The sequence below is a fragment of the Oncorhynchus keta genome, chromosome 34 (genome assembly GCF_023373465.1).
Source record: "Oncorhynchus keta strain PuntledgeMale-10-30-2019 chromosome 34, Oket_V2, whole genome shotgun sequence".
NCBI lineage: Eukaryota > Metazoa > Chordata > Actinopteri > Salmoniformes > Salmonidae > Oncorhynchus > Oncorhynchus keta.
The window spans coordinates 24,737,150-24,852,354 of NC_068454.1; the positions used below are offsets into that span (position 1 = coordinate 24,737,150).

The window sequence follows — 115,205 nt, forward strand, 5'->3', positions numbered from 1 at the left end:
TCAATTCCACTGCTGATAGCTGATCTCCCAGGACTGTATACTGTGATGTATTTAGGACTAATCACACTTATTAGGGCGGCAGGTAGCCTAGTGGTTAAGAGCATTGGGCCAGAAAGCGAAAGGTTGCTTGTTTAAATCCTGACCTGACTAGGTGAAAAGTCTGATGTGTCTGACTCTTGATTCACTAAAACTACATTCTAAATAAGCAGTAGTCTGAAGCTGAAAAATAAATGAAATTTCATGCACAGCAATGAATACCATCGTTTTCCAACACACAGCTTTGACCTACTACAGGACCTATTTTGGTCTATTGTACTTCAAACAATGTGTATGCAGTATGCGTAGGATTCAAACCTTCTCAGACATCCTAATTCATAATCTTAAATAATGGTGCCGGAGGAGATAGCTGCCGTTTTAAGAATCCGACGGCGAGTGGGTAACCCGCCTCTACCATCAGTCCTATTAGCCAACGTGAAATCATTGGATAATAAACTGGATGAGCTCCGACTATCCTATCAACGGAACATTAAAAACTGTAATATCTTATGTTTCACCGAGTCGTGGCTGAACAACAACAAGGATAACATACAGTTTCTGTGCATCAGCAAGATAGAACAGCTGTTTCTGGTAAGACAAGGAGTGGCGGTCTGTGTCTCTTTGTCAATAACAGCTGGTGCACGAAATCTAATATTAATGAAGTACATACATAGAACTCTATAGAGCCTGTCTCCATTCCTGATTTCTGTCATTGTTAGCTTACCTGTGTAATATTGGCATCTCAGAAACACTTGTTTTGCAAAAATGGTCCTGTTTTATAAATTGCTGTGCTGATCAATGGGCAGTTCATTACCTCTGTCAAATGAGTATGTAGCTTAAAGCTGTGTTTATTTGTATTTATTCCTGCAATAAAGATGGTGACGCTACAATAATACACATTTACAATAGGTCTATATCTAAAAATACATGCAGCCTAATGATGTATACAGTATATACATGATTTTAATAGCAGGACAATGTAAAGTCCATTACTCCTCTGAAAAGTATGAGTTTGAAGTACAATAGACAGGAAGGTAATTTTCTGTTAAGGGTGCATCATCCAACATTTCCACATGCAAAGACAGATTTTTTTGCAACCCAGTCTGCCATTCGCAGTGCTATTGCAACCTTTAATTTGGCTTCTCCCAAAAGGTCTGGTCCTTAATGGCACAAGTGATGTGCTTGCATAACTGCAAGGGTTGTTGCTTTAAACTCTGATCTGCTGGCTGTTGCCCTCCTAATAGCACAAATAATTTTTTTAACTAACTATTAAAGTAAGAATTAACCATGGATAGTCGACCTCATTGTCTGCAGTTTTAAGAAGGTGAATAGCTCAATTGATTGTGAGAGTCTTACATTGTAAAATATGACTCAATTCCTATTGAAAGGAAAGAAAATCTGTTTTAAGTCATTGACCTTTCACAGTATAACTCAGCCATAGAGAATAAACAAAGATATCCCCATGTACACTACAGCCGTGTCTTTCTTGTGCCTTTTAACTCTTTGTTCTAGCCTAAAACATTGCAGAGTTATGCATCCTATATAATTCATTAAAAATCCTACAATGTGATTTTCTGGATTTTTTTTCTCATTTTGTCTGTCATGGTAGAAGTGTACCTATGATGAAAATTACAGGCCTCTCTCATATTTTTAAGTGGGAGAACTTGCACAATTGGTGGCTGACTAAATACTTTTTTTGTCCCACTGTATGTACAATATAAGCCAGACAACACAGTTTTTAAATGTAAGCCTCTAAAATTGTTAGATCAATATCACAGGAGGTTAATTGGGGAGGATGGGCTCGTGGTATTGGCTGGAGTGGAATGAGTGAAATGGTATCAAATGCATCACACATGATTTCCATGTGTTTAACGCCATTTCCATTTGCTCAGTTCCAGCCATTATAATGAGCCGTTCTCCCCTCAACAGCCTCCACTGATCAATATATCCACAAGCAACCGGGTGAGAGTGAGTGGTCAATTATCTACAACATTGAACCAATCTGTGTTTAAAGAGACACTGTGACTTGAACCCAACAAGCCATGGCTTCCCTTCGAGGAAAAGACAAAGAAAAACTTATAGATGCAAATGAGAGCAACGAACAGCTAAAGGATATCCAGGGAAACATAGCTAAAATGCTCTCCATGCTCCCCAAAACAAAGTCTTTCGTGTCTGATATGCATATACAGGGTGGGCGCATGGACGAACAGGACAGCAAAATTGGCAAAGGTGCAAACTTTAGAAGATGAACTGGACCAGCAAGAAAACAGAATGAGACAAAAAAACATGAGAATATTGTCCCTACTGGAAGATGATGAAGAAGGAGACCTTTCTAGCTATGTGATCAAGCTTAGTTGTGCTTGGGGCCTCCACTCATTCCATGTCAGTCTCTTGGAGGATCCACTCTCCCCAAGTAGACCCCCACCAGCAACTATACTTTAATTACATTTATAAGGTAATACAAACTGACCACAGTACTTAAGTGGCAGTCTCTATATATTTAAAATGACATAATCCACATTTTTTTTGGAGCTTAAAAGGGGTGCACAAAGGAGAGTTTATTTTGTTATTTTTTTATTTAAATGTCTGTTCAGCCCAATGCCCTAAAATGTGTATATAATAACTATGCATAGCGCCTCAAGTACAAAGATGTTAGCAGCCTTTTGCCTTATGTTTATTTTGTTACGTTGTTTTTTTTATTTAAATGTCTGTTCAGCCTATTGCGGACAGTCTGACATTGATGGATGCCAGGTAGCTGTTGTTATCCTGTACCTGTCCAACAGGTGTGATGTTATAATACACGTGTATATAATAACTATGTACTGTATTTATTAGGGATGCACCGATATGACCTTTTAGGCCGACACCGATATCCAATATTCTCCTTGCTAAAAATCTGGTACCGATATAAAACACTTTAGCAGCCTTTTAAGCATTCTAGTACAGTTAAATTGTTAAAACACACACACACACACACACACACACACACACACACACACACACACACACACACACACACACACACACACACACACACACAAACACTGACTAAAAAGTTATTTTGTTGCCATTTACGTATGTCCAGATTACCAGTAAAACATAATCAAAATTTATTTCTTTCACTTACTTGCTGTGCTGTTTGTTGTTCATTTGTTTGTCGTTTCATTCTCAACCAGGATTTCATCATACATGTCAAGCAGTGAAGTTTCAGCTTTGTCTGTCCGTGGCCTCTTTTCCTCGGTGGGCACTGTCATTGTGTCCACTTCCATCTTGTCCAGCTGTGTCTGTAACATTTCACGTAAACCCTGTTTCTTGTCTGCATCGAAGTAGTGGTCCTTGTACCTATCATCGAGCATGGTGACGACACAGTAAAGAGGCTCAGAGAGAATGCCACCGAAGTGCTTGTTCACAGCCTTTAGTACAGTACTTTTCTAAGTTAACCCCACGGTCTGTGTCAGCAGATTGGTTGAGCAGGCATTTCAGTACCATGACAGTGGGTATCACGTCTGCTGCAGATGCAGTTGATGAGCTTATTTCTCGAGTCAGTTGTTCATGTTTCCATGTTTCAAACATGTTCTCAAATGCCATTGAAATGGCAGCAGTGGAATGAGAACCAGTACTTTCTTGAGCATGCAATACGGCTTTCCTCAGTACAAAATCCTCAACCCACTGTGCTGTCAGATTCAGCATTGTCATGGGGCTGCAATCACTTGTCCAATGTCAGTTGTGAAGCTAATAGCAGTGACGCCCATAGCAAGTAGCTCATGGATGTGAGTTTCAACAATACTGTGTAACTCCGGGAAGGTCAACATCTGAAAAACATTTCCTAGTTTCCTGAATTTCCGCCTGACTGACGTGCCCAAGGTAAACTGCCTGTTACTGAGACCCAGAAGTCGGGATATGCATTTAATTCATAGCATTGGATAGAAAACACTTTGAAGTTTCTAAAACTGTTCAAATAATGTCTGAGACTATAACAGAATTGATATGGCAGGTGAAAATCTGAAGAAAAACCAACCGGGAAATAATAAAAAGAAATTGAGGTACCAGGCTCTTATAATGGAAACTTATTATTCCTATGTAATTCCGGCTCCCAGATTGCAATTCCTATGGCTTACACCAGATGTCAACAGTCTTTATTCAAGGTTTCAGGCTTGTTTCTTGAAATACTAGGAAGAATTTGGAGTTTTCGGCGTGCGGTGAAGAGGGCTTACTTCGCTCACGTACTAATTTTACTTTCCTATTGAACATACTACTTTCCGTATGAAATATTATAGTGTATTTACAGTTGTTTGACTTGTTTGGACGAAGTTTAGCGGTAGCTGTTTTGGACTCCTTTGTCTGCATGTTGAACGTGTGTATTACTGAAATCGATGGTGCCAACTAAATAAGTTTTTTTGGATATAAAGAAAGATTTTATCTAAAAAAAACAACCATTCATGTTATAGCTTATAGCCCTTGGGATTGCAAACAGTGGAAGATCTTCAAAAGTAAGTGATTTATTTAATCGCCATTTGTGATTTTATGAAGCCTGTGGTGGTTGAAAAATATGTTGATGTGGGGCGCTGTCCTCAGACAATCGCATGGTATGCTTTCGCTGTAAAGCCTATTGTAAATCGGACAACACAGCTGGATTAACAAGAATTTAAGCTTTGAAATGATACAAGACACTTGCATGTTCATGAATTTTTAATATTATGATTATTTATTTGAATTGTGCACCCTCCAATTTCACCGGATGTTGTTGGCTGGTGTCCCGCTAGCGGGACGCCTATCCCTGAGAAGCTCTTAGGAATGCTGTGTTGCACGTGTAGCACTATATTTTCCGTGCCATCATTACGTAATCTAAAATCAAATCAAATCAATTGTTATTAGTCACATGCGCCGAATACAACAGGTTACAGTGAAATGCTTACTTATGAGCCCCTAACCAACAGTGCAGTTTCAAAAAAATACAGATAAGAGTAAGAGATAAAAGTAACAAGTAATTTTTTAAAAAGCAATATATACAGGGGGGTACTGGTACAGAGTCAATGTGCGGTGGCACCAGTTAGTTGTATGTATGTACATGTAGGTAGAGTTATTAAAGTGACTATGTGCAGAGGGGGGAGCAATGCAAATAGTCTGGGTAGCCATTTGAGTAGATGTTCAGGAGTCTTATGGCTTGGAAGTAGGAGCTGTTTAGAAGCCTCTTGGACCTAGACGTGGTGCTCCGGTACCGCTTGCAATGCGGTAGCAGAGAGAACAGTCCATGACTAGGGTGGCTGGAGTCGTTGACCATTTTTAGGGCCTTCCTCTGACACCGCCTGGTATAGAGGTCCTGGATGGCAGGAAGCTTGGCCCCTGTGATGTACTGGCCCGTACGCACTACAGAGGGTAGTGCCTTAAGGTCGGAGGCCGAGCAGTTGCCATACCAGGCAGTGATGCAACCAGTCAGGATGCTCTCGATGGTGCAGCTGTAGAGCCTTTTGAGGATCAGAGGACCCATCCCAAATATTTTCAGTCTCCTGAGGGGGAATAGGTTTTGTTGTGCCTGCTTCATGACTGTCTTGGTGTGCTTGGACCATGTAAGATTGTTGGTGATGTGGACAGCAGTTTGTGCTAGGAGAGCAGTCCTGTAGCTTAGCATCTGCTTCATCTGACCACTTTTTTTTGATCGAGTCAAAAGCAGGTGCTTCCTGCTTTAATTTTTTCTTGTAAGCAGGGATCAGGAGGATGGAATAATGGTTGGATTTGCCAAATGGAGGGTGAGGGAGTGGTTTGTATGCATCTCTGTGTGTGGAGTATAGGTGGTCCAGAGTTATTTTCCCTCTGGTTGCACGTTTAAGATGTTGATAGAAATGTAGTAAAATGGATTTAAGTTTCCCTGCATTAAAGTTCCCGGGTACCAGGAGCACCACCTCTGGGTGAGCGTTAACTTGTTTGCTTATGGCGGAATATAGCTCATTCAATGCTATCCTAGTGCCAACCTCTGACTGACGTGGTATGTAAACAGCTACAAAGAAAACAGATGAGAACTCTCTTGGTAGGTCTGCAGCTTATCATGATATAGTCTACCTCAGGCGAGCAATAGCTCAAGACTTCCTTAGATATCATGCACCAGCTGTTATTTACAAAAATACATAGTCCGCCGCCCCTTGTCTTACCAGACCCCGCTATTCTTTTTTTCAATGTATTTTTAATTTTACCCTGTTTTCTCCCCAATTTTGTGGTATTCAATTGTTTAGTAGCTACTATCTTGTCTCATCGCTACAACTCCCGTACGGGCTCGGGAGAGACGAAGGTTGAAAGTCATGCGTCCTCCGATACACAACCCAACCAAGCCGCACTGCTTCTTAACACAGCGCTCATCCAACCCGGAAGCCAGCCGCACCAATGTGTTGGAGGGAACACCGTGCACCTGGCAACCATGGTTAGCGCACACTGTGCCCGGCCCGCCACAGGAGTCGCTGGTGCGCGATGAGACAAGGATATCCCTACTGGCCAACCCTAGGCCAATTGTGCGTCGCCCCACGGACCTCCCGGTCGTGGCAGGTTACGACAGAGCCTGGTCCCGAACCCTGGGTACAGCACCCTTAACCACTGCGCCACCCGGGAGGCCCCCAGACCCCGCTATTCTATCCTGCTAGTACATCGTATAACCAGCCAGCTGTAGGTTGATATTGTCGTTGTTTAGCCACAACTCCATGAAGCATAAGATGTTACAGTTTTTAATGTCCCGTTGGTAGTTTAATCTTCCCCGTAACGTGTCGATTGTATTGTCCAAAGATTGCATGTTTGGTAGCAGAATTGTGGGAAGTGGGGGTTTATTCGTTCGCCTCCGAATTCTCAAAAGGCAGCCCAGCTCTCCGGCTTCTCTTTCTCATCCTCCTCTTCACGTCTGTTCCAAGGAAGCCGTATATCCTCCGCCTCAGGCTCATCAGAGTCGTGAAAGAAAAAAAGTATTCAGCTAGTCCGTGGTTAGAAATCGCAGTCCTGATGTCTAGAAGTTATTTCCGGTCATAAGAGATGGTAGCGGCAACATTATAAACAAAATTTGTAAAAAAAAAATAAGTTACAAACAAATCGGTTGGGGGCACGTAAAACGTCTGCCTTCTGTTCCGGCACCATCTGTTGAAAAACATATTTCCAAAAATGCACTAGACAATTTAGTCAAAAATGCGTCATTTAATGATATCGGATCATGTCATGTTTGCATGTCAGCACCAACAATTTTAGGATGAAACAGTCAGAGGTCACCAACCGCAACATAGCTTCAGAGTGTAAATCAGGTAGAAAGTTGTGTCAGCATCGAGTAATTGTCTCTGGCCCCCTCCCAGTTATGGGGAGTGATGAGCTCTACAGCAGAGTTTCACAACTCAATCGCTGGTTGGAAACTGTTGAAAATTGTTTTCTGCCCCTCCCAAAACATATAATTTCTAGATAATTGGCCCACTTTCTGGGACTCACCTACAAACAGGACCAAGTCTGGCCTGCTGAGGAGTGACAGACTCCATCTTATCTATGAACAGGTCTCTAACTCCTCTAGCTCCACAATGAGATTGTTGGCCAGCCAGCCTGCCAGCTTAGTGGAGTCTGCCACTAGCACAGTCAGTGTAGTCAGCTCAGCTATCCCCATTGAGACCGTGTCTGTGCCTCGATCTAGGTTGGGCAAAATTAAACATGGCAGTGTTCACCTTAGCAATCTCACTGGAATAAAGACCTCCTCCATTCCTGTCATTATTGAAAGAGATTGTGATATCTCACATCTCAAAATAGGGCCACTTAATGTTAGATCCCTCACTTCCAAGGCAGTTTTCGTCAATTAACTAATTACTTACCATAATCTTGATGTGATTGGCCTGACTGAAACATGGCTTAAGCCTGCTGAATTTACTGTGTTAAATGTGGCCTGTCCTCTTGGTTACACTTGTGACCATATCCCCCACGCGGAGGTGTTGCTAACATTTACTATAGCAAATTTCAATACATTTTTTTAAAGTCATGAAATCTATGCAGCCTACTCAATCACTTTTTATAGCTACAGTTTACAGGCCTCCTGGGCCGTATACAGAGTTCCTCACTAGTTCCCTGAATTCCTATCGGACCTTGAAGTCATGGCAGATAAACATTTTAGTGACTTTAATATTCACATGGAAAAGTCCAAAGATCCACTCCAAAAGGCTTTCGGAGCCATCATCGACTCAGTGGGTTTTGTTCAACGTCTCCAGACCTACTCACTGTCAAAGTCCTACTCTGGACCTAGTTTTGTCCCGTGGAATAAATATTGTGGATCTTAATGTTTTTCCTCATAATCCTAGACTATCGGACCACCAATTTATTACATTTGCAATCGCAACAAATAATCTGCTTAGACACCAACCAAGGATCATCAAAAGCTGTGCTATAAATTCTCAGCCCAACCAAAAGATTCCTAGTTGCCCTTCCAGACTACCTCCACCTACCCAAGTACATCAGAGTACAAAAATCAGTTAACCACCTAACTGAGGAACTCAATTTAACCTTGCGCAATACCCTAGATGTAGTCACACCACTAAAAACAAAACATTTATCATAAGAAACTAGATCCCTGGTATACAGAAAATACCCGAGCTCTGAAGCAAGCTTCCAGAAAATTGGAGCGGAAATGGAGCTCCACCAAACTGGAAGTCTTCCAACTAGCTTGGAAAGATAGTACCGCGCAATATCAAAGAGCCCTCACTTGTCATGGTTTTCTTTCTCCTCTTCCTCTAAAGAGGAGGTGTAGCAGGGATCGGACAAAAATGCAGCGTGGTTATTTTTGTACATCTTTAATGAAGATGATAAATGAACAATATACAAAACAAGAAATGCGCAAAACCAAAAACAGCCCTATTTTTATAAAAATAATTTATTATCTTTAATACCATTCATTCTTTACAACTCATAATTTACATACATACTCAAATACTGGTATTTTAATTAAACTAATTAAACTAAGCATAAACCCCAAACAAAACCTCAGGGGAGCATCTTCCCTCCCCGTCACCCTACAAAATACCTTTCCCTATCTCCCCGTCCCTAATCTATCCTCTTACAAATCTAAATGACACCCAGCCCTAAACCCCCCTTCCACCTCTCCCGAGCAGCATGCTGCCCCCACTTCCTCTCCACCCTCTTCATCCTCCCCCTCAAATCTCCTTCCACCCTCCTCACTATCCCTTCCACCTCCCAATCTCTCCCTGTCTTCACCATGTTCTGCCTTGATTCCCACAGCCCCCGTTTAAAGAGACTCATGAGAAGCCAGAGCAGAAACCTGTCCCTATCCGTCCCTCTCGCTCTCCCTACACCCCTCTCTAACCTGGCCCACGTCAATACAAAATCCCCCTTTACCAAACCTAACAACACCCGTGCCCTAGCCCATACTACTCCGGCAAAAGGCACAGTCCCAAAAGACATGGCGCACAGTCTCCTCCCTGCCACAAGAGGATCTTGGACAGGTGGGGGATTGCACCAAACTATACCGGTACAAGATGGAACGTACCGGCAAACACTTATGAAGGCTCAACCAATTCAGGTCCTTGAGCCTGTTGTCCAGACTCCGCGCCTGCACTCCCTCCCAGACCACTTCCGAGATGCCCACTACAGGCGCCGGACTCCCTGCCTTTCTGACCTCCTCGTACAGGTGCCTATGATCTAAACCTACTCGGGCAACTTCAACCTCAGGGTGCGCAAGCAGCCACTTGGCAGCATGACCAAAGTGCCACGGCAGCTGTTCCGCCCGAGGACCCGTGTTAGACCACACCATTATGCTTCTCGCCTGATACGAGAAAAACACCCGCAGGAGGTAACCGGACGGGTGTATCACTGGCTGAGCAAGCTCCGTTAACAAGAAAGAAACAAAAATTGTGTCCAGCTTGAGGGGGAAATGTGGTACCCCCTACCTCCCCTCCCCGATACAGATCCCCCTGGCGACCCACTCGCACCTGAACTGAAACACAAGCCTCACTAGAGGCCTTCTCAGACAAGCCGGCAATGGTAGATGTATGCCAAATACAAAAGAGACGGCAACACATCCACCTTTAGGACCAGGACTTTGCCCATAAAAGACAAATACCTAGCTTTCCACATTGCTAGCTTCCTCTGTACCACTGCGATACGCATGTTCCAGTTTAGCGCCGCTGAGCCGGAGGTCTCAAAATGGACCCCGAGAATCCTCAGGGCCCCCTCACAGAGAGATAACCCCCCAGGCACATCCGTTCTACCGCGCCATCTTCCGAAAAACTTGACGGAAGACTTTGCATGGTTCAGAACTGCTCCCGACGCTCGGGTGAAATCCCCAAAGATGGCAAGGGACCTTGTCAGGCACGAGTCCTTGCACAACAGCAAGGAAGTGTCGTCGGCGTACTGCGTCATCTTAACACGCAGCCCACCACTTCCAGGGATCAGCAAACCTTCCACCCCTGTGTCTGCCCTAATGGCAGCCCCCAGAGGCTCCATGTACAGAACGAAGAGGAGAGCCGAGAGTGGGCACCCCTGCCTGACCCGAGACGAGAGGTCAAAAACGTCACCCAAGTGACTATTTACACTAACTCGGCACCCCGCTCCGACATATAATGTACGAATCCATCCTATAAACTTCTCCCCAAATCCTAATCAACCTAACACTCTGAATAAAAAGGATCTATTCACGCGATCGAAGGCTTTCACCTGATCTAGCGCTGCTACCATTAAAGGCAGTCCTCTATCTTCAACCCAAGCGATGGAGTCCCTGATTAACTGTAGGTTCCATCTAATAGAGCGGCCCTCTACCCCGCACGTCTGATCCTCATGAACGACGTAGGGAAGGGCTGTGCGCAACCGGTCTGCTAAAACCTTTGCAAGTAGCTTGTAATCTACACACAGCATGGTCAACAGCCGCCAGTTGCCAAGGTCTGTTACTTCCCCCTTCTTATATAAAAGTGACAGCACACCAACAGCCATTGATCCCCCCCGGGACCCCCGTCTCAAGGATGGCCTTCAAGACTTAGAGGACCACTGGTCCAAGTATACCCCAAAACTTGAGATAAAACTCAGCCGGCAGCCCATCCATCCCAGGCACCTTCCCTTTTCCCATCCTGCTAAGAGCGCTCTCAACCTCTTCTAGTGAGATCTGGGCCTCCATCACTTCTCTAATGTCCTCCAGCAACCGTCTGGACACATTTCCCTGCTCTACATCTATTTCCCTTTCCTTAAATAAACCTTGGAAATGATCAGTTGTCACCCTGACCATATCCTCTGGTTCTCTAACTATACTACAATTTTCTTCCCTAACACCATGCATTACCTTCCTACTCTGTCTTGCCCTAACCAACTTAAAGAACATAGCAGAACAAGTCTCATTATGTTCTAGAAAGCCACTATGCACACGCTCCAGGAAAGCTCGAGCCTTCCGCTCCTGCAACTCCCTAAGCTGCGCCTTTAGGGTTGCGGATCTCTCCCAGTCAAACGACCCGCCGAGGTTGCCTGCCTCGTATTCGAGTTCAATTAACCTTTGGATACGATCCACCTCCCTCCTCTCCTCCCTTTTTTTCCTCTTGCAACACCCTATTATAAAAGCCCTAATCCTCACCTTAACTAATTCCCACCACTCTAACACCCCCTCGCACATGGACCGGAGGCCCTCAAGCCTCCAAAAGAAACCATAAAACCCGTCAACAAAAGCCTGCTCCTCCAGCACATCCCGATCTAGCTTCCAGTACCCCCTACCAATGAGGCAGACTGGCGACCCCACCTGCAGGAGCACCCCGTCGTGATCCGAAAAGAAAACAGGCAACAGCCGCCCAGACAACTTACCCAAAGACCTGGGTACAAAAATATAGTCGAGCCTCCGCTCAACCCCCCTGGAGTTGCGCCATGTAGGACCGTCCATTTTCGGAGTAGTGTGCAGACCACCATCTACCAGACCATGGCAAGCCATTAGCCTGGCAATGGCGCCCGCACTGCTATCCCCCCCTCTTCCTAAATCTGTATTAAAATCCCCCCCGATCACTAATTTCCTATTTGTGACACACAGGGGCGTCAGACAGTCCACCATCTCCCTCCTGTCTGCCACCACCTGTGGCCCATACACCACCACTAATCTAAATTTGCAATCCCTTATCATGACATCCACCCCTATAACCCTCCCCTGCATTACCACAAAAGAATCCTCCACTTTTACCTCCCTGTGCCCACACAAAATCCCTACCCCCGATGAGTGCACCCCCCCAACACCCCAAACTGACTCCCCCTTGTCCCACTCCCTCTTAAACCTACTAACATCCCCTCCATCCCTCAGGTGAACCTCCTGTAAAAAACAAAAATCAAACCCCACACCCTCCAAATAACTAAAAACCGCCGTCCTCTTAACAAAATCCCTTAAACCCCTTACATTTAAACTAACAAAAGTAAAATTAGACTCCATGAAAAAATAAAAACATGTAATACACTCAAATTCTAAACCCAGACAGAAAAAAAAAACAGGAGACTCACCCGATGCTCCCCTGCTCCATATCTACCGGTGAGAACACCATCCGTAATCCCGACATCCCCCCCTCTTCCTCCATCACACCATCTCAGGATGCAGGAATAGTGTTTGGCTCCGGGGTGCCCTGCACCCTGGGTCTACTCCCACAATCCTCCCCCTCCCCAGTGTTGCAGCTGGTTTGGAAAAAAATTGTCCCCAAACAAAAAACTCCCCACCTCCTCCTGTACCCAGTCCTGAGTCTTGTTAGGTGTGTCCCCACCCAACAGAAGTTGAGGGCCTGGGGAAACCAGCAGCAACCCAGAGGTTTCTCCCACCCCCATCACTCTCTTGGCCATCCCCTCCCCCTCACTGTCGGCCAATCGCACCCTCCTCTTCATTCTCTTCTTTGGTGATGGTGGCAGTGGAGAGATACCACCCCCCCCGCCAGCTCCTCCACCATACCCCTCATCTCTTCCACCAGGGCACTTTCCCCCCAGTCCACTTGCTCTTCCACCGTCTCCTTCTCCACCACTCCTCCCTCACTTTCTTCTCTCTCATGCTCCTCCACTCGGTTGCCTTCTTCCGCCGCTTTTCCTGGTTCTCCTACTCCCGTGCCTTCCGTTTCCTTCTCTCTTCCATCCGCCGCTTCTTGCTCCTCCTCCTTCCTTGTGGCCTTCCCCTCTGGACCTGTACTCTGGTCATGAGGCGTGCTTCCTTCCCCTCCTCTTCTTCCCCCATCCCCCGCTCCTGCTCCCCCCCAGCCGCAGACGCATATGACCTCTGACGGGCCGGGCACCTCCGCCACAAGTGTGCTGACGAGCCACACCCATGGCACGTCTTAGGCTTGTCACAATCCCTCGCCTCGTGATCCTCAGATGCGCAAAATCTGCATTTTCTTGTACTGCACGAGGCGAATATGTGACCGTAGGCCATACAGCGCCTGCAAAATTGGGGCTGACGTACATAAAACAACGTCCCCCTGTCAGCCCCTAGGGAGAACATAGCAGGAGGATGGAGGTAGCCACCATGTCCCTTTGGGTCCTCTCTGAGGAGGGCCTGGAAGCCTCTCCTCCCATTCCAAAACTCAGTCTTTGAGGTGCCTTGCTGAGGAGACGTTATCCATGTATCTCCCCAGGAAAGCCCTCACCTCTTTGTCCTTAACGTAAAGGTTGTAAATGTTGACAGTTACAACCCTAAAGTTATTCTTCGCCAGGCTTGTTATTTCGTAGTGGCACATCGGCCTCTCACCTCCCACTGCTCTTGCCCTTCTCAGGATATCATCGTGTTTTTCCTCTGTATATAGTGCCACGTCGTATGCTCCCTCCAACGAGTTGCCTTGGAAACAAAACACGTCCTTCACCGTCAGCTTTAGAATCCCCATCAATATTATCCTTCCAAAAGATTCCCGTCCTAAAGGCTCCAACTCCTTTTCCTTCCAAGCAAACCGAATCGTGTTGGCCAGACCAATCCCAGGGACCGACCGTGTTGATGTATTTAGCACCATCTCCGCAAGGAGAATGGCGCTCGTTCTCTTCTTCCAAAACAAGTAAAAAAGAAAAAACAAAGTGACCGAGCCTATCTGGTGAAACTACACAGAGACAGGAACAATCACCCACAAAACCCAACACAAAACAGGCTACCTAAATATGGCTCCCAATCAGAGACAATGACTGACACCTGCCTCTGATTGAGAACCACATCAGGCCCAAACACAGAAACAGACAAACAAGAAATCCAACATAGAATGCCCACTCAGATCACACCCTGACCAAACAAAACATAGAACATACAAAGCAAACTATGGTCAGGGTGTGACATCACTGCAGCTCGATCATCCTATCTTTTCAACTTAATCAAGGAGAATAAGAACAATCCTAAATCTATTTTTGATACTGTCGCAAAGCTAACTAAAAAGCATTCCCCAAGGTAGGATGGCTTTCACTTCAGCAGTGATAAATTCATAAACTTCTTTGACAAAAATTACGGACTCCTCTTTAAATCTGTGTATTTCTCCTAAACTCAGTTGTCCTGAGTCTGCACAACACTGCCAGGAACTAGAATCAAGGGAGACACTCAAGTTTTTTAATCCTATATCTCATGACACATTCATGAAAATAGTTATGGCCTCCAAACCTTCCAGCTGCATACTGGACCCTATTCCAACTAAACTACTGAAAGAGCTGCTTCCTGTGCTTGGCCCTCCTACGCTGAACATAATAAACGGCTCCCTATCCACTGGATGTGTACCAAACTCACTAAAAGTGGCAGTAATAAAGCCACTCTTGAAAAAGCCAAACATTGACTCAGAAAATATTAAAAACTGTTGGCCTATATCGAATCTCCCATTCCTCAGCGGCGTCTGGTAAGACAAGGTTGCGGTCTATGTATTTTTGTAAATAACAGCTGGTGCACAATATCTAAGGACGTCTCGAGCTATTTCTCGCTTGAGGTAGAGTATTTCATGATAAGCTGTAGACCACACTACCTACCAAGAGAGTTTTCATCTGTATTCTTCATAGCTGTTTACATACCACCACAGTCAGAGGCTGACACTAAGACAGCATTAAATGAGCTGTATTCCGCCATAAGCAAACAAGATAATGCTCACCCAGAGGCGGCACTCCTAGTAGCCGGGGACATTAATGCAGGGAAACTTAAATCCGTTTTACAAAATTTCTATCAGCATGTTAAATGTGCAACCAGAGGGAAAAGAACTCTGGACCACCTATACTCCACACACAGAGATGCATACATAGTCCTCACCCTCGCCCTCATTTGGAAAATCCGACCATAATTCTATCCTCCTGATTCCTGCTTACATGCAAAAATTAAAGCAGGAAGCACCAGTGACTAGATTAATAAAAAAGTGGTCAGATGAAGCAGCTACAGGATTGTTTTGCTAGCACAGACTGGAATATGATCTGGGATTCCTCCGATGGCATTGAAGAGTACACCACATCAGTCATTGGCTTCATCAATAACTGCATCGATGATGTCGTCACCACAGTGACCGTACCCCAACCAGAAGCTATGGATTACAGGCAGCATCCACACTGAGCTAAAGGCTAGAGCTGCCACTTAAAAGGGGAAGGACTCTAACCTGGAAACTTCTAAGAAATCCCACTATGCCCTCATATGAACCATCAAACAGGCAAATCGTTAATACAGGACTAAGAAAGAAATCGTACTACACCGGCTCTGACTCTCGTCGGATGTGGCAGGGCTTGCGAACCATTACAGACTACAAAGGAAAGCACAGCCGAGAGCTGCCCAGTGACAAGAGTCTACCAGACAAGCTACACTACTTCTATGCTCGCTTCGAGGCAAATAACACTGAAACATGCATGAGAGCACCAGCTGTTCCGGAAGACTGTGTGATAACACGCTCCGCAGCCAATGTGAGTCAGACCTTTAAACAGGTCAACATTCACAAGGCCACAGGGCCAGACGAGGACGTGTACTGTGACCATGTGCTGACCAACTGGCAATTGTCTTCACTGACATTTTCAACCTCTCCATGTCCGAGTATGTAATACCAACATGTTTTAAGCAGACCCCCATAGTTCCTGTGCCCAAGAACACTAAGGCAACCTGCCTAAATGACTACCGACCCGTAGCACTCATGTCTGTAGCCATGAAGTGCTTTGAAAACGTGGTCATGGCTCACATTAACACATCATCCCAGAAACACTAGACCCACTCCAATTTGCATACCGCCACAACAGATCCACAGATGATGCAATCTCTATTGCTCTCCACACTTCCCTTTCCCACCTGGACAAAAGGAACACCTATGTGAGAATGCTATTCATTTACTACAGCTCAGCGTTCAACACCATAGTGCCCTCAAAGCTCCTCACTAAGCTAAGGACCCTGGGACTAAACACCTCCCTTTGCAACTGGATCCTGGACTTCCTGACAGGCCGCCCCCAGGTGGTAAGGGTAGGTAACAACACATCCGCCACGCTGATCCTCAACACAGGGGCCCCTCAGGGGTGTGTTCCCCTCCTGTACTCCCTGTTCACTCATGACTACATGGCCAAGTATGACTCCAACACCATCATTAATTTTGCAGATGACACAACCGACAATGACGAGACAGCCTATAGGGAGGAGGTCAGAGACCTGGCCGTGTGGTGCCAGGACAACAGCCTCTCCCTCAACGTCATCAAGACAAAGGAGATGATTGTGGACTGCAGGAAAAAGAGGAACGAGCATGCCCCCATTCTCATCAACGGGGCTGCAGTGGAGCAGCTTGAGAGCTTCAAGTTCCTTGGTGTCCACATCACCAACAAACTAAGATCCTCAGATCCTCAAAAGGTTCTACTGCTGCACCATCGAGAGCATCCTGACTGATTGCATCACTGCCTGGTATGGCAAATGCCTGACCTCTGACCACAAGACACTACAGAGGGTAGTGCGTATGGCCCACTTCATCACTGGGTCCAAGCTTCCAGGACCTCTATACCAGGCGGTGTCAGAGGAAGGGCCTAAAAATTGTCGAAGACTCCAGCCACTCTAGTCATAGATTGTTCTCTCTGCTACCGCACGGCAAGTGAAACCAGAGTGCCAAGACTAGGTCTCAGAGGCTTCTAAACAGCTTCTACCCCCAAGCCATAAGACTCCTGAACATCTAGTCAAATGGCTACCCAGACTATTTGCATTGACCCCCTCCCCTCTTTACACCACTGCTACTCTCAGTTGTCATCTATGTATAGTCACTTTAATAACTCTATCTACATGTACATACTACATCAACTAACCGGTGACCCCGCACATTGACTCTGTATCGGTACCCCCCTGTATATAGTCTCGCTATTGTTATTTTACTGCTGCTCTTTAATTACTTGTTACTTTTATCTCTTATTCTTATCCATATTTTTTAAATCTGCGTTGTTGGTTATGGGCTTGTAAGTAAGCATTTCACTCTAAGGTCTACTCTACACCTGTTGTATTTGGTGCATGTGACTAATCAAATTTGATTTAATTTGATTCCCCCCAACATTTACCTGTTGTGCAGTATCTCACTGCCTTCCTGAAGACAAACAATGTATACAAAACGCTTCAGTCTGGTTTTAAACCCCATCATAGCACTGAGACTGCACTCGGGAAGGTGGTAAATTACCTTTTAACGGCGTCAGACCAAGGCTCTGCATCTGTCCTTGTGCTCCTAGACCTTAATGCTGCTTCTGACACCATCGATCACCACATTCTTTTGGAGAAATTGGAAACCCAAATTGGTCTACATGGACAAGTTCTAGCCTGGTTTAGATCTTATCTGTTGGAAATATATCAGTTTGTCTCTGTGGATGTTTTGTCCTCTGACAAATTAACTGTACGTTTTGGTGTTCCTCAAGGTTCCGTTTTAGGACCACTATTGTTTTCACTATATATTTTACCCCTTGGTGATGTCATTGGGAATCATAATGTTAACTTTCACTACTATGCGGACGATACACAGCTGTACATTTTGATGAAACATGGTGAAGCCCCGAAATTGCCCTCCCTGGAAGCCTGTATTTCAGACATAATGAAGTGGATGGTGGCAATTATTGTTACTTTTAAACTCGGACAAAACAGAGATGATAGTTCTAGGTCCCAAGAAAAAAAGAGATCTTCTGTTGGATCTGACAATTCATTTTGATGGTTGTACAGTCGTCTCAAATTAAACTGTGGAGGACCTCGGTGTTACTCTGGACCCTAATCTCTCAGAGGGTAATGACAGAGGGTAATGTACATTAGGTCTGATGAGGGAATGTGAACCAGGTGTGTGGGAAAACAAGACAACAACAAATGAAAAATGAAAGGTGGAGCGGCGATGGCTAGAATCAAATCAAATCAAATGTATTTTCATATAGCCCTTCGTACATCAGCTGATATCTCAAAGTGCCAGAAACCCAGCCTAAAACCCCAAACAGCAAACAATGCAGGTGTAAAAGCACGGTGGCTAGGAAAAACTCCCTAGAAAGGCCAAAACCTAGGAAGAAACCTAGAGAGGAACCGGGCTATGTGGGGTGGCCAGTCCTCTTCTGGCTGTGCCGGGTAGAGATTATAACAGAACATGACCAAGATGTTCAAATGTTCATAAATGACCAGCATGGTCGAATAATAATAAGGCAGAACAGTTGAAACTGGAGCAGCAGCACAGTCAGGTGGACTGGGGACAGCAAGGAGCCATCATGTCAGGTAGTCCTGGGGCACGGTCCTAGGGCTCAGGTCCTCCGAGAGAGAGAAAGAAAGAGAGAATTAGAGAGAGCATATGTGGGGTGACCAGTCCTCTTCTGGCTGTGCCGGGTGGAGATTATAACAGAACGTGGCCAAGATGTTCAAATGTTCATAAATGACCAGCATGGTTGAATAATAGTAAGGCAGAACAGTTGAAACTGGAGCAGCAGCATGGCCAGGTGGACTGGGGACAGCAAGGAGTCATCATGTCAGGTAGTCCTGGGACATGGTCCTAGGGCCCAGGCCAGTTGAAACTGGAGCAGCAGCATGGCCAGGTGGACTGGGGACAGCAAGGAGTCATCATGTCAGGTAGTCCTGGGGCATGGTCCTAGGGCTCAGGTCCTCCGAGAGAGAGAAAGAAAGAGAGAAAGAGAGAATTAGAGAACGCACACTTAGATTCACACAGGACACAGAATAGGACAGGAGAAGTTCTCCAGATATAACAAACTGAAGACAGGTGATGTCGACCGCCGAACACCGCCCGAACAAGGAGAGGGACCGACTTTGGCGGAAGTCGTGACAGTAGATCCTATGATTGAGTGTAGTCTGTCCCAGGGGTGTGAAGGTGAATGGAAAGGTACTGGAACAACGAACTGCCATTGCAGTCTCTGCCTGGCCGGTTCCCCTCTCCCCACCAAGATTCTCTGCCTCTAACCCTATTATGGGGGGCTGAGTCACTGGCATACTGGTGCTCTTCCATCCCGTCCTTAGGAGGTGTGTGTCACTTCAGTGGGTTGAATCACTGACGTGATCTTCCTGTACGGGTTTCGTCAGTGTTTCGTCAGTGTCGTGTCTGTGACTATCATTAAATGTGAAGTCTGTTAATTTATAAATCAATTCACTATGTGTAGTTATTATTACCTGATTAAACTTATCATGTAAACTTTAATTAATGGGAAAATGTTTATACAGTATATATTTCCCGAATCGACTCTTCAGATATTTTCATACCTTATCAAAACAGTCGCTTATTAATGAATTATTATTACCTCATCAGTTCTCATTACTGAACGTCGCAAACCTTTTGATATCTGCACAAACTCTAGCCTAAGTGATGAATCAGCAATCTACAAATTGGCTTATTTATTTACTAACTAACTAAATAATCACAGAAATTCATAACTATCAAGGCACAAGGCAAGACCCAGATGCAGACACAGGAGGCAGATGGATGGAGTCTTACAATGTTTAATAATCCAAAGGGGTAGGCAAGAGAATGGTCATGGACAGGTAAAAAGGTCAAAACCAGATCAGGGTCCAGGAGGTACAGATTGGCAGACAGCCTCGTGGTCAAGGCAGGCAGAATGATCAGGCAGGCGAGTACAGAGTCCAGAAACAGGCAAGAGTCAAAAACGGGAGGACTAGAAAAAGATGATCAAAAGGAGTACGGGAACTAAACATACTTGACTAAACATACAAGACACACAGAGAGACAGGAAGCACCGGGATAAATACACTAGGAAAAATAAGCGACACCTGGAGGGGGTGGAGACAATCACAGTAACAGGTGAAACAGATCAGGGCGTGACAATAACAAACAAACAGTAGATATTTGGTTTCCTACATGATACAAAGAAAAAGTCCCTAGCCGACAAAGCCGATATGACGGCTTGGTAGACAAAGGAAAGCTGTGGAGACTGAGAAAGAGTAGGAAAGACAAAATAGATTCACACAAACAGTTGATAATTATATTAATTGAAATGCTAATCCTTTGCACATGAACGGCCGCTCATTTGAGAATAATTGCATATATTGTACATATTTACGCCCATATGTCATTGTTGTCTTCTCTGTTGGAATCGCTCCATATTTTATGGTCTAATGTAAATTTCATCAGGAGTGGGTTTTAAACACTTCTGAGAAAAGGGTGGTCCATGAATCAGACGTGTAATGTCTATATTCACGTGGGCATGGCCATTGATTTGGTTAACTTTATATGAAAACCCATATTTTCTCATTTGGAAGGTTAACCTCACATTACATCTTTTCACAAATAGTTTCATGTTTAATCACATATGTTTCACAATATGTAGATGTACACCTGCCAGCTGGGAAATGCACTTTAAGAGATACAGTTATGAGTGTTTCCTGTCCTTTATGAGATCACCAAGAGGAATACCTATGTGAGAATGCTGTTCATCGACTACAGCTCGGCATTTAACACCATAGTACCCTCCAAGCTTGTCATCAAGCTCGAGACCCTGGGTCTCGACCCCGCCCTGTGCAACTGGGTACTGGACTTCATGACGGGCCGCCCCCAGGTGGTGAGGGTAGGCAACAACATCTCCACCCCGCTGATCCTCAACACTGGGGCCCCACAAGGGTGCGTTCTGAGCCCTCTCCTGTACTCCCTGTTCACCCACGACTGCGTGGCCACGCACGTCTCCAACTCAATCATCAAGTTTGCGGACGACACAACAGTGGTAGGCTTGATTACCAACAACGACGAGACGGCCTACAGGGAGGAGGTGAGGGCCCTCGGAGTGTGGTGTCAGGAAAATAACCTCACACTCAACGTCAACAAAACTAAGGAGATGATTGTGGATTTCAGGAAACAGCAGAGGGAACACCCCCCTATCCACATCGATGGAACAGTAGTGGAGAGGGTAGTAAGTTTTAAGTTCCTCGGCGTACACATCACAGACAAACTGAATTGGTCCACCCACACAGACAGCATCGTGAAGAAGGCGCAGCAGCGCCTCTTCAACCTCAGGAGGCTGAAGAAATTCGGCTTATCACCAAAAGCACTCACAAACTTCTACAGATGCACAATCGAGAGCATCCTGTCGGGCTGTATCACCGCCTGGTACGGCAACTGCTCCGCCCACAACCGTAAGGCTCTCCAGAGGGTAGTGAGGTCTGCACAACGCATCACCGGGGGCAAACTACCTGCCCTCCAGGACACCTACACCACCCGATGTCACAGGAAGGCCATAAAGATCATCAAGGACAGCAACCACCCGAGCCACTGCCTGTTCACCCCGCTATCATCCAGAAGGCGAGGTCAGTAGAGGTGCATCAAAGCTGGGAACGAGAGACTGAAAAACAGCTTCTATCTCAAGGCCATCAGACTGTTAAACAGCCACCACTAACATTGAGTGGCTGCTGCCAACACACTGACACTGACACTGACTCAACTCCAGCCACTTTAATAATGGGAATTGATGGGAAATTATGTAAAATATATCACAAGCCACTTTAAACAATGCTACCTAATATAATGTTCCCTACATTATTCATCTCATATCTCATATGTATACGTATATACTGTACTCTATATCATCTACTGCATCCTTATGTAATACATGTATCACTAGCCACTTTAACTATGCCACTTTGTTTACATACTCATCTCATATGTACATACTGTACTCAATACCATCTCCTGTATCTTGCCTATGGCGCTCTGTACCATCACTCATTCATATATCTTTATGTACATATTCTTTATCCCCTTACACGTGTGTCTATAAGGTAGTAGTTTTGGAATTGTTAGCTAGATTACTTGTTGGTTATTACTGCATTGTCTGAACTAGAAGCACAAGCATTTCGCTACACTCGCACTAACATCTGCTAACCATGTGTATGTGACAAATAAAATTTGATTTGATTTGATTTGAAATGAAGCACACTCGTCATGACTGTCCCTTAAGTGTCCACGGACCACTCCCACATTCTCAAAAATATACATTTTGTTTAATTATTCAAACTTTTGATGACCAAGTGCCTCTCTGTGTTCCACAGTTTACGTTCCAATCTTGAACACTACAGAGCATAGGGGCAGAGTATTTTATGACCGACCATAAAACAGCCGACTTCCAGCTCTCCCCCTCTACGAGAGAGAGCATGCTGTAGAGCGGACCCACTGATCATCACAGAAGAGTTATGGCAGTCCCCCTCTGGTGGATTCAACTCAGAACGATTCTGCAAGTTGCAAACCAACATAAAAATAACTACCCTGTGATGTCCTGGTTGTGGATCATCATTGCAGTCCCCATCTGGTGGTTGACCTTGGTAGGTTCTCTGAAAGCAGAGCAGTCCACCACAAGGATGGGTAGTGGATGTCCGGTTGGTGATCGCCGTTGCGGTCCCCCTCTGGTGGTTTACCTTAGTAGGCTCTCTGAAAGGGGAGCAGTCCAACAAAAGGAAGGGCAATGGATGTCCGGTTGGTGATCGCCATTTGCAGTCACCCTCTGGTGGTCGATTCTGGTAGGATTTCTGCAAATGGAGCAGGCCACCACTAGGATGGGCACAGGATGTCCGGATTGGGATCGTTGTTGCGGATCCGTCGTATTGGTCATCCAGACTAGAAGATCTGGGCAGTAACTTAGGGAGATGTTAACAATGCACACACACTCACAAAATATATAATTACATTTCTTCCCAAATGAGTGGCGTTGTGGCACTAAGTGATGGTTGTATGGGAACTTTGTTTATGACTATATCACTTCCCAAGTGTCAAAGGAACTGAAACGAAAAGGAATGAAAGCATAAACAAAAGATATACAAAGAATTGCTATCACACCAAAAGCATCTAATTGGACTGTATTCTATATACGTCCAAGGTTCTGGCAAAATGACCCTATCATTGCATTGTCTAATGTCATCTCTAGGGTGTTCCTCATTTGCGGTGTGTTGCTTAAGGCACTATCCTAAGTTGATAACTACATGATTAGTCTACAGCTATAAGGCACCAGCTTCGGGCACTCTACAGGGAGGACCAATGGACCTACGTGGAGAAACTGGTGTGTACTGTAGCCACAAAGGCCTCAGAGTAAATTTTAAACTTTACTAAGGCTGGTATTTAGTTCGGACCCTTAAGTAATCCGAGCATAAATCCTCATTAGATGTTCTGTTGTACTGTGCGTTTATGCATACATAGGCATAGGCGTACATTCTGGAGATTCCCTTACACGTGTTGCAATCTGAGTGACTACTAACTCCTCTTACTGATTGTTGCTGGACTAATGTGCTGGCATTGGTACTGGTACTCAAGGGTACCAGTTATCCTACCGATTCATTCTGAAATATTATCCTAGAGCATTTTACTAGTTGTGTTGTAGTTGAACCTACACATGGCAAGGCATGACTATTTTTGCCATTTGTTTTGGAGGTGGAAGTCCACTGGACTTCTTCTACGACCAGTGTGGTGGTTACGACCAGTGTGGTGGTTACGACCAGTGTGGTACACCTCAGTAATCTCTTAGATGTGTTCTAAGATTATCTCCGTCTAGGGGCCTGTCTGCTCCTCACTGTTCTCATATGGGATTTGTTTTCTGCTCTGGCGTACAGTGCTGCACATAGTCTCGACCCCCCCCCATTCTCGGGACCCCCCCACCGTTGGGTGGTGTTGATATCCGAGGTACAAAAGAAAAGGTCAGACCCTATGTACGAGTTGTCAGCGGTTATGAGAATGGCTGTAACCTTTCAACCAAATCTCCTGGTGTTTGTGCTTCAACACACTCAGTGGCTGTCAAGGCTTGTCAGTCATCACAGCTTCCGCGTGTGGCAACCTCTTCAGTACCTGCGAACTGAGGCGAGGATATCTGTCTGTGATATCACAATGTCTTTCACCAGTGGGAGTCATTGGGTCAGTTGCGGGACTAATGCCGGTAGTGTCATTGTAAGGGGTGACAGTCCACCACAAAGCAGAAGATGTATCATCAGAAACAGAGTACACTCTGCGCATCAATGTTTAACCTGCTAAGACGGCCGCAGTGCTTGCGAAAGTGTCTGAAGGGCAAGAGAAGTTCATCTCAACTACAGTATTGCACAACTTCAAGGAGGAGGGGGGTTGCTTATTCACAGAGACTGCTGGCTCGAAAACATGAAAATAATTGTCATTCAGGTTTGATGATGGAATGTGATGAGATATCTTAATATCGCCTTGGATCAAATTCAGCACAAAGAGGTTTTGAAACGTCTTTTTCCCAAGGGATGCATTCGACAGATACCCCTCGTGGATGACTGCGTTGCAGCTAGCGTTAGGGGTGGACAGTGTGGTTAGTGGAGAAGACCATACATGGTTGGTTCTCCAATCCATTAGTGGCAGTAACCGATCCATCAAGTCTACTCCAAGTAGCAGAGGTTCAGATTCGAGGCTGGTAACATACACAGGCTGAACGAGGCTGGTAACATACACAGGCTGAACGAGGCTGGTAACATACACAGGCTGAACGAGGCTGGTAACATACACAGGCTGAACGAGGCTGGTAACATACACAGGCTGAACGAGGCTGGTAACATACACAGGCTGAACGAGGCTGGTAACATACACAGGGTGAACGAGGCTGGTAACATACACAGGCTGAACGAGGCTGGTAACATACACAGGGTGAACGAGGCTGGTAACATACACAGGGTGAACAGGCTGGTAACATACACAGGGTGAACGAGGCTGGTAACATACACAGGGTGAACAGGCTGGTAACATACACAGGGTGAACGAGGCTGGTAACATACACAGGGTGAACGAGGCTGGTAACATACACAGGGTGAACGAGGCTGGTAACATACACAGGCTGAACGAGGCTGGTAACATACACACGAGGCTGGTAACATACACAGGCTGAACGAGGCTGGTAACATACACAGGGTGAACGAGGCTGGTAACATACACAGGCAGAGGCTGGTAACATACACAGGCTGAACGAGGCTGGTAACATACACAGGCTGAATGAGGCTGGTAACATACACAGGCTGAATGAGGCTGGTAACATACACAGGCTGAACGAGGCTGGTAACATACACAGGCTGAACGAGGCTGGTAACATACACAGGCTGAACGAGGCTGGTAACATACACAGGGTGAACGAGGCTGGTAACATACACAGGCTGAACAGTAACATACACAGGGTGAACGAGGCTGGTAACATACACAGGCTGAACGAGGCTGGTAACATACACAGGGTGAACGAGGCTGGTAACATACACAGGGTGAACGAGGCTGGTAACATACACAGGGTGAACGAGGCTGGTAACATACACAGGGTGAACGAGGCTGGTAACATACACAGGCTGAACGAGGCTGGTAACATACACAGGGTGAACGAGGCTGGTAACATACACAGGGTGAACGAGGCTGGTAACATACACAGGGTGAACGAGGCTGGTAACATACACAGGGTGAACGAGGCTGGTAACATACACAGGGTGAACGAGGCTGGTAACATACACAGGGTGAACGAGGCTGGTAACATACACAGGCTGAACGAGGCTGGTAACATACACAGGGTGAACGAGGCTGGTAACATACACAGGGTGAACGAGGCTGGTAACATACACAGGCTGAACGAGGCTGGTAACATACACAGGGTGAACGAGGCTGGTAACATACACAGGGTGAACGAGGCTGGTAACATACACAGGCTGAACGAGGCTGGTAACATACACAGGGTGAACGAGCGATACGTCCTGGAAGTGTAGTTTCAACATGATTCTCAGTTTGTGAGAGGCGAGGTAGTCTGAGTGAAACCTCGAAGTGTAGTTTCTTTAGTTGTGGTTTCTTTACAAAAATTTGACCATGATTCACGCAGTGTGCTCTGAACAGTTGATGTTGAGATGTGTCTGTTACTTGAACTCTGTGAAGCAATTATTTGGGCTGCAATCTGAGGTGCAGTTAATTGCCGATTTCAAAGGCTGGTAACTCTAATGAGCTTATCCTTTGCAGCAGAGGTATCCTTTTGCAACAGCATTTGAAGAAACGTTCAAAGTTCTTGACATTTTCTGAATCGACTGACCTACATGTCTTAAAGTAATGATGGACTGTCAATTCTCTTTGCTATTTGCTATTTGCTATTTGCTATTTTACCAAATAGTGCTATCTTCTGTATATCAGCCCTACCTTGTCACAACACAACTGATTGGCTAAAATGCATTAAGAAGGAAAGAAATTCCACAAATTATCTTTAACAAGGCACACCTGTTAATTGAAATGCATTCCAGGTGACTACCTCATGAAGCTGGTTGAGAGAATGCCAAGAGTGTGTCAAGCTGTCATTAAGGCAAAGAGTGGCTACTTTGAAGAATCTCAAATATAAAATATATTTTCATTTGTTTAACACTTTTTGGGCTACTACGTGATTCCATATGTGTTATTTCATAGTTCTGATGTCTTCACGATTATTCTACAATGTAGAAAATACTAAAATAAAGAAAAACCCTGGAATGAGTAGGTGTGTTCAAACTTTTGACTGGTACTGTATGTTCAATACATATAATAGGCTGAGTGCATAATGTGGCTCATTACACTAATATTTGTGTAAACTCTACACAGTTGTGTTCTGTGAGTGTCACTGAGTAGGCCGATACTCCATTACATGGGTGCACCATCCATTGTTAGGCTGTATGGTGTATATACAGTGGGGCAAAAACATATTTAGTCAACCACCAATTGTGCAAGTTCTCCCACTTAAAAAGATGAGAGAGGCCTGTAATTTGCATCATAGGTACACTTTAACTATGACAGACAAAATGAAAGAGAAAAAAATCAGGAAAATCACATTGTAGGATTTTTAATGAATTTATTTGCAAGTTATGGTGGAAAATAAGTATTTGGTCACCTACAAACAAGCAAGATGTCTGGCTCTCACAGACCTGTAACTTCTTCTTTAAGAGGCTCCTCTGTCCTCCACTCGTTACCTGTATTAATGGCACCTGTTTGAACTTGTTATCAGTATAAAAGACACCTGTCCACAACCTCAAACAGTCACACTCCAAACTCCACTATGGTCAAGACCAAAGAGCTGTCAAAGGACATCAGAAACAAAATTCTAGGCCTGCACCAGGCTGGGAAGACTGAATCTGCAATAGGTAAGCAGCTTGGTTTGAAGAAATCAACTGTGGGAGCAATTATTAGGAAATTGAAGATATACAAGACCACTGATAATCTCCCTCGATCTGGGGCTCCACGCAAGATCTCACCCCGTGGGGTCAAAATGATCACAAGAACGGTGAGCAAAAATCCCAGAACCACACGGGGGGACCTAGTGAATGACCTGCAGAGAGCTGGGACCAAAGTAACAAAGCCTACAATCAGTAACACACTACGCCGCCAGGGATTCAAAATCTGCAGTGCCAGACGTGTCCCCCTGCTTAAGCCAGTACATGTCCAGGCCCGTCTGAAGTTTGCTAGAGAGCATTTGGATGATCCAGAAGAAGATTGGGAGAATGTCATATGGTCAGATGAAACCAAAGTAGAACTTTTTGGTAAAAACTCAACTCGTCGTGTTTGGAGGACAAAGAATGCTGAGTTGCATCCAAAGAACACCATACCTACTGTGATGCATGGGGGTGGAAACATCATCCTTTGGGGCTGTTTTTCTGCAAAGGGACCAGGACGACTGATCCGTGTAAAGGAAAGAATGAATCGTGAGATTTTGAGTGAAAACCTCCTTCCATCAGCAAGGGCATTGAAGATGAAACGTGGCTGGGTCTTTCAGCATGACAATGATCCCAAACACACCGCCCGGGCAACGAAGGAGTGGCTTCGTAAGAAGCATTTCAAGGTCCTGGAGTGGCCAAGCCAGTCACCAGATCTCATCGGCATAGAAAATCTTTGGAGGGAGTTGAAAGTCCGTGTTGCCCGGCAACAGCCCCAAAACATCACTGCTCTAGAGGAGATCTGCATGGAGGAATGCGCCAAAATACCAGCAACAGTGTGTGAAAACCTTGTGAAGACTTACAGAAAACGTTTGACCTCTGTTTGCCCTCTGTCATTGCCAACAAAGGGTATTGAGATAAACTTTTGTTATTGACCAAATAGTTATTTTCCACCATAATTTGCAAATAAATTCATTAACAATCCTACAATGTGATTTTCTGGATTTTTTTCTTCTCATTTTGTCTGTCATAGTTGAAGTGTACCTATGATGAAAATTACAGGCCTCTCTCATCTTTTTAAGTGGGAGAACTTGCACAATTGGTGGCTGACTAAATACTTTTTTGCCCCACTGTAAGTATTCCCCCAATGCAATTCCAGTCTTATACATCCACAGTGCGTTTTCAACTTATATTTACTTTTTTGCCTGTCATATTAACTAATTATCTTCTTTTGTTGATTTTTTTTATTTTGAAGATGAACCGCAAATTCCATTATTGTGTCTAATCCTTATTGTTGCTATCTTCACACAGGTAGAAATATCCAACACATGGTCTCCAGATTGTGGCTGTAAATACAATCAAGACAGTCAAATGGCAGCGTTGTTAGTTTGGCACTGTTGATCAGCACAGATTTGTATTAAAATGTCAAGAAGACAGAGGATGGAGCTTAATGGAATATTTTCTGGATGTTCAAAACAGTTTTTCTGATGCTAGCAAGCATGCATTTCCACGCTGGTGTGCACAACCACTATGTTTACTTGAGCATTTGTTTCCTCAGCTCCAGTTTGAGTTGTGTTTTGTCTTGACAGTGAAATATAGCTCTTACCGTAGCTTGGGATATGGAGTAGCTAGCTAGTGTTGCTAAAGCCCATTGGCTGCATTGTAAGGGAGCAATGTGACAATTTATTTCAAATCAAAAATGAAATCAAGGGCCTCCCAGGTGGCGCAGTGGTCTAAGGCACTGCATCGCAGTGCTAGCTGTGCCACCAGAGACTCTGGGTTAGAGCCCAGGCTCTGTCGCAGCTGGCCGCGACCGGGAGGCCCATGGGGCGACGCACGGTTGGCCTTGCGTCGTCCGGGTTAGGGAGGGTTTGGCCGGCAGGGATATCCTTGTCTCATCGCGCACTAGTGACTCCTGTGGCGGGCTGGGCGCAGTGCACGCTGACCAGGTCGCCAGGTGTACGGTGTTTCCTCCAACACATTGGTGCGGCTGGCTTCCGGGTTGGATGCGCGCTGTGTTAAGAAGCAGTGTGGCTTGGTCTTGGCCTTTGGAGGACGCTAGCTAGCTAATGACTAATGTGTAAGCACCTTCCATAAACAAAGATAGCTAACTACTGGCGCTAGCTAGCTACAGAGGCTAGCTGCTGGACTGGGGACAAGCAAGCTAATGTTAGCTAGCTACCTTGCTAATCAAAATATCTGTCTGCATTTACTGATTAACCTCATATAGCTAGCTATCTACAGTAGCCTAGGTTTGTTCTCGGTCACTTCTTATGACTGACAGCTGTGTTGTTGCCGAGAGTTGCTCAACCCGCTTAGATAGAACTCTGAGATTCAGCTGAAAAGATGTTAGCATTGTCAGAAATTCAAAAAAAATTGATGGAAAATGTGCACATGAGAGCGATAAATTATAAACGTAATACAACTGTTGCACCTACAAACGTATTCAGTTCAGTTTGTATCCAAGTATAATTGTCACTTTATGGAGGCTGTAGCCTCGTTTTAATCTGACGTCTAGAATTTGAGCTAGGTTTGGGCAAAAAATTGTCTAACGACCCTGTCAAAACTCTGACATAGTGGTTCTCGGTAACGGCTGGACGGATAATGACGAGAGGCGGGGAGTGTGTTGTGTACTTTCAATCAAGTTAATTTGCAACATTTGTGTCATATTGGCTGAGATATGATGGTAGGTAGATTTGAATTTAACATTGAGCTTCAATCAATCCCTACTATTGACTATAATACCGTATCATTCTCAGGCCTCTATCTGACTCTATTGAACCATGGTTTTCTTGTTAACAAGGATTGTCCCTTGTCTGCCATTAAGGTTGATGGACCAACAGGCTGTTACATTACAAAGCCATAACCTTAGTTTATAACTCTGGGATTCTCCAACCAATCAAGTATTTTAGATTCAGTCCAGGTGCCCAGAGACCAAATCAGCACAAGTTAATTAATTAAACGATGAACTAATAAAGCTTGGGATTAATGGGCCCAGATGGTACCTCAGGTTGAAAGAGAATATCAGATGAAAATACCCTGAGAGTTTGAGAGGAGGTGAAACTGCCAATTCCCATGAAGGCTATATGAAGTCTGTGCATCCTGGATTTGAGCGAAGCGACTCTACTTTGCAACAATTCTTCACTGCGTTATATTTGCCGCTTTTCTAAAGTTCAACCCAAGCCACAATATTATCCAGGCTGTATCACATTCAGACGTGATTGGGAGTCCCAAAGTGCGGGCAACAATTGGCCCAGCGTCGTCCGGGTTTGGCCTGGTTAGGCCGTCATTGTAAATAAGAATTTGTTCTGACTTGCCTAGTTCAATAAAGGTTAAAAAAAAATGTAAAAAAATTATATTATTCTGCTGCCTTACCATCATTACCTGCTAAAAAACCCAGCAGTGCGTTTGTGAGTTCATGTTGTTTAAACAATATCACACAGTTGTTTACAAAAAATGTGGGTCTGTTGAATTCATGTCTGTCATGATCATTTTAAGGTGGTTATTTTAATAAATCATGCATTTGATGGAAGTAAAACCAACCGTGTATGGCTGTGGCACCAGTTGCCTCTGTAACTCCCCTGTGTCTCTCGGTGCTTCTGACACGTTTCAACACTCCCTCTGGAGTCTTTCAAAATAAGCCCATTAATTTCCCCCTCTCACTTGTTTCGTCTCAGAACTACTATTTCACTTTGATGATTCGAGGAGGGAGCGTGGAGAGCCTGAAGCCTTCAGCTTCCAAACGCTGGCGGCTCATTGATTTCCTCCCTCTCTCTCCAGCTATAAAGGAGTCTTTCCCTGTCTGCTGCTTCTCAGGGAGCCCGCCTGCTGCTTCTACGGTGAAGTGCTTTCCCCAAACAAAAAGCCAGTCAGACTGGTACAGAACCACTGCCAGAAGAACCTCGCTGGTTTATGAAATAGTCATCTCAAACTTCTTTGTCTCGCTGGTTACAGTATCAACCTGTTACATATTATCAACATATTTTCTTCCTGACATGGGATTTGGTCTGAAAATGACTTCAGATCAGATCAGAGGTTTTTTCTCATATCCTCTAGGAACTGCAGCTTGAGTTTGTCCCCTGGTTGTTTTTAGAGCACTAAGACCTCTTTCTGGCTGTAATAAATGCTTTGCTAACATTTTAATAAATAATAAACATTTATAGAATAACATCAATTACGGTTGAATACAGTTGCAGCTTAAACACTTTTGATCTGTTCTTTGTTTATTAAGAGTATATTCTTTTATCTTTAAAAAAATAAGTTTTTTATATTTTTTATTTCATCTTTATTTAACTAAGCAAGTCAGTTTAAAACAAATTCCTATTTACAATGATGGCCTACACCGGCCAAACCCAGACCGCCCTATGGGACTCCCAATCACAGCCGGATGTATTTGTATTTATAATGGATCCCCATTAGCTGCTGCCAAAGCAGTAGTCACTCTTTCTGGGGTCCAGCAAAATTAAGGCAGTATGTGATACAGCCTGGATTCGAACCAGGGACTGTAGTGATGCCTCTTGAGATGCAGTGCCTTAGACCACTGCGCCACTCGGGAGCCCACATTCACACTCCAATCACCATTGTCAGATGTTTTTATATCATTATCCACAGGGGAATACATATTTTGTTAGGATAGTTACATCTGATAATGTTGAATGAAATTACAATTATTTGGATTTGTTTAGCCATGACATTGAATAGCTTGTTATATAACATGTTCTCTTTACAAGAGAACGCAATGTGTGTCATGACAAGATAGACCATGTTACACAAGGCTATAGTTCTGTTTCTCTCTGTATCTCCTGGTGTCCTTAGCCTCAATGTCCCCTTACCTGTATCCTACACTAGTCCTTGGTTAGCATGATCTTGTGTAACCTATGGGTGGAATGCAGTAGGTATGCGGTGCACGATTCACATCATCACCCAAAGAGATTCATGGTTCACCCAATTAGCCAAAAATCAACATCTCACAGCATCCTGTGAACTGAAAAAACCCTCATTCATCTTTCAGTATCATTAATCATTCAGTTGTTTTCACTTTTAGAGTGACGCTATTTATCATTGAAATGTTCCACTATCGTCCTAGAAATTTGCAATACCAGAGAAAAAAATGTAGCCCCCCCCCCCTCTCCAATGAGATTGAACAGTGTGAGTGCAAGCAAACAGGTCCTGAGGCCATTTTACCTGCAACTCCCTGGGCGGTAAACCCATCAAACACATCAAAACTTTAGTCATCACGTCAGACAGAGCCAGCTTTAGTCTGGACAGAACATAACACATCTGTACTATCTATTTGCACATATATCTTTGCTTTCACAGTCAGTACCCAAACACACACCACAAGCACAACAGACATAACAGGCTGGGGGCAGCACAGGGTCAGCACAGTGGTCATAAAACTAGAGAGAAATATTTTATTGAGACTGATGTATATGTAAATATGCTGTACTTGTGTGGGAAATATATTATTCTATTTTGTCAGCCCGTCAGCATGACCAATGTGGTACTGTAGTGTTTGAGTCACCAAGTGCTGCTATAAATACATTTTATGCACACCTCCAGAGAATCTTTCCAGAACGTCTCAGTTTTTCTGGGAAATAGTGCACGGTATCTTCAAAATGTGTGTTTAATAATGTTACATACTCCTCGTTAAGACGGTGGGGTTGGTTGACTCACTGGTTCGTGACCCTGGCTATGTAAATTAAGCCCAATTGCCTTGATCAGAGGGTCACTGATAATTAACCCGGTGATAGCAGCAACACACATGCTCTTCTGCTATAATGAGATTTTCACAACAAACTTGAAAGCAGCAGGCGCAGTGAATTCTGGTCAGCCTGATAATGTTAGGATGTGGTGGCTATTAAAATGTTCATGAATTATTCATATTGGCTGTGATAAACAGGCTATATCAAAATGTTGCTAATTTATTTTCAAAATGGTTGCCCTAGTTTTCCTACACAGAACAGTCTTAATCAATGATGGTCATGCACTGATGATCTGGTGTGCTGTTGTGTTGAAGGGAAAACTGTAGGTTAGTGAGAAACAACAACTTACTGTATAGGTCCACAACCGAAAGGCCCTCCAGCGGGTGGTACATCACTGGGGCCGTGTTCCCACCCATCCAGGACATCTACTTGAAACGGTGCCTGAGGAAGTACCGCAGCCACGAGCTGTTCACTCCCTTGCCGTCTGGCTGACGGTATCGGAGCATGACGTCTGATACCAACGGGCTCAGAGACAGTTTATGTCTACAAGGCATAAGAATGCTGAACACTTGAACTGGACTGACCCCCTGCACTGACTATCCTCACCTTAGCACACACACACACACATACACACACATACAGATCACAATTGCTGCTACCAGACTCATTTACTATAGCTAATTCTGCACAATTTAAACACTTGCCCCCCCCCAATCCCCCCTTTCCCTGATCAATATGTAAATATTGGACTATAAATTGTGCCTTCCTGTATTATACTTATGCTAAAATGTTTATTCTATTCTACTAAGCCATTTACTTTGTTCGTATTCTTATCTTTTATTATTTATTATTGTTGCATTATCGAAAAAGTAAGCATTTAAGCTGCAAGTAAGCATTTCATTGGACTTAGTGTATCCTGTACATATGACTAATAAAACTTGACACTTGAAACTAGGTGTGAAAACAATAGTAATAAGATGAAACCTCTTTTATAGAGACATATTTAGATTACAAGCAAGTGTCCCGTTCCGGTGATGCACGCACATGGGGCGGCAGGTAGCAAGGCAGTTAACCCACTGTTCCTAAGCAGTCACTGAAAATAAGAATTTGTTCTTAACTGACTTGCCTAGTAAAATAAATGGGAAAAAATAAATCCTGCACCAAAAATCTCTGTAGCAGGATGGCTAATGGTAAAGTCAGGACCTTGACAAACTTAACAGTGAGAGATGACCATGAAAGCATGCAAAACTGATGGCTATAGCTATGTTCAACAAGTATATTATTCTTCTGGCTTTATCTAGCCCTATTTGGGATATTTTACCTTGCCTCACTGGCTTGCCAGGTAATCAACCCTCAGATGACATCAAATCAAACAACATTTTATTGATCACATACATGTGTTTAGCAGATGTTATTGCGGGTGTAGCGAAATGCTTGTGTAATCTGCAATGTTATAGACGATACGCATCTGATAATGTGTTAACTTGCATGAGCTGCATTTGAAATTGCATGTGATCATATCCACGGTAAACAAAGACTTTTCTGATTCCGAACTGGGCGTGCAACTTTTCATGACGCTGCCAAGAAATGGGTCTATATGTAGTGGTAAAACATTTGGTGGGTAAACTCTGATCCCCAGTCTTGGGTAAAGAAGTAATGTTTCCTATTCTTTCAATGCATTTTTACGCACAAGGTGGGTAAGCTATTAGGCAAAATATAGCTGTATTTACCCTTCACAACACCACTGATCTATTCAATGGAGAGTTTCTGTGCAGGTCAAATCTCAATGACACTTGACTCCACGTGAGAGACAGTTTTTGCAAGAACTAGAAATATATATAGACTATTTAGTGCATGTGGAAACTGACAATCATGATGGTTTCATCTGAAATACACTACCAGTCAAATGTTTTATAACACCTACTCATTCCAGGGTTTTTCTTTATTTGACTATTTTCTACATTGTAGAATAATAGTAAAGACATCAAAACTATGAAATGACTCATATGGAATCATGTAGTAACCAAGAAAGTGCTAAACAAATTCAAATGTATTTTATATTTGAGATTCTACAAATAGCCACCCTTTGCCTTGATGACAGCTTTGCACACTCTTGGCATTCTCTTAACCAGCTTCACCTGGAATGCTTTTTCAACGGTCTTGAGGAGTTTGCACATGCTGAGCAATTGTTGGCTGCTTTTCCTTCACTCTGCGGTCCAACTCATCCGAAACCATCTCAATTGGGTTGAGGTCGGGTGATTGTGGTTGCCACTCTTAGCCTTGATGACAGCTTTGCACACTCTTGGCATTCTCTCATCCAGTTTCATGAGGTAGTCACCTGGAATGCATTTCAATTAACAGGTGTGCCTTGTCCAAGTCCATATTATGGCAAGAACAGCTCAAATAAGCGGCGGATTTAGGTATAGGCAACAAGGGCAGCCGCCCAGGGCGGCATCTTGACGGGTGGCGGCACTGGGCGCCCACACAATTTTGGGGGGAATGGTGACATTAAACCAATAGGTTTTCTATCGCTCTTTGCACGTCACGTTAATGATATCATGTCAACGTGTGGGACTGTGGGTCAATTAACCTAGTTGGAGTGGGAACCCTAATTGTAGTTTGTGAGCTAGGCAGGCTACTGCCTGGGAAGGTCTCCCACTCAGAAGTACGAGATGGGGAGGGGGGCGAGGATAGGTTGACCTCAGGTCTCCCCACTAGAAGCACGGTGTAGGGGGAGCGAGGGAATCTATCAAATAGCGCACCTCTAACTTCGTACAGTCCTAATGCAATTAGTAAAATCATTCACACTACGAAATGCTACCAAATAAACCACAATTCATGCATAATACTGTGAATATATAGTTTCACAGTATTATTTGTCTTTGTTACTTCTTTTTGATATTTTTGTAAAAATGTTTATATGTATATAGTTTTAAAAGTTATTATTATTTATTTGTTATTATTTATTTGTTCCAATTGTCTGACTAAAAACTACAGTGTAGAATTGTGTTTTTTTTAGTTGGTGCGCTGAAGGGGGGTTCGCCCAGTTAGTGCAGAATGGTGTTTTTTTAGTTGGTGCGCTGAAGGGGGTTCGGGGGTTCGCCCAGGGGGGTTCGCCCAGTTAGTGCAGAATGGTGTTTTTTTAGTTGGTGCGCTGAAGGGGGGGTTCGCCCAGGGGGGTTCGCCCAGTTAGTGCAGAATGGTGTTTTTTTAGTTGGTGCGCTGAAGGGGGGGTTCGCCCAGGGGGTTCGCCCAGTTAGTGCAGAATGGTGTTTTTTTAGTCGGTGCGCTGAAGGGGGGGTTCGCCCAGGGGGGTTCGCCCAGTTAGTGCAGAATGGTGTGTTTTTTTTAGTTGGTGCGCTGAAGGGGGGTTCGCCCAGTTAGTGCAGAATGGTGTTTTTTTAGTTGGTGCGCTGAAGGGGGGGTTCGCCCAGGGGGGTTCGCCCAGTTAGTGCAGAATGTTGTTTTTTTAGTTGGTGCGCTGAAGGGGGTTCCGCCCAGTTAGTGCAGAATGGTGTTTTTTAAGTTGGTGCGCTGAAGGGGGGGGGTTCGCCCAGGGGGGTTCGCCCAGTTAGTGCAGAATGGTGTTTTTTTAGTTGGTGTGCTGAAGGGGGGGTTCGCCCAGGGGGGTTCGCCCAGTTAGTGCAGAATGGTGTTTTTTTAGTTGGTGCGCTGAAGGGGTTCGCCCAGTTAGTGCAGAATGGTGTTTTTTTAGTTGGTGCGCTGAAGGGGGGGTTCGCCCAGGGAGCCATACAAGCTAGTACCGCCACTGACTTTAAAGCATGAAGGTTATCCGATACGGATAAGATTTCAAGGACTTTGAAAGTTTCTTTAAGTGCAATCCCTGTAAGGATTTCTTTCCTAATAATAATAATGAAAATTAACAAATTTACAGAAAGACCTGTGTGAAGGCCAACTTACAGAAGAGGAACATTTTGAGGCAACTAAATATTTTCAGTCTGGAAAAACACCAGGGTAGAGGTATATCAGACCTTTTTTGATGTATTCAAATATCCATTATTAACATGTTTTAATTACTGTTATACAAATGATAGACTTTCATGTACTCAACAAGAAGGTCTGATTTCATTACTACTAAAACAGGACCCAGGTAGTAAGTATAAAGATTCAGTCCATTTAAAAAACTGGAGGCCTCAAACACTTCAATGTTGTGATGCGAAAATGCTGGTGAAATGCATAGAATATAGAATAAAAAAGGTTTTATGAGATATTGTTCATCCTGATCAGACAGGTTTTTTACATGAACGATATATTTGAGATAATATACGACAATTACTTGAAACAAGTGAACATTATGAAACATTGAAGATACCAGGCCTGATCTTCATAGCAGACTTTGAAAAGGCGTTTGATAAAGTACGACTAGAATTTATATATAAATGCCTAGATTACTTTAATTTTGGTGACTCTCTTATACAATGGGTTAAGGTTATGTACAGCAACCCCAGATGTAAAATAGTAAATAATGGATACTTATGACTCTAGGTTTTTCTTAAGTCCGCAATCTGGATCCCTGCATAGTCTCATTGAAGATCTTGATCACTTTTCTAGCCTCTCAGGAGGCTATTAAAACCTCATTAAAAATAGTGTTTACACTACCTTATTATTGATTGAATGACTCACTTAAAATTTAGCAAAATGCTGGCCATCTTTCTGAAGGTTAGATACTTTCAATTCAGCAGCTCTGTAATGGTGTATTTTAAAGGTGTTGACAAGCACTTGATAGATGCTGGAGGAATGGCATGTCCTTTACTGAATGAAGAGAGACACACTCAATAATAATTTAATTTCATACTTATTTCATTGTCACATTTATGAGTTTTAACAATGGGTGGATTGATGCTCCTTCACAACAATGTAATTAGGCTACACATTTACACTGGGGTGAAACTTTCACTGGGGAAGGAACATTCTGAAATTACATTTTTGTCCGCCATGTTTTATCATTGGAATGTGATACAAAACAAGGCAACGGTGTGCTTTAGGACCATGCGGACGCCTCCGAGCGTCGGGTAGGCCGTTTGGAGTGTTTATCCGACTGGATAAAAAAATATATATATATAATATTAATATTATGCCCCCCCCCCCCACTTGTAAAACCATGTACACATGTATTATTGCACAGTTACCACACCTTGTGACAACCTCCTGCTCTTCTCAGTTCAAAAGGTACATGAATTATAAACTGATTGCACGGTAATTACCAGAAAAAAACTAGGCTACTTTGTTCCTCCTTCATAAAAAAGCAGCCGGGAGCTAATCACAAAAGGCCAGGGTGACCTCACACCTTGTTCCTGGAGGAGGTGGGGCAGTGACAGGTCCTGGGGATGTTGGCACATGGGCCTGTAGGCTGATGGAGGAGACATTTAGTGGGACATATTGCTTCCAGGGGGAGCTGGGGTCCAGCATCTCCCCATAGACCCAGACAGAAGGGCTCAGAGAGACTGAGAAAGAGGAAGAGAGAGTCCTGCTCATCATGAGTCACAGCTGGTGCTGCATGCTGCATGTTACATGGTGCTGGGTCCCCCATCTGGCTCAACGCTGTCCTCTGGAATGGTTACACAAGCACAGTGGCAGATGGAAAGTGGAAACACTCAGTGTGCTGCCTCCTTCATCTGACTGGAGCTTGAGATAGGATAGAGAGATGGACAGAAACATTTTATCTATAAAATAGATCAATTACGGGCCACTGTTGAATTTTTCTGTACATATACAGAATATCAGACACACATGGCTGTGAGGACTTGTGGTGTGGCTATCTAGGGGTGTGTGTGGTGCATGATGTTCTCTCTAGTCCACAGACTCACCTTCTGTCTTTGAGAAGATGAATATGGTAAAATATTGATAAGTCAAGTGTTCTGAAAAAACCTACACTCGATCCCTCCGATGTCAACAACTACAGACCAGTATCCCTTCTTTCTTTTCTCTCCAAAACTCTTGAACGTGCCGTCCTTGGCCAGCTCTCCCGCTACCTCTCTCAGAATGACCTTCTTGATCCAAATCAGTCAGGTTTCAAGACTAGTCATTCAACTGAGACTGCTCTTCTCTGTATCACGGAGGCGCTCCGCACTGCTAAAGCTAACTCTCTCTCCTCTGCTCTCATCCTTCTAGACCTATCGGCTGCCTTCGATACTGTGAACCATCAGATCCTCCTCTCCACCCTCTCCGAGTTGGGCATCTCCGGCGCGGCCCACGCTTGGATTGCGTCCTACCTGACAGGTCGCTCCTACCAGGTGGCGTGGCGAGAATCTGTCTCCTCACCACGCGCTCTCACCACTGGTGTCCACCAGGGCTCTGTTCTAGGCCCTCTCCTATTCTCGCTATACACCAAGTCACTTGGCTCTGTCATAACCTCACATGGTCTCTCCTATCATTGCTATGCAGATGACACACAATTAATCTTCTCCTTTCCCCCTTCTGATGACCAGGTGGCGAATCGCATCTCTGCATGTCTGGCAGACATATCAGTGTGGATGACGGATCACCACCTCAAGCTGAACCTCGGCAAGACGGAGCTGCTTTTCCTCCCGGGAAGGACTGCCCGTTCCATGATCTCGCCATCACGGTTGACAACTCCATTGTGTCCTCCTCCCAAAGCGCTAAGAACCTTGGCGTGATCCTGGACAACACCCTGTCGTTCTCAACTAACATCAAGGCGGTGGCCCGTTCCTGTAGGTTCATGCTCTACAACATCCGCAGAGTACGACCCTGCCTCACACAGGAAGCGGCGCAGGTCCTAATCCAGGCACTTGTCATCTCCCGTCTGGATTACTGCAACTCGCTGTTGGCTGGGCTCCCTGCCTGTGCCATTAAACCCTCACAACTCATCCAGAACGCCGCAGCCCGTCTGGTGTTCAACCTTCCCAAGTTCTCTCACGTCACCCCGCTCCTCCGCTCTCTCCACTGGCTTCCAGTTGAAGCTCGCATCCGCTACAAGACCATGGTGCTTGCCTACGGAGCTGTGAGGGGAACGGCACCTCAGTACCTCCAGGCTCTGATCAGGCCCTACACCCAAACAAGGGTACTGTGTTCATCCACCTCTGGCCTGCTCGCCTCCCTACCACTGAGGAAGTACAGTTCCCGCTCAGCCCAGTCAAAACTGTTCGCTGCTCTGGCCCCCCAAGGGTGGAACAAACTCCCTCACGACGCCAGGACAGCGGAGTCAATCACCACCTTCCGGAGACACCTGAAACCCCACCTCTTTAAGGAATACCTAGGATAGGATAAAGTAATCCTTCTCACCCCCCTTAAAAGATTTAGATGCACTATTGTAAAGTGGCTGTTCCACTGGATGTCATAAGGTGAATGCACCAATTTGTAAGTCGCTCTGGATAAGAGCGTCTGCTAAATGACTTAAATGTAAATGTAAATGTAATGAAGGGAATTGTTTGAAAGTAAAGTGTTGGATATGCTATTTTGGGACATACAGGCCTATGTAATGTTGTGTCCTGCTGTGTAACCTATTAAACGATGGTATACTGGTCAAAGACAATACACTGTACTAAGGTTTATATTATATTGTGCTGCCAAAAATCTAGTGTAGTGGAGAGCTGCTATCTCTCCCTTTTGATTGACTTAACTGTTTAATAGATAACATTTATTGGCCTGAGAGCTAACAATTGCATTCACTCTCACCTGCGCTTCCCATCAATAGTTGTTTTATAAGGCAAGGGTGGAAACCTGCAGGCCCTTAACCACTGGCCTTAAATACTCCTGTAACTCTGTGTATTATTTAGGATTTCATTTCACTGGTATAGGGCATAGCCGCCTTAACGTATGTTGAGCTGAGGTGGAGTGGACATGAATGTATTCGTATGGTAAAGAGACATTTACTCACTGTGTTGTGTGTCCTATTCAAACTGCAAACTTCATTAGTCCTCCTTTACATCATCTGGTGCTTTCATTCATTATTCATACAGCTACAGATAAAAATATATATAATATTCATATAAACAGCCTTCCAAGATAGAGACAGATAAGATCATGAAGAATTGACTTGTCCAAAAATTACACTTATTTTTTATTGAATTTAACTATCTTATTAAAACATTAACCCTCGTGAATAACAACAAGAATAACATTTTTCTGAGTCATTATAATAAGATTTTTTTCAGTGTGACTACAATTGCACTCGAATTGTTTATTTAATTATTATTTAATTTATATTTTTTGCATGTTTTAGTATTTCCTTGTTAATACTTGTGTTCTGTTTTGTATGACGTAACAACGTAAATTGTTGATCTGTATTATGAAAGAAGAAAAAAATAATTGTGTGCAAAGCTATCAAAGGGTGGCTATTTTGAAGAATCTCAAATATAAAATATATTTTCATTTTTACTACGAGTCCATGTGGTATTTCATAGTTTTGATGTCTTCACTACTATGCTACAATGTAGAAAATAGTTTAAAAAATAAGGAAAAACCCTTGAATGAGTAGGTGTGTTCAAACTTTTGACTGGTTTGTTGTTTGTTTAACCTTTATTTAACTAGGCAAATCAGTTAAGAACAAATTCTTATTTACAATGACAGCCTACACCGGCCAAACCCGGACGACACTGGGCCAATTGTGTGCCGCCCTATGAGACTCCCAATCACGGCCAGTTGTGATACAGCCTGGTACTGTATATTAATCCATAAATCTAACCTATAATTAGTCAGGCTTTTATTTTATTTTTTGAAACATTGAACAATCCGCACACATTAATATAGGCTTCCAAATGTTTTTATTGTTAAAGTTGCACTATGCAGAAAACTGCTTGCTAAAACTCTAATAGTTTGCCTAATTTCAGTTTATGTGACAAAATAAGACAGTACAATGATTCGCTACACTATACTATCTAAATCGCTGTGAAATATATTTTCCATAACCAAAAATATTTGTATTTCAGCAGTTATAAACTGGTGTACAAAACCAAAAGTAAAAGATACAACAACAAAACTTAAGAACATGAAGCATAGAAATAGCGCACATCAAACAGATATACTGCATCTTAGACTTGTTTTAAAGTAGATTGGTAGGTCTATAACTCACAGTTCTATGTGAATTTGGTCAAGTCTCCCAAAACGTTTTTTACCCTTATTTATTTACTACAAAAATGCTAATAACTGACACACAATCCAATGAAGGTATCTATAGAAAACCTACTCAAATCCTCTTCAGTTAATTAATTTAAAGGAAGAGCTGCCCAAATCCTCTTAACCAGGACCAAGGGAAACTATTGTGTTTGCCCTTGGAAGAAGACTGAGGAAAGGTGGCTACTGTGGATATGTAGGAGAATTCATCAAAGTGAAAAGACATAAAGGCCCATCAAAGTAACAATTTGCACAGTAGCCAGATTAGGCTATAGCTCTGTGACAATGTCAATGATATATGAGTCCTCTATAACTCTACTGAGAGAAAATGGCTGCTGTTTAAATAGGGATGGCCTTCTCTAGGCCAAATAATCTCATTTAACAAAATCTCTGGAGGTTTCAAGGAGCGTGGATGGGTTGAGGCTGAGGAGCTCCCTAATTCAACTGAACTGAGAGAATTGGGCATTTGAGAATATGTGGAGAATGTGTGGCATTTCGATTTCCTATTAATCCCTGCAAAGGGAACTGAATATGAAAATTATACTTTCTTATTGACTTTAAATTGAGCTGTAAAGACTTTTCCCCTAATGGTATGAAATATGTAGAAAGTGAAGAATCTTAAGGTTAAAAAACCTGTGTTCTCTAAGTTTACTGTGCTTTTCAGATATACAGTGCCTTGCGAAAGTATTCGGCCCCCTTGAACTTTGCGACCTTTTGCCACATTTCAGGCTTCAAACATAAAGATATAAAACTGTATTTCTTTGTGAATCAACAAGAAGTGGGACACAATCATGAAGTGGAACGACATTTATTGGATATTTAAAACTTTTTTAACAAATCAAAAACTGAAAAATTGTCCGTGCAAAATTATTCAGCCCCCTTAAGTTAATACTTTGTAGCGCCACCTTTTGCTGCGATTACAGCTGTAAGTCGCTTGGGGTATGTCTCTATCAGTTTTGCACATCGAGAGACTGACATTTTTTCCCATTCCTCCTTGCAAAACAGCTCGAGCTCAGTGAGGTTGGATGGAGAGCATTTGTGAACAGCAGTTTTCAGTTCTTTCCACAGATTCTCGATTGGATTCAGGTCTGGACTTTGACTTGGCCATTCTAACACCTGGATATGTTTATTTTTGAACCATTCCATTGTAGATTTTGCTTTATGTTTTGGATCATTGTCTTGTTGAAAGACAAATCTCCGTCCCAGTCTCAGGTCTTTTGCAGACTCCATCAGGTTTTCTTCCAGAATGGTCCTGTATTTGGCTCCATCCATCTTCCCATCAATTTTAACCATCTTCCCTGTCCCTGCTGAAGAAAAGCAGGCCCAAACCATGATGCTGCCACCACCATGTTTGACAGTGTGGATGGTGTGTTCAGGGTGATGAGCTGTGTTGCTTTTACGCCAAACATAACGTTTTGCATTGTTGCCAAAAGTTCCATTTTGGTTTCATCTGACCAGAGCACCTTCTTCCACATGTTTGGTGTGTCTCCCAGGTGGCTTGTGGCAAACTTTAAACAACACTTTTTATGGATATCTTTAAGAAATGGCTTTCTTCTTGCCACTCTTCCATAAAGGCCAGATTTGTGCAATATACGACTGATTGTTGTCCTATGGACAGAGTCTCCCACCTCAGCTGTAGATCTCTGCAGTTCATCCAGAGTGATCATGGGCCTCTTGGCTGCATCTCTGATCAGTCTTCTCCTTGTATGAGCTGAAAGTTTAGAGGGACGGCCAGGTCTTGGTAGATTTGCAGTGGTCTGATACTCCTTCCATTTCAATATTATCGCTTGCACAGTGCTCCTTGGGATGTTTAAAGCTTGGGAAATCTTTTTGTATCCAAATCCGGCTTTAAACTTCTTCACAACAGTATCTCGGACCTGCCTGGTGTGTTCCTTGTTCTTCATGATGCTCTCTGCGCTTTTAACGGACCTCTGAGACTATCACAGTGCAGGTGCATTTATACGGAGACTTGATTACACACAGGTGGATTGTATTTATCATCATTAGTCATATATTTAGGTCAACATTGGATCATTCAGAGATCCTCACTGAACTTCTGGAGAGAGTTTGCTGCACTGAAAGTAAAGGGGCTGAATAATTTTGCACGGCCAATTTTTCAGTTTTTGATTTGTTAAAAAACTTTGAAATATCAAATAAATGTCGTTCCACTTCATGATTGTGTCCCACCTGTTGTTGATTCTTCACAAAAAAATACAGTTTTATATCTTTATGTTTGAAGCCTGAAATGTGGCAAAAGGTCGCAAAGTTCAAGGGGGCCGAATACTTTCGCAAGGCACTGTAGATGCAGCCAAGGATGCAATGTAACCTACCCTAAAACTCATTCAGGTGAAACTTAACCTTGGGAACTTTAGCACATTATCACATTCAGCAGAAAGAGACAACCTACCACTCCCTGACCCTGTGCTTGGTCATATTGGACTGAAGTTTTCTGAAGATCAACATTTAATGGATAGATGTACGTAACTGTGAATGGAATCTGAGTCCTGTGTGCATGTTGTTACCATCGGGATCATTGAACCTTCAGAAACCTTTTGGCGAGCAAAGAAATAAACACAGACAAACAAACGAAGAAGAAAGAATACTGCAGCACCTGGGATTATTTCCCAATATCTCATGTAAAAGAGGAGGGCATTAGAAGTAAATGTGCTGCCATTACGGGGTGATCTTTGTTTCATTCAATGAAGATAATGAAGCAGCGGAAAATCATAAATACAGCAATGATACCGCAATGTAAAGATACGTGTAGGGCCTTGTCAATGCACCCGTTTTCATCCCTCACCAAGCAAGGCTACGGTAATGAAATTGCATTCAGGAAAAATGAATAGATGAGGATGTACAGAAATATAATTCATGAGCATTAAACCTGGGATACAGGAAATCACATCACAAAGACACTGAGACACATAACAATAATGTGTTTTGATATCTAATCATAACCTTCCACATCACCCACCTTTACATAAGCAAGACCATTACAAACAATATTTTCTTAATCCTTGTGGTATCTATATATACACTGATACATTCCATTTATTACAATAGCTATTTATCCCACTTTCTAAACCTCACTCTGTACTGTTAATCCTCTGAGCAGTAATCTGTGGTCTAAAATAAGAAGCCAGGCTTGATCCATGAGGTAATCAATTCAGACAGAGGGCTGCAGGACACAAGCTATATTTAGACTTCCTAAAATGGAGGAATTTTAAATAAAAAGGACCCCTGCTTACCTGGTGCAGAGATGGCCGGAGACAAGGCAGGAACAATAGTGATTCTGTTAATGAGACAAAAAAAAGACAAAAACATTTATTATGACACTTGTAATCATATGCGAACCACAAGAAAAAACAACAGACCTTACTATACACAACCTATGTTTTCTGTTTGTTCTTTCAAGTTTTTTCTCGCTTGATAGTGACATTCTAGCGCTGAGTGAAGTAAAGCAATGAAATGCAAGAGAAATGCAAGAGAAAGACCATATTGTATTATTCCAGCCCAGGCACAATTTCGTTTTCGGCCACTAGATGGCAGCAGAGTATGTGCAACGTTTTAGACTGATCCAATTAACCATTGCAAATCTGTTCAAAGTGTTGTATTAAGACTGCCCAAACGTGCCCAATTGGTGTATTAATACATTTTCAAGTTCATAATTGTGTGTGTGTGTGTGCACTCCAAAATGATGTCTCTCAGGTTCATAAAAAGTATTTAGTCAGCCACCAATTGTCATTGCAAATTTTCCCACTTAAAAATATGAGAGAGGCACTTCAACTATGACAGACAAAATGAGATGCCCTTGCTGATGGAAGGAGGTTTTCACTCAAAATCTCACTGATACATGGCCCCATTCATTCATTTCCTTTCACACGGATCAGTCAAGTTCCTAATATTTGCAGAAAAACAGCCCCAAAGCATGATGTTTCCACCCCCATGATTCACAGTAGGTATGGTGTTCTTTTGATGCAACTCAGCATTCTTTGTCCTCCAAACACGACAAGTTGAGTTTTTACCAAAAAGTTATATTTTGGTTTCATCTGACCATATGACATTCTCCCAATCTTCACTTTCTGGCACTGCAGGATTTGAGTCCCTGGTGGCGTAGTGTGTTACTGATGGTAGGCTTTGTTACTTTGGTCCCAGCTCTCTGCAGGTCATCCACTAGGTCCCACCGTGTGGTTCTGGGATTTTTGCTCACCGTTCTTGTGATCATTTTGACCCCAGGGTTGAGATCTTACAGCGGGAGCCCCAGATCGAGGGAGATTATCAGTGGTCTTGTATGTCTTCCATTTCCTAATAATTGCTCCCACAGTTGATTTCTTCAAACCAAGGTGCTGCTTACCTATTGCAGATTCAGTCTTCCCAGCCTGGTGCAGGTCTACAATTTTGTTTCTGGTGTCCTTTGACAGCTCTTTGGTCTTGGCCATAGTGGAGTTTGGAGTGTGACTGTTTGAGGTTGTGGACAGGTGTCTTTTATACTGATAACAAGTTCAAACAGGTGCCATTAATACAGGTAACGAGTGGAGGACAGAGGAGCCTCTTAAAGAAGAAGTTACAGGTCTGTGAGAGCCAGACATCTTTCTTGTTTGTAGGTGACCAAATACTTATTTTCCACCATAATTTGCAAATAAATTAATTAAAAATCCTACAATGTGATTTTCTGGATTTTATTTTCTCATTTTGTTTGTCATAGTTGAAGTGTACATATGATAAAAATTACAGGCCTCTCTCATCTTTTTAAGTGGGAGAACTTGCACAATTGGTGGCTGACTAAATACTTTTTTGGCCCACTGTATGTGCAAACCATTTTTGACGGTAAGGTTTAGGGATCTATTCAATCTGTAAAGCTGAAGTGTTACAGATTCCGCAATATAAGTTTAAAGGTACTTTCCAATTGAGCAGACAAATGCAGCGTTTATCATGAATGCAGTCTCCCTTAAAGCGGGGAGATTGCCTTTAAATTTCAATCACTCTGTAAAGAGGAACTTCCGCGATGCGGATTGAAAAGAGCCCTTAACATGAAGAACGGAAGTAGAATTCGAGAAAAGGCGAGAAATCTGTCTACATATCAACACAGCCAAAACCCACCTGTGAACAAAAACACCTTCATAGAGAGATCCTGCTGTGATGTGATTCAGTTAGAAGTGATCCTCTACCCAGGAGCACCAGGGTAACAGGATGCCTCAGACATATTACAGCAGGGAGAAAAACAAAGGCATCATAAAGGAAGAGCCTCGCCAGACCTCATGAATTGGTGTGTGTGTGTGCACTCCAAAATGATGTCTCTCAGGTTCTTAAAAATGCTGCTGTTGTGGCGTAGATCCAAGGACTCAAGGGGAGAGGTGACCTGCTAGTTCCTATTAACATTTTCTCTTTATGTTAATTTAAAGCCGGAACTATGGGTGGGTCATCACTGGTGGAGTGTGTGTGTGTACGTGTGTGTGTTCATCCATGCGTGTGTGCGTGCGTGCGCGGGTTAGAGTGTGACGGCTCTATCTACTGGCAATTTCACATATTTCTATTTATAAACTCCGTTCAGAGAGCAAGAAGCCCCATTTCCTGCTGTTTCATTGTGGAGGAGAGAATAATGACTCTCCAGAGTGTCATCATCTCATAGACTTTCTCCAGAGAATTGCTCTCTTCCTCCTGTTTGAAGAAAAGGAGATAGAGAGAAAGAAAATCAACAGTCCTTTTCACAAGAGTAGAATTGTTTATAGAGTGCACATATATCAACGAGCAGAATAAAGCCTCTTGATGTAGGGCTCCATAGCTAAAGCGGGCATTGGACATTGGCTGCACGGAGTCGCATTAAGAGAAATCCCATGCAACCTTGTTTAAAAAAACACTGGAATCTGATATCTAATCTACACCTCAATTAGGCTGATAGAAATCCTCATTTCATTTAATTATTTAAAATATGAGAATCATTATTTTTATTTCTACACTTTCTTGCTCTGAACTTCCAACATGAGTGGGATGGGTGTGGCTGCGTGACAATGAACAAGAACAGCTGCTCACTAATTTCACAGCTCCAACGCAGTTACACCTCTGACACCGCCAAAACATCAGCTATGCTGGTGTCGGCTATCCCCTGTTAACGCAGGATCTGATTGAATCTAGGCCTTTATTTTACTAGCCGTCACTCACCAGAGATGGAAAAAGTACCCAAATTTCATACTTGAGTAAAAGTAAAGAACTTAATAGAAAATGACTCAAGTAAAAGTGAAAGTCACCCAGTAAAACACTACTTGAGTAAAAGTCTGAAAGTATTTGGTTTTAAATATCCGTAAATATCAAAAGTAAATGTAATTGATCAAATATACTAAAGTATCAAAAGTAAAAGTATACACTACCGGTCCAAAATTTAGGGTCACTTAGAAATGTCCTTGTTTTTGAAAGAAAAGCTATTTTTCTGTCCATTAAAATAACATTAAAATTATCATAAATACAGTGTAGACATTGTTATTGTTGTAAATGACTATTGTAGCTGGACATTTTTTATTGAATATCTACATAGGCGTACAGAGGCCCATTATCAGCAACCATCACTCCTGTGTTCCAATGGAAAGTTGTGTTAGCTAATCCAAGTTTATAATTTTAAAAAGCTAATTGATCATTAGAAAACCCTTTTGCAATTATGTTAGCACAACTGAAAACTGTTGCCCTGATTAAAGAAGCAATAAAACGGGCCTTCTTTAGACTAGTTGAGTATCTGAAGCATATGTGGGTTCAATTACTGGCTCAAAATGGCCAGAAACGAATAACTTTCTTCTGAAACTTGTCAGTCTATTCTTGTTCTGAGAAATTAAGGCTATTCCATGTGAGAAATTTCCAAGAAACTGAAGATCTTGTACAACACTGTGTACTACTCTCTTCACAAAACAGTGCAAACTGGCCCTAACCAGAATAGAAAGAGGAGTGGGAGGCCCCGGTGCACAACTGAGCAAAAGGACAAGTACATTAGAGTGTCTAGTTTGAGAAACAGACGCCTCACAAGTCCTCAACTGGCAGCTTCATTAAATAGTACCCGCAAAACACCAGTCTCAACATCAACAGTGAAGAGGCAACTTCAGGATTTTTATTTTACCTTTATTTAACTAGGCAAGTCAGTTAAGAACAAATTCTTATTTTCAATGACGGCCTAGGAACAGTGGGTTAACTGCCTGTTCAGGGGCCGAACGACAGATTTGTACCTTGTCAGCTCGGGGATTTGAACTTGCAACCTTTCGGTTACTAGTCCAACACTCTACCCACTAGGCTACCCTTTCACCCCAGGATGCCGGTACATTTTGGTTCCTCTGTCTGTGTTCTTTTGCCCATCTTAATCTTTTCTTTTTATTGGCCAGTCTGAGATATGGCTTTTTCTTTGCAACTCTGCACTCACTCTGTCATGTGTGCATGAGTGTAAGAGAGCAAGAACACACCTCAAAGCAGAATAGCCAACACATAGAGACACTAGCCAGGGGGGAGAGAGCTAACGAAGGACGCCGATTCAATGTCATGCAAATGTATTGAGGGGGAACTCCTGTGGCTGACAGGACAGAAAAGGTCAGAGAACTAAACGTTGGGAGGCGGACAGGTCCAGTCAGGTCCGATGACCTTGATCCACATCCAACTGAGAGATGGTCAACCTAATGAGGTTGGTGGAGTGACTGATTTGGAGGAGGAGGCAGTTGCCCCTTACACACTGACTGATATGAGGTCAGATTTGCGTTTCTGTGTAGGATGAAGTTGCACACGATCAATGCCTTCATTACCACTGATTAATGAAATGACTGGATAGGTTGACACACCATGTTGCTTTCACCTATCATGTTTATCTATATCTGTGAGTGTGGAGGAAAGGACACAACAAAAGGAAAAAAGTTACAACTCTTTAGACAGAGCTTTTACTTTAAAGAGAGGAGAGGAAGACGCTGCATGTTTAAAAATAGGCTCTTAACTTAATCTCCCTGTAACTGTTTGAAATAACTGTGCCCAAACAACAGATGAATGTGGATGATTCTTTTCTTTACATTACCTGCCTAGAAAATAATACAAGGCTGAAAGCTCCTAGTCTGGACTCTCCAGACAGTAGCTAATATGTGATATTGAGTGTAGCTACTGCATGTGGCTGTGAGATTAAAGATCCTGAACTGTGAATTGGCTTGGTCAGCATCTGCGGCCAATAGAAAACAATAAAAACAACACATCATAGACCATCTCTTGGGACAAAATAATCAGCAGCTTGGCTACCATTCTGTTGGTTTTTCAGAGCTCTAGGTCCTACTGTATTCAATCAAAAGCTGTCACTGGGTTTATAAGGTAAGACTAAAACTTATTTTTCATTCACTAAGACTGTTACGTTAGAACACACCTTATCTCCTTACTCCCATCCATCCGCCCACCCACCCACCCATCTCCCCACCCACCCACCAATCTCCCCACCCACACAATCATTCCTGACAGACAGGGTCAGATTGATGCCCTTTATCACACACAAATAAGAGAAGAGAAGGAAACACTATGCTGCTGCTCCCACTGGACACCATCACTCATCCCCAGCAGAGATTTATACACTCTTGTCATGTAGCATTGGAGAGGGGAGACATATACACAGAGGGACAGAGAATGGAGTGAGAGATTGAAATGGAAAGGGAGTGATTGTGTATATGGGGTGGGGGTGAAAAACATGTGTGAGAGATGAAGAGGATGAGAAAAAAAGAACTAGAACATCCTCTCTCCCTCCCAGCCACTAAGCTGCACAGTTAGTACACCATGTACGTACAGTGAATGAGGTTGACTGACGGGTATGAGTAGCCCACATGAAGGCTTCTCTGGGAATCCTGGCATACCCAGGCCCTCTGGGAAACCAAATGCCATCCCTCATGGAGCTTAGTCTGCTGACTAGGGCACAACTCCATGATCCTCACAGAGCGCAGTGTGCCAAGGAACAGAACACAAGGCTGGTGACCATGCATGATTAGGATTACCCATGACAACAGGAGACAAGGAAATATTGTAGCCCCTAATGATCCTAATGGGAGATATCACTTCAAAAGACAGATGTGACATTGCTTCTCCACACCCTCAGATTAGGACAAGACAAAGTTCCAAGGTGTCTGAGTTTATTTAGTTTAGTTGAATGCACCGGTAGACCAGCAGGGATAATGCACTCCACTGTCTACTTAATGGTGCTGTTCTTTGCTGAGTTGTTGGTTCAGACAGTTGAATAGAAGTGTCTGGGAGATATTTGTCTGCATGAAATGTGTTCACAGTCTGGAGTTGGGCCTGTTCCTTGTCAGCCTGCTACCAACTGATAAGCGTCAGTCTGGTAAGCTTTTTAGGCGTGACGAATAAGTCAATACATTGCATTTAATGTGAAAAGATATGCGTCACGGTATAGCTAGAGCATATAGCTAGGATTAGGGTTGATCCAAGATGTGGAGATGAATCAAGGGTTAGGGTTGAGCTGGGAGCATGAAGCTACGGTTAGGGTCGAGGCTTAGGGGATGAGCCAGGATGTTTGCATGAAGCTAGAGTTAGGGCCTTAACACTAGACGAAGCCTAACCCAAATTACTTAATGTGCCCCTCTCCCCACTACATGGCAGAAAGGCAGGCCTCAGTAGAAGCCTGACCTAGAGTTAATTTTCTTTTGAGTGACATTGGCTGAATTTTGTGCTGGCTTTGGACGTGGGAACCATTTTTCTGTCATTCGGGTCAATATCCCTGCGTCATCTAATTTTGATTGGACTGTGGCATCCAAACACAGTACCAGCAGGCATTTGGTTTTTAATGAAGACAGTGATCTTAAGTCTGGAGTTATCGTTGTCCATAATTACTACCTTAACTGGCCGGTGTGACTTATTTTTGGGGAGGTTGGCCAAATTTGTATGACTTCATTGTCATGATGATTTTACACTTCAAGGCTATATCCATATCAGATGCGTCTTCTAGTACCTCCGGGGGTGGTCAGGAAAATCTAACCACAATCTGTTCACAATGTGTCTTTTGATTGTCTACACCTGTCGACAAATGGGCACAATCAGAATGTGGACAAGATCAGGACAACAGCCGCATGTTAGAACCATGTATAAACGGGCTAGACGGAAGGAGGGCGGGAGAAGGACAATTAGAGGAGAGAGACATGTCTCTGTCGGAGGTCTTTCACCAATTTATCCAGTGCAACTTTTATTTTTATTTACTGCAAAGGCTTCAAAGCACTTCCTTCGATGAGGGGTGTTAGTGATTGTGTGTGTGCGTGCCGGCATCATTCTTTACAGGTATACAGTCAATGCGTCTGCTAGGGGTCTTTGTATGATTAGTCAGCTTTGATATTTTTAACACTGACAAGCCAACCTATGATCAAGGCTAGAGGGGAACACTGCTAACTGAACCAAGGCAGTATGTAAAATAGGTAATTCAATGTTCAAACATGCAACTTTCCCTGAACAGAAAACACATGAGAATCATAAGGTATGCTATAGGTATTTTACATGATACCAAAAGCATTTGTTCACCTTCATGTTGGTTGTGTTCAATCACTTTCACATATAAATAAGACATCTCATGCATTTCACATCAATAGCTTTTTATGCTGGCAGCCACTGTCGCATGTATGAAGCCATGAGACACACCCCTACCTTTAAAATATGGGAACATCTCCATAATTCCTGTGTTGTTCTTGCCTTCAGGCTACCCATATTCTTATCCCGAGCATGAACAGGTTTATGAAGGACAAATATAGAGTATATTTATATCAGGGACCGGCAGTCCAGTCTTCAACTGCTAGCACTGGAAAAATATCATGGTGTGTGTGTGTGTTGAAGCAGTAAGTGAACAATAACAGACTCTACATCGTTTTCCTCTTCCTTCTCAACATTTAAAGAAACGTCCAGCAACATTGGCTGCGAATCCGACTTTTCTGGGCCCATCTTCCTGACAGCTAAAGGTCCCGAAGCTTCTGCGCTCTAATCCTAGAAAACAGGCTACTCTGGCAAATGGTGCTTGTTGAATAAAGTTGCATCAAAGCTGAATAACAGAACCAAATACAATAGCATAGTATAATGATACTGCAAGACAAAAAAAAAACTCAGGAGATTTTAGGATGATTGTGCGAATGATTGCATTTCTCTCGTGGCCAAAACTCAGAGAATAACACTCAGCCAAGTATGTGCTTTGATAGAAACAAAGCAGAAGGTATGCTACCGTTTTAACACCATCTGCTCTAAAAATGTATTTACTGAACATCGTTCAGAAAACTGTGGACTGCTTCTAAACAACACTGTACAACTCGAGATCTAAATGCATAACTCCATGAAACTGAGCTCAAATGGTTGGCGTTCAGATGCTGAATGGGCGTTTCACTGGTAAAACAAATAATTATCATTCACGATCGACAGGGAGAAATGTGAAGGGAGGGTCACCACAAAAATGTGTGAGTAAAGTAGAGGTAAAGAAACACTTGCGCAGAATGTGATTCAAATCTTCAGCTCTGGGGAAAGGGATCCAACGGGGCGGTTCCGTACTTAAAGCAATGCAAAATATCGTCTCCAGCAATCAAACTCCCATCACCTTGCGACCACAAGACCTTATTACAGTACAGTGTATACCAACTCAGTCCACCCACACAGCGATAACCCACTGGGTCACAGCCTTTAGCTCCTGATATGCTGTGGGCCCTGGCTTCAAGGATGCTCAAGGCGAATGTATCCTTGAAGCGTGTCAAAACCAATGCCACAGTCCACATGTGCCATACAGAGACAGACGGTGCTGGCAACAGGAGGTAACCCTGCTCTGACACAATCCTGTTTTTAGACTTTTAACATAGTACGTATCCACAGTGGATTAGGAGATGGAATAGAATACAACTTTATCGTCCATTGGTTAGAACATAAATGAGAATAGAAGCCAAAATTACTTATTATTATGTAACTGAAATACATGTACTGTCTGGCATGTAGAAAATGTAAGAATCTAACACTTATGCGAATGTCTCACAGTATAGAACCTAATTTGGCATCACATGAGCCTGGTCTATATTTATTTGTGCTTTAGGAATTCCTCTGTTGCTTTTGTTGTCATTTGTTGCCAAACAGCCTATACGAGATGCAGACAACTTTCACACTGTAAGTACCGTACAAGTGCAACAAAACTAAAACAAACATTTCTTTTTTCTTTTTTCTTTTTTTTACTCCCCAAGAGAAGCATAAATATTTTACAGAAGATAACGGCGGTCTCGTTATTTACAAGATATAATAAATGTCTTGACAACTCACAATAACTGTTTCTGTGTTCTGAGGGCTAGGGAGTAACAGAGATAGAAATGGAGAGAAAGAGATATGGAGAGGACTTAATTACAATCTTTTAACAGTTTAGTTGAGAGGACACTGCACACACCCATTTGTGTTGTCATATGAAGTGAAAAAGGTTTTCCCCATGACATAGTGGCAGACTACACACACTGTAGCAGGCTCTTATAGGGGAGAGTAAGGGGAAGGAAGAGACAAATACAAACATGCTGACAACCAGATAGGCAGTAGTTTTGATAACACACACAAAGAATTGAACTCTTACTAGTTCAAAACGAGAGTACTAGAAAGCTTTTATCCAACTATGCATTCAAAATTGCATGGAAATTAAATGAGTGACATAAAGAGGTCCTGCTAACAGCAATGTATAAGCTCAAGTGTTATCCCCTAGCTTCTGATGAGCTACATTCTGCATAGTGGCCAACTTCCCCATCTCATCTCCCATTCTCAGAAGCACTCAGTAAAAGCCTCTCCTGTAGGGGCAGATGGAAGAGATTTAAAGGGGAGAGGACTATGACTGACAGCGACATAACTCTCTCTAGCCAAGTGATCCAGGAGAATGGAGCCTAAGGGGAATTAGCTGTACCTTTACAGACAGCAGATATTCTCCCAAAATGTACCGGTAAATAGATAGGTCTATCACCCTCTCAAAGAAACGAGCAAGGTTGGGGGGGTTGTGCATTATGACTAGAGCTAGGCATTCTGGGAGCTGAAGGAGAGAGGTGAGGGAAGAGGAAGTAACTAGGAATCATTGTGAAAACAGAGCGAGTAATAATGGAATAATCTGAAGGAACGCCCCCGTGTCTGATCTAAAAAGCATGTTAATGTGTTGCATTTGAACAGACAATACACACTAGCCATGGCATACATAACAAAACAGAGAGGGAGGAAAGTTGAGATTAGGAGAGCAGAAATTCCCACATTAGTGGTGTGTATGCACATGTGTATTTTGGAGCCTTGCCACAGAGAGAGAATCAGAACTAACAGAGAAGTTGGTGGGCCGTGTTGTATTGGAGTATTCGCTCAGTAGTGAGAGGCTCTTCTTGCTGTTCGAAAGGTTGGGGGTGGGGTGTCGAGGTTTAGGGGGCGTGGCTTAGAGTGGCAGCTGGAAGGAGATGTCCACATGAGCCTCCTGAGCCAACGACACAATCTCAGAAAGCTTTACAACCTGAGAGAGAGTGAGAAAGAGGATAGTTTAACACAAACACAGAGCTAAACAGTGGCAGGGAACAATACGAGTACAAAAAACTAACAAAGCTAAAAAAGGTTTTGATTGCGAGGGGCTGCAATTTCCATTAGGTGGTCATGCCAAGCTGCCACTGTGCTGGCTAACTGATGCTCATCTCTGGAGTAGATCACTCCAAAAACAAGGGAGAGAGATGGTGGGAGTCAGTGAGAGCTAAGCCAGACGAGAGGTTGAGGGAGAGATAAGAGGAAGGGGGCCTCTGCTCTGAATGCCACTGCTGTTAGCGCCACCAGAAATCCAAGCCATAAAACTCAGGCTGTGTCACTTCAGCCAGGCAGGATGGCAATGAGCTGCATTTAAACTGTCACTATACCCTGACAGTTCCAAAGGACACCCACACTACCCTGTTGGTGCCCCTTGTCTCAAACAAACCCCATTACTCTGGACCCTCAAACGGTGCATGACATTCCTTAGTTTCCACATAGACCTACTGTACCAAACATACAACGCCCAAGGTGCTTAGAGGGACTGAATTGGGTAGAGAAAGGGGGAGAGGTGTGTGACTCACCATTCTAGCGGCCTCGTCCAGATCGTCACAGGCCAGGAGCTTCAGTGGGCTAGCAGCGATCAAAGCTTTGGCATCGTCCACTCTAGATCCTGAAACACAGCCGAGCAGCAGTCTCTCTTGAGCCTCTATCTTTTCCAAAGCACTTTGGTTCTCTTTTATATAGCTTTTAATCTGCTATTTCATCATTTCAGTCCTATTATATTCTTTCAGATATCCTAGTGGTTGAAAGCATTGGTCGCCGGTTTGAATCCCTGAGCTGACTAGGTAAAAAAAAATCTGTCAATGTGCCCTTGAGCAAGGCACTTAACTCTAACTGCTCATGTAAGTCGCTGATAGTGTTTGGTATAAATGTGGTCTAGATTACATTTCATATTAGAGTAGGTGATCATTATTGATAAGGACATTTTGCAGAAGAAAGAGCCTCAATACATGCAAGGCATTGAACATTACATACGGTTCCCCAACTGGTTTTAGTTCATCATAATAAATCATATAAAAAGACTAAAAACATCAGGAAATCGGCTACATGTGATTTTCATTTTGGAAATCTGTTCCTAAGTATTCCCTCGCATAATAAAGGAGATGTGATTGTATAAAAATGTAAGGAAGGTTACATATTACACCTGTTAGGGCCTCGAGGTCCATTTACAGTCTACAAATTATTTGTAGATATTTTCCGGCCCCCCCCCCCCCAATCGTCCATTCAAGAAAAATGAAAAATTCTAGTTGATGATCCCTGGGCTGCATGAATGGAAAAAATAGCTCAAGAAGACATACAGTAAAATAGAAGTCTATGATTTGTTTGTGAAGGCAATCATTTTAGTCCAATTACATTTAGTTTAACTGAGTTACTGAGTTCTGTATAAATACACACAATCTATTTTAGTACATCTGGAATACAGCTGAGAGCTACAGGGTCCCACAGCACAGGTTGTGTGTGTGTGTGTGTGTGTAAGTAGTAGAAGAGCCCAATACTGACAGGCAGCTTGCTCTTTGACCTTTAAAAGGCCACGCTCCATTGTTGCCCTGGTGTCACCCCTTCCTTCTCTCCCGGCCCACTGTGTGTGTCACTGGGTGACAGTGCCAAAATGTCAGTGCTGTAGCCGATGACTCCATGAGGGAGGTCAGTCTTACCTTGTAACCGTACCACAATGGGGATCTTCAGGTCCAAGTCTGTAACAGCCATGATGATGCCCTGAGCAATGATGTCACACCTCATGATGCCACCGAAGATGTTCACCAGGATGGCCTGCACCTGAGGACCACAAACAGAGATGTTGACCATGAAAACATGACTGAAGATATGGACTGTAGAAACAAGACAAAGCCAAGCAATCACAAAGCATGATCACAAATCCATAAAGGACCATTAACAACCAAAACCTAAAAATCCTATAGCATCAACAGAATCATAAACATCAACATTACCCACAAATCTACCACCAGTGAGCTTTTAACCATGTATCAAACATCACACCTCAGGCTATGTACGCTAGCATGTGTACGCCCATAGGTATTCCCTTAAGTCACCCCCCCATTTAAAATCTCCCAGATAAATGTCACCCCATAGCTTCCACCAGAGTTAAACCTCACCCCCAGAATGGGCCCTCCTACTGATATCCTACAGGTATCTCCAGACATGTCTGTCAAGACACACCTACTAGGGGATGCGTCTACTGAAAAGTTTCCTTATACATTTGAAGTGGGAAGTTTGCATACACCTTAGCCAAATACATTTAAACTCCGTTTTTCACAATTCCTGACATTTAATCCTGGTAACAATTCCCTGTTTTACATCAGTTAGGATTACCACTATTATAAGAATGTGAAATGTCAGAATAATAGTAGAGAGAATTATTTATTTCAGCTTTTATGACATTCCCAGTGGGTCAGAAGTTTACATACACTCAATTAGTATTTGGTAGGATTGCTTTTACATTGTTTAATTTGGGTCAAATTTTTGGGTAGCCTTCCACAATAAGTTGGGTGAATTTTGTCCCATTCCTCCTGACAGAACTGGTGTAACCGAGTCAGGTTTGTAGGCCTCCTTGCTTGCACACGCTTTTTCAGTTCTGCCCACACATTTTCTATAGGATTGAGGTCAGGGCTTTGTGATGGCCACTCCAATTCCTTGACTTTGTTGTCCTTAAGCCATTTTGCCACAACTTTGGAAGTATGCTTGGAGTCATTGTACATTTGGAAGACCCATTTGAGACCAAGCTTTAACTGATGTCTTGAGATGTTGCTTCAATATATCCACCAAATTGTTTTTCCTCATGATGCCATCTATTTTGTGAAGTGCACCAGTCCCTCCTGCAGCAAAGCACCCCCACAACATGATGCTGCCACCCTCGTGCTTCACGGTTGGGATGGTGTTCTTCGGCTTGCAATCCTCCCCCTTTTTCCTCCAAACATAACAATGGTCATTATGGCCAAACAGTTTTATTTTTGTTTCATCAGACCAGAGGACATTTCTCCAAAAAGTACAATCTTTGTCCAGTTGCAAACCGTAGTCTGGCTTTTTTGTGACGGTTTTGGAGCAGTGGCTTCTTCCTTGCGGAGCGGCCATTCAGGTTATGTCGATATAGGACTCGTTTTACTGTGTACATATAGATACTTTTGTATAGGTTTCCTCCAGCATCTTCACAAGGTCCTTTGCAGTTGTTCTGGGATTGATGTGCACTTTTCGCACCAAAGAACGTTAATCTCTAGGAGACAGAACGCGTCTCCTTCCTGAGTGGTATGACGGCTGTGTGGTCCCATGGTGTTTATATTTGCGTACTATTGTTTGTACAGATGAACATGGTAACTTCAGGCGTTTGGAAATTGCTCCCAAGGATGAACCAGACTTGTGGAGGTCTACAATTTTTTTCTAAGGTCTTGGCTGATTTCTTTTGATTTTCCCATGATGTCAAGCAAAGAGGCCCTGAGTTTGAAGGTAGGCCTTGAAATACATCCACAAGTACACCTCCAATTGACTCAAATGATGTCAATTAGCCAATCAGAAGCTTCTAAAGCCATGACATCATTTTCTGGAATTTTCCATGCTGTTTAAAAGGCACAGTCAACTGTGCTGGAATTGTGATACATTGAATTATAAGTGAAATAATCTGCCTGTAAACAATTGTTGGAAAAATTACTTGTGTCATGCACAAAGTAGATTTCCTAACCGACTTGCCAAAACTATAGTTTGATAACAAGAAATTTGTGGAGTGGTTGAAAAACGACTCCAACCTAAGTGTATGTAAACTTCCGACTTCAACTGTATAACCACAACCTTCATGAAGGTCCAAACATCAGGAATTCTTAATTCATCCCTACCACTACCCCCCATCAAAACATCATTAGTATAAGATGCAGGCTGCTCATGACCCAGATACCCAGCCATGCCGTTCCAGTTGGGGTCAGGGTGAAGGCCTGTGGAATACGTGACATGTCTGTGCCTGCTTGTGCCACAGTGAATACCTTCTGCAGCTTAATGGTTCTTCAATTACCACCAGAGATGAGAAATGCTAATTACAGTGACAAGTGTCCCCCACTCTCAGTCCTTACCTTCCTGTCGGAGGTGATAAGTTTGAAGGCCTCCATCACCTGGTGGGCTGTAGCTCCGCCCCCCACGTCCAGGAAGTTGGCGGGAGTGCCACCATGCAGCTTGATGATGTCCATGGTGGCCATGGCAAGACCAGCCCCATTTACTGCACACGCACACATTGTATAGAATGAATACACGAATAACAAAATATGTTTATCACTACTGTTACTACAGTGAACCAAAGCTAGGTGTGTGGTGCAGTGAACCAGTGGTGGGTGTGTTGTGGCACTCACCCAGACAGCCGATGGATCCATCCAGGCCGATGTAGTTTAGGTCAGCCTTGGCTGCCTGTCGGTCCCTGGCATCCTCCTGGGTCCAGTCCTGCATGTCAAACACCTTCTTCTGGCGATACGCCGCGTTGGAGTCAAAGTTTATCTTGGCGTCCATGCACATCACTGTCAGAGGAACACAAGAGAAAGAGGCTGAGCCAAAGATGGCTGGCATCATCATTGGACGACAAAACCAATGACCCTGTAACTTCATTACGACACAACCCAGCGGCAGATATCCATTTATACTTTGAGGGAACTTTTTGTTATAACTGGTCCAAGGTGACATCGCTTTACTGTGTAACATTTGTTGGCTGTACTGTACATGTCAAGGATGAATCTGGGTTCAGTGGGTTGAGGTATAGATAAGATAGACAGACCACTACATGTCTATACAGTACATGCTCATCGAACATCTCATTCCAAAATCATGGGCAATAATATGGAGTTGGTCCCCCTTTCTCTGCTATAACAGCTTCCCCTCTTCTGGGAAGGCTTTCCAATAGATGTTGGAACATTGCTACAGAGACTTGTTTCAATTCAGCCACAAGACCATTAATAAAGTCGGGCACTGATGATTAGGCCTGGCTCGCAGTCAGCGTTCCAATTCATCCCAAAGGTGTTCAATGGGGTTGAGGTCAGGGCTCTGTGCAGGCCAGTCAAGTTCTTCCACACCGATCTCAACAAACCATTTCTATATGGACGTCACTTATTGCACGGGTGCATTGTCATGCTGAAACAAGAAAGGGCCTTCCCCAAACTGTTGCCACAAAGTTGGAAGCACAGACTTGTCTAGAATGGCATTGAATGCTGTAGCATAAGAACTCCCTTCACTGGAACTAAGGGGCATAGCCCAATCCAGCCCCAGACCATTATTCCTCCTCCGCCAAACTTTACAGTTGACACTATGCATTGGGTCAGAGAATGCACTCCAGAGAATGCATTTCCACTGCTCCAGAGTCCAATGGCAGCGAGCTTTACACCATTTCAGCCGACGCTTGTTATTGCACATGGTGATCTTAGGCTTGTGTGCGGCTGCTCGGCCATGGAAACCTATTTCATGAAGCTCCCGACGAAAAGCTTTTGTGCTGACATTGCTTCCAAAGGCAGTTTGGAACTCGGTAGTGAGTGTCCCGTTCTGTGAGTTTGTGTGGCCTACCACTTTGCGGCAGAGCCGTTGTTGCTCCTAGACGTTTCCACTTCACAATAACAGCACTTACAGTTGACCGGGGCAGCTCTAGCAGGGCAGAAAGTTTACAAACTGACTTGTTGGAAAGGTGGCATCCTATGATGGTGCCACGTTTAAAGTCACTGAGCTCTTCAGTACGGGCCATTCTACTGAAAATGTTTGTCTATGGCATATCTGTGTGCTTAATTTTATACACCGGTCCGCAAAGGTGTCTCTGAAATAGCCAAAACCACTAATTTGAAGTGGTGTACAGATACACTATATCACCAAAAGTATGGTTTGCTGACGTAGTAGGGCCATCATTGGCAATCCCTGCTGTCAATCCACTCTTCTTTTGGGGTTGGTAAATTCAGTCCATAACCACAAAGTCCTTAGAAGTACATATAAGCATTTCAAAGCTAAAATAGTGCCTCTTACTTGACCCTCATCAGCCACCATACTCTGTCATATATGGCTTTGGTGATGACAGATTGTTGTGCAAAAACACCTTCTCATTCCTTCAGTACTATTGGGTTTAGCTGCCTTATTGGCCCATCACTTAAAAGTACTGCGATTCACACGATGATTGTTCACTGGGAGTGCATTAGTGAGCATGATTGACAGTGAGTAATAGATCGATGGGAGAAGCCTACAACCAAGATTTTAACACTGACTGGCAACTCTCTCACCCAGCACTTAACACTTGCGTGTCGAACAACATCACTGGGAACGAAAAGCAAGTATGTGTGTGTACCCTGGCCAGAGGCGTCCTCCACCATGGGGTTGATCTCTAGCATGGAGGCATCGTACTTCATGAAGACGTTGTACAGCTTGATTATGTTAGCCGCTGCGTCGCCGATCAGAGCAGCAGGGAAGCCCATCTTCGTGGCAATCTGGAGAAAGAGAAAGTGGAGAGAGAAAATGAGAGAGACCGAAAAAATATATACTTTGGCAACACTAAGTAATGTAAAACACTTTGAATTCAATTGAAGGTGAGAGGACGTGAGGGAGAGGAGGAACAAAATACAATAAGAGGTATGTGAGTGAATGTGAGAGACAGGATGTGTCAGTTCATGGAAACATCGCAGGCACATGTGACATGTACTAAGTGAGATGGCATGTTGAATGAGCATCACAGACTGTATCAAAGTCAACCCTGACTTTGAAAGACACTGCGTGAAGGGATAACTAACAAGATTCTGAGGCCTTTTGAGGCTTCTAGGGCTCTTGAGAGAGAAACTTGAGACAGACCAAATATAAATATACAGTAAATGTTGCCACAAGAATTTGCTTAAACGTGCTCAAAAATAGCTACAAATCAAGAGTTTGACATGCGCTTTTTGTCTTGTCTGACTAGGTATTTTTACAACCCGATCCCAACTGTACCGAAACCGCCTGTTCCATCTTGATTCCATCCATGATGTCGATTGGCTCCTTCACAATGGCGTCGGGATTCTCCGCCGCCACATCCTCAATGTTCACACCCCCCTGAGAGCTGCCAATCAACACGGGGCCCTGTTCAGAGGGAGGGTCCGATAGATTATTAGTACCAATCATTTTACACCGTCATTGAGTGGCAAGTGGCAATCAAACTGAAACAGAGCAAATTAATGGAACATAATTCTCACAGCAATATCACAAATTTATCAAAAGATTGAATTGATCCATCGGTCATCAAGTTCTCAATGTACAAATAACCTCAAACCTGTATCCACGCACATTGACTCGGTAGCAGTACCCCCTGTATATAGCCTCGTTATTGTTATGTTAATGTGTTACTTTTGATTATTTTTTACTTTAGTTTATTTGGTAAATATTTTCTTAACTCTTCCTGAACTGCACTGTTGGGTAAGGGTTTGTAAGTAAGCATTTCACAGGAAGGTCTACACTTGTATTCGGCGCATACGACAAATAAAGTTAGATTTGTAATGACAACTGGCATCTCTAACCTTTTGAGGGAAAAGACTAACTGCATACAGCTTTACAGCAGGACAACCAAGTCCCATGGAGCACAAGCATTTCCAACATGTCCATACCCATGTCCTTTACCACTACACCATCTAGTGGTAACATCACCAACAACATTCTTAAATCAAGATTCACACAACTGACCAATCTGTCGGTGTCACCTGAGAGGCAGAGAATGGCCTCACCTGGAAGGATCTCTCCATGGTGATGGCAAAGTAGTACTCCCTGCGGGGGTACCTGCGCTCACAGATGAACACCTGGTTACAGATACGGCCCTGCTCGCCTGTCTGCTTGGTGTACAGCTTACGGCCAATCATCTGAGAGGAGATGTCCCGGGCCTCCTCTGGCCTGTAAGAGAGGTGAAGAAGAATTGACATTGCCATGGTCAGACAGAGTAGAAATGTGGGTGCAGTTTGAAAGGAGATGTCGCTGACACTCACGAGTAAACAATCTTCACTCCTCCCTTCAGGCCTCCTTCGAATGTGCCTTTGCCTCGGCCTCCAGCCAACACCTGGGCCTTCACCACCAGATCCTTGGTGCCTGAGACACACAGAGAGAGAGCGAGAGAGAGAGAGCGACAGTAACTGTTACAGATATGCCGGACATTCCACTTATACACAAAGATAATGTGTATGAAACAAACTACACAAAACATGGTCAAACACAACCATTTTTAGCAGAAGCATGCACTCATAAGCACCTAAATGACTAGACTGCTGCTGTCAAGTTAATCTGTATCGACCACTAAACAAATTGTGTTAGCAATGAGTACTTAGTGAATAGTTTAGTCCTACTCATTAGAAAAGTTTGTGGTCATACGCACATCCTTAACTTACGTGCTGGGCTAATAAAGAATAGTAGTAAAGAACAAGAAGGCCCGTTCACTGTTTTTGCTCCCAATTCACCACTTTGTTGACAATTATTTATCACATTCCCAGTGGGTCAGAAGTTTACATACACTCAATTAGTATTTGTTAGCATTCCCTTTCAATTGTTTAACTTCGCTCAAACGTTTCAGGTAGCCTTCCACAAGCTTCCCACAATAAGTTGGGTGAATTGTGGCCCATTCCTCCTGACAGAGCTGGTGTAACGGAGTCAGGTTTGTAGGCCTCCCTGCTCGCACACGCTTTTTCAGGTCTGGCCACAAATTTTCTATAGGATTGGAGGTCAGGGCTTTGTGATGGTCACCCCAATACCTGGACTTTGTTGTCCTTAAGCCATTTTGCCACAACTTTGGAAGTATGCTTGCGGTCATTGTCTATTTGGAAGACCCATTTGCGACCAAGCTTTAACTTCCTTGTTGCTTTTGCTATTTTGTGTTGTGCACCAGTCCCTCCTGCAGCAAAGCACCCCCATAACATGATGCTGCCACCCCCGTGCTTCACGGTGCACGGGGGTGACAGAGACAGAATGCATCTGCTTCCTGAGCGGTATGACAGCTGCGTGGTCCCATGGTGTTTATACTTGTTAATCTGTACAAACAATAGTACACGTGGTACCTTCAGACGTTTGGAAATTGCTCCCAAGGATGAACCAGACTTGTGGAGGTCTACTATTTTTTTCTGAGGTCTTGGCTGATTTCTTTTTATTTTCCCATGATGTCAAGCAAAGAAGCACTGAGTTCAAAGGTAGGCATTGAAATACATCCACAGGTACACCTCCAATTGACTCAAATAATGTAAATTAGCCTTATCAGAAGCTTTTTAAGCAATGACATTTTCTGTAATTTACCAAGCTGTTTAAAGGCACAGTCAACTTAGTGTATATAAACCTCTGACACAATGGAATTCTGATAAAGTGAATTATAAGTGAAATAATCTGTCTGTAAACAATTGTTGGAAAAATTACTTGTGTCATGCACAAAGTAGATGTTAACAAACTATAGTCGGTTAGGACAAGAAATGTGTGGAGTGGTTGAAAAAAAATTGTTTTAATGACTCCAACCTAAGTGTACATAAACTTCCGACTTCAACTGTACATCATGGTGCGAATTACGGGGTGCAAAGGGGGAGGCTCAGCTCCCCTAAAATAATGCTAATCTAACCATTCTCCTATTTGTTTAAAATTCAGTGGTAAATATGAAAATCTCCCAATGAAACGAACACCCCCAGCTCTCTGTCATGATCGCTGTCCATCCAGTAATGGGGGTGGCAGGTAGCCTAGTGGTTAGAGCGTTGGAACCGAAAGTAACCGAAAGGTTTGCAGATCGAATCCCCGAGCTGACAAGGTAAAGATCTGTCTTTCTGCCCCTGCACAAGGCAGTTAACCCATCCTAGGCCGCCAATGAAAATAAGAATTTGTTCTTAACTGACTTGCCTGGTTAAAAAAAGGTTTAAAAAAATAATAATAATAATTTCGGCCTCAGCTCCTTCATGCATAGATTTTCCTTTGAAGGCATATTTTGAAATTTGATGATTTATCATTATTTGCTTTTGTCAGTCAATTGTTTAGAGCGCTCATTGCTTTGTTTTTCAGGTCTACGCATTCTCCGTGACATCCGCAGCCAGAAGTAGTAGCATTTATTTAGCGTCATTATTTTCTATCAATACTTGTTTTCTTTCCTGGATCAGCTGATGATGATTGATGATGTCACTAGACAACTAGTCTATAGCTAGACACCATTGCACATCCAATTCATCCAACAAGTTTACATTAATGAAAGTAGGCCTACAGTTAACTCTTTGGGTTAGAAGCATTCGATTTCACAATGACATAGGTCTACATTATTTGGGATTTATTTGCCCATGAGAACGGTTTTCACAGCGAACCATCATTACATTTTACGTAGGCATAGTTTCATTTACAGTGCATTTTCAGAGATCTTCAAGATCCATAATTCGTACAGGGTTTAAGTCAATGTTGTAATTTTCCTTAAAATGCTTAATAATGACAAACACTCATAAATGTCCTTAATGTAAGGAAAGAAAGGTAGTGGTTTATGTCACACAATCTGTGAACAAGCATTAACTCATGAATTATGGTCAACTTTAGGGTGTAAAATGTGCTTTGATTCAACTCATGTATTAAATTGAATGTAGGATACCTATTCTGTGTGTGTTCATGTGTTTAAAATTGCCTTGGCTGAGAGGATAGGCTACCCACAGTGGTGTAGGCCTAGTGTAAGGTAATCGGCATTTACCCACCTTAAAAAAAAAAAAGCACTTGAAAGTAATGGGAGCATGGCCTTTTTCACTGTGACCAGCAATCGGAGTTCACCCACATATTTATTTTAACACATAAACGTCTACTGGTAGGCCTATTTGAAGTTCATGGTAATACACATTGTAGTTTAGTAAGTTGACCTTGTGTATTGGAACATTGCTGTGGGGACTTGCTTCCATTCAGCCACAACAGCATTATTAGTGAGGTCAGATACTGATGTTGGGCGATTGGGCCTGGCTCACATTCGGCGTTCCAATTCATCCCAAAGGTGTTCGATGGGGTTGAGGTCAGGGCTCTGTGCAGGCCAGTCAAGTTCGTCCACACCGATCGACAAACCCTTTCCATGTGGACCTCAACCCCAGATTCCTCCTCCACCAAACTTTACAGTTGACACTATGCATTCGGGCAGGTAGCGTTCTCCTGTCATATACCAAACCCAGATTTGTCGGTCAGACTGCCAGATGGTGAAGCGTGATTAATCACTCCAGAGAACGTGTTTCCACTGCTCCAGAGTCCAATGAAGCAGTGGAAAGCGAATAGCGCGTAAAAATCGTCTGCCCTCGGTTGCAACACTCACTACCGAGTTCCAAACTGTCTCTGGAAGCAAAGTCAGCACAAGATCTGTTCGTCGGGAGCTTCATGAAGTGGGTTTCCATGGCCGAGCAGCCGCACACAAGCCTAAGATCACCACGCGCAATGCCAAGTGTTGGCTGGCGTGGTGTAAAGCTCACTTCCATTGGACTCCTGAGCAGTGGAAATGTGTTCTCTGGTGCTTCACCATCTGGCAGTCTGTAATGGGAATTTGAATGTTGGTGCTTTTCTTGTAACTAATTTCTGAGTCCTATTTATGTGCTGTTCTATAAACCAATCTCTGTGTTCATGCAAGTGGCTAACTGTACAAATCCTCACTTATCAATAGCTGCAATTTGGCAGTACGCCGAGACTTTTCGAGAACTAACGAAAGTTATCAGTTTCAAGGTCTCAGTTTAAAGAGGAAAAGCCTTGTGGGGTGTTGGTCTGTCACATGAATAAAACAAAACGATAATGATTCATGAATTATTCTAAATCATGCAAAAATAACTTGTCTGTGTATAGCTCTATATAAGACAACTGCTGAGTCTGCCTAGGGAGAGCTCCTGATTGACATGTGTACTGTGGTGCATTGAGTTGGTTGGAACCTCTCCAGCGCTCTGACAAACAATGATTCATTTAAGATGGACTTTTGGGCCTCCCGGGTGGCGCAGTGGTTAAGGGCGCTGAACTGCAGCGCCAGTTTTGCCATCAGAGTCCCTGGGTTCGCGACCAGGCTCTGTCGTAAGCGGCCGCGACCGGGAGGTCCGTGGGGCGACTTTTTGTCATTACATTTACTTTTGATACTTAAGTTTATTTAAAACCAAATACTTTGACTCAAGTAGTATTTTACAGGGTGACTTTCACTTTTGCTTGAGTCATTTTCTATTATTATCTTTACTTTAAATGAAGTATGACAATTAGGTACTTTTTCCCACCACTGTGATTGACTATGCGCAAAAGTGAATTGAAGTTTTAAAAGATCCACACCCACCATGTGTAATGTGCGTAATGGTCATGTCAGGTGAAATGTGTATATCTTGGGATGTGAGCACTCAGTGAACCATCCCTAGATATCGCCCCTAGATATCGTTAGCAGTCATAGCTCGTAAGCTAAAAAAATATACAGAAAAAAATTATAAGTTGGGGACAGCCCTAAACTGCACTGTCTTATAGAGCTGTGACGATACCAGTACAGCAATATTTTTTTCCCATGGAAAAAATTAAAACACTAAGCAGACCAAACTCTTTAGTCCTTTAAAAACCTGCAGTATGTAAAATATTGTGTGCTACAGCTTTTGAAAATAAATGTGACCGTGGATGACAGACAACATTAGGGCTGTTTTCCTAAAGAAGTCAAATCCACTTTGTGTTTAGTTTCCATGCCACGACACTAACAAGCATTGCGATCCTGGTATCGTCCCGGCCCTACTGTCGTTTGAACTCTTGCTCTCAGTATTGCACTACAATGATATTGGGGCATCCCTAGATTACAGTATACATCCCACTCTCAGACCATACCTGACTCAGCCAAACATCAAAGAAGATTGGTTAGTTAATACATACAGACTCACTACTACCTGGTCTGACATACATAGACTCACTACTACCTGGTCTGACATAATATAGGCCTACTGTCAATTCAAAGTTTTTATCCCCAATTGACTCTACTGCAATTTATTTGCCCACATCCTATTAGGCTATGGATTACCAATCTCCTTGGCAACAGAGTAGGCCTCATCGGGTGAGCTGGCCACCTTGCCCTCGGGCACACAGACGCCAGCCTCTTTGAGCAGACCGATGCTCATGTACTCGTGCAGGGAGAGGTTCCTCTGCTGCTGCTGCAGGTGGGGGGACTGTTGCTGAGGCCCAAGCAGTCCAGAGGAACCACCCAGCACCTTGAGAGAGGGAGTAGAGTGAGAATGGGATAGAAGAGAGATAAAGTGATGTAGGGAGGAGGGTACATTAACACTAGTGAAATTACAGTACCTACTCATGTCAGGGGGAGTACATTGTCTGTGCAAGAACACTGTATGAAAATAACTACAGCCATACAAAAGGGCGCACACAACACAAATGTGGAGTAACGTGTGTCAATAGTGGAAGTTTGCGGATATGAAAGAGAAATACATCAAACATGTCATTTGGACGTCAATTGAATCGACACCAAAAACGTTTTTCGAATGTATAAAAAGGCCCACTAACTCTTATAAATTGGACAGTTAGCTAGCTGGCTATTGTAGCCAACCTATTTAGCTAAATCTCAGATGCCGACAGCCTCGATGTCGCATAGCCTCCATTCATCCTGTTCTGACGTCGGCGCTTTGGTGTTGGAGGTCACTGTGTTTGAACTATGTGTGCGGAAAACCTTGTTAGCAAACGCAAATCCCTGAACCCCCAAAATGGCTTCTTTTAATAAATTTAGCTGTTTATGAATACATTCATTTTGCCATCGCTAACAAGTGAAAGTAACTAGCAAGACAGTGAGATAAACATTATGTCTAGGTAGCTAGCATAGCCAGTTTCCTAGCAGCCTCAATGGCGATGAGCTAATGTCAATATGACCCTGTCTCTTTTGGTGGAATTTTGGACGTCGAAGATGGGGCAGCAAAATAATAATCACAGCTACAGGCAGCCGGATTTCGTGCCATTTTTTCCCCAATGCACACTTACCTTGGATGCAGTGGTAAGTGTCGATCTGGCCCCAGAATTTCTCAGGCTAGCCGAAAATCGGCCACAAATCAGGGACGCCGCCATGTTTCCTTCCCTGAAGCGAACAATAAATTGGGCGCATGCGTAGTAAACCAAGTGCCCCTTACACAGGCTTGGTGCACGTTTCATGGTCTTTACAATTTGAAGACAAGGCTATAAATACATATGGTCAAGTCAACTCCACATTGCGCATACTTAAAACTATACAATGTCCTGTCAAATTGTATCAAGAATATCAGCACCACACAAAGTATTTACTCAAAAGTTGTATTTATTTACAAGCCTGAAAAAAACTACAATATATACAGCCTTATTTACACATGGAGCAACAAGTCAGTCAATTAATATGCAGTTTTTCAATATAAAGAACATAAGGTGTGCTTGATGAATCTTGCCTGAAATAAGCAGTTTTTACTTTTGGGAAAAAAAGAAAAGCAAAAAAATTCAGGTAAGTGCAACTACAATTTCAAAATCCACTCCTGGTAATATGTTTTTCAGCAATAACAGAGATGATAAGGAGCACTTGGGTTCGAATCAGCAACATTTTTATTTATTTTTATTTTTTATGAAATACTGTTATATTCCTTCCTACACAAAAGGTACATGTACTTTTCAACACTATTCCCCATTGCCAGTCTAAAAAAAGAAAACAGCAAAGAAACAAATAAAGGGGAACCTGATAGCAAACGAAAGGAGTCTGTTATCAGTCACGTAGTACCAGACATTTCCCTGGGGTGTATTCCTTAGTCGGATTCCATTGCACAACATTTTGTCTTTTGCAAAACATTTTGTCTTTTGCAACGAAAACCTTTAGTCTAGGAACCAAACGAAACGGGGCGGAACCTACCCAAATTTGTCAATAGAAACAATTGTTTTCATTGCTAACCGTTTTCCATTACCGAATCTGACTAATGAATACACCCTGAACTGAAACAGTGGACTTTAGAGAGAGCTGGTGATATTACATTTGGGATCACAGATAGTGTTGTACAAATGTCACATCAACAAGCCAGTAATAGAGAGGGTCAGAGAAAAACAAGACCATGAGATGAGTATCTCTCAATATTCTCTGGATTCTATGTAGTTGTTTGCTATATCGGATAGCAAACCCTGTATCAACTGATGTTTATCGTAAATGTTATGGGTGTGATGGATAGCTGGCTCTACGAGGTACTGGGTGTGTCCAATTCCCAAATCAGTCAGATATACACACACAGATGGGCAGACAGAGACAGACACACACACTTAGTCCGAGTCGCTGCTGCTGCTAGATGAGTCTGTAGACATGGCCTCCACGTCGTCCTCGTTCTCCTTGTTGTGGCCGGGGGGCTCCAGCCCAAAGTCGTTGCCATGGTGAGGGGGGAGCATGCCCACTGAGACATCTGATGATTGCCAGGGGTACTGGGGGGTGAGCACATCTGATGAAGGGAGGTAAGAAAGAGTCATTAAACAGTGATAGGGTTAGTATTACAGTATATTTCACAGAAACATATCAAAACACACAGATCCCAGGAGAAGACAAAAAACAGTTAATTCCATTTGTCGAAAAGAGGAATCACACAAACCGAAAGCATACCTGGCAATCTCCCAGCTGCCAGTGCATCTCCAGGGAGGTGTCCATTCACGCCATTGGTTGGCAGGTTGCTCATGTGACCCAACAATCCACTGCGCATCTCCAGGTCAGTGGGGTAAGGTCTACGCGGATCACCTGTTATAAGGAATATGCCATGAAGTTGATTGAAGAGTAATGACAGTAGTATTGTCAATGCAAGTGACGGCTATGACAGAGACTGAGGTTCAAATATTCCCCATCAGTACTGAGAGGAATTTCCAGTCTGGAGAGAAGGAACATGCAAGGGAAGGAGGATCTGGCAGGGGGTGGGGGTTGAAAAATAGAGGGCATCGAAGACAGCATAATGGAAGCTCAAATGGGCAGAAACAGGACATACCTGGTACCCAGTTGAGAGGGGCACAGACTGCATTGCTGGCACTGATCCTGTGGGCATATTTGATGATCTCTTCTGAAGAGATGCTCCCTGAAAGACAACAGTACTTTTAGTTCCATGCATTATCTTTGGTAGTATTTATCATAAAGTTATCCGGCTATTCAGATGAATGCTGTCAAAAATCAGGCTCACCTTTTTTGGCCTTATCAATAGATTTCAGTTTCTCCTTTGCTTGGTATACAGCAGTCGCCTAGAAGAGAGGTTTGGGTAAAAAGGTTAGGTTGAATCAAAGTCAGAAACAAAGTGCTGTTTTGTTCCAATTGCATGTTAATAAAATGTGACCCATTTTATGGTCTCTTTAGGATTTATCATTTGTCCTCAGCTCTGCTATACTCACAAGTATATGTTCAGCCTCCTTCAGCTGTTTCTGGAGCTGCTGGATGTCGCTGTCTCTCTTCTCCACCTCCTTCTCAAGGACCTGCATCTCCTGGTGCACCTTGCCCTGCTCCTGTGCCACCCTCATCAGCTCCTGGAACTCTTTGTCTCTCTGTACCAGCAGCTCCAGGATCTGCCCACAGCAAAACACATCCATTTAGACTTCTGACATCTATTGCATGCACAGACTCAAAAACCTATTTCACAATACATGTAAAACAAGAACTACATTTTATTAGTGGTATAGTGTACATGTAATTGTGTGACTATTAGCGATATTGCTACATAAAAATAAAAAAGGTATAGACGGGTTAGTTGACATCACGAAAATTATGTGCACGCTTCAATGGGGCAGAAGTCTGTGTGCTGTTGTGATTCTGAATGGCCAGATGGCTACTTCTTGTCATTGTTGCTAGCTATGTGGGGAATCATAAGTGGCTTTTTTCAGCTAGTTTCATCTTGTTCTTGATATCATGTCTTGTTTTGACTGATATCACATCTATGTTAATATGGCTAAAATTCACTAGCTAACCCACAACTGTAACAATGTATTTCAGAGACAACAAGTGCTTATTGTGCAAATGTATTTGTTTTCAATAAACATTGGAGACGAAATATAGTTTACATGTTGTCAACCATCTTAGCCAACCGTGTCTTTTTTTTCTAAACAACCAACCTGTCTATATGAACGCATTGTACAGTTTTATGTTGAATCAGATGCCTGTTACTAGCCCTTGATCCTGACTCTCAGTTCCATTACATTACACATAAGAGTCATGACGGCATCTTCTGTACGGGGGAGTTTAAGACCCCCCAACGCTCGGTCTGAACATTAACACGCATCGCTTGCGATACAGTTTTGAAAGAATAAGGACCCTGTTTTTCATATCAGCGAGGAATACATTTTTTCACTCCCAAAAATTTAGGGGGTTCGCACTGGCTGAAAGTTGACTGCATTTGATTTGGAGCTGGGCTGCCTCCTGGCATGAGCCAGGTGCTCCGTTCAAAGCCCAGGGCAATGTGACGTAATTAAACAAAAGTGACGTAATTAAGCATGTGTAGTACAAAGTAAGATTGTGTTTTCACATGCAAAAGTTATTGTTTTTGATTTTAAAAAAATGCTTTATTCTGCATTCCCAATGAAAACTAATTAGAAAATAAACATATATGACAGCGGTGCAGATTACTGTTCAATTTGACAAGGGGGCACCCCCCCTCCCAAATGTACACTACATGGCTGAAAGTACGTGGACACATTCCATCAAACATCCCATTACAAAATCATAGGCATTAACATGGAGTTGGTCACCCTCTTTGCTGCTATAACAGCCTCCACTCTTCTGGGAAGGCTTTCCATTAAATGTTGGAACATTGCTGCGGGGATTTGCTTCCATTCAGCCAAAAGAGCAATTGTGAGGTCTGACTCTGGGGGACAATTAGGCCTGGCTCGCAGTCGGTGTTCCAATTCATCCCAAAGGCATTCAATGGGGTTGAGGTCAGGGCTCTGTGTAGGCCAGTCAAGTTCTTCCACACTGAACTCAACAGACCATTTCTGTATGGACCTCACATTGTGCACGGGGGCAATGTCATGCTTAAACAGGAATGGGCCTCCCCCAAACTGTTGCCACAAAGTTGGAAGCACATAATCGTCTAGAATGTCATTGTATGCTGTGGCGTTAAGATTTCCCATCACTGGAACTAAGGGGCCTAGCCTGAACCATGAAAAAAACAGCCCCAGACCATTATTCCTCCTCCAAATTTTGCAGTTGGCACTATGCGTTGGGGCAGGTAGCGTTCTCCTGGTAGCCGCCAAACCCAGATTCATCCGTCGAACTGCCAGATGGTGAAGCGTGATTCATCACTCCAGAGAAAGCGTTTACACTGCTCAAGAGTCCAATAGCGGCGAGCTTTACACCAATCCAGCAGATGCTTGGCATTGAGCATCTTAGGCCTGTGTGTGGCTGCTCAGCCATGGAAACTCATTTCATGACGCTCTCGACAAACAGTTCTTAATATAGTTCTTGTGGTGACGTTGCGTCCAGAGGCAGTTTGGAACTCGCTAGTGAGTGTTGCAACCGAGGACAGATGAGTTTACACTCTAAAGCACTCAGCGGTTCCGTTCTGTGAGCTTGTGTGGCTTACCACATCGCGGCTGAGCAGTTGTTGCTCATAGACGTTTCCACTTCACAATAAGAGCACTTACAGTTGACCAGGGCAGAAGATTGACAGACTGACTTGTTGGAAAGGTGGCATCCTATGACGGTGCCACATTGAAAGTCACTGAGCTCTTCAGTAAGGCCATTCTACTTCCAGTTTTTGGCTATGGAGATTGCATGGCTGTGTGCTCGATTGTATACACCTGTCAGCAACGGGTGTGGCTGAAATAGCTGAATCCACTAATTTGAAGGGGTGTCCACATATTTTTTGGCATGTAGTGTATTTGAGAGACAACAAGTACCCATTGTGCAAATGTATTTATGCTTTCAATAAACATTGGAAACTAAATATAGTTTACATGTTGTCAATCTAAGCCAAATTCGTCTGTTATGCCCCGTAGTTGCACACGTGTCTGTTTTGTTGCTAAACAACCAACCGGTCTATATATTTAACACATTATGCAGTTTTATGCTAAATCAGATGCCTGTTACTAGCCCTTGAAGTGACCGTGCATTGCCCAGTGTACCCTGGGCGAGATTAATCAAACCCCCTCAGTGTTAGTGCTTTTTTACAGAAAACAGACAGAAGACAGAGTGGACAATCTGTGCTAATTAGACATCTGCGTCTACGAACATGTGTAAACTGGAAGACGGACACAACAAACGTGTTGTTACTGAAAAATACTGTTGGCTGCAACTGTGCTAAAACAGTGTACATTAAGTGTGTATTTTGCATTTGTGAAATAGTTCTTACGTGATATGAAAGTAACGGAATTTATGTTTCTAGAACCGTACCACAATTGATTCACGTTAAGATTATTTGGCTGTTTTGGTTTCCAAAGCCAATTTGCCTTTAAACAGAATATCTAAGGTCCTACGGAGTAACGTTAAGCTCCTTTAGTCCATTATTCGGGTTAGCCTGTTACCTGAGTGTCCTCACCTCCTTGAGGGAGTTTTTGGCTCCTTGACAGTGCAAGCATCTCTATCAATTCCCTGAAATATGAGTAATATTGGGTTTAGTTTCCATGCATGATAATGGAGAGAAAACAGAACTTCTCAGTTTGAAAGACAATACTTGACAGAGAAAATGACCAGATAATAAATTACTGCCAATCAGTTACTTGAACATTGCGTTTGCAAAGATGAGTTAATATAGTCCTCCTGACCAGGTCTCAGAGCATTTCATATTATTCTGTACGCATCTCAGATATATGGTCATAAGACAGATGGTTACTTAAGGTAAAAATGAAAGTTGGGGGATTGTCGGGCGTAATACGCAAATGTCTAGCAACCGAAATGAGAGTTTGAATCTCATCACAGGCAACTTTAGCCTTTTAGCTCCTTTTTTGCAACTACTTAGCATGTTTACTAACCCTTCCCCTAACCCAGCTAGCATTAGCCACCTAGCTAGAATTTGTAACATATGTTTTGCAAATTCCAAACATATTGTACATTCCTCAAATTCGTTAAATATTGTACATTTAGCTCATTTGTAATGTACATTTAGCTAATTTGTCATGTACATTTAGCAAATGCATAACATAATACGAATTGTAGTTTGTAACATATCATAAATGGGTGATGGACATTCACATATTAATACATAACATAAGAAAAGTCACATATACAATATGGGGTGTATCGAATTTACTTACAGAATAATACAACATACTCTGAGACCAGGTTGTCCATTCAATAAATCCAACCCATTTATAAATGCCTACGTTTCTGGGACCGGTTTCCCACAAGCATGTTAAGGATAAATTAATCTTAGAATCCTAAACTGAATTTAGCCTTAAAATGTTACTATGGTTCTAAAATGAACTTAGTCTTGAAATTATTTTGGGAAACCGGACCCTGGTTCTGAGTGTACAACCACAGCTAGAACAATGAGACAGATATTTCACTGGATGGATACATTTGAAGCATCCGCTTGGCGTTTCCCCTCACCTATGGTAGTGAGATGAAGCCCAAGGGCGGGCAGTGAGAGAAGATAGAACGAGATGGATTGTGGGCGAAATCGATAAATCATTTGATCTCAATACAGTTCTGTTCCCAAAACTAGAATATGTTATAAACAGAGTGGACTAAGGTTTGTAGATTTTACCTTTTGCAAAAGTTTGTACACGCGCAATTTACAGTAGGCGTTCCCTAACGGAAATATGCAGATGACGCTAGAACGCGCCAATAGGATCTCACTAACTCGTGCTTGCTATGCACCCCTCCTTACCTATTATGCCCACTATGGCTCATTTGTTCCCATTGGAAACGACACGCTGTGCTCTCTTGGTTTAGTTATAAAAATCTTTGGTACTACTCAGGTCGCTAACAATACACTCAGAACAAGAAACGTAGGCAAAGGCATTTTTGAATTAGCGACAAACTATATCATTTGAATGGCTGTTAAAATAACAATTATTAAAGGTTGAGAAAATAATAATTTCGTACCTGGATAACACCTCTAAATCGTCCAGTACCAATAATAACCGCTCTTTTGTAGATTTGTCAGCCACCGCCATGGTTGTTGCCACGCCACTGCGCAGGACAGGAAATTGAGCTAATATTTTGTTGTCCGGAAAGAAAGCTTGGTAGCGACGGTTCTCGCCCTCTGTTGGTCATTACATCAAAAAGAGAAAGAGGCGGAGCCACATCTAGCTATACCAAATACTGAAGAAAAGTTGAGAAGAGTCTGTCTGCTATTGCGTTTGAGTTAGGCAGTACGAGTTGTGTTAAACTACGGCGTCTGATTTAGGAGCAGTTACAGCAAGATACCAAACCATTTCGACGTGATAAACACAAGTCGTTCTCTTTTTTTCGAAATCAAATAAAGTGTGCATTTCACGATGGTGAAGGTATCTTTTAATTCGGCCCTCGGGCTGAAGGAAGTGAAAAAGGACTGCGAAACCCTCATTCCCGAGGACAAGGTGAGTCGCTAAATACTGTAGGATTTTTTACAGAACATTGTATAGCTAGCTATACGTACTGTCAGCAATCGACAGATATGTTTTTTGACTCACTGAATAATGTTCACTCTATTTGATTTTGATTTTATTTGGATCTCTTTTAGTCCCCATTTGAACTAATCTTCCAAGAGTCCTCAAACATTAAAATACAATTTATAATACAAACACACTTTCACATATAACACACTATTACAAACATACATAATATACTAGCATAATGACCCAATAAATACTCAATCTAAAAAATATTGAATCTTCATATTCTATAGTCCCAAAACATTTCTATATACTATATTTAAATAGTTTTTAAATAATGTTTAAATGTATATATTGAAAGGTTTCTAGTTTGCTCAGTTAATTTATTCAATTTCTTTAGTGCTCTAAATCGAAATGTTATTTAGCCTATTTCTGGTGGACAATCTATTCCTAGTATTTACAGAATGCCTGTCTCTTACCAACTGAATACCGTTGTGAATAGAACTTGGCCGTTTTAAATTATGTATATTATAAAATACGCATGTGTTTTTTCAATTATCTTGTCGATTGATGACCAACCAAGAACACTGCGCATTACTGCAACAGAATAACCATATTTCCACCTTAAAACAATCCTAACTGCTTTATTCTGTGCATTCTGCAGCCTCCTAACTTCACTTGATGATGCATTTCCCCAGACCACCGAACAGTAGTTCACCTGACTCTCAATTAATGCTTGGGTTATTTGCTGAAGAATTTTTCCTGGTAAATATTTAGCTATCCTTCTGATTATGCATGCCGTTTTAATAAAAACATTATTATTATTTTTTACATAGATTAGTTATTTGAGACAACCATGATAAGCAGTTGTCTAGCTGCACTCCCAATAGTTTCGTTTCCGGCACTTCAATTTGTACTCCTCCCATACTTGATTGTTGTATCCCATGCTGTTTTGGCCTTTTCCTAGTTGAACAGACCAACATAACTTTGGTTTTCTTGGTGTTTAAAACAAGTTTGTTTTGGCAAACCCACTTCCTGATAATCTCCTTGTAAAGCCTGCTGTACCTGTTGAACCGATTGTCTTGCTGCATAAATTGTAGTATCATCTGCAAATATAGTAGCTTGAGTTTCAACCAAGGCATAGGGAAGGTCATTGGTATATATTAAGTAAAGAAGTGGCCCAAGGCAGCTTCCCTGCGGTATTCCACAGTTTAACACATTAGGGGAAGAAAATGAACCATTGATATAGGTGGACTGTTTCCTGTCAGTTAGATATGACTGTACCCAATTCAATGCTACCTCCTTAAAACCATAATGCATTAATTTTGTCTAAAGTATTTCATGATCCACTATATCAAATGCTGCACTGAAATCTAAAAATAGTACACCTACAAATTTGCCATTATCCATAGCATTGAGCCACTGGTCAGTTATGTCAACCAATGCAGTGGTAGTGGAATGGTTTTTGCGATAAGCATGCTGATTGGCTGTAATCAGATTATTATTTTCCATGTACTCCCACATTTGTCTACTCACAATACCCTCCAATAGTTTACTGAGTGTAGGGAGTAGACTAATTGGTCAACTATTGGCAGGAGTAATGGGTTCTTGCTGTCTTTCGGAATAGGACACAGTTTCGCATGCTTCTATACATTTGCAAACATCCCCTTTTCCAGTGACCAATTAAACATGTATCTCAGTGGAACTGCAATCTGGGGAAAAGCACAGCGAAGCAAAAATGTTTCCATAAGACCATAACCTGTATATTTACCATCAGGTAATGACTTCAATAAGTTTAACACATCCAGTAACACCGTTTGTAGACTAAAAGAGCAGATCTTATTGCTCATAATATGATCATCAATCCATTGGACAATAGCTTGTTTGGAAGAATGTATGTCTACATTGTTGGTCAGTAATTACATTTTCTGTGTAAAGAAATCTGCAGAATGATTGTCAATATCAACTGGTTTTGTTATTATTCTCCCGTCAAACTCCACACTAGATGGGCATGATGAGATAGATGTACCAAGTAAGCCCTTAACTGTGTTCCATACCTCTTTACAATCATTTTTACAATCAATAAAAGCATTGTTGTAAAATTACTTTTTTTCCCTTTCGATTCAATTTAACTGCATAATTACGGAATGTTCTATAATTCTGTTCATCAATTTCTAATCAGTGATATAGAATCTAAACAGTGTGATGAACCCATTAAAGTTGAAGAGATTAGTCTATCAAACATCTAAAGAACAATAAATCACCAGGTGTTGATGGAATTACATCAGAATTTTACTAATTATTTTCTGAACAAGTAGCTCCCTTCCTATTTTAATTATTTTTAGAGAGTATTAAAAACAATGTTCTCCCTCCTACAATGAGTCAGGGGCTAATAACACTGATAACTAAGCCTAAAAAACAAGTGCTGCTTATCGATAACTGGCATCCAATTGTCTTCTTAATAATGACTATGAGATATTAGTCTTACTACTTGCAAAAACAATTAAAAATGTCCTGGATGCAGTCATTGATGAAACACAATCTGGCTTTATGAGGAACAGACATATTTCTAACAATGTCAGACTAGTATTAGACATACTTGACTACTCAGACCTAATGACCGAGGATAGCTTCATATTATTTTTTTGATTTTTATAAAGCATTTGACACAGTAGAGCATCAGTTCCTCTTCCACTGCCTTGAGAGACTTGGCTTTGGGGATTTTTTCAAATGTAAGGCTATTAGAGCTGTTACCATTTGTATAGAGAGTCCTATGAAATTGAAATATGGCTCCTCACCTAGATTTGAGTTAGAGAAGAATTAGGCAAGGTTGTCCTTTATCTCACCGTACCTGTTTTTATTAATCACTTCTTACACATTTTAAAAATAATAGTCCTGTACAAGGTATTTCCATAGCTGGTAAAGACATTATTATAAGCCAGCTGTCTGACGATACTACACTTTTTCTGAAAGATGCTAACCAAATTCCCATATCGATCAATTTTATTTTTATTTTACCAGGCAAGTCGGTTAAATAATAATAAATAATTCTTATTTTCAATGACGGCCTAGGAACAGTAGACTAACTGCCTGTTCAGGGGCAGAACGACAGATTTGTACCTTGTCAGCTCGGGGGTTTGAACTCGCAACCTTCCGGTTACTAGTCCAACGCTCTAACCACTAGGCTACCCTGCCACCCAATGTGAAAAAATCATTTTCCAAAGTGTCTGGTTTATCTTAACATGAATAAATGTGAACTCATGGCTGTCAAAGATTGTGTGACACCTTCATATTATGGTATTCCAGTAAAATAAATACTTACATATTTAGGCATAACCACTACAAAGGATCAGAAGTCTAGAGGGTTACTAAATTTTAACCCTCTATTTAAAAATACTAGAAGAAGCTAAGTCAATGGCTACAGAGGGACTTATCTTTAAAAGGAAGAGTCCTAATAACCCAGGCTGAAGGTATCTCTAGACTAACATATGACACTATCTTTATATCTTGACAGTAAAATAAGCAAGGAGATAGACCAGATGCTTTCCAACTTTCTGTGGAGAAACTGTACCCATTTACACTAGGAAAAATGTTGTAATGAACACTTATGAGAATGGTGGGCTGAATTTTCTGGTTAATTTTAAGATTAATTGGATAAAACAATTCCTAAAAAAAACACTTCTATGTGGAATTTTATTCCTCATCATGTCTTCTCTACTTTTGGTGGCCTTAACTTCATGTTGGTTTGCAATTATAATATTGACAAAGTTCCAGTGAAACTTTCTGCTTTTCATCGGCAGGTTTTCTTGTCATAGTCCTTCATTTATAAGCAGATTTTTTCTCTACACAGATATTATATATGGAACAATTGGGATATATTGTATAAAAATACTTTTTAGAATATTGGTTCCGAAATAATATCCTATTGGTGAGCCAACTGGTAAATGCAGAGGGTCTTTTACTCAATTATAAGGAATTCTTATCACTTTACAAGGTCCCTGTAACACCTAAAGATTTTGCAATTGTTTTAGATGCCATTCCCTCAGGTGTTGCTATATTATTCAGATGCGTGTCAAGACCTGACCCTTAGAGCCTACCTTCCGTTGACCCTGTTGACTCATCAGTAGGAAAGATTTGTTTCTCTTTTGGTCCATTCAACAACAGAGCGATACAAACCCTGTTTCAGCAGGATGTTTGTTGTATCTACTATATACCTTATGTCATGCCTTATTGGAATGCATTTATTGATAATATCTGTTGGAAAAAAGTTTGGCTGTTGCCACACGCATACCTTTACATGCTTTTTACATTGTATCACACGTTTAAAAATATAATGAAAGTGGCGATTTTGGGCCCTCTTTAGACCTATACATGCCGCTTGTAAGACTATGATCCTTGCACTATACGTGGTACAGGCAACATCTTGGTGTCATTATACTCCTTATAGTGTGCTCTAAAATATGGAGTATTCGTCTATTCTGAATAAAAAATGTTCACATTAATTTATTCAACATGAAATATTATTATAAATGTCTCAAGTACCCTTTTTGATTTAGCTTATTTTTAGATGTATGGTTTGGCACAATATACTCTTTAAACTAGGGCTGTCCCCGCCAAAAACAAAATGGGTCTACCGAGAGTTGTTCTGTCCTTTCGACCAATCGATTGGTCTAAATGTTTAAACTTATTTTTTCATATAAAGCCCGATGGGCACACTTTTACAAATAATAATAATAATGACAGCGAGTGCCTTTGTGACTGGCACACGTTGTCTCGCTCTCCTCCCTACTGCAGATAAAAGGCACCACAGCACAGCAAGTGTTTATTGCGCTCTCTGTGCTGAAGCTGCAACATTTCAAATCCCTCATTTGTTTAGGAAAACCATTCCCTCAACCCTTGCTCTCTTTACATGAAACATGTGAGCATTGCATGCATGTGACCAATAGGGCCTGATCTATAGCCTATCATAATCACATCAATAAATTGGTTTTAACAAACTCCAAACACAGTAATGTCAACAGCAAAATGGATGCGGAGAACATGAAAGCAACTTGAAACGGGTGAATGTTTACTGGTTGCTCAGGAGGGAAAGGTAAAGTCAGATCTATGGAAGACATTTTACTTAGTTGTAGAAACTACCGGAGATCAAGATAACGGAGGGTATAGCAGTAAGTGTTGTGAGTTATGTTGCGGTTAGATTACAATAGTATTGTGTTTCTGTCCATTTGGTACAGTTTAGACAACACTAAATATGTGTACCAGAGAGGCTGTTCTAACGGAAAATTATAATCTATAAAGCCTTTATTATAGCAGACTAAAAACAGTTGCATGCATTCAAAGCTCCCTTAAAATTAAAATGCTTGATTGTATTTCAAAGCATGAATGTCTCGTATGCTCTGATGTATGAACAAATTAATGATTGATTTGATGCAGTAGCCTATATATTGAAGTAAGTTACGGTATTAAGACTAAACAGGACATGCTCTTAGGCCTACAGCTAGGTGGTGGTTATACAAGGATACTATACAAAGCCTACTAATGATAACAACATTATTATAATGATGATCATTATAATCATAACAATGAGATCAAGAAAAAGGAGTATAGGAGCGAGAGCTGCATGCATATTATGTGACAAACGGGTGCTGTTAGATTAGTATTTGTATGCCTGTTTGGAACCGTGTAAACAACACTAAATAAATTATACCTAATAGCAGTCTGTTCTAACAAAAAAAATTGTAAGCCAATTTTATAAAGATTGTTGACATCTGCTGGAAGCCTTGGGAAGTACAATCTGGCCCCATAGACACAGCATATTGGATAGGAAATCACTTAAATGAAACTACAAACCTCAGATTTCCCACTTCCTGGTTGAATTTGTCTTCGCCTGCCATATAAGTTCTGTTATACTCACAGACATCATTCAAACAGTTTTAGAAACTTCAGTGTTTTCTATCCAACACTACTAATAATATGCATATATTAGCATCTGGGACAGAGTAGTAGACAGTTTACTCTGGGCACCTTATTCATCCAAGCTACTCAATACTGCCCCCCTGTCACCAAGAAGTTAACCAGGTAGGCCAGTTGAGAACATGTTCTCATTTACAGGGGCAGTGATTGGCAGCAGGCACAGGGCGAGGGTGTGTCCTATGTGCTGTCAAAGGTTCGACCAATAGCAAGCCTGAGTCTGCTCTGCAACCACTTAACAGTTCAATAATATTATGTAAATATAGGCCAACTTCATAATGACATACACCCACCCCTTAACAACACATTGGCACCCCTATAATGTGGTATTGTTATTTGTCTTGCCTTTGTCAGGTTAAACCTATTAGTGTGCCTGTGTGGCTAAGATATGACCAAAAAATGGCCAGTTATAGAAACAGTAGATCTAGCTAAACGCATGTTGTTTTTCCAAGTTGCCTACTAGCCACTTTATAAACAAGATGGCTCCACAGAGAGTTGACATTAGGAAGTCAAGAGACGTGGTTGTCAGCAGACCCCCCTATGTAGTTTGCATGGCCTCGACTAGGCAACTTTCAAGGGTATGTCTGTCTGGTCGGCATGTTTGAATACGGAAGCAGATCTGATATCGAGTTAGCACCTCAGTCTTTTCCTGTCAGCTGAACGCATTAGCTACTTACTGAGCTAGTTGTTATTAGAAAACCTTGGCAACACGTTGGTACATAAATGCATAAACTGTTGCATGTAAATCATGGATGGAGTATGCAAATGTACAATAGAATGAAAGCTCAAACTGACTGTTTTGAATGTGTCATTAGCAGTCTCTATAGATGGGAGGGAAATGCCTTGTTGTATGGAAGTGAATGCAAAGTAGGAGCGACGAATATTCAGCAGTGCATAGACTTGGCCTAGTCAGTCCCCCCATGATTTTTCAGGGATTTTGTTATGATATTTGCAGGCAAAAATGCTTGATTTTGCTGCGGTAATTCTGACATTTTGCATAGCAATTGGTCGCGAAAATGCGCTGAGGGAAACCTTCGGAGCTTGATTGAACATTTGCATTACATTTTACATTTAAGTCATTTAGCAGACGCTCTTATCCAGAGCGACTTACAAATTGGTGCATTCACCTTATGACATCCAGTGGAACAGCCACTTTACAATAGTGCATCTAAATCTTTTAGGGGGTGAGAAGGATTACTTATCCTATCCTAGGTATTCCTTAAAGAGGTGGGGTTTCAGGTGTCTCCGGAAGGTGGTGATTGACTCCGCTGTCCTGGCGTCGTGAGGGAGTTTGTTCCACCATTGGGGGCCAGAGCAGCGAACAGTTTTGACTGGGCTGAGCGGGAACTGTACTTCCTCAGTGGTAGGGAGGCGAGCAGGCCAGAGGTGGATGAACGCAGTGCCCTTGTTTGGGTGTAGGGCCTGATCAGAGCCTGGAGGTACTGAGGTGCCGTTCCCCTCACAGCTCCGTAGGCAAGCACCATGGTCTTGTAGCGGATGCGAGCTTCAACTGGAAGCCAGTGGAGAGAGCGGAGGAGCGGGGTGACGTGAGAGAACTTGGGAAGGTTGAACACCAGACGGGCTGCGGCGTTCTGGATGAGTTGTAGGGGTTTAATGGCACAGGCAGGGAGCCCAGCCAACAGCGAGTTGCAGTAATCCAGACGGGAGTTGACAAGTGCCTGGATTAGGACCTGCGCCGCTTCCTGTGTGAGGCAGGGTCGTACTCTGCGGATGTTGTAGAGCATGAACCTACAGGAACGGGCCACCGCCTTGATGTTAGTTGAGAACGACAGGGTGTTGTCCAGGATCACGCCAAGGTTCTTAGCGCTCTGGGAGGAGAACACAATGCAGTTGTCAACCGTGATGGCGAGATCATGGAACGGGCAGTCCTTCCCGGGAGGAAGAGCAGCTCCGTCTTGCCGAGGTTCAGCTTGAGGTGGTGGTCCGTCATCCACACTGATATGTCTGCCAGACATGCAGAGATGCGATTCGCCACCTGGTCATCAGAAGGGGGAAAGGAGAAGATTAATTGTGTGTCGTCTGCATAGCAATGATAGGAGAGACCATGTGAGGTTATGACAGAGCCAAGTGACTTGGTGTATAGCGAGAATAGGAGAGGGCCTAGAACAGAGCCCTGGGGGACACCAGTGGTGAGAGCGCGTGGTGAGGAGACAGATTCTCGCCACGCCACATGGTAGGAGCGACCTGTCAGGTAGGACGCAACCAAGCGTGGGCCGCGCCGGAGATGCCCAACTCGGAGAGGGTGGAGAGGAGGATCTGATGGTTCACAGTATCGAAGGCAGCCGATAGGTCTAGAAGGATGAGAGCAGAGGAGAGAGAGTTAGCTTTAGCAGTGCGGAGCGCCTCCGTGATGCAGAGAAGAGCAGTCTCAGTTGAATGACTAGTCTTGAAACCTGACTGATTTGGATCAAGAAGGTCATTCTGAGAGAGATAGCGGTAGAGCTGGCCAAGGACGGCACGTTCAAGAGTTTTGGAGAGAAAAGAAAGAAGGGATACTGGTCTGTAGTTGTTGACATCGGAGGGATCGAGTGTAGGTTTTTTCAGAAGGGGTGCAACTCTCGCTCTCTTGAAGACGGAAGGGACGTAGCCAGCGGTCAGGGATGAGTTGATGAGCGAGGTGAGGTAAGGGAGAAGGTCTCCGGAAATGGTCTGGAGAAGAGAGGAGGGGATATGGTCAAGCGGGCAGGTTGTTGGGCGGCCGGCCGTCACAAGACGCGAGATTTCATCTGGAGAGAGAGGGGAGAAAGAGGTCAGAGCACAGGGTAGGGCAGTGTGAGCAGAACCAGCGGTGTCGTTTGACTTAGCAAACGAGGATCGGATGTCGTCTACCTTTTTTTCAAAATGGTTGACGAAGTCATCTGCAGAGAGGGAGGAGGGGGAGGGGAGGAGGATTCAGGAGGGAGGAGAAGGTGGCAAAGAGCTTCCTAGGGTTAGAGGCAGATGCTTGGAATTTAGAGTGGTAGAAAGTGGCTTTAGCAGCAGAGACAGAGGAGGAAAATGTAGAGAGGAGGGAGTGAAAGGATGCCAGGTCCGCAGGGAGGCGAAGTTTTCCTCCATTTCCGCTCGGCTGCCCGGAGCCCTGTTCTGTGAGCTCGCAATGAGTCGTCGAGCCACGGAGCGGGAGGGGAGGACCGAGCCGGCCTGGAGGATAGGGGACATAGAGAGTCAAAGGATGCAGAAAGGGAGGAGAGGAGGGTTGAGGAGGCAGAATCAGGAGATAGGTTGGAGAAGGTTTGAGCAGAGGGAAGAGATGATAGGATGGAAGAGGAGAGAGTAGCGGGGGAGAGAGAGCGAAGGTTGGGACGGCGCGATACCATCCGAGTAGGGGCAGTGTGGGAAGTGTTGGATGAGAGCGAGAGGGAAAAGGATACAAGGTAGTGGTCGGAGACTTGGAGGGGAGTTGCAATGGAGTTAGTGGAAGAACAGCATCTAGTAAAGATGAGGTCGAGCGTATTGCCTGCCTTGTGAGTAGGGGGGGAAGGTGAGAGGGTGAGGTCAAAAGAGGAGAGGAGTGGAAAGAAGGAGGCAGAGAGGAATGAGTCAAAGGTAGATGTGGGGAGGTTAAAGTCGCCCAGAACTGTGAGAGGTGAGCCGTCCTCAGGAAAGGAGCTTATCAAGGCATCAAGCTCATTGATGAACTCTCCGAGGGAACCTGGAGGGCGATAAATGATAAGGATGTTAAGCTTGAAAGGGCTGGTAACTGTGACAGCATGGAATTCAAAGGAGGCGATAGACAGATGAGTAAGGGGAGAAAGAGAGAATGACCACTTGGGAGAGATGAGGATCCCGGTGCCACCACCCCGCTGACCAGAAGCTCTCGGGGTGTGCGAGAACACGTGGGCGGACGAGGAGAGAGCAGTAGGAGTAGAAGTGTTATCTGTGGTGATCCATGTTTCCGTCAGTGCCAAGAAGTCGAGGGACTGGAGGGAGGCATAGGCTGAGATGAACTCTGCCTTGTTGGCCGCAGATCGGCAGTTCCAGAGGCTACCGGAGACCTGGAACTTTATATTTTTCATATAAAGCCCGATGGGCACACTTTTACAAATAATAATAATAATGACAGCGAGTGCCTTTGTGACTGGCACACGTTGTCTCGCTCTCCTCCCTACTGCAGATAAAAGGCACCACAGCACAGCAAGTGTTTATTGCGCTCTCTGTGCTGAAGCTGCAACATTTCAAATCCCTCATTTGTTTAGGAAAACCATTCCCTCAACCCTTGCTCTCTTTACATGAAACATGTGAGCATTGCATGCATGTGACCAATAGGGCCTGATCTATAGCCTATCATAATCACATCAATAAATTGGTTTTAACAAACTCCAAACACAGTAATGTCAACAGCAAAATGGATGCGGAGAACATGAAAGCAACTTGAAACGGGTGAATGTTTACTGGTTGCTCAGGAGGGAAAGGTAAAGTCAGATCTATGGAAGACATTTTACTTAGTTGTAGAAACTACCGGAGATCAAGATAACGGAGGGTATAGCAGTAAGTGTTGTGAGTTATGTTGCGGTTAGATTACAATAGTATTGTGTTTCTGTCCATTTGGTACAGTTTAGACAACACTAAATATGTGTACCAGAGAGGCTGTTCTAACGGAAAAATTATAATCTATAAAGCCTTTATTATAGCAGACTAAAAACAGTTGCATGCATTCAAAGCTCCCTTAAAATTAAAATGCTTGATTGTATTTCAAAGCATGAATGTCTCGTATGCTCTGATGTATGAACAAATTAATGATTGATTTGATGCAGTAGCCTATATATTGAAGTAAGTTACGGTATTAAGACTAAACAGGACATGCTCTTAGGCCTACAGCTAGGTGGTGGTTATACAAGGATACTATACAAAGCCTACTAATGATAACAACATTATTATAATGATGATCATTATAATCATAACAATGAGATCAAGAAAAAGGAGTATAGGAGCGAGAGCTGCATGCATATTATGTGACAAACGGGTGCTGTTAGATTAGTATTTGTATGCCTGTTTGGAACCGTGTAAACAACACTAAATAAATTATACCTAATAGCAGTCTGTTCTAACAAAAAAATTGTAAGCCAATTTTCTAAAGATTGTTGACATCTGCTGGAAGCCTTGGGAAGTACAATCTGGCCCCATAGACACAGCATATTGATAGGAAATCACTTAAATGAAACTACAAACCTCAGATTTCCCACTTCCTGGTTGAATTTGTCTTCGCCTGCCATATAAGTTCTGTTATACTCACAGACATCATTCAAACAGTTTTAGAAACTTCAGTGTTTTCTATCCAACACTACTAATAATATGCATATATTAGCATCTGGGACAGAGTAGTAGACAGTTTACTCTGGGCACCTTATTCATCCAAGCTACTCAATACTGCCCCCCTGTCACCAAGAAGTTAACCAGGTAGGCCAGTTGAGAACATGTTCTCATTTACAGGGGCAGTGATTGGCAGCAGGCACAGGGCGAGGGTGTGTCCTATGTGCTGTCAAAGGTTCGACCAATAGCAAGCCTGAGTCTGCTCTGCAACCACTTAACAGTTCAATAATATTATGTAAATATAGGCCAACTTCATAATGACATACACCCACCCCTTAACAACACATTGGCACCCCTATAATGTGGTATTGTTATTTGTCTTGCCTTTGTCAGGTTAAACCTATTAGTGTGCCTGTGTGGCTAAGATATGACCAAAAAATGGCCAGTTATAGAAACAGTAGATCTAGCTAAACGCATGTTGTTTTTCCAAGTTGCCTACTAGCCACTTTATAAACAAGATGGCTCCACAGAGAGTTGACATTAGGAAGTCAAGAGACGTGGTTGTCAGCAGACCCCCCTATGTAGTTTGCATGGCCTCGACTAGGCAACTTTCAAGGGTATGTCTGTCTGGTCGGCATGTTTGAATACGGAAGCAGATCTGATATCGAGTTAGCACCTCAGTCTTTTCCTGTCAGCTGAACGCATTAGCTACTTACTGAGCTAGTTGTTATTAGAAAACCTTGGCAACACGTTGGTACATAAATGCATAAACTGTTGCATGTAAATCATGGATGGAGTATGCAAATGTACAATAGAATGAAAGCTCAAACTGACTGTTTTGAATGTGTCATTAGCAGTCTCTATAGATGGGAGGGAAATGCCTTGTTGTATGGAAGTGAATGCAAAGTAGGAGCGACGAATATTCAGCAGTGCATAGACTTGGCCTAGTCAGTCCCCCATGATTTTTCAGGGATTTTGTTATGATATTTGCAGGCAAAAATGCTTGATTTTGCTGCGGTAATTCTGACATTTTGCATAGCAATTGGTCGCGAAAATGCGCTGAGGGAAAACCTTCGGAGCTTGATTGAACATTTGCATTACATTTTACATTTAAGTCATTTAGCAGACGCTCTTATCCAGAGCGACTTACAAATTGGTGCATTCACCTTATGACATCCAGTGGAACAGCCACTTTACAATAGTGCATCTAAATCTTTTAGGGGGGTGAGAAGGATTACTTATCCTATCCTAGGTATTCCTTAAAGAGGTGGGGTTTCAGGTGTCTCCGGAAGGTGGTGATTGACTCCGCTGTCCTGGCGTCGTGAGGGAGTTTGTTCCACCATTGGGGGCCAGAGCAGCGAACAGTTTTGACTGGGCTGAGCGGGAACTGTACTTCCTCAGTGGTAGGGAGGCGAGCAGGCCAGAGGTGGATGAACGCAGTGCCCTTGTTTGGGTGTAGGGCCTGATCAGAGCCTGGAGGTACTGAGGTGCCGTTCCCCTCACAGCTCCGTAGGCAAGCACCATGGTCTTGTAGCGGATGCGAGCTTCAACTGGAAGCCAGTGGAGAGAGCGGAGGAGCGGGGTGACGTGAGAGAACTTGGGAAGGTTGAACACCAGACGGGCTGCGGCGTTCTGGATGAGTTGTAGGGGTTTAATGGCACAGGCAGGGAGCCCAGCCAACAGCGAGTTGCAGTAATCCAGACGGGAGTTGACAAGTGCCTGGATTAGGACCTGCGCCGCTTCCTGTGTGAGGCAGGGTCGTACTCTGCGGATGTTGTAGAGCATGAACCTACAGGAACGGGCCACCGCCTTGATGTTAGTTGAGAACGACAGGGTGTTGTCCAGGATCACGCCAAGGTTCTTAGCGCTCTGGGAGGAGAACACAATGCAGTTGTCAACCGTGATGGCGAGATCATGGAACGGGCAGTCCTTCCCCGGGAGGAAGAGCAGCTCCGTCTTGCCGAGGTTCAGCTTGAGGTGGTGGTCCGTCATCCACACTGATATGTCTGCCAGACATGCAGAGATGCGATTCGCCACCTGGTCATCAGAAGGGGGAAAGGAGAAGATTAATTGTGTGTCGTCTGCATAGCAATGATAGGAGAGACCATGTGAGGTTATGACAGAGCCAAGTGACTTGGTGTATAGCGAGAATAGGAGAGGGCCTAGAACAGAGCCCTGGGGGACACCAGTGGTGAGAGCGCGTGGTGAGGAGACAGATTCTCGCCACGCCACATGGTAGGAGCGACCTGTCAGGTAGGACGCAATCCAAGCGTGGGCCGCGCCGGAGATGCCCAACTCGGAGAGGGTGGAGAGGAGGATCTGATGGTTCACAGTATCGAAGGCAGCCGATAGGTCTAGAAGGATGAGAGCAGAGGAGAGAGAGTTAGCTTTAGCAGTGCGGAGCGCCTCCGTGATGCAGAGAAGAGCAGTCTCAGTTGAATGACTAGTCTTGAAACCTGACTGATTTGGATCAAGAAGGTCATTCTGAGAGAGATAGCGGTAGAGCTGGCCAAGGACGGCACGTTCAAGAGTTTTGGAGAGAAAAGAAAGAAGGGATACTGGTCTGTAGTTGTTGACATCGGAGGGATCGAGTGTAGGTTTTTTCAGAAGGGGTGCAACTCTCGCTCTCTTGAAGACGGAAGGGACGTAGCCAGCGGTCAGGGATGAGTTGATGAGCGAGGTGAGGTAAGGGAGAAGGTCTCCGGAAATGGTCTGGAGAAGAGAGGAGGGGATATGGTCAAGCGGGCAGGTTGTTGGGCGGCCGGCCGTCACAAGACGCGAGATTTCATCTGGAGAGAGAGGGGAGAAAGAGGTCAGAGCACAGGGTAGGGCAGTGTGAGCAGAACCAGCGGTGTCGTTTGACTTAGCAAACGAGGATCGGATGTCGTCTACCTTTTTTTCAAAATGGTTGACGAAGTCATCTGCAGAGAGGGAGGAGGGGGAGGGGAGGAGGATTCAGGAGGGAGGAGAAGGTGGCAAAGAGCTTCCTAGGGTTAGAGGCAGATGCTTGGAATTTAGAGTGGTAGAAAGTGGCTTTAGCAGCAGAGACAGAGGAGGAAAATGTAGAGAGGAGGGAGTGAAAGGATGCCAGGTCCGCAGGGAGGCGAGTTTTCCTCCATTTCCGCTCGGCTGCCCGGAGCCCTGTTCTGTGAGCTCGCAATGAGTCGTCGAGCCACGGAGCGGGAGGGGAGGACCGAGCCGGCCTGGAGGATAGGGGACATAGAGAGTCAAAGGATGCAGAAAGGGAGGAGAGGAGGGTTGAGGAGGCAGAATCAGGAGATAGGTTGGAGAAGGTTTGAGCAGAGGGAAGAGATGATAGGATGGAAGAGGAGAGAGTAGCGGGGGAGAGAGAGCGAAGGTTGGGACGGCGCGATACCATCCGAGTAGGGGCAGTGTGGGAAGTGTTGGATGAGAGCGAGAGGGAAAAGGATACAAGGTAGTGGTCGGAGACTTGGAGGGGAGTTGCAATGGAGTTAGTGGAAGAACAGCATCTAGTAAAGATGAGGTCGAGCGTATTGCCTGCCTTGTGAGTAGGGGGGGAAGGTGAGAGGGTGAGGTCAAAAGAGGAGAGGAGTGGAAAGAAGGAGGCAGAGAGGAATGAGTCAAAGGTAGATGTGGGGAGGTTAAAGTCGCCCAGAACTGTGAGAGGTGAGCCGTCCTCAGGAAAGGAGCTTATCAAGGCATCAAGCTCATTGATGAACTCTCCGAGGAACCTGGAGGGCGATAAATGATAAGGATGTTAAGCTTGAAAGGGCTGGTAACTGTGACAGCATGGAATTCAAAGGAGGCGATAGACAGATGAGTAAGGGAGAAAGAGAGAATGACCACTTGGGAGAGATGAGGATCCCGGTGCCACCACCCCGCTGACCAGAAGCTCTCGGGTGTGCGAGAACACGTGGGCGGACGAGGAGAGAGCAGTAGGAGTAGAAGTGTTATCTGTGGTGATCCATGTTTCCGTCAGTGCCAAGAAGTCGAGGGACTGGAGGGAGGCATAGGCTGAGATGAACTCTGCCTTGTTGGCCGCAGATCGGCAGTTCCAGAGGCTACCGGAGACCTGGAACTTTATATTTTTCATATAAAGCCCGATGGGCACACTTTTACAAATAATAATAATAATGACAGCGAGTGCCTTTGTGACTGGCACACGTTGTCTCGCTCTCCTCCCTACTGCAGATAAAAGGCACCACAGCACAGCAAGTGTTTATTGCGCTCTCTGTGCTGAAGCTGCAACATTTCAAATCCCTCATTTGTTTAGGAAAACCATTCCCTCAACCCTTGCTCTCTTTACATGAAACATGTGAGCATTGCATGCATGTGACCAATAGGGCCTGATCTATAGCCTATCATAATCACATCAATAAATTGGTTTTAACAAACTCCAAACACAGTAATGTCAACAGCAAAATGGATGCGGAGAACATGAAAGCAACTTGAAACGGGTGAATGTTTACTGGTTGCTCAGGAGGGAAAGGTAAAGTCAGATCTATGGAAGACATTTTACTTAGTTGTAGAAACTACCGGAGATCAAGATAACGGAGGGTATAGCAGTAAGTGTTGTGAGTTATGTTGCGGTTAGATTACAATAGTATTGTGTTTCTGTCCATTTGGTACAGTTTAGACAACACTAAATATGTGTACCAGAGAGGCTGTTCTAACGGAAAAATTATAATCTATAAAGCCTTTATTATAGCAGACTAAAAACAGTTGCATGCATTCAAAGCTCCCTTAAAATTAAAATGCTTGATTGTATTTCAAAGCATGAATGTCTCGTATGCTCTGATGTATGAACAAATTAATGATTGATTTGATGCAGTAGCCTATATATTGAAGTAAGTTACGGTATTAAGACTAAACAGGACATGCTCTTAGGCCTACAGCTAGGTGGTGGTTATACAAGGATACTATACAAAGCCTACTAATGATAACAACATTATTATAATGATGATCATTATAATCATAACAATGAGATCAAGAAAAAGGAGTATAGGAGCGAGAGCTGCATGCATATTATGTGACAAACGGGTGCTGTTAGATTAGTATTTGTATGCCTGTTTGGAACCGTGTAAACAACACTAAATAAATTATACCTAATAGCAGTCTGTTCTAACAAAAAAAATTGTAAGCCAATTTTCTAAAGATTGTTGACATCTGCTGGAAGCCTTGGGAAGTACAATCTGGCCCCATAGACACAGCATATTGGATAGGAAATCACTTAAATGAAACTACAAACCTCAGATTTCCCACTTCCTGGTTGAATTTGTCTTCGCCTGCCATATAAGTTCTGTTATACTCACAGACATCATTCAAACAGTTTTAGAAACTTCAGTGTTTTCTATCCAACACTACTAATAATATGCATATATTAGCATCTGGGACAGAGTAGTAGACAGTTTACTCTGGGCACCTTATTCATCCAAGCTACTCAATACTGCCCCCCTGTCACCAAGAAGTTAACCAGGTAGGCCAGTTGAGAACATGTTCTCATTTACAGGGGCAGTGATTGGCAGCAGGCACAGGGCGAGGGTGTGTCCTATGTGCTGTCAAAGGTTCGACCAATAGCAAGCCTGAGTCTGCTCTGCAACCACTTAACAGTTCAATAATATTATGTAAATATAGGCCAACTTCATAATGACATACACCCACCCCTTAACAACACATTGGCACCCCTATAATGTGGTATTGTTATTTGTCTTGCCTTTGTCAGGTTAAACCTATTAGTGTGCCTGTGTGGCTAAGATATGACCAAAAAATGGCCAGTTATAGAAACAGTAGATCTAGCTAAACGCATGTTGTTTTTCCAAGTTGCCTACTAGCCACTTTATAAACAAGATGGCTCCACAGAGAGTTGACATTAGGAAGTCAAGAGACGTGGTTGTCAGCAGACCCCCCTATGTAGTTTGCATGGCCTCGACTAGGCAACTTTCAAGGGTATGTCTGTCTGGTCGGCATGTTTGAATACGGAAGCAGATCTGATATCGAGTTAGCACCTCAGTCTTTTCCTGTCAGCTGAACGCATTAGCTACTTACTGAGCTAGTTGTTATTAGAAAACCTTGGCAACACGTTGGTACATAAATGCATAAACTGTTGCATGTAAATCATGGATGGAGTATGCAAATGTACAATAGAATGAAAGCTCAAACTGACTGTTTTGAATGTGTCATTAGCAGTCTCTATAGATGGGAGGGAAATGCCTTGTTGTATGGAAGTGAATGCAAAGTAGGAGCGACGAATATTCAGCAGTGCATAGACTTGGCCTAGTCAGTCCCCCATGATTTTTCAGGGATTTTGTTATGATATTTGCAGGCAAAAATGCTTGATTTTGCTGCGGTAATTCTGACATTTTGCATAGCAATTGGTCGCGAAAATGCGCTGAGGGAAAACCTTCGGAGCTTGATTGAACATTTGCATTACATTTTACATTTAAGTCATTTAGCAGACGCTCTTATCCAGAGCGACTTACAAATTGGTGCATTCACCTTATGACATCCAGTGGAACAGCCACTTTACAATAGTGCATCTAAATCTTTTAGGGGGGTGAGAAGGATTACTTATCCTATCCTAGGTATTCCTTAAAGAGGTGGGGTTTCAGGTGTCTCCGGAAGGTGGTGATTGACTCCGCTGTCCTGGCGTCGTGAGGGAGTTTGTTCCACCATTGGGGGCCAGAGCAGCGAACAGTTTTGACTGGGCTGAGCGGGAACTGTACTTCCTCAGTGGTAGGGAGGCGAGCAGGCCAGAGGTGGATGAACGCAGTGCCCTTGTTTGGGTGTAGGGCCTGATCAGAGCCTGGAGGTACTGAGGTGCCGTTCCCCTCACAGCTCCGTAGGCAAGCACCATGGTCTTGTAGCGGATGCGAGCTTCAACTGGAAGCCAGTGGAGAGAGCGGAGGAGCGGGGTGACGTGAGAGAACTTGGGAAGGTTGAACACCAGACGGGCTGCGGCGTTCTGGATGAGTTGTAGGGTTTAATGGCACAGGCAGGAGCCCAGCCAACAGCGAGTTGCAGTAATCCAGACGGGAGTTGACAAGTGCCTGGATTAGGACCTGCGCCGCTTCCTGTGTGAGGCAGGGTCGTACTCTGCGGATGTTGTAGAGCATGAACCTACAGGAACGGGCCACCGCCTTGATGTTAGTTGAGAACGACAGGGTGTTGTCCAGGATCACGCCAAGGTTCTTAGCGCTCTGGGAGGAGAACACAATGCAGTTGTCAACCGTGATGGCGAGATCATGGAACGGGCAGTCCTTCCCCGGGAGGAAGAGCAGCTCCGTCTTGCCGAGGTTCAGCTTGAGGTGGTGGTCCGTCATCCACACTGATATGTCTGCCAGACATGCAGAGATGCGATTCGCCACCTGGTCATCAGAAGGGGGAAAGGAGAAGATTAATTGTGTGTCGTCTGCATAGCAATGATAGGAGAGACCATGTGAGGTTATGACAGAGCCAAGTGACTTGGTGTATAGCGAGAATAGGAGAGGGCCTAGAACAGAGCCCTGGGGGACACCAGTGGTGAGAGCGCGTGGTGAGGAGACAGATTCTCGCCACGCCACATGGTAGGAGCGACCTGTCAGGTAGGACGCAATCCAAGCGTGGGCCGCGCCGGAGATGCCCAACTCGGAGAGGGTGGAGAGGAGGATCTGATGGTTCACAGTATCGAAGGCAGCCGATAGGTCTAGAAGGATGAGAGCAGAGGAGAGAGTTAGCTTTAGCAGTGCGGAGCGCCTCCGTGATGCAGAGAAGAGCAGTCTCAGTTGAATGACTAGTCTTGAAACCTGACTGATTTGGATCAAGAAGGTCATTCTGAGAGAGATAGCGGTAGAGCTGGCCAAGGACGGCACGTTCAAGAGTTTTGGAGAGAAAAGAAAGAAGGGATACTGGTCTGTAGTTGTTGACATCGGAGGGATCGAGTGTAGGTTTTTTCAGAAGGGGTGCAACTCTCGCTCTCTTGAAGACGGAAGGGACGTAGCCAGCGGTCAGGGATGAGTTGATGAGCGAGGTGAGGTAAGGGAGAAGGTCTCCGGAAATGGTCTGGAGAAGAGAGGAGGGGATATGGTCAAGCGGGCAGGTTGTTGGGCGGCCGGCCGTCACAAGACGCGAGATTTCATCTGGAGAGAGGGGAGAAAGAGGTCAGAGCACAGGGTAGGGCAGTGTGAGCAGAACCAGCGGTGTCGTTTGACTTAGCAAACGAGGATCGGATGTCGTCTACCTTTTTTCAAAATGGTTGACGAAGTCATCTGCAGAGAGGAGGAGGGGGAGGGGAGGAGGATTCAGGAGGGAGGAGAAGGTGGCAAAGAGCTTCCTAGGGTTAGAGGCAGATGCTTGGAATTTAGAGTGGTAGAAAGTGGCTTTAGCAGCAGAGACAGAGGAGGAAAATGTAGAGAGGAGGGAGTGAAAGGATGCCAGGTCCGCAGGGAGGCGAGTTTTCCTCCATTTCCGCTCGGCTGCCCGGAGCCCTGTTCTGTGAGCTCGCAATGAGTCGTCGAGCCACGGAGCGGGAGGGGAGGACCGAGCCGGCCTGGAGGATAGGGGACATAGAGAGTCAAAGGATGCAGAAAGGGAGGAGAGGAGGGTTGAGGAGGCAGAATCAGGAGATAGGTTGGAGAAGGTTTGAGCAGAGGGAAGAGATGATAGGATGGAAGAGGAGAGAGTAGCGGGGGAGAGAGAGCGAAGGTTGGGACGGCGCGATACCATCCGAGTAGGGGCAGTGTGGGAAGTGTTGGATGAGAGCGAGAGGGAAAAGGATACAAGGTAGTGGTCGGAGACTTGGAGGGGAGTTGCAATGGAGTTAGTGGAAGAACAGCATCTAGTAAAGATGAGGTCGAGCGTATTGCCTGCCTTGTGAGTAGGGGGAAGGTGAGAGGGTGAGGTCAAAGAGGAGAGGAGTGGAAAGAAGGAGGCAGAGAGGAATGAGTCAAAGGTAGATGTGGGGAGGTTAAAGTCGCCCAGAACTGTGAGAGGTGAGCCGTCCTCAGGAAAGGAGCTTATCAAGGCATCAAGCTCATTGATGAACTCTCCGAGGAACCTGGAGGGCGATAAATGATAAGGATGTTAAGCTTGAAAGGGCTGGTAACTGTGACAGCATGGAATTCAAAGGAGGCGATAGACAGATGAGTAAGGGGAGAAAGAGAGAATGACCACTTGGGAGAGATGAGGATCCCGGTGCCACCACCCCGCTGACCAGAAGCTCTCGGGGTGTGCGAGAACACGTGGGCGGACGAGGAGAGAGCAGTAGGAGTAGAAGTGTTATCTGTGGTGATCCATGTTTCCGTCAGTGCCAAGAAGTCGAGGACTGGAGGGAGGCATAGGCTGAGATGAACTCTGCCTTGTTGGCCGCAGATCGGCAGTTCCAGAGGCTACCGGAGACCTGGAACTTTATATTTTTCATATAAAGCCCGATGGGCACACTTTTACAAATAATAATAATAATGACAGCGAGTGCCTTTGTGACTGGCACACGTTGTCTCGCTCTCCTCCCTACTGCAGATAAAAGGCACCACAGCACAGCAAGTGTTTATTGCGCTCTCTGTGCTGAAGCTGCAACATTTCAAATCCCTCATTTGTTTAGGAAAACCATTCCCTCAACCCTTGCTCTCTTTACATGAAACATGTGAGCATTGCATGCATGTGACCAATAGGGCCTGATCTATAGCCTATCATAATCACATCAATAAATTGGTTTTAACAAACTCCAAACACAGTAATGTCAACAGCAAAATGGATGCGGAGAACATGAAAGCAACTTGAAACGGGTGAATGTTTACTGGTTGCTCAGGAGGGAAAGGTAAAGTCAGATCTATGGAAGACATTTTACTTAGTTGTAGAAACTACCGGAGATCAAGATAACGGAGGGTATAGCAGTAAGTGTTGTGAGTTATGTTGCGGTTAGATTACAATAGTATTGTGTTTCTGTCCATTTGGTACAGTTTAGACAACACTAAATATGTGTACCAGAGAGGCTGTTCTAACGGAAAAATTATAATCTATAAAGCCTTTATTATAGCAGACTAAAAACAGTTGCATGCATTCAAAGCTCCCTTAAAATTAAAATGCTTGATTGTATTTCAAAGCATGAATGTCTCGTATGCTCTGATGTATGAACAAATTAATGATTGATTTGATGCAGTAGCCTATATATTGAAGTAAGTTACGGTATTAAGACTAAACAGGACATGCTCTTAGGCCTACAGCTAGGTGGTGGTTATACAAGGATACTATACAAAGCCTACTAATGATAACAACATTATTATAATGATGATCATTATAATCATAACAATGAGATCAAGAAAAAGGAGTATAGGAGCGAGAGCTGCATGCATATTATGTGACAAACGGGTGCTGTTAGATTAGTATTTGTATGCCTGTTTGGAACCGTGTAAACAACACTAAATAAATTATACCTAATAGCAGTCTGTTCTAACAAAAAAATTGTAAGCCAATTTTCTAAAGATTGTTGACATCTGCTGGAAGCCTTGGGAAGTACAATCTGGCCCCATAGACACAGCATATTGGATAGGAAATCACTTAAATGAAACTACAAACCTCAGATTTCCCACTTCCTGGTTGAATTTGTCTTCGCCTGCCATATAAGTTCTGTTATACTCACAGACATCATTCAAACAGTTTTAGAAACTTCAGTGTTTTCTATCCAACACTAATAATAATATGCATATATTAGCATCTGGGACAGAGTAGTAGACAGTTTACTCTGGGCACCTTATTCATCCAAGCTACTCAATACTGCCCCCCCTGTCACCAAGAAGTTAACCAGGTAGGCCAGTTGAGAACATGTTCTCATTTACAGGGGCAGTGATTGGCAGCAGGCACAGGGCGAGGGTGTGTCCTATGTGCTGTCAAAGGTTCGACCAATAGCAAGCCTGAGTCTGCTCTGCAACCACTTAACAGTTCAATAATATTATGTAAATATAGGCCAACTTCATAATGACATACACCCACCCCTTAACAACACATTGGCACCCCTATAATGTGGTATTGTTATTTGTCTTGCCTTTGTCAGGTTAAACCTATTAGTGTGCCTGTGTGGCTAAGATATGACCAAAAAATGGCCAGTTATAGAAACAGTAGATCTAGCTAAACGCATGTTGTTTTTCCAAGTTGCCTACTAGCCACTTTATAAACAAGATGGCTCCACAGAGAGTTGACATTAGGAAGTCAAGAGACGTGGTTGTCAGCAGACCCCCTATGTAGTTTGCATGGCCTCGACTAGGCAACTTTCAAGGGTATGTCTGTCTGGTCGGCATGTTTGAATACGGAAGCAGATCTGATATCGAGTTAGCACCTCAGTCTTTTCCTGTCAGCTGAACGCATTAGCTACTTACTGAGCTAGTTGTTATTAGAAAACCTTGGCAACACGTTGGTACATAAATGCATAAACTGTTGCATGTAAATCATGGATGGAGTATGCAAATGTACAATAGAATGAAAGCTCAAACTGACTGTTTTGAATGTGTCATTAGCAGTCTCTATAGATGGGAGGGAAATGCCTTGTTGTATGGAAGTGAATGCAAAGTAGGAGCGACGAATATTCAGCAGTGCATAGACTTGGCCTAGTCAGTCCCCCCATGATTTTTCAGGGATTTTGTTATGATATTTGCAGGCAAAAATGCTTGATTTTGCTGCGGTAATTCTGACATTTTGCATAGCAATTGGTCGCGAAAATGCGCTGAGGGAAAACCTTCGGAGCTTGATTGAACATTTGCATTACATTTTACATTTAAGTCATTTAGCAGACGCTCTTATCCAGAGCGACTTACAAATTGGTGCATTCACCTTATGACATCCAGTGGAACAGCCACTTTACAATAGTGCATCTAAATCTTTTAGGGGGGGTGAGAAGGATTACTTATCCTATCCTAGGTATTCCTTAAAGAGGTGGGGTTTCAGGTGTCTCCGGAAGGTGGTGATTGACTCCGCTGTCCTGGCGTCGTGAGGGAGTTTGTTCCACCATTGGGGGGCCAGAGCAGCGAACAGTTTTGACTGGGCTGAGCGGGAACTGTACTTCCTCAGTGGTAGGGAGGCGAGCAGGCCAGAGGTGGATGAACGCAGTGCCCTTGTTTGGGTGTAGGGCCTGATCAGAGCCTGGAGGTACTGAGGTGCCGTTCCCCTCACAGCTCCGTAGGCAAGCACCATGGTCTTGTAGCGGATGCGAGCTTCAACTGGAAGCCAGTGGAGAGAGCGGAGGAGCGGGGTGACGTGAGAGAACTTGGGAAGGTTGAACACCAGACGGGCTGCGGCGTTCTGGATGAGTTGTAGGGGTTTAATGGCACAGGCAGGGAGCCCAGCCAACAGCGAGTTGCAGTAATCCAGACGGGAGTTGACAAGTGCCTGGATTAGGACCTGCGCCGCTTCCTGTGTGAGGCAGGGTCGTACTCTGCGGATGTTGTAGAGCATGAACCTACAGGAACGGGCCACCGCCTTGATGTTAGTTGAGAACGACAGGGTGTTGTCCAGGATCACGCCAAGGTTCTTAGCGCTCTGGGAGGAGAACACAATGCAGTTGTCAACCGTGATGGCGAGATCATGGAACGGGCAGTCCTTCCCGGGAGGAAGAGCAGCTCCGTCTTGCCGAGGTTCAGCTTGAGGTGGTGGTCCGTCATCCACACTGATATGTCTGCCAGACATGCAGAGATGCGATTCGCCACCTGGTCATCAGAAGGGGAAAGGAGAAGATTAATTGTGTGTCGTCTGCATAGCAATGATAGGAGAGACCATGTGAGGTTATGACAGAGCCAAGTGACTTGGTGTATAGCGAGAATAGGAGAGGGCCTAGAACAGAGCCCTGGGGGACACCAGTGGTGAGAGCGCGTGGTGAGGAGACAGATTCTCGCCACGCCACATGGTAGGAGCGACCTGTCAGGTAGGACGCAATCAAGCGTGGGCCGCGCCGGAGATGCCCAACTCGGAGAGGGTGGAGAGGAGGATCTGATGGTTCACAGTATCGAAGGCAGCCGATAGGTCTAGAAGGATGAGAGCAGAGGAGAGAGAGTTAGCTTTAGCAGTGCGGAGCGCCTCCGTGATGCAGAGAAGAGCAGTCTCAGTTGAATGACTAGTCTTGAAACCTGACTGATTTGGATCAAGAAGGTCATTCTGAGAGAGATAGCGGTAGAGCTGGCCAAGGACGGCACGTTCAAGAGTTTTGGAGAGAAAAGAAAGAAGGGATACTGGTCTGTAGTTGTTGACATCGGAGGGATCGAGTGTAGGTTTTTTCAGAAGGGTGCAACTCTCGCTCTCTTGAAGACGGAAGGGACGTAGCCAGCGGTCAGGGATGAGTTGATGAGCGAGGTGAGGTAAGGGAGAAGGTCTCCGGAAATGGTCTGGAGAAGAGAGGAGGGGATATGGTCAAGCGGGCAGGTTGTTGGGCGGCCGGCCGTCACAAGACGCGAGATTTCATCTGGAGAGAGAGGGGAGAAAGAGGTCAGAGCACAGGGTAGGGCAGTGTGAGCAGAACCAGCGGTGTCGTTTGACTTAGCAAACGAGGATCGGATGTCGTCTACCTTTTTTTCAAAATGGTTGACGAAGTCATCTGCAGAGAGGGAGGAGGGGGGGAGGGGGAGGAGGATTCAGGAGGGAGGAGAAGGTGGCAAAGAGCTTCCTAGGGTTAGAGGCAGATGCTTGGAATTTAGAGTGGTAGAAAGTGGCTTTAGCAGCAGAGACAGAGGAGGAAAATGTAGAGAGGAGGGAGTGAAAGGATGCCAGGTCCGCAGGGAGGCGAGTTTTCCTCCATTTCCGCTCGGCTGCCCGGAGCCCTGTTCTGTGAGCTCGCAATGAGTCGTCGAGCCACGGAGCGGGAGGGGAGGACCGAGCCGGCCTGGAGGATAGGGGACATAGAGAGTCAAAGGATGCAGAAAGGGAGGAGAGGAGGGTTGAGGAGGCAGAATCAGGAGATAGGTTGGAGAAGGTTTGAGCAGAGGGAAGAGATGATAGGATGGAAGAGGAGAGAGTAGCGGGGGAGAGAGAGCGAAGGTTGGGACGGCGCGATACCATCCGAGTAGGGGCAGTGTGGGAAGTGTTGGATGAGAGCGAGAGGGAAAAGGATACAAGGTAGTGGTCGGAGACTTGGAGGAGTTGCAATGGAGTTAGTGGAAGAACAGCATCTAGTAAAGATGAGGTCGAGCGTATTGCCTGCCTTGTGAGTAGGGGGAAGGTGAGAGGGTGAGGTCAAAAGAGGAGAGGAGTGGAAAGAAGGAGGCAGAGAGGAATGAGTCAAAGGTAGATGTGGGGAGGTTAAAGTCGCCCAGAACTGTGAGAGGTGAGCCGTCCTCAGGAAAGGAGCTTATCAAGGCATCAAGCTCATTGATGAACTCTCCGAGGAACCTGGAGGGCGATAAATGATAAGGATGTTAAGCTTGAAAGGGCTGGTAACTGTGACAGCATGGAATTCAAAGGAGGCGATAGACAGATGAGTAAGGGGAGAAAGAGAGAATGACCACTTGGGAGAGATGAGGATCCCGGTGCCACCACCCCGCTGACCAGAAGCTCTCGGGGTGTGCGAGAACACGTGGGCGGACGAGGAGAGAGCAGTAGGAGTAGAAGTGTTATCTGTGGTGATCCATGTTTCCGTCAGTGCCAAGAAGTCGAGGGACTGGAGGGAGGCATAGGCTGAGATGAACTCTGCCTTGTTGGCCGCAGATCGGCAGTTCCAGAGGCTACCGGAGACCTGGAACTCCACGTGGGTCGTGCGCGCTGGGACCACCAGATTAGGGTGGCCGCGGCCACGCGGTGTGGAGCGTTTGTATGGTCTGTGCAGAGAGGAGAGAACAGGGATAGACAGACACATAGTTGACAGGCTACAGAAGAGGCTACACTAATGCAAGGAGATTGGAATGACAAGTGGACTACACGTCTCGAATGTTCAGAAAGTTAAGCTTACGTAGCAAGAATCTTATTGACTAAAATGATTAAAATGATACAGTACTGCTGAAGTAGGCTAGCTGGCAGTGGCTGCGTTGTTGACTACACTAATCAAGTCGTTCCGTTGAGAGTAATAGTTTCTACAGTGCAGCTATTCGGGGGCTAGCTGGCTAGCTAGCAGTGTTGATTATGTTACGTTGCGTTAAAAGAACGACAATAGCTGGCTAGCTAACCTAGAAAATCGCTCTAGACTACACAATTATCTTTGATACAAGGACGGCTATGTAGCTAGCTATGTAGCTAGCTACGATCAAGCAAATCAAACCGTTGTGCTGTAATGAAATGAAATGAAAATGTGATACTACCTGTGGAGCGAGCGGAATGCGACCGGGTTGTTGAGTGGGAAGTTAATTCGGTAGACGTTGGCTAGCTGTTAGCTGTTAGCTAGCTAGCAGTGTCTCCTACGTTAAGGACGACAAATAGCTGGCTAGCTAACCTCGGTAAATTAAGATAATCACTCTAAGACTACACACTCTAAACTACACAATTATCTTGGATACGAAGACAGCAAAGACAACTATGTAGCTAGCTAACACTACACTAATCAAGTCGTTCAGTTGAGTGTAATAGTTTCTACGGTGCTGCTATACGGTGGACGTTAGCTATGTGGCTAGCTGCTGGGCAGTAGACTACGTTAGGACGACGAAATACAATAATTACGCAATTATCTTTGATACAAAGACGGCTATGTAGCTAGCTAAGAGGAAATTGCTAAGATTAGACAAATCAAACCGTTGTACTATAATGAAATGTAATGAAAAGTAATTAAAAGTAATACTACCTGCGGACCGAAGTGCGAATGCGACCGCTCGCTCCAACCCGGAAGTTGGAGCGAGTATTATGTATTATGTGGTACATGTGCAGTGATTGGTTGAAATTACAAGCCCACCTTTTGATGGGTCAGTTTTATGCTATAATATTGCAATGATTTTACCGTTTTATGCAGAAATAGTGTGTGATTGGTCAAATTTGCTAGCCCTAACGTGGTTAGAAAGGTTCGTAAATAAGACGTGCTGGCCATAATTTCACTGAGCATTACTGAGGATATATTCTGGGCATGTTGGGGTGGAGAAGGAAGAAGATAAGGATTTAGTTGCCTGTGCAATGTGAGCTCTTCCTCGGTCACAGTAAAACACTACCTGTCTCCGAGCTACTGAAATTCTACCTCTTTTCAGGGTGTTACATTCCTGAACTTCAGAATTAAGATGCTGTGTCAGTGTGAAAGTAGAAGGGGAAGTATCTTCTCTCCTTGTTAGAGAATTTAAAAAGAGGCATACTATAGAAAACAAATTGTACTCCTCTCCAGTTTGCAATTGTTATTTTTGATGTTGTAAATGCAGCGGTAATACAGCATGGCTTGATTAATGAAGACGGTCAGTACCACTGAATTAGTCTAGGCCAGGTAGTTTGCATACTGGAAACTTGGCCACACCTGCTGTATCCTTCTTATCTGTGGCATCAGCAGGTTGGGGAGCATATGGAAACTTGCAGGAACCCATAGCTGAGGGACAGCCTTTCCTCGGAACAGATGTAGAGGCTGGAAGAAGATGTTGAGCCAAGGGAGAGCAGGCTCTGACGCAACCTATTTCGTTTTCTTACAAGAAGAAGCATAAGCAGCTGAGTTCACCCTCAAGGCCCTAGGGAGAAATAAGGCCAAAACAACACTTTTTGAAACACATAGCCCCCAACTTATGTAGCATAGCATATGGCGCCCTCTATACCATGTGAAACCACAATGATAACATAGTCAAAGGCGATGCATACGTGTTTGTCTGTAGTGGCTTTTCCAAAGAGAGAAAGACGAGGACAACAATTTGAAGCTCATAAAGACACAACAAGCCTCAGAAACACACGGTTAATGTGGCGTCTCATTGTACCATAGGCAGAAATAGCATTTATCTGAGAGGGAGCACAAGTGTTTGTGTGTAGTGGTTTCCTTGGTTGACTGGTTTGGACACACAGACAAAGCATTGATCATCACCCTAGTGTGACTGTGCGACGTGATTGCAGCCCCAGATGTAGGCCTAGAGCCAGTGGTCTGAGGGGGCTTAGCAGAGCAGAAGACCATCTCTGTCTGAGGGGAGTGCTTAAAGTATAAAGTATAGGACAATATTAGACTACATCCAGTATTTTTAAAGGTCCAATGCAGCCGTTTTTTAAAATCTCAATATCAAATCATGTCTGGGTGACAATTAAGTACCTTACTGTGATTGTTTTTAAAATTGTATAAATTAAATAAAAATAGCTTCCTAGCTATGAACAATTTCTCAAGCATGAATTTTGATAGGACTGTCTGGGAGTGGGGAGGGGTAACTGAAAACTTGCTGTTATTGGACTGGCTTGGTTAGATGCTGTGAGGCCGGTTGTACGTTTTGCAAATTCTCTAAAATGATGTTGGTGGTGGCTTGTGGTAGAGAAATGAACATTCAGTCCTCTGGCAACATCTCTGGTGGACATTCCTGCAGTCAGCATGCCAATTGCATGCTCCCTCAACTTGAGACATCTGTGGCATTATGTTGTGTGACAACTGCACAATTTTGTGGCCTTTTGTCCCCAGCACAAGGTGCACCTGTGTAATGATCGTGCTGTTTAATCAGCTTCTTGATATGCCACACCTGTCAGGTGCATGGATTATCTTGGCAAAAGAGAAATGTTCACTAATAGAGATGTAAAATAATTTCTGAACAAAATCTGAGATGTTTTTTGTGCATGTGGAACATGTCTGGGATCTTTTATTTCAGCTCATGAAACATGGTACCAACAGTTTCGTTCATATTTTTGTTCAGTGTATTTAAAACGTTTGACTGCACTGGGCCTTTAAGACACTTGACTAGGTTTTCTGCAGTGTACACTAAGCTATGCTCCCATATGGTCTATTTCAGGGTCAAAAGTATGTTTCTTGATAACATTTACGCTGATGTCCAGTATCTGCATATAGCTTCTGGATGCGTGTATGTTCTTCCCTTTCATCCTGCAGAAATGGGGAAACCAACATAGTCAGAGCAGAAGAACACAAGAGGAAGAGGAAGTGAATTGGAACAGACTGGAGGAACAAAACTGAGACCAAGTTTAATTTTAGCGCAGCAGCTTTATACTATCAAAGTTCAACATGAGAAAAGAACCTGAGGTTAATGTGCGGTTGTGGGATGAATGTAAACTTTAATAAAGCCTCTGACTCTGACAATTGTAACCAAACCGTTCATGGCTTTGGGCACATACAGACTCAGTTACAAAACCATCCATGATGGGGATTTTGTTTTCTCACTAGGTGTAATGGTGTGAGGTAGGCCCACCACAGCATTTGAATCAGACTTTGTCATTGGCAGAGAATCTTGTTGCTAATGAAGCAGAAGTTCCTGTTTTAGTGCATTATATTACCCTATTTACTCTTAGAGTAAGTCGAAGCCTGTCCCTGGAAACTCCCCTTCGGTCAGCAAAGGCAAAACCACCCTGGCATTTTGATCTCATGGGGAAGAGATTAGAAGTTAAACCAGCCAGAAAGCCTCAAATATTCCCTTTTTGCCCTCTTTAGGAAATGACTTGCAGCCAAGGCTTCCGAACAGAGTGGATATAATGGGATATACGTTAGTGTTCCTCTCCCCCTTGCTCCCTCTTGGTTTTTGCTATTAGCCTACTCCCCTGTGTTTCTCCCTCCTAGTCTCTCTCTTTATTGCTTTGCGTCTCCCTGGAAACGCCACCCTGCTGCTCCGAGATTTGTGTTGACATTAACTTGATTGAGGTCAGGCTAGCTCTTACTACTTGGGAAGGGCGAATTGCTTGCTTCTCATTGTGCAATAGCTTTTCTGCTGAAGTTTGGTTGAGAATGTGGGCTCTTCCTGTCAAACTATTGTTTGGACCCAGAAACGCTTACTCGTGCAGTCATACTCCTCAACTGTACAGATGGGCTCAACAATAAAAATGTTCTCAGTCAGCAAACTTGTTTCTTCGGAAGCCAGCTATAGAACTTCCTATTGTTGAAATGTAGAGAAATATGCCATCAGGGCATTACTGAAGAATGTTGAGACTTAATGATTTTCCGCCAATACCCATACTCATTACCTTGGTCAGCTAGACCAGGGGTCGACCCATGTCTAGAAAGTCCCTTCACAAGGGGATATGAAGATGGTGGAGAGTTTTTAAAGAAGAGACCTTATCGTGAAATCCCATGTTTGCGATTTGATAAATACTGTGTTTGTCCACATGACTCCCTCAGTCAACCTCAATCAGCTCAATCTATGGCTGTTGATCAGAGCACTTAGCTGTTCATTATAGCCAGCAGGGCCTTTGGGTGGTTTGCAGTCCTCCTTAGATCTTTGACCCATCTGAAATTCCCAGGAAGTTTGGGAGTGTCTGGGGTGAGTCAAGTGCTAGTGTTTTAGTTCACAAGCTTTTTTAAAAAAAATAGAGCTAAGACCAGCTGTATTACACCAAGATCCAAGGACCAAACCCATCTCCTAGCCTTTTCTATGATATCACAAATTGACTGCAATAATGTCAAGGCATTAGAAATATACACTAGATGGTCTACTCTCCCCACCCTCTGTTTTCTCTATGTTCTCCTACTCTACCTACCTTCTTTTCTCCTTTCTATCTCTTGGTCTCCCTTTCTTGCTGTGCTTTTGTTGATTTGCATCATCACTCGCCCTGCTCTGTGCCTCTTTGGGGAGAATGAAGCCCTCTTCATCCGTTCCTTAAACACTGCCTTTGTTTTGTCTCCGCTCACCATGCAGCCCCCCTGCCAATGTGCTGCACCCCCTCTGAACAAACCTTACCTCTTTTTGTTGTTTTGAACTAGGATCCAGAGGTGGCTCTGCCAGTGCGTCAGCAGTCCAAGGCCTGGTGCTGGTGCGTGTGCCTGGGCTTGGCCCTGATGCTGTCTGGCGTGGTTGTGGGAGGGGCCTACCTTTACAGGTACTACATCCTGGAGGTGAGACTGGACCACTCTGACCCCTGTGTTTATCTAGGGGTTATTGAACACTGTAACTGTCAGGATTGGAATGTTGTATTTATTGTATTTGAATACATGATATGTTTAGAGTTTTTATTTGACATGGCAAAAGATACATTCTGCTCGAAGGGCAGAGCTCCATGCAGTGAAAAGTGGGAATATAAATGTTTTCTGTGTCCACCAGGAGGGCAGGGTGTTTGTGTGTGGGGCAAAGTACCGTGAGGAGGACATTGTGAACTACCATGAGGAGACAATGATGACCCAGGAGGAGGAGGATGTGGAGCTGGACCTGCCCTCCAGCTTTAAGATGATCCAGGAGAACATCCGCATACTGGTGGACCAGGATGTGGCTCTCATCAACGTACCCGTGCCCGAGTTCGAAGACGGTGACCCCGCCGACATCGTCCACGACTTCCACAGGGTAAGACTTGACTGAATTGAAAACTTCAACCAGGCTGTTTTTTGCTAACCCGTTTGTTTCTGTGGGGATAACAATCCACAGACCATGGATTGTTTGTGTTCAATGGCATTTCTTAAGGTTGTTATCTTAGTCTGTTCTATTGGTGCTTCTCCACAGAGACTGACTGCCTACCTGGACCTGTTCCTGAACAAGTGCTATGTCATCCCCCTCAACACTTCCATCGTCATGCCTCCCAATGACTTCCTGGAGCTTTTGGTCAACATCAAGGTAACAGGAACTGCTTTATGAACCATGTTACAATAATGATAGTAATACATTAGATTTTTTACGCACTAGTCTGGGTACCCAATGTAACCGTATACTGTTTTTACAATGTTGTAAGAGAGACTGACATTAAATGTCTTTGAAATTAGCCACTTAGTATCTCATGATGTTAATGATAGGATGTGTTAGTCGATGTTGTATTCCTCTTTCTTCCCCAGGCTGGTGCCTACATGCCCCAGTCCTACCTGGTCCATGAGGAGATGGTGGTGACAGAGCGCCTGGACAATGTGGAACAACTGGGATTCTTCATCAACAACCTCTGCCAGGGCAAGGACACCTATAAGCTTCAGCGTAGAGACAGGATCCTGGGTCAGTACACACCTGCATAAATACACACACATACCATACATCACACCTTGCGCACGCTTCATAGTTCTTTGGACAAGTGAAGAATTATGCTGACATGCCCAAAGGTAATGGGCTTCTTACATTCAGCCCTTTTTTAGCTTGAGATCATGAGTACGCAGTTAGACCTCCCATACCTAACACACTACTCTCACACACGTGCAAGTATTCACACACACACGTCTAACAAATCTACCAAATGGGCATTGCGACATACTTTTGTATGTGAACACCCTGGATTCTGCTATTTCAGCCACACCCGTTGCTGACAGGTGTATAATATCAAGCACACAGCCATGCAATCTCCATTGACAAACATTGGCAGTAGAATAGCCTTACTGAAGACCTCAGTGACATTCAATGTGGCACTGTCCTAGGATGCCACCTTTCCAACAAGTCAGTTAGTCAAATTTCTGCCCTGTTAGAGCTGCCCTGGTCTATTGTGAAGTGGAAACGTTTAGGAGCAACAATGGCTCAGCCAGGAAGTGGTAGGCCACACAAGCTCACAGAACGGGACCGCCGAGTGCTGGAGCATGTAAAAATCATATGTCCTCGGTTGCAACACTCACTACCGAGTTCCAAACGGCCTCTGGAAGCAACATTGGAACAAGAACTGTTTGTTGGGAGCTTCATGAAATGGGTTTCTATGACCGAGCAGCTGCACACAAGCCTAAGATCACTATGCGGAATGCCAAGTATTGGCTGGAGTGGTGTAAAGTTCGCCGCCATTGGACTCTAGAGCAGTGGAAATGCGTTCTCTGGAGTGATGACTCACGCATCACCATCTGGCAGTCCGATGGATGAATCTGGGTTTGGCAGATGCCAGGAGAACGCTACCTGCCCGGATGCATAGTGCCAAATGTCAAGTTTGGTGGAAGAGGAGGAATAATGGTGTGGGGCTGTTTTTCATGGTTCATGCCTCTTAGTTCCAGTGAAGGGAAATCTTAACGATACAGCATACAATTATGTTCTAGACAATTCTGTGCTTTCAACTTTGTGGCAACAGTTTCGGGAAGGCCCTTTCCTGTTTCAGCATGATAATGCCCCTGTGCAAAAGGCAATGTCCATACAGAAATGGTTTGTCGAGATTGGTATGGAAGAACTTGACTGGCCTGCACAGAGCCCTGACCTCAACCCCATTGAACACCTTTGGGCTAGATTGGAACGTTGACTGCAAGCCAGGACTAATCCCCCCAACATCAGTGCCCGACTTCACTAATGCTCTTGTAGATGAATGGAAGCAAGCCCCCGCAGCAATGTTCCAACATCTAGTGGAAAGCCTTCCCTGAAGAGTGGAGGCTGTTATAGCAGCAAAGAGTGGACCAACTCCATGATTTTGGAATGAGATGTTCAATGAGCGTCCACATACTTTGTCATGTAGTGTTTCTGACTCATATCTTTACTCCCAATGAGTCTGACAAGCCTGTATGAACAACCAACCACCATATTGTGGCATCTTATACAGGTTTTTGTTAGGCGTAGATCAGCAATTTAACCTTCCCATCTCCCACATTACAGGTATGCAGAAGCGTGAAGCTCTCAACTGCCACAAGATCCGTCACTTTGAGAGCAAATTTGTGGTGGAGACCTTGATCTGTGAGCCCTAGTGACGTCGCCGAGGGCAAAGTGTGACATCTTCTCTGTACAACCTCTTCATTTCACTGGGAGCGCAGTTGGAGATTTGTAATCCTCATTTTCTGTTTTAAATTTTCCCATTTTGTTATTCTACATCAGGTAGTTGTGTGATCATTTTTATGTGAAATGGGGCAATTTTGTCTGTTTAAATCTGTCAATCAGTTCTGTGTTTTTTTCTTTTTCATTATACAGGGATGCAATTATTCGATAGAGGGTTTCTATTTTTTGGAGGATATATTCAACGGCGGGCGGGACTGCTAGCTTGTCAAAAATGTAAACATAGATCTCAAAATCATCAGTGAGGTTAAGATTACTTAAGTAATCAAACTGGGATTAAGGGGCTTGAAGCAGATCATGTATGGTATAGTCAGATTTTTCTGAAACCGAGTCTAATTTGTATTTTTGAATACAGAAACAAATGTGCAAAGGACTAGTCCAGGGTGTTTTATAGATGTTACATTTTCTGTTGAAACTGTTAAGATGTCTTGACTGGAAAACATCTTAAAATAAGTGTGGATACATGTTTCTTTCATCTAGCTTTAAGAATAAATAAAAATCAAGATAGTTGTCTATATAATTCAAATCAGTTATTTTTTTCTTATACAACAAAGGAAAACACTTTTTTATATTGGGATCAAAGTACTTAGTTTAAGTTCTTTGTTTTTTTCCCCTGAACTCCATCTATATTACTAATTTGTATATAACCTCTGTAAAGATATGACCAACACCACAATAAATCTTAAACCAGTACTACGGACCTCCATGGCATAGCCAGCGTGTTTGTGACAAGAACATATCAAATAAGTCTGAGTACTTTTCTTTAAATACACATTTGTCTGCTAACTTGGCACCATCCATTTCTGGCATATTTTTTTTTTTATGTAAGGTTTTATTTAACAAGGCAAGTCATTTTAAGAACAAATTCTTATTTACAATGACGGCCTAGAAACAGTTGGTTAACTGCCTTGTTCAGGGGCAGAACGACAGATTTTTACCTCGTCAGCTCGGGGATTCAATCTAGCAACCTTTCAGTTACTGGCCCAACGCTCTAACCACGAGGCTACCTGCAACCCTTTTCCTGTGAGCACATTTGCCACTCTTTTGAATGGAGTCGTTGGTACATGTTGACTGTATGTGCTGTCTCATTTGCTTATGTTTGCTCCCATAGCAGTATGTCTCTCCTCTGATAGCTAAATGTGGTGACGGATAAATTGACAATGTATGACTATAAGCCCTGTTAAATGATCGTAGTGGAACTCTGCAGAGGTGGGACCAAATCACAAGTAAGTCTTAGCACTCAAGCCAAGACAGGCAAGTCCGAGTCAAGTTTCGAGTCCTAAACAAGTCATAATGTGCTCTTCACCAAATGTAATAGTATATCATGAATGCTTTTAAAAATATATATTTATTACTTTCCAAATAAACTTTATTTCCATGGAAATACATGGGTAGCCATGAGAGACAAAATATTGTAGTGCTCTCTCCAGATATACTCTACACACCTAAAACAATCCTTCCATAAAGTTAATCATTTATTAAAAGATACATCTAAACAACTGATACTGAACTGATGCCTACAATTTGAACACTGGCCTGAATGTCTGAGGAAAAATTACAGATCCCAAAGACGGGAGATTGTGTAATGCATAAACAGTTTCATTTTTTTCTCTTATCTCAGGGAACTATGATACATTGCATTTGCAAAATACCAAATTTGATAAAAGTCTGTCAGTCATATGTGCACGATGAGGACGCAGTATGATGCCACCATGGCTGAAGACACGCTCCACCGGAGCACTGGAGGCACTGCATAGACCCTGATGTCCACTCGGGACAGTGAAGGAAGAGCCTTCCTGTTCATTGCCCAGAACAAGAGGGTAGAGGTCGGCCGATTAATTAGGGCCGATTTCAAGTTTTCATATCAATCGGAAATTGGTATTTTTGGGCACCGATTTGGCCGTTATTTTTTATTTATCCTTTATTTAACTAGGAGGCAAGTCAGTTAAGAAAACATTCTTATTTTCAATGACGGCCTAGGAATGGTGGGTTGACTGCCTTGTTCAGGGGCAGAATGACGATTTTTACCTTGTCAGCTCGGGGATTCAATCTTGCAACCTTACAGTTAACTAGTCCAACGCTCTAACCACCTGATTACATTGCACTCCACGAGGAGACTGCCTGTTACACGAATGCAGTAAGAAGCCAAGTTAAGTTGCTAGCTAGCATTAAACTTATCTTATAGAAAACAATCAGTTAATCATTTTCACTAGTTAACAACACATGGTTGATGATATTACTAGTTTTCTAGTGTGTCCAGGCTTGTAAGCATTCATTCAAACAGCACTTTAGTGCGTTTTGCCAGCAGCTCGTCGCTGTGCTTCCAGCATTGAGCTGTTTATGACTTCAAGCCTATCAACTCCTGAGATTAGGCTGGTGTAACCGATGTGAAATGGCTAGCTAGTTAGCAGGGTGCGCGTTTCAAATGTCACTCTCTCTGAGACTTGGAGTGGTTGTTCCCTTTACTCTGCAAGGGCAGCGGCTTCTGTGGAGCGATGGGTAATGCTGCTTTGAGGGTGGCTGTTGTCGATGTGTTCCTGGTTCGAGCCCAGGTAGGGGCGAGGAGAGGGACGGAAGCTATATACTGTTACACTGGCAATACTAAAGTGCCTTTAAGAACATCCAATAGTCAAAGGTATATGAAATACAAATCGTATAGAGAGAAATTGTTGTATAATAACTACAACCTAAAACTTCTTACCTGGGAATATTGAAGACTCCTGTTAAAAGGAACCACCAGCTTTCATATGTTCTCATGTTCTGAGCAAGGAACTTAAATGTCAGCTTTTTTACACGGCACATATTGCACTTTTACTTTCTTCTCCAACACTTTTTGCATTATTTAAACCAAATTGAACATGTTTCATTTTATTTGAGGCTAAATTGATTTTATTGATGTATTATATTAAGTTAAAATAAGTTCAGTATTGTTGCAATTGTCATTATTACAAATTTTAAAAAATTAAATCATCCGATTTAATCAGTATTGTTTTTTTTGGTCCTCCAATAATTGGTATTGGCGTTGAAAAATCATAATCAGTCGACCTCTACAAGAGGGCATTCTGTCCTTTGCATATGTCAAAGTAGTGCTGGAGTGGTCCCAACAGCTTTCTTCTGCCTCTTACAGTATGCTGCAAACAGCCCTTCTTCTTGTCCAAAACTATGGTCCTCTCACTCTTCCTCATCAACAAGAGGCACAGCTTGCTCAGTCCCTGTAGCATCCTGCAGAATCAGTTCTGGCAAAACATGTAAAAGCATAGCAGAAACAAAAAGGCCAGTATTAGAGTATTGGTGATGCAGTGGGTTACACTGAAAAAGTATTATTGTTGCAGTCAATTGGATTAAATGATGAGAAAAAGTTACTTTAAACTCAATATTTAGATTTCACTCTTTGTGCCACCTCCTCCTTGACCAGCACATGATGCTCCACCCACATCAGAGAAAAAGCCAGATCCAAGGCAGCTGCTTTGAGGTAGACTGGATCTGAAAAGGGGGCAGTGATTCCATCTTGAGTTCTGGCCATTTTCACATGTAAGATTCCAATAAATATTTTGTTCAAGGATGCCTGGAGACTTCTGACCAGGCCGCTCAGGAAATGGACTTGAGGCTTCCGCTGCTCCAGGTGGTGATTCAGGGACAGGACCGAGGGAACAACAGAACTGATTGTGACCATCTTCTCCCCTGTATCATATCTGTTGCTTCTCCAAATGGCATCAGGATGTCCACCAACTCCTTCAACTTATTCCACTCCCGTACTGTGAACAACAACTTCTTGTGCCCAGCCTTTTCTAAAACATGACTGATCTTTAGATCGTCATATTGGATAACTGCCTTCACTTGTCAGTGTTGAGTTCCATCTTGTGTTAACAGCAGCAGGTATGCCTCTTTCCCCAAATTCAGCATCAAACACATGAATGTTGTGCTTGTATGTAGCAGTGAGCTGATTTTTGATAACTTTGAAAGAGGAGTCATCACTTGTTTCTTTCAAGCCATCTCCCATCATCAGCTGGAGAGTGT

At 43.6% G+C, this 115,205-nt stretch overlaps 3 protein-coding genes and 1 long non-coding RNA gene across 6 annotated transcripts; 1 reads left to right on the plus strand and 3 right to left on the minus strand.

Moving 5' to 3' along the window:
- Positions 1-38,059: 38,059 nt before the first annotated feature.
- LOC118366476 (uncharacterized) lies at positions 38,060-47,691 on the minus strand. Of its 2 annotated transcripts, XR_004821958.2 has the most exons (4): positions 47,425-47,691; positions 45,573-45,616; positions 41,090-41,171; positions 38,060-38,877 (listed from the first exon to the last, which is right to left on the minus strand). It is a non-coding gene; the product is annotated as an uncharacterized LOC118366476 (long non-coding RNA). The 2 variants fall into 2 exon arrangements; XR_004821959.2 differs by lacking the exon at positions 41,090-41,171.
- Positions 47,692-54,304: 6,613 nt separating this feature from the next.
- LOC118366844 (succinate--CoA ligase [ADP-forming] subunit beta, mitochondrial-like) lies at positions 54,305-69,952 on the minus strand. The gene is made up of 11 exons (XM_035749594.2): positions 69,784-69,952; positions 68,822-69,008; positions 63,819-63,918; positions 63,564-63,726; positions 62,797-62,925; positions 62,165-62,303; positions 60,207-60,368; positions 59,934-60,076; positions 57,516-57,636; positions 56,382-56,470; positions 54,305-55,795 (listed from the first exon to the last, which is right to left on the minus strand). The coding sequence occupies exons 1-11, from the start codon at positions 69,949-69,951 to the stop codon at positions 55,721-55,723; spliced, it is 1,476 nt and encodes a 491-aa protein (XP_035605487.2). The 5' UTR covers position 69,952; the 3' UTR covers positions 54,305-55,720.
- Positions 69,953-70,075: 123 nt separating this feature from the next.
- On the minus strand, positions 70,076-77,037 carry med4 (mediator complex subunit 4). Of its 2 annotated transcripts, none has more exons than XM_035749596.2 (7): positions 76,808-77,037; positions 75,286-75,352; positions 72,166-72,336; positions 71,961-72,018; positions 71,772-71,858; positions 71,399-71,530; positions 70,076-71,240 (listed from the first exon to the last, which is right to left on the minus strand). In XM_035749596.2, the coding sequence occupies exons 1-7, from the start codon at positions 76,876-76,878 to the stop codon at positions 71,068-71,070; spliced, it is 759 nt and encodes a 252-aa protein (XP_035605489.1). In that variant the 5' UTR covers positions 76,879-77,037; the 3' UTR covers positions 70,076-71,067. The 2 variants fall into 2 exon arrangements, with proteins under 2 accessions (XP_035605489.1, XP_052349452.1); XM_052493492.1 differs by lacking the exon at positions 76,808-77,037 and adding an exon at positions 76,310-76,488.
- A 16-nt stretch (positions 77,038-77,053) lies between these two features.
- On the plus strand, positions 77,054-111,881 carry LOC118366845 (integral membrane protein 2B-like). The gene is made up of 6 exons (XM_035749595.2): positions 77,054-77,283; positions 108,254-108,385; positions 108,591-108,827; positions 108,984-109,094; positions 109,310-109,460; positions 111,015-111,881. The coding sequence occupies exons 1-6, from the start codon at positions 77,203-77,205 to the stop codon at positions 111,101-111,103; spliced, it is 801 nt and encodes a 266-aa protein (XP_035605488.1). The 5' UTR covers positions 77,054-77,202; the 3' UTR covers positions 111,104-111,881.
- The last annotated feature ends 3,324 nt before the right edge of the window (positions 111,882-115,205 follow it).

Coding starts and splice junctions, on each gene's coding strand:
- LOC118366844 (XM_035749594.2), bottom strand. CDS start 69,951: ATGAAACGTGCACCAAGCCTGTGTAAGGGGCACTTGGTTTACTACGCA. Junction 62,926..63,563: donor CCATGGAGAGATCCTTCCAG/GTGAGGCCATTC, acceptor CCCTCTGAACAG/GGCCCCGTGTTGATTGGCAG. Junction 57,637..59,933: donor TTATCACCTCCGACAGGAAG/GTAAGGACTGAG, acceptor TGTGGTCCTCAG/GTGCAGGCCATCCTGGTGAA.
- med4 (XM_035749596.2), bottom strand. CDS start 76,878: ATGGCGGTGGCTGACAAATCTACAAAAGAGCGGTTATTATTGGTACTG. Junction 72,019..72,165: donor AGGAGGCTGAACATATACTT/GTGAGTATAGCA, acceptor CCTCTCTTCTAG/GCGACTGCTGTATACCAAGC. Junction 71,531..71,771: donor CCCTCTCAACTGGGTACCAG/GTATGTCCTGTT, acceptor TCCTTATAACAG/GTGATCCGCGTAGACCTTAC.
- LOC118366845 (XM_035749595.2), top strand. CDS start 77,203: ATGGTGAAGGTATCTTTTAATTCGGCCCTCGGGCTGAAGGAAGTGAAA. Junction 77,284..108,253: donor CCCTCATTCCCGAGGACAAG/GTGAGTCGCTAA, acceptor GTTTTGAACTAG/GATCCAGAGGTGGCTCTGCC. Junction 108,386..108,590: donor ACAGGTACTACATCCTGGAG/GTGAGACTGGAC, acceptor TGTGTCCACCAG/GAGGGCAGGGTGTTTGTGTG.